This window comes from Balaenoptera acutorostrata, chromosome 12 (assembly GCF_949987535.1).
Source record: "Balaenoptera acutorostrata chromosome 12, mBalAcu1.1, whole genome shotgun sequence".
Lineage (NCBI taxonomy): Eukaryota > Metazoa > Chordata > Mammalia > Artiodactyla > Balaenopteridae > Balaenoptera > Balaenoptera acutorostrata.
In genome coordinates, this window is record NC_080075.1 from 15,512,464 (window position 1) to 15,620,548 (window position 108,085).

A 108,085-nucleotide genomic window follows, 5' to 3' on the forward strand; every position below is an offset into this window, starting at 1 on the left:
AATCAGCATTTTAACAGGAACCACCCCCCGCCCCCCAGCACGACCCGCCAGGGATTTGCTGGCCTGAGCGGTTGTTGGAGGAGAAACCAGCCTTACATGGCTAAGTCAATGCCAATCAACAATGTTTGACACAAATACCCGAAGGTTACATGCAACTCTCTGGGTCAAGCTTGGCCACCGGCTGGGAGTGAAATTGACCAAGTCGGGGATTGGATGGTGGGAGAAGAGGGGAAGAGGGAAGTCAAGCTGAGGGGCGTTTGTGGAGGTTCTGCTGGGTGCCCGTGGCTATGGTTCCAGGCACACATGGCGAGGAGGCCCCGGAGCTGAGTGCAGCTGGGGAGCGAGACACAGGAGCCCATCAGAGAAGATTGCAATCCAGCACACAGGGGTGAGCTAAGTGGTGTGGCCGGACAGTTAGTGCTGGAGAAAGTGCTGGTCCATCGGGAGTGGAGGGTCTTCCTGAGCAGAGGCAGAAGGAGGGCAGGAGGAGGCAAGTAGGCCTGGAGTGTGGTGGGCCCTTCAGACCAGGTGAGGGAGTGCAAGTCCAGTCTGGTGGGCAGTGTCTTTGGAGGGTCTTGGCCTGAGAGTGTCTTGCTCACTTCTGCACCTTTTGTTACTCTCGCCAGTCTCCCCTTCTCAGGGAAACTTCTGTGTTTACCATTCCTCTTAGGATCTTGCAGCTGGTAGAACTGCTCCCTGCCAATTCTCAGCATCCGAATTTACATCCACCAGGTCCCCTTCCCTCTTTCTGAGTCTCGAGAAAACCACCACTTTTTACCCACTCAGCCACTCACCTTGGGAGTGATCCCTGACTCCTCCCTTTCTTATGACTTCCACATTCAGTTCGATTGCCTCTACTCTGAATTATCTCTGATAAGAACTCTTTATCCGGGCTTCCCTGGTGGCGCAGTGGTTGGGAGTCTGCCTGCCAGTGCGGGGGACACGGGTTCGAGCCCTGGTCTGGGAGGATCCCGCGTGCCGCGGAGCGACTGGGCCCGTGAGCCACAATTACTGAGCCTGCGCGTCTGGAGCCTGTGCTCCACAACAAGAGAGGCCACGACAGTGAGAGGCCCGCGCACTGCGATGAAGAGTGGTCCCCACTTGCCGCAACTGCGGGAGGCCCTCGCACAGAGACGAAGACCCAACACAGCCATAAGTAAATAAATAGATAAATAAATATTAAAAAAAAAAAAAAAAGAACTCTTTATCCAAGAAGATGTGGCACATAAATACAATGGAATATTACTCAGCCATAAAAAGAAACGAAATTGAGTTATTTGTAGTGAGGTGGATGGACCTAGAGTCTGTCATACAGAGTGAAGTAAGTCAGAAAGAGAAAAACAAATACCGTATGCTAACACATATATATGGAATCTAAAAAAAAAAAGGTTCTGATGAACCTAGGGGCAGGACAAGAATAAAGATGCAGATGTAGAGAATGGACTTGAGGACATGGGGAGGGAGAAGGGTAAGATGGGACGAAGTGAGAGAGTGGTATGGACCTATATACACTACCAAATGTAAAATAGCTAGCTAGTGGGAAGCAGCCGCATAGCACAGGGAGATCAGCTCTGTGCTTTGTGACCACCTAGAGGGGTGGGATAGGGAGGGTGGGAGGGAGATGCAAGAGGGAGGAGATATGGGGATATATGTATATGTATAGCTGATTCACTTTGTTATAAAGCAGAAACTAACACACCATTGTAAAGCAATTATACTCCAATAAAGATGTTTAAAAAAAAAAAGAACCCTTTATCCGTAAAGGGTTTCCTTACCTCCAGTATCCCCACTCCACACACAGGAGTCTTGGAGGTTTCCTTTGATGAGCTCAAATTCTGCAGCCTCAGCTATTGTTCATAGTTCTCCACACCTTCCTCCCACCTGACTCTACCTCTCACTTTCCCCAGGGTTCCGGGGGAGACCTCCTGTCTTTGTGTCTTCTATCCAAAGCCTGCCTCTCTTTCTATGCCTATTACGTGCCTTCACTTCTTTTATGTTGGGCTTAGAACCAGGGCTTTGTGATGAGTGGCCCCAATGTTAATGATGATTTCTGTTATGCACAAATGTCCTAGAAAAGACTGGGGAAAAGTAGCAACATAGCAACCACGTGGTCTCTGGATTCTGGACAATTGGTACCTTTTTTTTTTCTACTTTTAAAAAATATTTTCCTATTTTCTAGGCTGGGCATGTATTATGCTATAATTATACAAAGAACATAAACTTTATTACGTTTTCTAAAGAATGGATTGAAGCTAGGGAGAGGCTGAAGGGCAGGATACTGTTCAGGAAGGTGGTGGTTGGATGAATCCGGGTGATTGGCCTTGGTAGAAAGTTCAGTAGTTACATGTTTTGGTTAATTCAGACTTGGACTCGAGACCCAGCCTTGCCCCACCCCCTACTCTGTGACCTTGGGCAAATTATTTAACACTCTTAGTCTCTACGTTTGCTAGTTAACCTTGGGTAACTAATTTACCCTCTCTAAGCCTGATTCATTCAACAACTTTAATAACTGTGGAACTCTCGTGCCAGGCACTGTTCTAGATGCTGGAGTCTGGCAGTACACAGTTCAAATTCTCCTCCTTCATGGAGTTTTATATTCTAGAGGAGAGAGGCGGGTAATAAACAACCAAGAAATATGTAATATTTTATTTTTATATGTGTACACACATACGTACACAATATGCCAGGTGGTGATAAGTGCTATAAAAAAAAAATACGAAAAGGAGGGATCTAAAGTGTGGACTGGGGGCTTCCCTGGTGGCGCAGTGGTTGAGAATCTGCCTGCCAATGCAGGGGACGCGGGTTCGAGCCCTGGTCTGGGAGGATCCCACATGCCGCGGAGCGACTGGGCCCGTGAGCCACAATTGCTGAGCCTGCGCGTCTGGAGCCTGTGCTCCGCAACAAGAGAGGCCGCGATGGTGAGAGGCCCGTGCACCGCGATGAAGAGTGGTCCCCACTTGCCGCAACTGGAGAAAGCCCTCGCACAGAAACGAAGACTCAACACAGTCATAAATAAATAAATAAAAGAACGTGAATTTCTTAAAAAAAAAAAAACAGCTGTGGTTGTTACGAGATTTTAAATAAATAAATAAATAAATAAAGTGTGGACTGTGGGAGAGTTGGCCGTCTTAATTCAGGTGGTCCGGGAGGGCTCACTGAGGAGGTGACATCTGAGCAGAGACCAGAAGGAAATGAGAGAGCCAGCTCTGTGAGTGCCGCGGCGAGAGAATTCCAGGCCAAAAGGACAGCAGTGCAAAGGCCTCAGGGCAGGAGCAGGCTGGGGTGTCTGAGGAGCAGCAAGAAGGTCAGCGTGGCACGAGCAGAGAGGGGTAGGGGCAGGAGGCGAAACCAGGGGGGTGGCAGTGAGCCAGATGGCATGGAGCCTGGTAGGCCGTGGTCAAGACATCAGTGGGTAGGAATATGGCGGCAGGGGCAAGAGGATGTATTTTGGAGGTAGAGCCAGGGGGATTTGCTGATATATTGACTGTGGAGTGTGAGTAAAAGAAACACATCAAGTCTTGGGCTTCCCTGGTGGCGCAGTGGTTGAGAATCCGCCTGCCAATGCAGGGGACACGGATTCGAGCCCTGGTCTGGGAAGATCCCACATGCCGCGGAGTAACTGGGCCCGTGAGCCACAAGTACTGAGCCTGCGCGTCTGGAGCCTGTGCTCCGCAACAAGAGAGGCCGCCGCGACAGTGAGAGGCCCACGCACTGCGATGAAGAGTGGCCCCCGCTCGCCACAACTAGAGAAAGCCCTCGCACGGAAACGAAGACCCAACACAGCCAAAAATAAACAAACAAATAAATAAATAAAGACTGATATTATCTGTTAAAAAAAAAAAGAAAGAAACACATCAAGTCTTAAACTGGTTTTGGTCTGAGCACAAGAAGAATGAAGGTACCATGTAGCCATTTTCTGAGCTAGAGAAGGCTGTGGCAGGAGCAGGTTCAGTGGGGAATAAAGGTTTGGTTTTGGAGAGTATGTTGGCCACGTCTGTCATGGTCATGTCTATGACGTCCAGGTCAAGGTCTTGAGTAGGCAGTTGGGTGTTCAAGCCTAGAGTTCAAGGGACAGTCCAGGGCTAAAGATATAAATTTAGGAGCTGTCAGCATAGAGGGATGAACCTTAAATCTCTGGATGAGGTCATCTGGGTGTGAATAAGGACAGAGGTGGGTAGAAGAACTGAGTCCTGGGCCCTCCAAATGTTTAGATGTCAGGAAGGTGAACAGGAACCAGAAAAATATACAGAGGAGGAGGGGGCAGTGATACAGATGGGAAACCATGAAAGAGTGAAGGCCCAGAGGCCAAGTGAATGTGTTCACTAGCCGTGAACCCTTGTGATGCAGTTGTTCATGTTTTGTGTTTGGTTTTGGTTTTGGCCGCACCGCACGGCTTGCGGGGATCTCAGTTCCCCGACTGGGGACTGAACCCGGATCACGGCAGTAAAAACCCGGAATCCTAACCACTAGGCCACCAGGGGACTCCTGCTGTTGCTCATATTATTGACAAAGGCCTACTATTTACGTGGGTGATCCTACTAGCACCTTGTAAACAGTTTCTCGGAGGAGTGGTGTCATTACGGCTAGATGAAAGAAAGGCCACCATTTTTAACGGTCAGTGGTTGAACACACCGATTCCATTCCATTTAATTCAGCAGTCATCCCTTACTCCCAGCCACGTTCCCCCAGACCTCCCACAGCCAGTGTGATGGAAATCCAGAGAGAGGGAGGCGCTGGAGGGTGGTGGAGAGCAGGCTTGGCTGGAGGCCACGGTTGGAATTCCAGGAAGGCAGCTGGAACCTGAGATCCCATGATAGAGCTTTGGTCCCTGGGGAGCCTGGTGAGAATCAGGTGAGATCTGGGCCCACACCAAGTACCCTGGCCCATCAGGATGGTGACGCCTTAAGCTAGAATGAGGAAGCAGGAAGGGGAGCCAGTTCTCGGAGCAGATGAGTCCTTTCGTGAGTACACTGATTTTTAGGTAGAGCCTCCAGATTCCTTCTCTGTGACCCCTGACCTGCCATACCTTGGATTCACCATTTCCTCGCCCATGATTAGGAATCCCCTCTCTGATTCCAGCCCCCTTACCTCCACCTGTCTATCTCCCTCCAGCAGCACGGCCTTCCAATCCTTTTAAGTCAGCAGCCCCTCTGGTCCACAGGCCTGTCTGCCACCCCCCCCTCCCAGGAGTCCCTCACTCCTTGGCGTCCTCACATCCACCCTAGGGCTGAGCCTGAGTTCACAGAATAGCCATGGCAGATACTGTCTGTTCTCTGAAATAAAAAGTCTCCCCTTGTTCCTGCTGCATCACTAAACAGGCATCACTAAACAGGCACAGCTTCTGAAGCCACTGTCCCTTCTTATTACCCTGCTTTCTGAGCACTGAATCCCTCTGGGCACTCTGTGACCTTTCGGGAGAGACCTGCTTTACCAAAGTGAGCCTTTACATGAAAGACAGACAGGAGGATGGGCCAGGGCTCATCCCAGAGAAAGCCCAAGCATCACAGGGGTGGGGTGAGGAGGAACTGGGAGAGATGATCACAAAGGAAGTCACCTGTCTCCGGCAGGAAAAATGTGCACTGCGTTTCACGGAGGGACAGTCTCTTTTTGTCCTCCAGTTGTAATCTGTAACACTCTGTACAGTTCATGGGCAAGGAACAGAACATTTTGTCTCAGGATGATTCCACCCCTGGGGAGCCAGCCCACGGCCTTGGCCTTGTAAGCAGGGGCATTAACTGAGCCAACTGTGTAAGAGAAAAGTCATGAGGCCTGGGGCCTGTGGGGCAGGGAGTGTGGTGGGCAGGGCTGTGCGTGTGTCCAGGTGCAGACTTCATGGCCTTGGGGTGCCCCTGCAGGAACAGCACACCCTCTGCCTCTCTCACTTGATGCAGGTGACATTGTTGGCTGCTGCTGAGAGCACGCAGGGCCCAGCTTGGAGTCCAGCCTGGAGGGGCAGAAGAAGAAGAGTCTTTGCCCCTGCCCTTGGGACGTCCATGGTCTAGTTGTGACAATGAGATATTCAGGAACTCAAGGTTGCTTGCAAGACAAAGGGAAGATGTTAGGGAGGTGTGGTGATGGTAGAGGAAAACTGGGGTGCCCCGGATTTGCTGCATGACCTGGAGTCTCCTTAGCATCTGGACTTCTCAGCTTCCCTCTCTAAGAAACAAGGCCAAGGCCATCTGCCCTTCTTCACCTCTGCCTCGGGCATCCACGAGGTACAGGTGGAGGGTGCGGAAGGGGAGACAGAGCTGAAAAGTGAGTCCCTGTGGCAGTTTCTCTCTGATCACCTCCCGTCTTGTTCTCAAGGACTGTTCAAAGCAGAGGAGTTGACATACTCTGTAATGACCTATCTGGGAACAGAATCTAAAAAACAGTGGAGGGGAATTCCCTGGTGGTCCAGTGGTTAGGACTTGATGCTTTCACTGCCATGGCCCAGGTTCAATCGCTGGTCAGGGAACTAAGATCCCACAAGCCAAATAAATAAATAAATAAATAAAATTAAAATAAAAGAAAGTAGATATATGTATATGTATAACTGATTCACTTTGCCGTAGAGCAGAAACTAACACAACATTGTATACAACAACTATACTCCAATAAAAATGAATTAAAAAAAAAAAAGCAGGGGAATTGATCCTTCCTCATCCCAAGCAGAAAAGTTCAGCAAGATGTGACCTTGCAGGGTGAGCTCTTATAATCAAAAATCCAATGGGTAATCTAGCCTATCTCCAGAAAGATACATAAGGAACTGGTAACACTGCTTTTTTTCTGGGGAGAACAAGGCAGCTGAGTAAAAGGGGTGGGAGGGACACTTGTTTTTCTCTGGATTATACCCCTTTATGCCGTTTTAATGTAATACCATGTGATTGTAATATCTAATAAAAGATAAATATACTTCAGACTTGAAAGTGACTGTCGCAGTTCCAGGAATTGGTTCAAGGTTGGGGCAGAACCAGGAGCTGGCTTTGCATGTGGTTTTCTCCTTTAGCTCCCCCTTCTCTGCCCATGAAGGGTGGGTGAAGGGTTGGGAGAGCAGGCAAATGGAGAGCCCTGCAGGCCAGGTCTCAGGTGGCCCCTGGAGCCGAATGTCTCATCGCTGAGGCCTTCCAGCGAGAAGGGCACACCTCCTCCCTCTTCCCCTCCTGGTCCATCACAGATCTGAGTCTGGGAGAGGCAGGTGCGGTTGGCACAGGCTGTATCCTCCAGCACAGGACACTGTGTGCTCACCGCCCGCCAACCGGGCAGCCTGAGTGCACCGGCCTCGGAAGTTGTGTCAGCAACAAGAGCTACCGGGAGGGTGGGGAGGGTCATGAAGATGTGTGTGTGTGGCCACCCAGGGAGGTCAGGCATGGCTGAGGGGAGAGGGCAGGCCAAGGTAGGATGGGGCAGATGACAAGGACAGCTTCATTCAACCCTGGCATCAACAGAGAAGCCGGAGATGGCCACTGCCACTGCTCCTGGGCCAAACCTGGAGGGCCTGGTCCAGCATCCCCAGCCCAGCAGGTGCCCGAGGTCAGCATGGCCGTGAGCCTCGGTCTGAGTGAGCAGCTGAGGCACAGGAGCTGCAGCTTCTGTGCTCCCCTCCCCGCAGACCTCAGAGCCTCCCGGGAGGTCTCCAGGCCCTTCCCAGGCAAGCCTGGCCCCAACGTGCCTCTACCCCAGACCCACAAGCCCTGTTCTCCCAGCCTCCTCCTTCTCCTGAGAGAAGTCCCTCTGTCTAAACTGGGTCTCCAGTGACAAGCAAGCCTGCTTCCTGCTCGGGGGCACGCCTGGGTGACAGGACAAAGGCAGCACGAGGATGTGGGGAGACCCTGTGGGCGTGACTCCTGGTTCTGCCACATAACCCTCTAGGCCTCAGCTTCTTCATCTCAGGCCTTCCTGTGTCACAGCATTGTCACCAGGAGCCCTTGAGGCACTAATTCATCCTGAAAGCACTTTGTAAAGGGAGGCATACAAGTCATCCGTTATTACGTGCTGGGTGATTACACATCAGGTTATTGTCACCACGCTCGTAGCAAATGGGTGCTCATCCTAAATGGATGCTGAATGAATCCTCATCCTGAGCTGATGACGCCTCAAGGGTCCCTGAGAGGGTGGCAGGGCCCTGGCGTTCCTCCCGTGGGCCTGGGCACTGAAAGTGAGAGGTGAGAGCAGGAGGAGGAAAGTCCACCCTTCTAAAGGGATAAGGGACTTCCTGGCGGTCCAGTGGTTAGGACTCCGCGCTTCCACTGCAGGCGACAGGGGTTAGATCCCTGGTTGGGGAAGTTCCGCATGCCACGTGGTGCGGCCAAAAAGAAAACCAAAAAAACCCAAAAACCCATAAAGGGATCAGGAGGTCTGGAGACAAAGTGGGCTGGCATGGACAGAACCTGAGGACCAAGGGGTGCCCAGGCCCTCTCTTCCCACTGGCAGGTCCATGGGAGGCAGGGCTCTGGGTCCCAGTGCTGTTCACAGGTCGCCCATGCCGGGGAGCAGGGCTGACTCAGAAATGCTTAGCGCTACCCTAGGCCCAGGCAGGGCCTGCTCCCAGATCCTTAGGTAGCCCTGCTCTGCTTGCAGAAGAAGGGGGCTGGAGACCTAGGAGGGCTAGAGCAGAGGGAAACGAACGGGTGTGTTTTCTAGGGAGGGGTGGGGCACAGGAAGTTCCACGTGCCAGGAACAGGCTGAGCTCACCCACCCCTGGCCTTGCATCAGCTGCAGAGCTGGCAGCCAGGCCCTAGCAATTAGGCAGGTGGCTCCCAGGAGCTTCCTGGCCTTGCCTTTTGCTCTCAGGGAGAGGGTGACAAGGAGGAACAGGCAGCCTGGGTCTCCTCAGGTCCTCCACTTCCAGGTCACCCAGCTGTCCCAGCTCCCAGCTTCCCGGGCCAAGAACGGCCCATGTGATCAAGGGCGGGCACAGCTCAGGGCCCTAGGGGCTCACCCTGCCTGCCCAAGGTCTCCTTGCTGGAAGCCTTCCTGGAGTTGGTGGCATCTCCCAAGTAGATCTGGGGACTTTGGGGCTGGTTCCTCTCTGGCCTCTGACATCACCACGTTAAAAATGACCCTCTACCAACAGCAGCAGGTGCTACAGACAAGGGCAGGATATATGTATTTCAATGTGGCCTTCCACCTTGCCCTTGATCTATTAATGATTCATCTCAGGTAGAATGAGACAGGAATTTCACAGAGGGACTCCTGGTTCTGTTGTTCTCCCCAGGCCCAGCCCCAGTGTTTGGCATTTAAAGCATCTGTGAGAGCTGCTAGCACCTCTTCTGTCCCTGGATTCTCTTGGGGTGAAAAAGTGTACTGGGGGGCGGGGGGGCGGAGTCTGGTTTTTTTTTTTTTTTTTTTTTGGCCACACCACCTGGCTTGTGGGATCTTAGTTCCCCCGACCAGGGATTGAACCTGTACTCCGTGCAGTGGAAGCTCAGAGTCCTACCCACTGGACCGCCAGGGAAGTCCCAGGAGTCTGTTCTAAATGTAAGTGCAATGACAGCTCCCCTTCATCTCCCCGATTCCCAGAGCTTCTCAATAAGGGCCTGTGGAGTTTAGGGGTCCTCTGGAGGGTCCCCATCAGCCCTCCTCACTCTCCAGCTCTCTTAGCAGCCTCCTGCTCCAAGCCCATCTGGGGCTGATGTCTGGGGTGTCCAGAGAGCTGAGCTGAGGGCTGTGGGCAGAGGAAAGGTGACTTGTGAAGGGGCCAGAGCAGGAACATAAGGGCTTGTGGGGGACCTGGATCAGCCCTAACTTAGCGCTTCTGGCCTCCTGTGGACTTGATTTCTAAGTCTGTCTCCCTCAGTTCCTTTCCATCTCCAGGCCTTATCCCCAGCTGAGGTGGCGCTAGAGAAAAAAATGTACGTGCCTGCCCCTGCCCGCCCCATCCCCCGAATCACAGACCCCTCTCCCCTCCCTGGGCCTTAATCTCCTCATCTACAGCACGAGGACACAGGACAAGACGGCTCCCCAGCTCAGGTGTCGTAGGAGTCTATGACATCAGCCTTCAGCCAGAACTTGGTCTGCTTTGGTGTCTTCCCCCTACTCAGCCCTGCATCGGTGCTTGTTCTTGATTTTTTGCTCCTCAGCAATGACTTTCTGTCCTTCTAACTTCCAGGCCTGCTTGGAGGCTGGGCTCGATCCTCTCATTATCTCGGGACAAACGTTCAGCTCTTCGAGACCCACGTTTGCCTTTTATAAACTGTATCTCCTGGGTTATCATTTAATCGAGTGCACTGCAGACGGGGCGCTTCTCCCCAAGGAACACAAGGAGAGCTCAGCGGGAGGGCGAACCTTGTGGAGCTGAGCAGGGAGGGGCTGGCGGGGAGCTGCGCGGGGGGAGGGGGCGGAGATAGAGAGGAGTGGGGAGGCAGGCCAGGCGGTGACAGAGACACGATCCTAGGCAGTGCGTACATGGCCCCGGGCCCTGGAGAGCTCGGAAGATCTAAGCTGGATAAGCCCTTGGAGGTTCCCTAGGCCAACCACCCTGCTCCTCCCACCTCATTTTAAAGATGAGGCCCAGCAAAATCTAGTGAACTGAAAGAAAATATAATTTAATCCCCCAAAGAAGGAGGAACTTGGCTTCTCTTTAAAGGATGGTCCATTAAATGGAATCATTTTGCTTCAGGAAGAGCTCACTTCGCAGGTGGTGTTTTTCTCCTTCTGTGTCACCGACTGGTGACATCCGCATTGTGGTCCATGGCTGTCTGAAGACCAGACTCGGACACTACGTTCCTGGAATCCTTCTGCGCCCAATGCCCCTCTCTCCCCTTAACTAGATTTGCACAGTAAAGAAACATCTGGGACAAGTGAGATTAAAAACACTTCAAAAATGACCTCAGTGGGGGGCTTCCCTGGTGGCGCAGTGGTTGAGAATCTGCCTGCTAATGCAGGGGACACGGGTTCGAGCCCTGGTCTGGGAAGATCCCACATGCCACGGAGCAGCTGGGCCCGTGAGCCACAATTGCTGAGCCTGCGCGTCTGGAGCCTGTGCCCCGCAGCGGGAGGGGCCGCGATAGAGAAAGGCCCGCGCACCGCGATGAAGAGCGGTCCCCGCACCGCGATGAAGAGTGTCCCCCGCTTGCCGCAACTGGAGAAAGCCCTCGCATGAACCGAAGACCCAACACAGCCAAAAATAAATAAATAAATAAATAAATAAATAAATAAATAAAAAAAAGAAAATCCTTTCAAAAAAAAAAAAAATGACCTCAGTGGGAATTCCCTGGCGGTCCAGTGGTTAGGACTCGCTTCCACTGCAGGGGGCCCGGGTTTGATCCCTGGTCGGGGAACTAAGATCCTGCAAGCAGCGCAGTGTAGTGAAAATAAACAAACAAACAAACAAATAAATAAATAAGGAGTTTTGTTTTTTTTTAAATGACCTCAGTATCCCCATAGATGGTCACTAAAGCCATAAGGGCAGTAGAATCACAGACACTCAGAGTGGTGAGGGCAGGAACTCTGCCAGGGGGCCCTGGGCCAGGGCAAGGATGTCCTCCCTGCTACCACCACAGGTAGGTAGGTAGGTACCGGCTGTCTCCTCTCATATCCTTGGCACATGAGGAGAAATCTGGGAGTATTATTCTGGGAAGACAGTGAGTGTGCTGGGCCTTACCCTAGTGGAGAGGTATGATCCTTAGAGGCTGGGAGTGAAGGTGGGGAGGGAGAGTCCTTCAGTAGGTGTGGAGAAGGAAAGGGATGCTAGTTTGGTGTCTGGCACATAGTATGCACTTGTCAATGGTGAGCGGAACGTGTGGTATAGTTTATGGTGGATCTAGAGCCAGCCAGACCAGGCTGAATTCTGGTTTGACCACTAACTGCTCTGTGCTTCACACAAATCCCTTGATGTCCCAAACCTTAAGGACACAAGTGTCTATAACAGGCAGGACTCTTCTTTACAAATATCAGAAGCCATACCCCCACTAGCTTAAACCAAAAAGGAAATTTCTAGCTCACACAGCTGGGAGGGGCACTGCAGCAAAAGCCGGGACCTTGGGACAGGACCCAACGTCTCCAAGACAATTTTTCTCCTTGTCGTTGCCTGACTTCTGCAGACAGGCTCTGTCCACGTGGCAGGGAAGATGGCCATTTGCCGCCCAGCTCAGGTTTGGAGAGAGGGCTTCTCTCTCTCAGCATCAATATCGTCATCACAGAGAAGGCTTTGATTGGTCCTGGTTTGGTCCCAGCCAGACCTAGGTCACAGGCCTGGTCCTATGGCGGGGGAAGTGGGGGGTGTTACCAGGAGGAGGGGGGTAGGAAAGCCAGGTGGGCAGAGAGAACAATAATTATAGTACCAACAATGCCTAGAGGTCACATGTGTATGTATGTGTGTGTGTTGGGGAAACTAGAGTTAGGCAGGACCACAATCAGGCTTGGCCTATTCACAGTCAGGACTGTTATTAGGTACCAGTCATTCAGCTCTACTACACGTTAGGCTTTGTGTTAGGCTAAGTATATGTCATATAAATATGCATAGCATTTCTTATCTCACAACAACCCTAAGAAGTAGGTATGATTAGCCCCGTTTTAAAAGTGAGGAGACCAAAGTTAAGGACACGTGGGCAGTGAGTGACTGAGCCGGATTCAAAGTTGGGACTTTGGCCGCCAGATCCCATGTTTTTGCCTAGGGATCAGACTACCTCTAATTTGTTTTTATTTATTTATTTATTTATTTATTTATTTATTTATTTATTCATTCATTTATTTTTGGCCGCACCACGCAGCTTGTGGGACCTTAATTCCCCAACCAGGGATCGAACCTGGGCCCTGGCAGTGAAAGCGCCAAGTCCTAACCACTGGACCACCAGGGAATTCCCAGACGGCCTCTTTAGAAACCAAAGTGAAAAGCTTGCTGGCCGGTTGCATAGAGCACATTCTGAGCCCCACAGGTGTGGTCTTGTCTGGGGGTGGCCACATTTTCAGGCCCTTCCCAACTGTACACCTTCTTGGCTCCCGCCTGCCCTACAGGCCCTTCCAGGCCATTGGAGACAGCAAAGCACTCTGGGTAATCCATGAGTTTCTTCACCAAATGGCATTTCTCCAAGGCTTGATCCCCCAGTCGGTGACCCTGCTTAGAATTGTCTAGAGTCTAGCCTGCTGGGTGAGGGGAAATGGAAAAGGGGGTGTTTGTAGGGTGACTGGCATGGTGAAAAACAAGGGGTGTCATCTCTCTCTGCATCACAGAAATATCTGCAGCTCCTAACTCTTCCCCCTGCCTCTGTGTTGCCCTCTCACCCACTCAGCACTTCACACCTAGAGAGAGCCTCCCAAAATGCCATCCCTCCTGCACCCACCCCGGCTCAGAGCCTCAATGGCTCCCCTGTGCTCACCCTCATAACGGAGGCCTCCTGGTGTCCTCTGGACCCAGCCCCCCTCCACCAACTTCTCCAGCTTTCTCTCTTACCCCTGTCCCTCACACTCAGGAAGGCAAGAGACAACAACAGTATAGCCGTGACTCTATGAGGCTATTTGAATTTAAATTAATTGAAAATTAATGACATTATTGTTAAAAATTCAAATCCTTGGTCACACTAGTCACATTTCAAGTGCTCTTGTGGCTAATGGCTACTGTACTGAACAATGCAGATATAGAATGTTCCTATCATCACAGAACGTTCTACTGGAAAGCACTGGGTTAGAGTTTTCTCTTACAAAGGAAGCCCTGATCAAGGAACACTATGAGTTTTAGAGGGATCCAGGGTAAACTTGACCTATTCAGTGACTCTTTCAAGAAATATTTGGCACCTACTGTATTCCAGGCCCTGGATACACAATAGTGGGCAGTTGTAGCAGTTGGTCCTTTGGAGTGAAAAAGCAATTGCTCTCAGATGTGTTAAGTGCCTGAGCCCAGGCTGGGGCAGCCGGGAAGGCTTCCTGGAGAAGGGGACACGTAAGCACAGACCTGCAGTCTGAGGAGGCACTAGTGAGGCTGAGTTGCTCTCCAGACCATGTACTTTTTGGCCCTCTGGGTCCCTTATCACAGACTGTCCCCACTGCCTGGACTACTCCTCTCTTTTTTCCCCAGGGAGGGAAGGAATGAGACTAGTCCCCTTAAAGTCAGTCCCCCAGCTGGGACTAAGCAGAGTCCCTGTTGAGCCACTAACTCCCGAGCTCTGTGCTGTGGCCTCTACTTCACCTCCCACAGGCCACGTGGCTTCAGGGCTAGGTAAATTCAGGACTCGGTAAAAACAGGCTCTAGGGTGGGGGGCTCCTCCAGAGAAGTCAAACCCCCACATCTGGTGGGGGATGCAGGAGCCTGACTGTATGCATTACCAAACTCAGGTTCTGCGGCTCGCCGCTCAAAAGCCAATAATTTGAGAGGCAAGCGTCAGTAGAAAGGAAAGGTACTTTAATCAGAAAAGCAGGCAATCTGGGGAGAAGGCGGATTCATGTCCAGAGACCAACTCTAAAGATTCTGCTCAGCCATGACATTTTGTAAAGGGAAAAATGAGGGGGAAGAATCTCAGTGACTCATCGAGGCAGGAGGTTGGGTTCTGCATCATTCTCCATTGAGTGCAGACTGGCTGACTCTTCAGGTGTGATCTTGCCTGCGTGATCTGCCTGCAGGATTGCTAAGGGGGCAATTGCGGATAGACAGTCATTTTTTAACTGCTTAATTCTTTATTCTTACTTCTTTTAATTTAGAAAAAGAATCAACAAGTTAGACAAGGCATGGTGTGCATTCAGGAGAGATGAGAAGTTCGTTTCAATTGCTTAGTGATCTCATTCCTATAATTAGGTTCTTTTAAGGTTAGAGGGGAACAGAAATGGGCAAACAGGAAAGGTACAAAAGAGCTACTTTCAATTCCCCACTGTCAAATATCATTCCATTTCTATGGGACTACGGGCGACGGTCTATCTTCTGTAACTTGTTCATGCTGACAGAGGGCACAGTATTCTCAAAATAGAAGATGTCAGCCTGGTCTGTAGCATCTCTTTGCTGACAATTTTACTTGCCTGCTTACATATACGGGCAGAGTAAGCTACAATCATTTTGATGCCCACAAAGATATAGATTATTATGAGCACTAATGTTAATCCTGTTCTCTTCAGGCCAGTTCTTGGAATTGTACTAGCCATAGATTCAGTACTGCTCAAGATGGAGCAGCTTATGTCATGGCTACAATATGGTCATCATACAGTTAGCATTCTTCCTCTGGTGGCAGTTACAGTATCTGTAAAACAACTCAGGAATGTGCATCCAACACTGAGTCTATGACACTATTGTCCTAATCATTAACTGCTTGGTTTAGTACTGGGTTGCAGGGAGAACTGCAGGGTTCCAATCAATTCCATATGTACCCTGAGGCCCCCTGGAGAAGGTGCCGAGTGGCCACTCCTACCCACCGCCTAGAGGGAGACAGGGCTGGCTAACAGAGCAGAGAGAGGCTGTCTTGGGGCCCTAGGCCCCTGCTCTGGTAGAGCCCCCTGCTGCTAATCCCCTCCCCACATACGGTGCACAGCAGTGCCCACCCTCACCCCGCACTGTGCCAGCTGCCCATCCTGCTCCTCCTCCTGGTGCCCTGGCCAGAAATTACACCCCTGCTGTATGAACACTGAAAGTGGCAGTTCGTTGACTGGAATTCACATACATGTTCATTTGGGAAAGAAGGGCCAGAGTGCAGCCCATTAGGCCCTGCACTGTCCTCACCTTCCGCATGGACCGCTTCACTCAAGCTTCCCAACTATAGGATAACTGGCAGGGACGATTATCTTCACCTCTGTTACAGGAATTAAGGTCGGGAGAGGGTAACTTGCCAGAGCCGGCAGTGGTGAAAGCAACCATCAACGCTCTCAGCCCAGCCTGGACCCCATAGCGTCCACCCAGCCTCGTGTTTGCATTTCACCGCTTGCCCTCGGGGCCACCCTCCCTCACCACCTCCCCGGGGCTCCCTTGCTCCCTCCCCGGCGCCCAGGGCCTCGGGAGGATCGGGAGCCTCCCCGCCCGGCCTGGGCGCGCAGGGTCTGTCGGGGCAGAGCCGGGGCCCCGGCCAGGGGCAGGAGTCCGAACCCTCCGTGCCAGCCCGAGAGCCGGCAGCCGCTGAGCCGCCCTTTGTTTCGCGACTTCTGCGGAGTCACGGTCACATGCGCTTCCGGCACGGGGTGTTCCGGGCGCCGCGCCAGGGCCCGGGGACGCCCCCGCCCCTCGGCCCAGCCCGCGCAGGGCCGCCCTCCTCCGCTCTCCCGCCTGCCCCGCCCGCCCGCGGGCCAGCGGCCTATCTCCGAGACCCTAGCCCTGGAGCCTCCCTCCCCGGCCGCTCTGGTCGCGCAGCTCTGCTCCGATGGCCTCCCGTCTTCTCTGAACTCCGCGTGGAGCCTTCCATAGGGGCCTGGCGCGTTCAATACCCAGATATTAACGGGGGTCCGCCCGTCTCCCCTACTCCAGACAACACCAAGGGCGCAAAATCAGGCGCCTTTCTCCCCGATGGATCGCTGTGCGGTAAATGCATGGTGGTCAAGTACCGAACTCCATTCTTGTCGTTTCATGGGGTGGCCGAGCAGCACCAAGCCTCTCTCCTCCCCCACCCCGACTCCCACAAACAGAAGGAAACAAAACTGAGCCACCCGGGGCGGCCGCCACAGACCACCTAAGGGCCAAGGCCCCAGTCAGGGGCAGAAATGGGGCTGGCTCCTCTGTCCTGGCCTGGCCACCACTGCTCCGGCGCTCCCGGGCCCAGGCTGTGCCCTGGGGCACTTGCGAACCTGGGCGCCTCATGGAGGCCATCTCTGCTTCACTCAACAGAATTCAAGAATTCATTCAACAAATATTTATTGAAAGCAAACTACGCTCAGGGCGACCAAATTCCTTCCAGATGCCTGCCCGTGTTAAGCCTCCTCCAAAATGTGAGAGGATTCTCTTTGTGTAGAAGCAGTGCCCTTACTATCCCCCTGAGGCTCAGCTTCCCAGAGGAGGCCTTCATTCAGAGCAGCTTGGGAGGCCATGTCTGGGGGCCAGGAATGGAGGCCCTGCCTGTCCGCTGCTTCCCAGTCTTGGAGGTGCAGCAGGGAGTGGCAGTGCCAGGCTCTGGGTGAGCATGGGGTGGGATCTTAGGGACCCTTTCTGTCTCTGGGCGACCCTTCCCCATGCCTCTCCGGGAGGCCTGCAGGGACTGGGGCATGGGATGGGGGAGCGGGGGCTGGAGGGGTGGAGACCTGGGAGAGGAGAGGGAGACAGCCCAAGGAGCAAACTGTGGAACCGGAGGCCGGGGTGCACGTGCGCTGTGGCGTCAGGGCTTGGTGGGGAAGAGCAGGCAGGTGAGCTGCCGGCTGCCGCTGTGTCTGTCCACGAGCGGTAGGGGGTGCTGCAGGTAGTGCTGGACCATGGCGGCCACGGAGGAGAAGAGCTGGACGGGGAAGCAGGGCATCAGTGAGCCTCATGCAGGAAGAAACTTCCGGAGGGAGCTGGGGGGCTCTGGCGAGGGAGCTTATTGACATTTTTCTAAATATTTTCCTTCCTGTTTGCCCCATGAAGCCCCACTGCATTTTGCGGCTCAATTCCAGGCCTTTCCTGTGATGGCACCCATGCGCACGTTGTTGGCCAGACTTCTATTTCCCAGGCCACATGAAATAACTTTGAGGCCTCTGCCCGGGTCCTCCAGTGTGGGGAGCTGAGTGGTGACTGTCTCTAGTTTGCAGCCTAGCAAGTGCTGGGTGCAAAGTTGAGTCCTTGGTACAGACACGAACCTGGACTACCTGGGCCCTGCCCTCCTCCCAGCTGGGTTCATACAAATGCCCCCACCTGGGCCCCATGCAGACCGGGCCCTTCACGAGGGGGTGTCTCCCCCAGAGCAGAGTGGGCCTCTTCTCAAAGTGCAGGCTTCTGGGAAGGAGTTCTGGGCGCTGGCCACTGAGATTTCCACCCACTCCAGAAAAAGACAAAAATGGGGGGTCTTCCCCAGGGCAGTGTTCCCGGCTGGGCCCAGGGGCTGCTCTGCTGTGCCTTGCCCTTTAGACCCCTACCTCTTCCAGTACCCACCTCCTCGTGGTTCCTGCCTTCCCGGCCCAGGGCGTAGTGGCGCCCTCCATCCAGCCGGCGGATGGGAATGTTGAAGACCCGGCCGTGGAGAAGTACTGCCAGGGTGAAGGGCTGAGAACCACGAGGGCCTGAGCTGGGGCGCACGGTGTAGGCCCCGTCCTGGGGAGCAGAGCCCATTCATCAACCTCACCTTCCAGCTACAGCCCTGACTCCGACCCCCGCCCGGCTGCTCCTGCCCGCTCAGCCAGCCTCAGCCCCTGGGCAGAAACGGTTTCCCGAGAAGGCGCAGGGGGCCTGAGGTGCCCCACCTTTTGGCATCGGAGCAGGGCACTCTCAACAGCGTGGCGGTCACAGTTCCCTGAGTACCAAGGCTGGCCCAGCAGATCACCTTCCTGCACATACACAGCGGCTCAGCAATGTACCAGGGCACCGGATCGGGGGTGGGAAGCAGAGAGCCCCCAGGCTGCAGTTATTCGTGCTCGCGGCCACTCGAGCAGAACAAAGACGCGTCCGCGCCTGGAGCTGCACACACGTGTTCAGTGGTGGACACCCACCCGAGAGGGCTCCTGGGTGGGGACTCGGGCTCTGCTCCCGTGGGCCTCCCCCACCAGCCCTCTCCCAGCCCCTCCTCACCTCGGCAGCTGGGGCATTCTGGGTGGCAGCTACAGAGCAAAGAGAGGCTCTCCTTCCTGCCGGAAGAAGCAGATTATAACCCTGGGGCTGAGAGGGGATTAGGCCAAGGAGGCTTCGGGGCCCAGCTGCGAAGGTTAGGGAGGTCACAGAGGGTGTGCAAAGGCCTGAAGCCCAAAGCGGGACACCCGGTGCTTCACTCCCCCGCCCCAGGGCTCTGGTAGGACCCACCGGCTAGGCCACGCGTGACCTCCAAGTGAGGAGTGATTTTAAGGTACAGGTTGGGAGCTTCCTGATTTGGTGCAGACCCTGGAGAATGCCCAGGGGGTCCTCTGAGACCTGCTCTCCGCTGGAGTCAGAGCTGCAGGGACCCCCTCAGCAAAGGGGGGTGCGGAGGGCTGGGAGGCAGTCTGAGGCCCGCAGGGGAGGCCCTGCCGGAGGGCTTGGGTTCATGCTGACAATGGCGGTACTCACCTTTAGAGGTGGCATTCGACGCTCCCTGGCACACAGGATGTTGGGTCAGAAGAGCTTGGCCCTGCAGGCCTGCTCCTTTGGGCCGGAAGTCCTACCCTGAGCCTCCCTCTCTCCCTCCCAGCTCAGCCCACCACCACCCCGAACCCCCAGCCTCTTACATTCCGAGCTTCCTGGGGGGCCGTGGTGGGCCTGTGGGGAGCGAATTGGGAAACAGAGCTCAGGGGCTTTACCTCCTTCAAAGGAAAAAGTCCAGTGACCTGATCCCGGAGATCCCAGGGTCAGGGCTGGGAAGCCTGGGTAGGCCCTTCAGGCCCCCAGCACGCACCTGCGGCGCTCACCTGGGCCCCACTGATGTCCTTGGTAGAGGGACTGGGGGCCTCAGGACTGGGGAGCTCAGAGTCTGAGGCAAGGCCGGGGCTAAAACAGAGAGGGCAGGCCGAGCTGAGCCCCAAGCGGGGAAATCCGGGTGACCGGGGCGGGGCAGGGGACAGCGGCGGGGTCTCTGCTTCTCTGCAGCCTGACTTTTGGGGAGTGTTTCCAACCAGGCAGAGCGCTGTCCTGGCTGCAGCAGCTGGGAAGCTCCCCCCAAGCCCTTGCTCTAAGGGGGTCCCCTCCTTGGCAGGCACCGTGTGGGGCAGCCCAGACCAGAGGCGTCCATGTGGGTGTCTGAAGGCAGATGTGTGATGGGAGGGGTGCTGAGAGAGGACGAGGGCAGGAGACGGAGCCAGGAGAATGCATCGTGCTGCCGGTGGGCAGCAGAGGGCCTCAGGGCAGGGCGGGGCGGGGCGGGGTGGACGGAGGGAGGGAGGGGTTCACCTGGACCGGGCTCACAATCTAGGTATATGTCCTCCTCGGGCTTCTTTGCTGGGCCCGGCACCTAAGGTAGGCAGGGGCGTATGGGACCCAGGGTTTGACCAGTGAGCGGGAGGGAGGACGAAGCCATCACTTGGGGGAGCTACTGGCACCTCCCCCCCCCACCCCCGCCGCCCACAAGGTGGACCTGGAATGATTGAAAGTGCTCCTTTGCCCGGAAGGGGGCGCCCATGAGCACCTCCCCCGTCCTGTGCTCAGACAGCGTGAGCACCCAAGGGGAGCTCTGGGCGAGGCCCTCCCCAGAAGGACACTGGCTGATGCCCTGCCAGGGCCTGTGGCAGAGGGGGAGAGCCTCGGCTCCGGGCCTTTTCCCTGGATTTAGGGATATTTCCTGGCCCTCCCAGCTCACCCATCACCACCACCACCAACAACAACTTCCTAGCCAGAATCCTTGAGTGAGGGGCCACTCACCGCCCGGTCTGGTGCACCCAGCTCTGGGAGGAAAAGGAGAGACCCACCAGCAAGCAGCAGCAGCAGGGAGAAAGAAATTCAGTGAAACTTAGGCTGGGAGAGTGGTGTATCCTTGGAACTTCTCTGAGGGGATCCTCAGAGCCAGCTTTGAAGTCCCAGGAGAAAGCCATCCTCACCCCCGATCGCCTTACTTCACATCCCCGGGATGCCCCCCGCCTGTCCCAGAGACCTCAGCAGGTGCAGAAGGGCCCCGGAGTCAGGGACTCTGTGACCTCAGGCAAAGCATTAAGTGTCTCAGGGCCTCAGTCTCCTCCCGAACTGCCTGCCTCAGCGGGGATTGGCAGGTAAAAATGAGGAACAGCTGTGGCGGATGCAGCGACCGGGCAAAGCATGAGATCAATGTAAGGCCAGCTCAACTTCCCCCTGGCCCCGACCTCGTGGAGGTCAGGATTCCCCTTCTCGGGGTGGGGAGTAGGTGGGCCTCGGAAGGAGATAGGACATCCCCATTACCTCGCCTCCCAAAGGGCCAGCTCTGCTTTGTGGCCTCCGGCGGGCTCCACGCTGCCTTGGGCTGTGGGCACAATGCGGTGGCGTGAGGGGAAATCGGGTGGGGGGCTATGGAGGGGAGCTGCGGCATCGGGAGGGCAAGGCTGGCCGGGGTGGGAGGCAAAGGGACTATGTATATCTGTGCAGCTTGAAAAACACTACAAGACAAGCGTTAATGTGCAAAGGAGGCGAGTCTCCTCTTTGCCTCTATTCTGTGGCTCTTTCTTTGTTGTGAATCTCTCCCAGTTTTTCTTTTTATTCCAATAAAATATATGATGAAAGTGGTAGCTCTCAAAGCTCACAAACGGGATCCTGGCAGGGCTGAGAGCTGGCAGCGACCCGCAGCTGAGTGAGGGATTTCTTCCCTCTGTAGGCAGGGAGGGCTCCACAGGCTTTAGGGTCCGGGAGGGGCAGCGGAGCTTCAACCCCCCTTCACCCCACCCCACCCCCACCCCCCCTCTCCTCTCCTGGCTCAGGCGAGAAGGGTGAGTCTTGGGTGATGCTGATGGGGAGGGTGCATGGACCAGGCCAGGCAGGTGGGAGGAGCGACTGCTAACGGGGCTCTGGCTTCTGACGCAGCTAATTTTTCAGGGGCCTCTTGCATGCAGACGTGGGGGAATCTTGCAAATGAGATGCCTCTTAGATTTACTCACTGGGAAATGGTAGCCTGGGGTGGGGCAGGTGGGGAGGCTGTTCATCACCTCGGGCTGGGGCTGCGGTGGCGGTGGTGGCGGTGGTGGTGGTGACATGGGAGGGCCCAGGGGGCCAGAGTGACCTGGCAAAGACCCCTGAGCATTGTGACCCGGTGGGCTCCTCCCACGTAGGTTCCAAATTTCCTCCTGCCCCCCACCCAGCCTCTGTTCCCTCCTCCCTCCCTCACTCCCCTCTGTGCTCTCTGGCTTCCCGACAGCCCTGTCTCCATGGCAACTGGAGGCGGCCAGCTTCCCTGCCCCCACCTGGCCGAGCCTGGGAGCTGTCGGGGTGGGATGCCAGCAGCAGCCGGGGCTCTCCTGGCATCCCTACCCTTGCTCCGAGATGTGCTAGGATCTCAGAGGGGGAGCGCCAGGCCCCAAGGACCCTGTCAGGCCTCCTGCTTTCCCACTGTTGCCTTGGTTACACTGCCCCTCCAGGCTCCTCTCCCCTTCCCACTCATCCTCCTTCCCTTCTCCCCTCCTCCCTCCCTCCCTCCCTCCCTTCCTCCATCCCTCTCTCTCTGCCCAGCCAAGAGGCCTCAGTGACTGCCAGCCGAGGCCTCCCCTCGCTGCCCCAGGCCAGACAGAGGGAGACGGGGCAAGGCCTGGGCCCTCTTCCCTTGTGGGGACCCTCCCGTCCTGCCTGACCACCCAACCTCCCTGCCTCAACTTCCCAGCCCTCACCCAAGTACAAAGAGTCCTCCTCGGTGCCAGGAAGGTGGGCAGGGGCTAGGTGGCGGAGCAGAGCCTCACAGGGGGGCAGCTCATATTTATCCTCCTCTTCTTCCTCCTCCTCCTGGGCTTCTGGGAGGGGATGCTGAGCACAGGGAGGATGGAAGAGATGCAGGAGCAGTGGTGGCTGCTGCCTCCCCCCACCCCCGACCCCGGCTCCGGCTCCGCAGCTGAACTTACCCTGCGTCTCCAGGTCCCTGGGGCAGACAGAGGAGATGGGCAGGGGTCATCTTTTCTCCAAGCTGGGGAGTCTGGATGGGAGACTGGTGAGACTGTCCTCATCTCCTCGTGGCCCAGTCCCTCTCTAGCCCAATGACTTACTCTCTCTCCAAAATATCATAACCCATCTGCACTCTTACAGTGGCCTCAAAGGAACCATTCATGATGGGCCTTTCCAACACTGCAGCAAGACCAGTGAGGCGTTTTGGAGATAAGGGGGTCTCACAGCCTGTTCCACCTATGCCAGTCCCCTACCCCATGCATCCGTAATTCTGACCAAGACAGATGGAAGAGCTAGGCCCCAGTGACTTAGCAGCACTGGACTATAATGGGCAGGAGGTGTCCAGAGGCCTCAGGGGAGACTCAACTTGCAGGGGCTCCTACGCATCTGGGGGTTGGTCACTTACCTGCACATCTTGGGGGTGGAAGGGGTGGCCCTAACCTGCAATCAGACTCCAGTCAGCTCTGCCCAAGGGGCCCTGAGTTTGTGTCAGCCAGACCATGCACAACCCTGGGACATTCACATCCATGACGGTATGAATGGCGTCCCCTGGAGTTGTGTGACGGCAGCCTGGGACCAGGGCAGCAGGAGGAAGAGTCTGGGGGCAGAGCTAGTGCCTGTGGGAAGCTGGCAGTGGGGGAGCCCTAGGGTTCCCAGGGGGTGGAGGTGCATGAATGGTCTCACTGGGCATGGAAGGCCCAGGCGGAACCAGCACCGCTCTAAGGATGCCTGTGCCCAGGAAAGGGACAGCGAGGTGGAAACAAGAGAGGAGGGCAGAGGAAAGAGAGGAGCCCAAGGACTCACCTGGCCTTGCTCCTGCTGAGCTTGTCCTAGAGTCAGGGAGGAGAATAAGGGGGTGGTCAGTGCAGGTGGGATGTCTCTCCCTGCCCGGAGTCCTGGGCCCCCGGGGTGGGCAGGTCTGTGCACCTGGGGCTGCCCCAGAACCAAGTCTCACCATGGCCAAGGTAAAGGAGCTATGCCTCCCCAGGGTCCAGGTTCTGCCACAAATGGCCTGGGGACAGGGGCCCTATTGTTCCCATCATTTGCATCGTGCAAGCACCAGGAAGGTGGGCCTGCTGTGGCCTCCAGCCCCAGACCAACTTGGTCCATGCCACTCCCAGGGCCCAGCCCTAGCTCCCCCACCACTGCATCCCACAGCTGCATCTCCTGCCCCCTGCCCCACGGGAGGAAGAGCTCCCTCCTCAATGCCCAGGCCCACAAGGCTGGACCAAGGGCCCAAAAGCTTCCTGGTCAATGTCGCCTCCTCCCAGAGACTCAGACTCTACTCAGAATCAGCCAGACCAAGACCCTTTACCAGTTCACAGAAGACAGGGTATTAATGGCAGATCCAATTAAAACCAGGAGACCATCCCTGCAGACACTTCTCTTAGATCCTTTGTGCCTGCTGTCATTTGCTGGTGAGTGATGATCAATGATCAAGGAGATGGAGGTTAGTGAAAAGCTCAGAAATACACACTTATATTTAGTTTGACAGCTTCCTTTCTTGGTGGATGTAGTTATTCATTCAGTAGGTAGCTACTGAATATCCACTATACCCCAGGCACTGTTCCAGGTGCCGAAGGTGCTGTAGGAAAGTTAAACAGGCAGGCATTACACATGAATTTCCTCACTGGATTCTCACAATAGCTTCATGATGCAGGTCCTAATTTTATCCCTGCTTTGCAGATGAGGAGAATGAGTGTATTAGTCAGCTCGGGCTGCCATCACAGAGCACCACAGGCTGGGTGGCTTAAACAACAGAAATTTATTCTCTCACTGCTCTGGAGGCTAGAAGTCCAAAATCAAGGTGCTGTCAGGGCTGGTTTCTGGCGAGAGCTCTCTTGCTGGCTTGCAGATGGTCAGCATCTTGCTGTGTCCTCATATGGCCTTTCTTCTGTGCATGCAGGGAGAGAGAGAATTCTGGAGAGAGAGAGATTTCTGATCTCTTCTAATAAGGACACCAGTCCTATTGAATCAGGGCCCCACCCTTATGACTTCATTTAACCTTAATTACCTTCCTAAAGGCCCCATCTCCAAATATAGTCACACTGGGGGCTAGGGCTTCAACATATGAATTTGGAGGGAGACACAATTCAGTCCAGAGCACTGAGACTCTGAGAAATGGAGTGACTTTCCCAAAGTCATACAATTAGTAAGTGTTGGAGGTGGAATTCAATCCAAGGTTTGCACAACCCACAGCCTGTGCACTAACCACTGAGCTTCCTGTACCTCATCTAGGATTGGGTCCTGATCCTCCTTTCCTGTGATGGAATTAGAAACATCAGTGATCACTGGTTTCCTTAGGGAACCCATAACTTCCCGGTGCTCTGTTACCCGGGTGAATTTTGGACCTCTGACTTCTGAGAAGTGTTGAGGCAAAAAGAAAGGGCAGGGCCTGGTGTCTGACTCTGTTTAGACCAGGGAATGAGGGAACGCAGAAGAGGATCATGAATATAAGATCCTTCTAGGACACTGTAACTTTCCTGTGGTTATCATTTTGGTGATGTCCTGGCTGTTGGCACAAAGGAAAAATGAAGGCCATGAACTTGCATCTTTGGAGGCCATGGGGCTGGGGGAACTGGGAAGAGAGTCCAGGGTTGGAGCTGGCCACAGACTTCAAAGGCCACATGATTCCTGAGACCTGCAGGCAAAAGGACATTTAAGAAGCTATGAACTCAGCCATAAAAAAAAAAAAAAAAAAGAAATAATGCCATTTACAGCAACGTGGATGGACCTAGAGATTATCATACTAAGTGAAGTAAGTCAGACAGAGAAAGACAAATATCATATAATGTCACTTATATGTGGAATCTAAAAAATAGTACAAATTGGAAGTTCCCTGGTGGCCTAGTGGTTAGGATTCCGGGCTTTCACTGCTGTGGCCTGGGTTCAATCGTGGCATGGCCAAAAACTGAAACAGAAAAAAGTCTTTAAATAAATAAATAAAAATTAAAAATAGTACAAATGAACTTATTTACAAAACAGAAACAGAGTCACAGACATAGAAAACAAACTTATGATTACCAAAAGGGAAAGAGGGGAGAGGGATAAATTGGGAGTATGGGATTAACATATACACACTACCATATATAAGAGAAACAACAAGGATTTACTGTATAGCACAAGGAACTATATTCAATATCTTGTAATAAACTATAATGGAAAAGAAGCCCCAAAAAACTATATATATATATATATATATATATATATACACACACACACACACATACACACACATATACATGGCCAAATCACTTTGCTGTACACCTGAAACTAACACAATATTGTAAATCAACTATATTTCAATAAAAAAGAAGCTATGGGGACTTCCCTGGTGGCAAAGTGGTTAAGAATCCGCCTGCCAATGCAGGGGACACAGGTTCGAACCCTGGTCCGGGAAGATCCTACATGCCGTGGAGTGACTAAGCCCGTGCGCCACAGCTACTGAGCCTGCGCTCTAGAGCCGCGAGCCACAACTACTGAGCCCGCGTGTCACAACTACTGAAGCCCGCGCGCGTAGAGCCCGTGCTCTGCAACAAGAGAAGCCACCGCAATGAGAAGCCCGCGCACCGCAACGAAGAGTAGCCCCCGCTTGCCGCAACTAGAGAAAGACCGCGCACAGCAACGAAGACCCAACACAGCCAAAAATAAATAAATAAATTTATTTAAAAAAAAAAAAAAGAAACTATGAAAAGTCATTGGGGTGGTTTAAGGGGGGCCCATTTGGTGTCATGGGAAAAACTGTGCAAAGAAAAACAAAGAAAGAATCCAGGCTTGGAGTCAGGGACAAGAGTCTCCTCCCGACCTCCACTCCCCAGCTGACCTTTGTTCCACATTTGGACCATAAGGCAGGGGGCAACTTCCCTCACCAAGGGGACCTGCTGTCAAAGTCAGCAAGACGCTCTAGGCACCACCCCGCTGCAAACTCCAAACTGAGTGGGTTTCCCAGTCCAGACTGCCCTCGCCTCAACCACCTCCTCCTTCTGTTCAGGGCTTTGCATAGGCAAATGCCAGGGCCTGGGTGAGGGAAAGAGTCCCAGGCAGAGGGTGGAATCCATGCCTTCTGGGTGGGAGCACCGGCCTGGGCAGATCAGGGAGAAGGCAATGGAAGGAGGCTGCCTCGCAGCTTTGTGTCACCGCAGCCAGCCCTGTAGCACCGTGCTTCCTGCTGACGGCACAGGCAGATTTGGACAACCTCTTTCTCCATCTTTGGCACAGGACTGTTTTCTGTACAACCATAGCTATTCCCTCGGGATGAATTCCTAGAAATGGAATTACTGGAAACTCACATTTCAAAGGTTCCAATGCCCCATTGTCTGGCAGCACCTGAATGCCCGTTTTATGGTCCTTCCAGAGCACACAGTGATTCTCCACATGTTCCAGATCTCAGCTGCTGATCTCCAGTAAGAACAGGCCATCGTTTTCAGGCCCAACATAGTCTAAACCCTCCCTAAGAAAACAAACAGCTCTCTAGAGCAGTGTTCCCCCACGTGCATGATCACAAGAATCAACTGGAGGGGCTTGTTAAAAGTCTTAGACTCCCAGACCTTCCCTGAGAGCTTAAGAATGGGATGTTCCAGGAGGGAAGTGGGAATCTACATTACTTTAAACAAGCATCCTAGATCAATCTTATGATCAGTCAAGTTTGAGAAACGTTGCTCTAAGGGAAACATTCTGAGAAGATGCAACTCCTAGGACATCTTTAGAATCACACTCAGCCTTTAGCTCATGCGGAACATGGGGGTGGCCAGCAGAGAAGAAACATGACACAGACCCTATACTCCAGGGGACCCTCCGAGTGATGGAGAGGCCCCAGGAGACATTCAATCTCTCTGTGCTGCAGTCTCCCCCTGTGTAAGTGGGGGTGGGAACAAGGCACTCCTTGTGGTGGAGGCGCTTCTGTTGAATGAGATGAAACACGTGAAACACACGGCACATGTGTGGTAAATATCAGCTCTTCCTGAGTAGGTGATGCCACGGTCCATGGAGTTGCTGCCAGCAGACAGGGAAGGTGGCCAAGGCTGGCTGGGGTCCCCGGTGTGAGCGACGTGGGAAGCATTGTGAGCAGGAGGGGGTGGATTCTGAGGATCTGATGGAGGACAGGTAAGCAGGCTGTGGCCAGAGGTCTCAGAGGTGAGAGAGTGCAGGCTGCGGAGCAGGGGATGCTGAGGTGTGGTGGCTGGACCCCTAGAGGCTGAAGGTCTGCCATTCCCACTGGCTGTGGAGCACTTCCTGTGTTTGGGGCCACTTCCACCGTATGAATCCTTGCCTCCATTCACAGAAGCCAGATGAGGCCTTCCCAGCCTCCCTTACAGCTGGGGTGCAGGCATTCTGCCAGTCAGATGCCCCCATGCTGGGCTGTGTATCCAAAGCAGGCACCAAGAGGCATCCATCCGGGACGTCCCTCGTGGCGCAGTGGTTAAGAATCCGCCTGCCAATGCAGGGGACACGGTTCGATCCCTGGTCCGGGAAGATCCCACATGCCGCAGAGCAAATAAGCCCGTGTGCCACAACTACTGAGCCTGCATGCCACAACTACTGAAGCCCACGCGCCTAGAGCCCGTGCTCCGCAACAAGAGAAGCCACCACAATGAGAAGCCCGCGCACCGCAACAAAGAGTGGCCCCCGCTCGCCACAACTAGAGAGAGCCCGTGCGCAGCAACGAAGACCCAAAGCAGCCAAAAATAAAATAAATAAAATAAAATAAATAAATTTATTTTAAAATAAAAGATGAAGAGACTCCGTTTCTTATTAAAAAAAAAAAAAAAAAAAAAAGAGGCATCCAGCCTAGGGAGGAGGTGACAGCTATATCCTGTTTCCAGAGGCCAGGGAGGCTGAGACCCCAGTGGTACCACCCAGGGCCAGGGTCAGTAGTGTTGGCCCAGAGGTGCCTCCACTAGGCCAGCTTGGCTGTGGCCTTTGGGACATTGTTCCTGGCTGGTTCTCTGGTCCTCCTGGAGATGTGGCGAGCTACAGAATATTTTTAATAAATTATTTTCCAGCCTAAACTAGCTAAGGCTGGTTTCTCTTACTTTCAGTGAAGAAATCTAATTTAGAGACACAGCATCAGTGGGATCACCACATGGATACCAAGAAGCCCAAACTGTGAGGCCAGGTACAGGTGTCTCATGGGAAGGTGGGACGAGGTAGAAATGAGTATCATAGCTTTACATTTCTATACTCTTGGACCTTTTATATGACAAGCATTAATTAATTTTATAATTTAAAAAAAATCAGTCAGTACAGATTAAAAGATAAAAAGGAGATTAAAAAAATAAAAATAAAACAAATTTAAAAAAAAAAAAAAAAAAAAGAAGGAGGACTTCCCTGGTGGCACGGTGCTTAAGAATCCACCTGCCAATGCAGCAGACACGGGTTCAAGCCCTGGTCTGGGAAGATCCCACATGCCATGGAGCAGCTAAGCCCACGTGCCACAACCACTGAGCTTGTGCTCTAGAGCCCGCGGGCCACAACTACTGAGCCCGTGTGCCACAACTACTAAAGCCCACGTGCCTAGAGCCTGTGCTCCACAACAAGAGAAGCCACCGCAATGAGAAGCCAGTGCACCACAATGAAGAGCAGTGCCCGTGCACAGCAGCCAAGAGTAGCCCCCGCTCGCCACAACTAGAGAAAGCCCGTGCACGGCAACGAAGACCAAACACAGCCAAAAATAAATAAATAAAATAAATAAATTTTAAAAACAAAAAGAAGAAAAGAAGAGAAAGAAGGAGGGATGACCTGGAATTCAACCATGAGGAAGCACCAAGAGAAGGACAGCCTAGGAGAAGGTAGGGCCCTGGGAGTGGGGGTCAGGGCCAAGGGAAGTTCCGGGGTGCGGGTCTGGGGCCACCACGGGACAGCCAGGTCCCTTAAGCCAGGGAAGTAGGGGGAAAAGTGGGGGGGGGGGGAAGAAGCATGCTGTTAAGACAAGGATTCTTCTCTGGGGAGAATGGGAATCCATCGGGGCAAGTGGCAGGGGTGGGGTACAAAGAGGGAAGGAGAACTTTCTGACCATGAGTTAGGGCCTCAGAGGATGGTGAGGGGAGAGCAGGTCCTGCGAGGGGTGAGGGAGAATGAATGAGTCCTCAGGCAATTTTGACCTGAGCAAGTAGTCAAGTTAGAGGCCCAAGAAGCTCCTAGGGAGGGGCCTGAGGCCAACTGAACTGTCTGTGATTGGGTTAAAGTTAATGTCGGGGACCATTTTGAAGGAAGGTGGTTGAGAGGAGGGAGAGAAGGGGTCCTCCAGGGCTGGGGAGCAGAGGGCAATGTTGGGGCTGCTTTAGCACAAGCTGGCAGAGGTCCCTTCTCCTCCCCCCCGCCACTGCCCTCCCAGGCCTGCTGACTCAGCTTACTCTGGTGGCAGCTGTGACATGCGACGGAGGGCTGAAGGATGGACGACACACAGACCAGCCTAAGAGGGGTCTCTGGCCTCTGTCCCCTCCTGGTGCACCAGCATGGATTGCCGCAGCTTCAGAGGTTTGTGACAGACTCTCCTTCCATCCCTCTGAAAGTAGATACAAAACTTGTTGTGTGGGCTTCCCTGGTGGCGCAGTGGATAAGAATCTGCCTGCCAATGCAGGGGACACAGGTTCATTCCCTGGTCCAGGAGGATCCCACATGCCACGGAGCAACTAAGCCCGTGTGCCACAACTACTGAAGCCCGGGTGCCTAGAGCCCGTGCTCCATGACAAGAGAAGCCACCGCAATGAGAAGCCTGCGCACCGCAACGAAGAGTAGCCCCCGCTTGCTGCAACTAGAGAAAGCCCGTGTGCAGCAATGAAGACCCAATGCAGCCAAAAAATGAATAAATAAATAAAAATTTTAAAAAACCAAAACTTGTTGTGTGGTTTGTGTTTTTCTGGGGGGCAGTGCACTAGATTTCTACAGATTCGCCAAGGGTTAGGGTCGGGGCTGAAGGCTGAGGCTGGTTTTCCCTGGCCTCTAGGGTAAAGTGCACAAGCCGGCACTGCCCTGGTCCCCTCTGCCCCTGCTGGGGTGCTCCGGCTCTGTCCCACACACCCTGCCCTTCCCTGTTCAGGAACTTTTGCTCACAACAGATTTGGTCATGATGCAGCTCTGCCTGGAATCCTTGCATGGCCCTCCCCGCCATGGCTCCTTGAATGGAAACAGAGGCTTCTTGTTGCCTGGTAAGATCAGCCCTACCTACCTCTCCAGCCCCAGCCCTTCCATTTTCTCCCCACGGACTCACTCACACTCACCTTCTCTCTGTGGTTCCGCCATGACTAGGCCCCGGTGGCCCATTCTGCACTCTGTTGACTTAAGGAAATTGCAGGTGGAAGGAAGTTAGATATTTATTGTCCTTACAGAATAGGACAGAGAGAAGGCACTCTTCAGTATAGCAAAACGTGGAAATTCCCTGCTGGTCCAGTGGTTAGGACTCTGCACTCTCACTGCTGAGGGCCTGGGTTCAATCCCTGGTCGGGGAACTAAAATCCTACAAGCCATGTGGTGCAGCCAAAAAAAAAAAAAGAAAAGTATAGCAAAACGCAGTAAAAAAAAAAAAAAAAAAAAGACAGAGAGAGAAGAAAAGAAAGAAAAAAGGATTCTCTTATATGTATGTTATACTTTAAGAATTTTAACCAACCCCCCCACCCCCAAAGTCCACTCCCATCGACTCTGCAACTGGCAATCTTCACAGATGGTGCAAGCACCTTGTCTCCCCCAGACCCCAGCCCTCTCCCTCCACCTCAACTCCTTATCTTGCAGACCACCAGAGCTCCTTTAGGTGTCTTTCAACTTGATGCATTAGCCCACTGCTGAGATTCTGCCCTTGGGAGAACCCAACAGGTGCCCCAGTAGCAGGAAGCCTGGGTAAGATGGGGGCAGGGTGGCTGCAAACACTTATAATAGTACCTGGCTTTGTTCATCTCTTTCTAGTCTCTAACAGTCTCCTTACCTGGGGGCTGTGCCCTTGCCTTTCTTCTGCAGGAACACTCCCGCCCCTTGCCTCCCTCTTCCTTCAGGCCACAGCTGAAGTCACCCTCAGCAGGGGTCCCAGACCACGGCAGTCTGGCAGTCTGTCCCCGACACACTCTCTGGGCTCCCACCGTAATTAAATCTATGGGTACATTTCAGGGCTAGACTGTGGACTCCCACTCAGCTGTAAGAGCTCTAAATGGGTAGCAACTGTGTCTGTCCAGTTCACTGCCAAATCCCAAGTGCCCGGCCCACAGCTTGGCACAGAACAGGCTCTCAAAAACTATTTGCTGTAGCTGCACATTCAAACCTTACTCATTCTTCACCGCCTGCTCAAAGACCCCGCCTCCCGCCAAACAGCCTCGGTCTCTCTCCTCTGAAAGGCCCATGGCTTGCTCCTTTCCTGCCACCGGATGCTGACCACCGTGCCTAGGCTGAGCACAGTGTCCTGAGGCCCTTTCCCTGTTCATCTGCTTCTCTAAATGCAAATGGTTACCAAGGACTCTTCTCTGGGTACCTTTGACCCTGCCCTCACTCTACTGGATCCTTTCCTCTATTTACCTTAATGAGTGGGGGGGGGCATCTATTCTTCCCCCCCACTCTCCCTGCACTCCACACACCACCACACCCCCTAGCCCCCGCCTTGGCCAGATGTAGTATGGCCCTGCTTAGGCTTCTTCCTTCTTCAGCTCATATCCGGAGAGCCAGGCATCTCCTGTTGCCGTTGCTTCCTTGTTCCTTTCTCCCAGGACTGATGAGCAGAAAGACTATGGACAACTGGCCCGCCTTCTACCTTCCCCCTAGGAGAGACCTGGCGCTGCCACTCACGGATGTGTCTTCATCCGCACGTCCTTCCTTGATAGGTGTGGAGAGCCCTGAGATCACCCTCCCCACCTTTACCAACGGAAAAGCTGAGACCAGAGCGGAGATGGATGCTGGGCCTTGGGCCAGAGCCATCTAATTATGTACACAAGACCAAAGCCCTCAGTGCCTCCCACCCCGTCATCCCTGCCGCTCTACGGACCTGAGCAGCTGTTCCACTGCAAAGGGCGGCCCCTGGTGGTGAGAAGAAGCGTGGTGGCCTGTCCCTCACCCCCTAGACTGGCTGCCAGAGGAAAGGGTGTGGCCTGCAGGACCACTGACAAGGGCTTCATCCAGTGTCGGTGCAAGAAAAACTCAGCAGAAATCTGTGAAGTCCTATACAAATGCAAGATTAGAAAAATATGTACAAACAGTATTCAAAACCTTAAAGATAACTTCAACTCTAATTCCACTATAGGTGGAAGGTGTTACGAAAACAATGAATTTGTTTATGGTTTTTAAATGCCAGTTTAAACAAACTTTTATTGAAAGCATTCATGCGCTAAGGCTATCTCTGCCAAAATGGGAATCTTGCTGTTGCCTCAGGATGTGTAACCAGTATAGGTGCAGGTACTTTCAAGTATAGAATATGTATATTCCTGAGTCGTTCCCAAGGCCTTGAGGGGGAAAGAACCCAACTTTTGGTGTACCTTACCCTTAGACACATTTTCTGTCATGACTTCATAACAGTGCCCTGTTACTTTAACTGCACCCTGCTGGCTGGATCTTCAGGAAGCAGGGATAGGCATTAAATGGCTTTGGTATATCCTTGGGCAAGTCACACAGGCTCTTACTGATTCAAGAGTCTGGTGCTAAGTCCTGGAATGCAGGAGAGAATGGGCTCTTATAAAGAGTGCACTGATGGGGCAAGGGCTGTCTCCAAGTTTCTATGGTAACTATCTCTCGTCTCTAGGGGCAGAGGGGCTACTTAACAAAAAGCTGGTTGTCTAGTTACTGAACCCAGGTTTGGCTGCTCCCCATTCAGAAGCCAATAATTCGAGAGGCAAGTGTCAGTAGAAAGGAAAGTTGCTTTAACCAGAAGAGTGGGCAATCTGGGGGAGAAAGTAGACTCGTGTCCAGAGACCAACTCCAAAGATTCTGCTCAGCCATGACAGTTTTTAAAGGGAAAAATGAGGGGGAAGAATCTCAGTGAATCATCAAGGCAGGAGGTTGGGTTCTACATCATTCTCCATTGAGTGGAGACTGGCTGACTCTTCAGGTGTAATCTTGCCTGCGTGATCTGCCTGCAGGATTGTTAAAGGGGTAATTGCGGATAGAGAGCTAGTCATTTTTTAAACTGCTTAATTCTTTATTCTTCTTTTTATCTAGGAAAAGACTCAACAGGTTAGAGCATAAGTCAGGAGTTAGTTTCAATTGCTTAGTGAACTCACTCCTGTAATTAGGTTCTTTTAAGGAACAGAAATGGGCAAACAGGAAAGGGGCCAAAATGCTGCTTTCAGTCTTTTTTTTTTTAATTTTAATTTAATATTGGAGTATAGTTGATTAACAATGTTGTGTTAATTTCAGGTACAGCAAAGTGATTCAGTTATACATATACATTTATCTGTTCCTTTTCAAATTCTTTTCCTATTTAGATTATTACAGACTATAGAGCAGAGTTCGCTGTGCTCTACAGTAGGTCCTTGTTGGTTATCTATTTTATATATACCAGTGTGTACATGTCAATCCCAATCTCCCAATCTATCCCCCCAACCACCCTTCCCCACTGTTTTCAGTCTTAACAGAAATACTTGGAAAACCAAGCCTTTGAGAACTTCCCAGGCAGCAATGGACATGCTTAGAGACCACCTAACCAGTACATATGACCCCTACTCCGTTTACCAAAGGGAATCTGAGCGTTCTACTTTGAATATCCTTTCCAGAGTTGTTTCTAATTTTTCCAAGATTAAATTTAGGAATATGTCTAGGAAGCAGCTGGTCTCCACCCAACTACAGAAGAATAAACTCTCACTGACATTACAGGGTCATGGCTATACTGTCATAAACTAAGTATTTTCCTATCTACCTTGATGATCAGGGTCACAGCAGTATATGGCCAGATCAGAAAGTGTAAACTCTGAAAATGGGGTTGGAGACAGAAAGTCCAATGTGTTGCTGGCCACTGTGGCGTCACTGCTCCCGATACAGGTGTAACCTGAATCCTCACTTGGGAGCCAGAAATCAGCTGAGAAGAGGCTTCAGGAGAGAGACTGCCCTGGCCCCGGAAGGTGGGTGAAGTGGGGCCTCAGCACTGCTCATCCCACCAGACAGGCTGGACCCTTGAACTCCTGACTGGCACTGAAGGGCTTGGGTAAGTCCCTGCTGTAGTGTCTCAGGGGATACTTAACGCGACCCGGGAAGTTAGGACAAGAGTTCTGGCGCTTGACGCTGAGGTGTGAGCACTCTGAGAGCGAGCATACTGAATGAGAGTGCCCTGGTTATTACTTCCTGGCAGCCCCTCACTGTTATCTGGCTCTGCCATATAAAGCTGATGCCTGGGCGCAGGGCGCTGAGAGCGGTCAGACACCGTGGACCGAACATCCTGACTTATACCCCAGAACTCGAAGGACCCTGGCCTTCCCTGGGCTTCTCCAGGAGACCTGCAGGCCACACAGAGACCCCAACAGGCTTAGTCCTGCCTCAAGGTCCGGGCTGCTCCTCGCTCCAGGAAAAGGGAGTTCGCTCCAGGCGATGGAGGAGAGGGTCAAGGAGGCAGACTCTGCGTCCCTCCAAGGCGGCTGGCCCAAGCGTCCACCGGCCATCCCCTTCCCCGGCAGTCCCAGCCTGGTAGGGAGGGCGGGGCTCTGGATCGCTGAGAAGGGCTCGGGCCGGCGACCCCACGGTGGAGCAGTGTGTGCGGGGGCGAAGAGCCAGGCTGCGGGGAGAGAAGGGCTCTCTTCCCCACGGCAGGGGGGCCCACAACCCGCACTGATCATCCCACCTCGCCAGACGCTCGCTTCCGGTCGGGAGCACCACCCTCCCCGAGGCCCCGCCCCCTCACCCACTGCCTGCTGGGATTTGTAGTTTGTGGAGGAGGGACCAACCTGGCCGGTGCGCGCGTTTGTGTCTGTGTGTTTGTGTGTGTCTGTGAGTGTGTCTCGAGGTCCGCTGTGGCGTCTCCGTCCTTCTGATCTCTCCCCCGAGGGCCCACTGGTCCCGGGCTTGGCGCAGGGATCGCAGGCCACCGCTCCCGAGGTCCCGCCCCGCGGCCCACTCTTGCTGGGATTTGTAGTTCGGGCCTGGGTGGGGCCGCAGGTGGGGGATCCCACCTGGGTCCGGCGTGGTACCATCCTTATTCCTGCTTTTTCCCACGTGCCCTGGATCTGGACAGTAGGTCTGGCGCGGGGTCGCAGCTCCAGCCGAGCTCCCCCAGCCCTTCCCCCGGTCCGCTGCCCCCGCGATGTATATGCCGACGCCTGGAGGACAAGACGCTAGATGCTAAACTGAGGCAGGAAGAGGGGCGCACTCTGGCCGGGGTGGAAGGTGGGGAAAGCCAGAGTGAGGACTTGGCCTGGGAGGCCCAGCCCAGGTCTGCTGGGCAAGGCTGGACTAGGCGACAGTCCAGGGCCCTTTCAGTTCTTAAGAGTCTGCGATCAGTGGTGTCTCAAAATGATGACCAGACCCGCCCAGGACTGGCTGGACACATTAGAGGTGATTACCCTATAGAGCTGACAGATAACATTTTTATTTAGTCAAATTTAGCAACCCTACAGAAGGAGCCCAGGGAGGGAAGAGGGCTCTTCTGACCACGAAAACCAAGAAATGGGGCGACACTGGCCCACGGGTTTGCTTTGAGGATCAAGTTGTGGGGTGGGAGCTGTGTGTGGAGGGGGTGTTTTGTAAACTGTAAAGCCCTGGGCATGGGTGAGGTGTTATCTGAACTGTGAAGCACTGGAGAAAAGGTGCTGGACCTTCAGGAGCCACCTTTAAAGGGGAAGTTACACTTACTGTAGTTAAGTAAGATGTTCCATTAGGAGAAGCTGGGTCGTAGGTACGTGGAACCTCTCTATACAATTTTTTTAAGTAGGGTGCAAATGGGTCGAGCCAGACCTTACCATTTATAGGTTACAAAGCCCTTTCATTTGTTGACAGCCTTATTGAATGTGCAATTCAGTGTTTTTTTAGTATATTCTCAGTTGTGCAATTGTCACCACAAACTAATTTGAGAACATTTTCATCACCCCCAAAAGAAACTCGTACTGATTAGCAGTCACCCCCTAAAGTCCTCATCCCCTCGGACCCTAGGCAACCACTAATCTACATTCTGTTTCTACAGATTTGCCTATTCTGGACCTTTCATATAAATGAAATCATATGATATGTGGGCTTTTGTGTCCGGCTTCTTTCACTTACCATGGTGTTTTAAAAATTCAGGTTGTAGCATGTATCAGTACTCTGTACTATTTTTATAAATGAAACTTTTTTTTAATTTTTTTTTTTTTAAAGATTTATTTATTTTATTGATTGATTGCTATGTTGGGTCTTCGTTTCTGCGCTAGGGCTTTCTCTAGTTGCGGCAAGCGGGGGCCACTCTTCATCACGGTGCACGGGCCTTTCACTATCGCGGTCTCTCTTGTTGCGGAGCACAGGCTCCAGACGCGCAGGCTCAGTAGTTGTGGCTCACGGGCCTAGTTGCTCCGCGGCATGTGGGATCTTCCCAGACCAGGGCTCAAACCCGTGTCCCCTGCATTGGCAGGCAGATTCTCAACCACTGCGCCACGAGGGAAGCCCCTTTTTTAAATTTTAAATCCCAGTATCTAGAGGATGAGCAGGGGTAGCCCCTTATGTGTGAAGGACTCAGAGCTGGCACTAGCATTCAATGCCGAGAGCAGGATGGGCCTTGGGAGAGGAGGAGGGAGAGCAGTGATGTGCAGTGATAGTTGGGAGGGGAGGCCGGGGGTCCTACCACCTTGCTCTGCATTTACTGAGTCCCGGAGCACGTTATTTTGACCCCACTTGGCCTCCATTTCCTCATCTGTAAAATGAGGATAATAAGAGGATCTACTTTAGAGGGCAAATGGGAGGATTAAATGAGAAAATCATATGAAGGACAGTGCCTGGCATATAGTGCCAACACTCAAGAGTGTTAACTCTTATCATGACCTTACAATGGCGTGAGGACCCCATGTGACCCTGGCCTTGAGGGGGTAAACCTGTCCTCTCGTGTCCTCCCTGGGGACCAGTCCCTCCTGCCCCAGTCACTTGGTACCCTCCCTGCCACCACAATGCTCCACCAGAGCTTCTCCTGGCCCGCTCATTCATGCTGTACTGGACAGTCCTATTTTCCCAACAGGTCACCAAGGAATTCTGGGGTGTCACCATCCAGGATGCCTCTGAGCACCCAGCAGTGATTGAAAAGAAACTTCCTAATCATGAGCTTTATTCAGAAAATACGGCCATCCAGACGCCCAGCTCTTCCTCAGAGAAGCTGAAATGATCTAGAAAAATTCACTGCAGATCAAATTTAAAGCCTAGCAGTGGGCTTTCCTGGTGGAGCAGTGGTTAAGAATCTGCCTGCCAATGCAGGGGACACGGGTTCGAGCCCTGGTCTGGGAAGATCCCACATGCCGCGGAGCGACTAAGCCCGTGTGCCACAACTACTGAGCCTATGCTCTAGAGCCCGCGAGCCACAACTACTGAGCCCGCAAGCCACGACTAATGAAGCCCGGCGCACCCAGAGCCGTGCTCCGCAACAAGAGAAGCCACCGCAATAAGAAGCCCTCGCACTGCAACAAAGAGCAGCCCCTGCTCGCCGCAACTACAGAAAGCCTGCGCACAGCTACGAAGACCCAATGGAGCCAAAAATAAATAAAATAAAATAAATTCATTAAAAAAAAAAAAGACTAGCAGCATCCTGAGTTAGTGCCTTCAAAGGAATATTCTGGGGGAGCTGTGATATTGGAATTTTCAGGTATTGCAACAGATCCCTGCCATCCCGCCACCGCCCCGCCCCGCCCAGGCTGAGGAAATGCAACAGTTCAGCCTGATCTGCCCCTCTGGATTGGAGTCAGAGGAGCCAGAAGGGACTCCTGTCTAGTGCTGCATTTTACAGATGGGAAACAGGCTCAGAGAGGGCCATATGGCAGGGTAGTTAGAAGCCAGGTTGGGAACTCACTTAGGGAGAATCCTTTGCAATTTCAGGAAATTCTTAGCCCCGGAAATCAGTCCATAGCCTGGGTCTATGGGCACAGAACCAGAAAGCTGGCCATCTTGGGCAGCTGCAGACCTTGGCCAGAGCCCAAGTAGCCAAAGCCTGGAAGTCAGTCTCCGATGCCTTCCTCTCCTGGTTTATTTCAGCCAGATGTTTGTTTTAGAAGTAGGAGTTTATTAATAATAATGGTAATGGCAGCCTGCACGTGTCTAGGCCTTTATTCTTTTCAAAGAGGCTCCCATAGGTCATCTCATTGGACCCCCACAATCCCTCAAGGTAGGAGGGCTGGGGTAATTGTCCTTGTTTCACATGTGAGGAACCTGTGGTTCAGAAGGTTTAAGTGACTTTCCCAAGGTGACAGAGGCTAGGGCATTGCTAGAATTTGAGGATTTTGCTCTCTGTTAATTCAGTTAAAAAAAAAAAAAATTTTTTTTTTGGAGTGTCTCTTACCTGCTGAATGCTCTGCTGGGTGCTGGGGTCACAAGGATGACCTGATACGGTCCCTGGGCTGGAGGAGCTAACAGTGTGATGGGGAAGGCACACATGGCAGATGAGAGAAAGGGGTGGTGAGGGAGCTTTCTGGGGTGGTAGAAGTGTTTTATATTTTGGTTAGGGATGTGGGTTGTATGAGTGTTTGCATATGTGAAGACTCATTCAAATGCACACTTACGATTTGTGATTTTCACTGTAAATTTTACCTTAAAAACGCAGAAAATGGAAATGTTCTGCCTAGCATAGCATAGCATACACTATGCCTAGTAGGGTCTTGGTGGGTCTCAGCTGTCCAGAAGCGGGCCAGGGGTTGACTAGGTGGCCCATGGATATAATTCCATCTTTGCTCCCTGGGTATGGCTGAAAAGTTTTCCCACGGAGTCTGAAGACTCAGATGGCTCAGTGGCCTGATGCCCAGAGCACCCAGGGAGGACTAAGGAGGAAGTCAGGGATTACTGCACATTTCGAGGAGGGATATTTAGGCTGAGTGCGTCAGTGACCAGTTGGTCAGAGGAGGGTGGACATGTGGGGCGGTTTCTAAGCATTACTCAGGAATGGAGTGTAGTCGCTCATTGTTGCCCAGATGGAAAGGGGTAGAACCAGGCTTTGAATTCCTTCCCTTACCCCAGGGCCCATCACTGGGCCTTGGAGAAAGTCATGCTGGTTGGAATTTTCCAAGCTGCTTCCCAAGAAAGGAAAAGTCCTCTTACCACTGCATCAAGGGGCCATGTCCTAATCCTGATGCCTCTCGTCAGCTGACATTTGCCGGGGTTTGCCTGCTGTGCAGGGCTCTCTCCATTCAGAAGCAAAAATGGAAGTGTGGACCACTTGCTGTCCTGCTCACTTCCGGAAGGCCTAGCCTCTGGGCGCAAACACTGGCTGGCCTGTTTTCCTCTGAATAAAGACAAGAAGGGTGGGACTTCCTTGGTGGTGCAGTGGGTAAGAATCCGCCTGCCAATGCAGGGGACATGGGTTTGATCCCTGGTCTGGGAAGATCCCACATGCCACGGAGCAACTAAGCCCGTGCGCCACAACTAGTGAAGCCCACGCGCCTAGAGCCCATGCTCCGCAAAGAGAAGCCACTGCAATGAGAAGCATGTGCACCGCAAGGAAGAGTAGCCCCTGCTCGCCACAGCTACTGCTTACCACAACTAGAGAAAGCCGGTGTGCAGCAACGAAGACCCAACGCAGCCAAAAAAAATTTTAAATAAAGAAAAAAAAAAAAAAAAAAAGACGAGAAGGGTGAGGAGTTCCAGTTCTAGCACCGGCTTTGAGGCCAGACCAGCCTAGAATCCTGGTTCTGCTACTGAACTAGCAGTGTGACCCTGGACAAGTTACCTACCCTCTCTGAGCCTCCGGGAGACTTCATCTATTAAGCGGCATAATGACAAATAGTTGTGAAGACTGAACGAGGTCACGTTTAAAGCACTGAGTACATAGTAGGCACTCAAGGGAGAGTAGCTGTTACAGCTTAATCCAGGCCAAAAATCTAACAGTTGAGTGGGTTGTGAACACTGCCTTGCTCTCACCAAGTTTTCCGCAGAGTACTGTTGTTAGTTTCCGGAATACCCGCCCCACTTCTAGGTTCGTTTCAGAGCCGAGTCTCCCCCATGGCTGGGGGGTGGGGGGGAAGGGCGGGGGGGGGGTGCGGAGGAGACGACTATTGCGAGGGGCGGGCTCAGCAGCGCCCCCAGCCAGCTCAGGCCCCTCCCTCTGATTCACTCGGGGCGGCTTTTAGCCGGTCACGTCGGGGGCGGGAGCGGGGAGGGGAAGGGAGGGGAGGGCGGCAGAGACAGTGGCCGGAGCAAGGCAGCAGGGCGCAGGCAGGCAAGTAGCGCTTGGGGTCTGACCACCCGGCGCCCGGGCTCCCCCTGTAGGGGTCGGAGGGGCTCAGCTGGTCGCGGGCCCCCTCCTCTGCGCGCCCGGCTCCCCCTTCTTCTCCTAGGGGCGCAGCCACGTGTCTAGTCGGGTCTCCTCGTTTCCCGTAAGGAGGGGCGGGAGGGGGTGAGTCAGTGCTAAAGAAATGCTTTATTTTCCTCCATTTGGGACAAATTGAGCATACCTGCTGGGGAGACCGGAGAGGGAGGAAAAATGAGTCTGTTAAAAAACAACTTTTAGAGTCTGGTTACCAGATAATGTGATTAATAACGTTAGTTATTGTTAGAGTTCCAAGGCGCTAGAGAGTCCTAGACTCTTTTAACTGACCTGCTCTTTTGTTTCGCTGTTGTTTGCAAACGTCTCCCCGCCCCCCCACCCCGCACCCACCTCGCACCCACCTCGTGGTGATGGGGCCACCTTTTTAGCCAGGTGAGGGTCCAGTGTGGAGAGAGAGCAGTGACTCCCATTCATCCTTGTGCCCTTGCTTGTGCCCTGCGGAGTCCAGAGCCCTAGAGCCACCCGGGTTTTGCACCAGTGCAGACCAGCGTCGACGAACCTCGCTGGGGCCGGGTGGGGGCAGGGCGAGGAGAGGTGATCTGGGGTTTAACTTTCCATCCCTCTGCTAAACCGTGAAGGGAGAGGGAAGGGGCATTGCTTCTGGAGGTGCTGGGGTCCCATGGTAAATTCTGTGTTGGCAAGAGAAAGCCATCTAGGTTTATTGAGCGTCTATAATTTGCTCATTAATTATACCATTTCATTTAATCTTCACTTTTGTCTTCATGCCCCTTTTACAGGTAGGGCACAGGGAGGCTCCAGGAAGTTAAGTCACTTGCAGGAAGAAGCAGAGCCAGTAAGTAGCCAAACTGTCCAACTCTTCGCATTCTACCACATTAATCTGCCCAGCCTCTGGCTCTCGTGAGGACAAGACCCTCTTTTTAAGGCCATGGAGACACTCAGGTGCCAGCTAGCGTTTGTGTTCTTTGAAGAAGACATTCAACTTATCTTGTTCTGGTCCAGAAATTCTAACACATGCATTGATTCGCTTCCACTGCTGCCCCCTGGGTGGGGCCTGACCCTGAAGGCTGAGCCTTATCTCTTAACTAGCCTGTTGATCAACCCTGGGTCAGGCCTGGCCTGTGTCCAGGACAGGTGGGCCAGAGTTCTGGACTCCGCTGCCTCCTCTTGCACGGATTCAGGAGGGCGTGGAAGCTTCCCTTGCTCTGTCTCCTGCTCCCTGTGTGATCACAGGCAAGTCACTTGTGCTCTCAGGGCCTTCGTATCCTCCTCTGGAAAGCGGACAAGCGAGTTGGACCAGTCTAGCTCCAGGGCCTTTCGATGTGATGGAGGCAAGATGGCCCCTGGGTTGAGCCAGAACCATGCTTATTTTTATTGCTGTCCCTCAGAGCACCCTGGGCCGAGACTGTGTGGCAGTCAACATCTGGTGAATGAGAAGCTGAGCAAGGGTAGATCTGAGAGGCATACAGCATGCAGGACACAGCAAAGAATGTTTTCCCGGCCTCAGCCACTCCCTGGGAACTGAGCTTTAACAACAGCAACAAAAAAATCAAATGTATGCATTCAGGCAAGGAGAAAGGCAAGTCGAGAAGGAGGAAAAAGTGGTGCAGAGCCAGTGACCCCACCCAGGAAATGTGACTAACCCAGCAGAGGCTGGGGCCAGGCAGACGTGCCTGCCTCAGGCTGGTGAGTGGGGAACATAGGCAGTCTTGGCTTTCCTGTGGTTTCCCTCGCAGGTCCCAGACTCAGAGCTGCCAGCCCTGGCTTGCAGCCGGCGGAGGCCACTGTGACGGGGCTCCGAGCTGGCGTGGGCCTCCACCTCCCTATGGGGGTCTCTGAGGAGCCAGCCTGGCCGCACTCCCTGCCAGCCCCCAATGTCGATCTCCTCCATCGGGGACTGCCTGCCCGCCCAGCACAGTCTACCCTTTCCCTCAGCACCAGCTGGGGAAGGATCCCAGGGGTGGGGCCGATGGGTGGGAATATCAGGAGATAGCAGAGGGAAGGGAGAGGCCGCGGGGGTCGGGGGTGGGGTGGGGGGTGGGGCTGGCTGGAAGGAAGCAGAGCCTGAAAAGCAGAAGTGGGAGGAAGCAGAGCTGCACGGAGAGGTGAAAGTGGAGGGAGGCTGAGGGAGGATCGCCGTGGGATGGGCTGGCCGGGACCCTCTTAGGTGGGCAGGCGAGGGCAGAAACAGAGGCTCATGTTTCTGGAAGCCGCTTTGTCCAGGACTGGTATGCCCCACCTGCTGTCCTTTCCAGTCACTGGAGCCTCAACTGCCTGGGCAACAGGTGGATTGGGCTCACCATATGGATAAGGAACTCCTGGGCCGGGGCTTGTCCTGGCTTGTGGAGAAGTGGTGCCCAACCTCCTGACAGAGGCCACCACACTGAGTGACCGGACACCTGAAGGCCCTCAGACAGCCCGGAGGTGCATTCAGATTTGAGGACACTTGTTCCTAAGACGGGATGGTGGCGTGATGGTAGATAGGTGGGCTGGAATGGCTGGGGGCAGGTGGGCAGGCCTCGCATTTGAATTTAAACTGTGTGGCACGGTCCATTTTTTTTTCTGACCAGGATCGAAGCCGTGCCCCGTGCAGTGGAAGCGTGGAGTCTTAACCACTGGTGGCACGGTCCATTATTTTGCAAATTCAAGAAGACCCCAGCCCACGGTCCAGCCAGCTGCCTGGGGTAGGGTGGGGGTGGGTGAGGGAGGCGAAGGTGGAGCCAGGAAAGGGTAGGAGTCCTGCTTGGTGTCAAGAGAGAGAGCACTGGCCGAGGAGTTTCCAGGTGAGGCCTCTGGGCCCAGCAGCTCCTGCAGATGTCCAGGGTGCAGGCTGGGAGGAGCTGGTGTCATTTCTAGTGCTGACACTCGCCCCTTACTCTTTCTAGGGGAGGAGGGTAGGGGCTGTTGCATTTCACACCTAAGGGCAAACCGGGACTGTGCGGTGAAGGGACCTGTTGGGCATCAGTGGACTCGGGATCTGAGGAGGGCACAGATAGCGGGGAGGACCTGTCATTCTGACAGCTGGCAAGCACTGCCGCAAAGGTCTGCGTAACTGACCCCCCACTTCACAGCGTGTCCTCAGAGGCCGCCTCCTTCCTGAGTCGGGACCTTGGGACAGCCAGCAGGGCAAACATCCTGCCCCTACCCCTGGCCTCTGCTTTCTGCCACCAGGGCTGCTCCTGCCTGTTGATTTCCTGTGCTATCTCTTTTTTTTTTTTTTAATTTATTTATATTTATTATTTTTTTGGCTGCGTTGGATCTTCGTTGCTGCGTGCGGGGTTTCTCTAGCTGCGGCGAGCAGGGGCTACTCTTCGTTGCAGTGCGCGGGCTTCTCATTGCAGTGGCTTCTCTTGTTGTGGAGCACGGGCTCTAGGCGCGCAGGCTTCAGTAGTTGTGGCACGTGGGCTCAGTAGTTGTGGCTCGCAGGCTCAGTAGTTGTGGCTCGCAGGCTCAGTAGTTGTGGCTCGCAGGCTCTAGAGCTCAGGCTCAGTCGTTGTGGTGCATGGGCTTAGTGGCTCCGCGGCATGTGGGATCCTCCCAGACCAGGGCTCGAACCCGTATCCCCTGCATTGGCAGGCGGATTCTTAACCACTGCGCCACCAGGGAAGCCCTCCTGTGCTACCTCTTAGGCTCCATCTGGTCTAATAACTGGAGAAAGTCCAGTTAATCAAATACATTCTCTGAGTGCCTGCAGGGTGCCAGGCACAGTGTGAGGTTCCAGCTCGATCCAAAGAGGCAAAATATGGCTCCTCCTCAAAAGGCCTTTATAGTCTAGTGGGGGAGATGGCCAGGCCCATAACGCAGCACACTGTGGCAGAGTGGGAAAAAGTAAAGGCTTTAACATAAGAGGTACAGAAGCAGCTGCCTTTTGAGGTGGTGAGTTCCCCATCACTGGAAGTGTTCGAGAAGAGGATGGTGAGGGATGTAGGGATTTCTGCACTGTGCGTGTTTAGGTGCATGTTAGGAGGCAGATGTGGAGTAGGATTAACTAAGTATTAAGGCTCCTTCTAATGCCAACATCTGTGATTCTGTGACATTCCCCACATAGGGTCCCTTGCATATGATGGCTTCCTGCTTCACCACCCCCATCAGCTAGACCTTGAGACTCGCATGGGTTGTTCTTTATTTCTGTGTCCCTCCACCCTCATTTTGCCCAGTGCCAAGCTCCCAGTATAGACCCTGAATGGAATTGAATAGACCCTGTTGTGGGCTGCTTAAGGAATGCAGGAGTACCGGGCATGTCCCTGCTCTGGTTGAGCTGTCAGGTCATGCTCCAAGACAGCCTGTAAGCAGGAAATGAAGGGTGTGCTCCTAGGTGAGAGGGCTGGGAGAACTCCCAGAGAAGGCCGAGGCCACCCACTGTCCTAGAAGCCTCTTCAGATGGCTGCGGCTTGAAATGGGCCCGGAGGGGTGGTGGGGCTTGGATGGACGTGAGGTGGAGGTTCACACTGAGGAAGCTGAGGAGCTGTGGGCTTGGGCAGAGGAGCTGGAGGGCGGGGAGTGACAGGCCGATGGCAGTGGGCGCTTGTGGGGGAGAGCTGTGAGCAGGAGGCTGGCGGGCAGCTTTAGAGTCCTCTGGAACTTCTCCAACACTGACATCCGGGCTCCACCCTGGAGAGTCTGGTTTTTATTTTTAAAGAATCAATTTTATTTATTTATTTATTTTTGGCTGCGTTGGGTCTTCGTTGCTGCGTGCGGGCTTTTCTCTAGTTGCGGCGAGCGGGGGCCGCTCTTTGCTGCGTTGCGTGGGCTTCTCACTGCAGTGGCTTCTCTTGTTGCGGAGCATGGGCTCTAGGCACACAGGCTTCAATAGTTGTGGCACGCGGGCTCAGTAGTTGTGGCACACGGGCTTAGTTTCTCCACGGCATGTGGGATCTTCCCGGACCAGGGCTCAAACCTGTGTCCCCTGCATTGGCAGGCGGATTCTTAACCACTGCACCACCAGGGAAGTCCCGAGAGTCTGGTTTTAACTGGCCTTGGCATTGGGATTTTTTAAAAGCCCCCAGGTGACTCTGATGTGCAGGCAGGTATGAGATGCTGTTCTGGACAGAGTTAACTGGCAGCATAAGAACCACCTAGAACATAGTTCAAGATGCAGATGCCCATCCTCACTCCAGATCCGTGGAATCAAAATCTTCAGGCCTGGGCCTCGATGTTTTTATAAGATCCCAAGGTAATTCTAACCGGCGGCCGGGCTGGAAAGCCAAAGTGATGAGGGCCAGGCAGCCAACCCCCCTCACCAAAACACTGCAGTGGTTCTCGGAGGCCTGTAGCCCCACAAGTGGGCTGCCTGCTTTTGAGTTATGTCCTGAGCTCTCAGGTCAGGACACAGAACAAAAAATTATGGGAATCCCCTGGCAGTCCAGTGGTTAGGATGCCGCGCTACCACTGCCGGGGTGCGGGTTCGATCGGTGGATGGGTAACTCAGGTCCTGCATGCCGTGTGACACGGCCAAAAAAAAAAAAAAATAGACAGCTCACAGTTGGCCCACTTGTTCACGCCATCTCTGTCCACGAACTCTCCCCACCGGCTCGGTCTCGGGGGTGGCCACCTCACCACTTCGGGCCTGAGTCGCAGGCTGAGCTGTCCGTTACAAGGGATGTGGGCACAGCATGTGACCCTCTGTGGGATGGAGAACCGTTAAAGGTTCCCTCCCCCAAACCTCCCCCTCACTGCCTCCCCTCTACCTTGGGGAAGTGTGGTTCCGAAAAATGCCTTCAGCTATGTTTTAAGTTAGGAAGGAAAAGGAAAGTCATTTTCACCTGGTATTTTACACCCATGGCCACTGCTCCTATTTCCCCCTCTGTTTGGTACTCAGACTCAACATCCTCTGCTCTCCCGACCATCCCCCAAAGATTGCCCTTTGCCCTTCCTGCTTCCCCAGCCCCCAAGAGTCTCCTCATGGTGCCTTTTAACCTTGAAGTTCCCCAGGTCCTTCCCTTGCACCGCTGGGGCTCCCTGTTAGCTGCATAGCATGAACTAGGTGGCAGTGCTTGCTGGTGTGGGCTCTGCATTTTCAGCCAAAGAAAGAAACCCTCTAGTCATGGGAACACAGGAAAGAGAGTGAGTGAAGCTACAGCTACTACACTTGTGAAATTTTTTAAACGATAGTATTTTTTTAAAATGCTTGCCTTTGGCACTTTTTTTTTCCCTAAATAACTTTTGTCCAAAAAAGGTTGCTCTTACTGACCTACAGAATAAAGATGATATTCATCATCCTGGCATTTGAGGGGAGCTGGGCGTACCAGAAGTGATACCTGAGACACAGACGTAGAGAACAAACATATGGACACCAAGGGGGAAGGGGGGGGGGGTGGGATGAATTGGGAGATTGGGATTGACATATATACACTATTGATACTATGTATAAAATAGATAACTAATGAGAACCTACTGTATAGCACAGGGAACTCTACTCAATGCTCTGTGGTAACGTAAATGGGAAGGAAATCCAAGAAAGAGGGGATATATGTATACGAATAGCTGATTCACTTTGCTGTACAGTAGTTACTAACACAACATTATAAAGCAACTATATGCCAGTACAAATTAATTAAAAAAAAAAAAGTGATAGCTGATGCCTGGGAATGGGGGAAATTCCCTAGGGAGGGAGTTAAGTATTAGAGAAGGCACTAAGTCTAATGTTAGCTGTAGGTTTTTTTGTTTTTCTGAGATTTTTTTGTTTGCTTTTGGTAGATGCCTTTTATCAGGTTAAGGAAGTTCCCTTCTATTCCTAGTTTGCTAAAAGCTTTTTTTTTTAATCAAAAATGGATATCGAATTTTTCTAAATAATTTTTCTGTATCTATTGAGATGATTTTCTGTTTGTTTATATGGCTTGTTAATAGGGTGGATTACATTGATTTTCATATGTTAAACCAACTTTGCATTCCTGGAGTAAACCCTATTTAGTCATGATGTTTTATCTTTTTATATATTTCTGAACTCCATATGCTAAAATTTTGTTAATATTTTTTTCCTGTGTTCATGAGGGATCTTGGTCTAATTTTCTTTTCTATAATGTATTTATCTGGTTTTGTTATATCAGGAGAATGGTGGCAGCATGGGATGAGTTGGGAAGTGCTCTCTTGTTTTCTAGAAGAGTTTGTGTAGAATTGGTATTATGCCTTCCTTAAGTTTTTTTTTAAATTAATTAATTAATTAATTTTATTTTTGGCTGTGTTGGGTCTTCGTTTCTGTGCGAGGGCTTTCTCTAGTTGTGGCGAACGGGGGCCACCCTTCATCGCGGTGCGCGGGCCTCTCACTATTGCGGCCTCTCTTGTTGCGGAGCACAGGCTCCAGACGCGCAGGCTCAGTAGTTGTGGCTCACGGGCCCAGTTGCTCCGCGGCATGTGGGATCTTCCCAGACCAGGGCTCGAACCCGTGTCCCCTGCATTGGCAGGCGGATTCTCAACCACTGCATCACCAGGGAAGCCCCTTCCTTAAGTTTTTGGTAGAATTTATCTGGACTTGGAATTTTTTTGGGACGGGGGAGTTTTTAAGTACAATTTCAATTTCTTTAATAGATATTAGAACTCTTCAGGTAATCTATTTCTTCTTGAGTGAACTTGCATAATTTGTGTTCTTCAAGCACTTTGCCCATTTCGTGTAAGTTGTTAAATGTATTGGCATAAAGTTTGTAATATTCTCTTTATCCTTTTAATACTTGTAGAATCTATAGTGGTGGTCATCTCTTTTGTTTCGATACTGGAAATTTGAGTCTTTTCTTAATCAGTTTGTCTAAAGGGTCATCAATTTTATTGATTTGTCCAAAAACCAGCTTCATTGATTTTCTCTGTTGTTTTGGTTTTTGGTTTATTGATTTTAAGTCATTGACTTTAGACTTTTCAAATATAAGCAGTTATTGCTTAGAGAGATGTATCCCAGCCTCATGCAATGCCCAGAGTTAGGAGTCTGGAAGCAGAAGAGGTCACAGCAAGGGGAAGACACCGGCCCAGGGCCAGAGACTCCTAGTCGTTTTCACTAGTCACTGTGTGATTTGGGACTTAGACTCTCTGAGCCTGAGTTTCTTTGCCTGCATAATGGAGCCAGGGATAATCTCCTCTTGAGCTCTTGGAGATGAATTAGTTGAGTATGAAAGCACTTGGCCACCCGGAAGGACCTCCCCAGACCAGTGTGAAGGCTGGTTGTCATGACATTTGTAATAAGCATGGCTTCTTGTGTCTTTCCAGATCCGGAGACAGCATGTACTCACCCATTCCCCAGAGGTAGGCTATGCACCCCGTTCCCTTCACCCCTCCCCTCTTCTCTTCCAAGGGCTGCCCCTCCTCATCCCCACACCACAGTCCCCAGGCCTGCCCAGGTCTCTCTGCTTGTCTCCTCCACCACTTGTGGGCCCCGGCCACCACCAACCCTCCCCCCTCCCGCAGTGGCTCTCCGTTCCCAGCCTCGGTGCAGGATCCCGGCCTGCACTTATGGCGGGTGGAGAAGCTGAAGCCGGTGCCCGTGGCCCCTGAGAACCAGGGCATCTTCTTCTCGGGAGACTCCTACCTAGTGCTGCACAATGGCCCGGAAGAGCTCTCCGATCTGCACCTGTGGATAGGTAAGTAAAGGGGCTGGGAGGACTGGTGGGGGGACTGGCCCGGGCAGGGGTCGGGGCTGGCAAGGATCTCACGGGCCGTGCCCTGCCACCTCCCACTCGCCCCAGGCCAGCAGTCGTCCCGGGATGAGCAGGGGGCCTGCGCCGTGCTGGCCGTGCACCTCAACACCCTGCTTGGGGAGCGGCCTGTGCAGCACCGAGAAGTACAGGGCAATGAGTCCGACCTCTTCATGAGCTACTTCCCACGTGGCCTTAAGTACCAGGTCAGAGCCCACCTCCCGTACCCCAACCCGCGGCTGCCGTCAGAGTCGGGACCCCTTCCAGCTGGTCCTTACCCTGCAAAAGTCGCAGGCCCACACGGGGCTGGGTCCTCCCCACCTTTCTGCCTGCCTCCCAGTGGGATGGGGTGTGGAGCGCTCGGGCCTCCATTCAGGCTGGCCATCTGGGCTGTAGGAAGGCGGCGTGGAGTCAGCATTTCACAAGAGCTCCCCATTGGCCACCCCGGCTGCCATCAAGAAACTCTACCAGGTGAAGGGCAAGAAGAATATCCGTGCCACCGAGCGGGCGCTGAGCTGGGACAGCTTCAACACAGGGGACTGCTTCATCCTGGACCTGGGCCAGGTGGGTAGGCAGGGTTGACTGAGCACCCACCTGTGTTGACACCGTGTGTGTGTGTGTGTGTGTGTGTGTGTGTGTGTGTGTGTTTTGGCCGTGTCTTGAGGCTTCTGGGATCTTAGTTCCCCAACCAGGATTGAACCTGGGACCACAGCAGTGAAAGCGCTGAGTCCTAACCACTGGACTGCCAGGGAACTCCCTGGCATTGTGTTTTTTGTTTTTTTTTTTTAATGAGGAGTCTTTTTTTTTTTTTTTTTTTAATTGATTGATTGCTATGTTGGGTCTTCGTTTCTGTGCACGGGCTTTCTCTAGTTGCGGCAAGCGGGGGGCACTCTTCATCGCGGTGCGCGGGCCTCTCACTATCGCGGCCTCTCTCGTTGTGGAGCACAGGCTCCAGACGCGCAGGCTCAGTAGTTGTGGCTCACGGGCCCAGCTGCTCCGCGGCATGTGGGATCTTCCCAGACCAGGGCTCGAACCCGTGTCCCCTGCATTAGCAGGCAGATTCTCAACCACTGCACCACCAGGGAAGCCCTGGCATTGTGTTTTAAAAGGTCAGGGACCAGGAGGCCAGGGCAAAGGGAGAGGGGCTGAGAAGCTATAAACCCATTCCAAGTGGGGTCGCTGCAGCCATTACAAGACATCCCTGTATTTCTTAGGACAGAAACCTCCCTCTGCTGTCTGGCCATTGCCTCTAACACTGGCGCCTACTCTCTCCTTCTCCTGGAGCCTTTGTAGCTCCGAGTTAAGCCGCCTCCCAGCCCATGCGTTAATCACTTCACTTATCCCTTGCCTCCGTGAATCTATGTGCCTGCTCTGAGCCAGCACGGGGACCACAAATTGCTCACCCAGGGCAGGCAGCCAAGACGGGCCTGTCGCTGGCTGTAACCCACGGCAGGAGGTGATGAGGGCCCTCTTAGGGGCAGTGGCCTGTGCTGGGGGAGCTGGGGCCAGGGAGAGGCCTTTCTAACCCAAGCCCACGCCACTGTCCCAGGGAGGCACCATTTGACTGGACCCTCACGGAGGGGAAATGCCGTTCCAGGTGAAGATGATGGGTAAGCCGAGGCACTGAGACAGATGAGGGTGCAGACATGCATGTCGACAGCAGGGAAGGATGTAGCCTGACCGGGACCCAGGGTGGGAACAGGAGCGGTGGGAGTGGAAATGGCTAAGGAGCTGAGATCCAGGGCAGGAGGAGATTGATTCTCTGAGGGTCTGGACCGCATCTGTCGTGCTAAAGATTTGGGGCAGGAAGAGCAACCCAGATGCTGTTTGGAAGGAAGACTGGAAGTAGTGAGATGGAGGCAGGGGACCCGCTCAGGAGGGCTGATGAGGGCCGTGCCCGGCGGGGGTGCAGAGGTGTGTGAGATACTGGGCCCAGGGATGTCATTCACCCATTCATTCATTCAATAACTATGTATTCTGGGCCTAGCGACGTGCCCATTTCTGTTTTGGCACTGGGCCTACAGCAGTGGGCCAAGCCAAGCCAAACAAAACAGAACACTCATGCCCTAAGGAGGCTCACTTTCTAGTCAGGGAAGATAGATTATAAACAAGATAAAGATGTTTCAATATATGACACAAGTAATGTGGAGAAGGATGGGGATGCGGGGCAGAGAATCACTCTTGCGAAAGACTGTCATTCCCGTCCCCAGAGAGGCCTTGGTTCCCCTCTGCCTTCTTGATTGTCTTCGATCGTCTTGCCTCAGAGGGCAGTTCTGCGGACCCTGTGAAGGGCAGGATGCAGGCCGTCGGCTCTAACCCGCGCCTCCCCACCTCCCTCCAGAACATCTTCACCTGGTGTGGTGCAAAGTCCAACATCCTGGAGCGAAACAAGGCGCGGGACCTGGCGCTGGCCATTCGGGACAGCGAGCGCCAGGGCAAGGCCCGGGTGGAGATTGTCACCGATGGGGAGGAGCCTGCCGACATGATCCAGGTGGAGAGCTGTGGGGAGGGTAGCTCTGCTTGGAAGCCCCTGAGAGAGGCAGTGATCAGCTGGGGGCACGAGGGCGACGGGTGGAGGGCTGTGAGGGCATCTGCGGTGCTGCTCAGGGCTTGGCTAACTCATCGGGTGCCTTGGTGGGATTCAGAGTCAAGTACCCCTCGGGACGGAGGGGCTGGTGGCCGGGCAGGAGGACCTAGCCCTCCCCACCTGTGCCCGGCGCCCTTGTGCAGACAGAGTTTGTCCCACTGGGGCGGTGGCCCTGGGTGTGATGGGCTGGGAAGGTCCAGGCTGAGTGCCCAGGAATCCCTGGAAACGTGGCCCGCCCTGACCCCTGCAGGTCCTGGGCCCCAAGCCCGCTCTGAAGGAGGGCGACCCTGAGGAAGACCTCACAGCTGACCGGACAAACGCCCAGGCTGCGGCTCTGTATAAGGTGGGCGCCCCAGGCCTGCCCTAGGACCAGGCGGGGTACGAGCGTGGTGCTTGTGGGGCTGAAAGGAGAGGAGAAAGCAGTGGGAGGTTGGGCCGGCCACCAGGGTGGTTTTTCCAGGGCTTGGAGTGAGGGTAGGATGGGAAGTGAACGGATGTTGGAGGAGATGAATGCCACTTCGCTTCCGGCCCATTCTTGGAGAAGGTTTGAAACAAGCCCACGCTGAGCTTTACTTTGTGGGATTCTTTACCTTCACTCATTAATTTGGAGTCTACTTAATTTCCATGGATTCTGGGGCTCTGTGAGGCGGTGATTGAGCCTGAAGTAGGGCTGGGGGTCGCCCAGGATTTGCCTGTCGTGCTCCCTCCACCTCCGGTCTGCTGCTTGGCCTGGGGCGGTGGGAGGTGCCGCAGCTGGAGAGGCAGCTGCTCCTTGGTGGAGATTAGGGCTTTGTGCTGCAGGGAGGAGGGTGACACGGCACTGCCCATCCTCCCCCAGGTCTCTGATGCCACTGGACAGATGAGCCTGACCAAGGTGGCCGACTCCAGCCCCTTTGCCCCCGAGATGCTGATACCCGACGACTGCTTTGTGCTGGACAACGGGCTCTGCAGCAAGATCTACATCTGGAAGGGTACGTGTGGCTTCTGCACCCCAGCCTGAGACCCCTGCAGCCACTCTGACCCGGCAAGGCTTCCCGCGGGAGGGCTCGGCCGACCCAGAGACGGCTGACTCAGGGAGCCTCCGCGGCTGTGGGTTTTCTCAGGGTTTCCTGTGCCCAGCCCGTTAATTCCAGGCAAGGGCTCTGCACCTTTAGTCTGCCTCCGAATCACCCGAGGGCCTGTTAACACCCATAGCTGGACCCCACCCCTGAGATTCTGATTCACGAGGTCTGGACCAGAGCCTGAGAATCTGCACATCTAACCAGTTCCCAGGCCTTGCTGCTGGCCCAGGGCCTGCGTGTTAGGGCCACTGTCACAGAGCTCTCCTGGGCCTTTGGCCGCTGGGACCCCTGATCCTGCCATTCTGCCTTGGGGTGTGAGAGATCGATCTTAGATATGAAATCCCACCTTATGCAGTGGGTAGCGAACTGGTAAAACTTGTTTTTCCAAGAGATTGGGTTGGCTGGGAATGAAACACTGTTGTGCGGAAGCCTGTTTGCTAGATCCAACTCTGAAAATGCAACAAAGCTCTGAGTCTCTGAGCGGTACCGGGAGCCTCCTTATTTCTCTGTGCTTGTCTTTTCTTGAACGTGTCTCACCTCCCTGCCCAGATTATAAACCTCTTGAAAGCAGGAACCATATGGTCTCTAGTGTCCTGACGAGATAGCATGTGCTCAATAAAATATTTGTGGGGTCAACCAAGGCCAAGAGAAATTCCCAGCCAGGAGGATGGAGAAATGTTAGGTGTTCTAACTTGGCAGCTACTAGGCAGTAACACTCCTGCCTCAGGGAAGGGCCAGGAGTGGCAAGCAGCAGGGCAGCTTTCTAAGAAGTAAGGCGGTTGGGTGGGGGAGCATTGTGCTTCTGGGGCTGCCTTTTCCCTCCTGCCTCTGGGTACCTTCCCACAGAACCAATGGGGTGGACGTGGTGCTCCCAGATGCCCACGGAAGTGTATTTAACCCCAAGCAAAGAACCAAGACACCGGGACTTCCCTGGTGGTCCACGGCCTAAGACTCCACGCTCCCAATGCAGGGGACCCAGGTTCGCTCCCTGGTCAGGGAACTAGATCCCACACGCTGCAACTACAGAGCCTGCACGTGGCAACGAAGATATCTGGCGTAGCCAAATAAATGCATATTAAAAAAAAAAAAAAGAACCAAGAAACCAGTGGAGAAGCAGGAAACTTGGGAGCCAGGAAGAGGAGTATTTTGTAATCACAAAGGAAGGATACAGCACATTAATTTCAGACACGTTGTCGCGAACTAGATTTTCATAGCCTGGCTGGAGAGCCAACCACAGTTCACAACATTGTTTCCTAGGAAAAGCGCCTCCAGCTGGAGCGCAGTTTGGTTAAAGGGACTGCCTGCAGGCAGGAAGGGAGGACGCTGCTCTCCCTTTTTATCGGCTCTTAGTTGGCATAACTATTAGGCCGATGTTGGCATCTGGCTTTGTGGGAGTCAGATCACAGTCAATCACATCCTTTTTTTCGTCCAATTTCATTTTGCAAAAAAACAGTTGATAACAGTGCAGTTGACAGACTCAAAAGGCGAGGGGCCCTGGAGTGGGAGAGAGGGGCCTGAGAGTCTGATGCCAGGGAGACATTAGTTCTCCCTGAATATCCCTGGGGCCCTGGCCCGAGCAGAGGGCTTTGACGATTGGAGCGGGCAGAGGGCAGTTTTCATCTGGAGCTGCCAGGTTGGGAGGCGCTAACCTCCCACCTCCAAAGAGCCCCCTGAGTGTTCTTAGTGCCTCCTGGTCCATTTATTTTAAAAGGAGCCAGCTATTCTCTGAACCCCCTTAAGTCTCCTCGAGAGAAGTGGGATGTGGGCTAGAGAGGGTACCTTCTCTTTTACAAAATCTCCTCCTGGGAATTCACTGGCGGTCCAGTGGTTAGGATTCTGGGCTTTCACTGCTGGGGGCCCTAGTAAGATCCTGCAAGCCTCGCGGAGCGGCCAAGAAATAAAAAAAATTTTTAAAGTCTCCTCCCTATGATCCAGGGCGCAAAGCTAACGAGAAGGAACGGCAGGCGGCCCTGCAAGTGGCTGAGGACTTCATCGCCCGCATGCGGTATGCCCCAAACACTCAGGTGCGGAGCCTCCCTTCCCCCCAGCGCCCTCCCCCCTCGGGCTCCTCCCTGGCCTCCTGCCTCTCAGACTGGACAAGAAGGGCGGGAAAGCCTGGGGCACAGTCAGAAGCAGTCAGGCCTCCCTCCCAGACCCACCCAGTGGGAAAGCCCTTCTCAATCCTTCCAAGTTTTACAATACATGGTATTTTCTAAGAGGATGTTTGGGCAGTGCTCCCCTGGGAGCCCAGCAAGTCAGGTGCGCCTCTGGGCAGCTTGTGCACCTCCTCTGGGCCGAGGTCCCTAGCTGGTTCTGCCCCTTCTCATCCCAGCACACGGCGACACCACAGGTCATCCTGAGGGGAGCTGATAAGGCTCATGTATAATTGGTGCATCTGTGAAACTGCACCTGAGTCCTTGAAGCAATCTGTTTTCTCAGCCCGCGTCCCTGTAATCTTTCTCGTCTCTTGGCTTATCTGGAGGAGCATCCCTGGCCTGGATGGCATATGGACTCGGGCCTGGTGCCCAGCACCCTCCTCCCTGGCTCCGGCCCTCCCTGGCAGAGGCAGAGGTGGCAACCTGGTGAGCCAGACTCCTCCCCTGCTCATCCCACAGGTGGAGATTCTGCCCCAGGGCCGCGAGAGTCCCATCTTCAAGCAATTCTTCAAGGACTGGAAATGAGGGCGGGCGTCTCCCTGCCCCCACCTGCTGCCCGCTTGCTTCTCCTCCAGCTGCCTGGTGAGCGCCGAGAGGCCCCCGCGGATGATCAATAAAGGAGACCAGTGCTCTTCCTGCTCTCTGCCTGCATTGCCTGCCTTGGGCTAATTCTTCCCGCCCCACCTAGTCACCTGGCTCCTCCTCATGCTGGGCGGAGTAGGACCCAGGGGACAATTCCACAACCCGTGAGAGGCCAGAGCTGGCTTTGCATGATGAGGCAGAGGGGCCAGGAGTCCCAGTGGGCCTGGCAGGCACTGCTGTGAACCCAATAGGGAGGTGGCACAGGGCCAGGGCTCAGGATCACTTTCAGCCCGAGGTTCGGTTCAGTCTCACATTCCCGACTGGGAGAAGGTTGTGGCGGCGGGTATGGTATGCATCTCCATTCAAGCCAGTATTTCCTCAGGCGCCCCAATAATCCACTGCAAGGCAGCTTCCAAGTGATGTATGATCACCAAGCAAGAGCACGGCTCTACACCTCTGTGCGGGAGGCTGGCTTGTCACGTCGTTGCATCGGGTATTCGGCTGATGAGCTCAGGGCCACGTGGGGCCATGGGAAAAGCACCAGGCTAGTGCCCGAGTGTCACGGGTTCTGGTTCTCACCTGCCTCTGTTTGAGCCTGGGCAAGTTGCTTTTCCTCATCTAGGCCCTAGTTCATTCTCTTGTGTAACGGGGTAGTGGCTGGAATAGCAAAGAGGCTAGGTAGCTAAAAAGGCAGAGAATGGAGTAGCCTCAAAGCAGTCCCACCCTGGGGGACATGACCTGGCGGGGGGATATGAGCAAGGCGGGAGCTGCATAAGCCCAGACCAGAAGGACCGGAGTCCACGAGGCCTGGCAGGGTTGCAGCTGTCCTGACCCACCCTCACCCTGGGCCCTCAGGGCTCTGTGGCTTCTGAGCTCTGACACGCTGGATCTTCCGTCCCAAACAGAAATTCTGATCAAGTTCATCTCAGTGATTTTTGTGCTGAGAAGCATAGAAAAATCAGCTCCCTGTGTGTCCCCCTGCTCTCTTCTCCACACAGAGATATCCCGGGAGTCCACTGGACAGCCTCTGTAGAGCGTGTGCCAGGGATGACTTTTAAAAGGGGAAAGAGTAAGGGTTTTACCAAATCCATGGTTCTGACCTTTTTAGGGTTGTGAAGCACTTTAAGTCTCTCATGAAAGGCCTTGGAAGGCCTTTCCCAAGAAAAATGCACAGATTAAGATTTTTGCATCTACTTTCAGAGCATTTAGACGTCCCTCCCAACCAATCCGTCAACAGAACTGCAACTTAATCCCTGGACTGTTATTGCGAATGTTCCCAGGTCCGAAGTTGTATGGAGAGCATCCCACCGAGAGTGATGTGGGACAGGCTTCTGCAGAGGCCATTGGCCTCCCCTCCAGCTAGAGGCCCCCGAGTGCTGGTCCCTGCTGTGCTGTGGGCTGAGCACTCACGGTCGAGGTCTGCTGGCCTCAAGGTCTGAGCGAGGGAAAGAAATCTGCAGGAAAGGAACCATTGAACTTGACATTCCGAAGTGGAGGCTGGGCTGCGTTCTAACCCCACCAGGCCCAGTAATCTTGCTGTCATCTCTGTTGGTCAGCTAAGCACCCCGTCAGGACGAAGGAGGTGGACAGAGGATTAGTTCAGGTCGGAGACGACACAAGGCAAACAGCAGGGTCCATTACCAGCCCCGCCCTTGAGGCGTCCTGCTGACAGGAGTCCCTTCCATACTTGGGTGGCCATCTGTCGTCTCCACCTCTGTGATGGGCCTCCCCCTGCATGGGGCAGCCTTGGAGAGGCCTGCGGGGCTGGACAGTTGTCTTCCATGACTCTACTTGAGGGAGGTCAGAGGACGGGAGAGCAGCCTAGTGGGGCTCTCACCTGCCCCCCGCTCCCCAGCGCCAAAGCCCTGGAGGCCCTTTTGTGAATGGAGCGACAACAGCCGGCTTCCCCAGAAGCAAATATAGGACAAACACCAGGCAACTCTAACAAGAGCCAGGGCCACCTTGCCCACTGGTTACAGCGTGCGGAGTCTCCGGGTCTGTTAGTGCAGCAGGGTGAGGCTGGACAGTGTATATGAACTTGGCGGGAGTGTGGCCAGGGCACAGCGACCTCTCCTGGGCCCATGACCAGCACCAGAGACAACCAGGACGTCACCCGGCCGAGTGCCTGGCTCTAAAGGGGACCATGGGGTAACAGGGCCGCAGGAAGGCACAGAGCTTGTCTGGAAGGAGAACACTTGAGACTCTTAACCCAGAAGAATTCTTTTATTTAAAAACTGCTGGTACGTGAATTTCCTCCTTCCCTCGCCCAGGCCAGAGAACCATCCCTGATGGGACCTGCACAGCCTCCACGGGGGTAGCCCAGCTGGTGGGCGGTTAGGATGGGTGGCAGCAGACACCTAGCCCAGCGCCTGGCTCTGTGTCACAAGCAGTGGGGAGGAGGGATGGGGAGAGGCGAGGGCGGGATAAGTGCAAGGCCAGAGACCCCAGGGGATGGCGAGGAAGGCAGGCCCATGTCCACTCTCTGGTTCATGCTGCCCCCTGTCAGCTGCTGCCACCGCTGCCATCTCCCTTCACATTCTGACTACTCAGCCCATGTCTGGTCCCTGTCCCGTGGACCCCTGAGGCCTGAAAGCCCCGCTGCCAGGGAGTCAGAATTCCGGCACCTCTCCTTGGGAATATCGTTGATGTAGGGCTGTGTGGAACATCCAGATGGGGTCTCCCACCTCATGATCTGTCACTGAAATTACCTAGGACCCAACTCTGGAAGCTGTAGCCCAACTAAGATTATGGCAAAGTTTTCCTTGCTCTGTAGGAAGGTCTGCGGGGAGTGGGTCAACTTTAACAGCCCCTCACGTCTCATGCAGGTGAGGGTCCTTGGCTCCCCCAACAGGCTTCCTACATCCCTTCTGCTAGGGCCGCAAGGGGCAGAACGGTGCCAGGGTACGAAGCCCCTTCAAGGCTTTTGATCCGGCGGCGCTCACTGGGGTTGCTCAGATCAGCCATGTGCCTTCAGAGGAGTGTGGTGGCAGGTCACACACTCCTGTGAAAGTGAGATCCTTGGAGGGAGGGGCTTGTGGCCCAGCACACTTCTGCGCCCCCAACAGGGAGGCCTGTCCCTTTGACACTCCAGCCAAGTAGATCTCCAAGGTCTTGAGCAGCCGTCTGGGGCTCTTCTTGGCCAACACCTCCAAGTCTGGAACAGAGAGGATGGGGGAGCAGGAGGCTTGTGGGGGCTGTGGAATGCACAACCCAGAGGCTCTGGAGAGGAGGGTGAAGGAGTCGTCTAAGATGGAGAGCTCACCAGAGAGGGAGACCTAGGAACCAGATTCGGCCACAGGGACCACACGCTCTACCCTGTCCAGGACAGTCTAACTTCGAATAGCCAGTCCAATTGTTGGGCCCAGCTTTTGATTCAGAAAATATAGTCACCCGATGTACAGGGCCAGAAAGGGAGGAGAGTGGCGGCAGAGGAAGGAGAGCGGCAGGCTCCCGAGGGTGGGACTGGAGGCCTGGCGAAGCTGGAACTTGAGAAGCCGTGAATGGGGGGTGGGGGGAAAGGAGGGCACCCAAAACCAGTCTAGCAGCCACCCTTGGGTCCCTGAACCCGGGGACCTAGGCCTCCCCAGAAGAGCGAGCAAGCACACCTCTGAGGACAAAGCCCGAGTCAGAGATGGTCTTGTGCTGCGTCCTCCAGACGTGCGCGAGGCGGAGGAAAGCGGCGGCGTAGAAGCTGTTCACCACCGGGATCACCTTCTGCTGCCGGTTACACTCCCTGCGGGACGAGGGAGGTCACCTGCTCAGCAGTGGACAGAGGCTGACACCTGGGGGCCCTCCAGCCCCGCCCCCAAGGGAAGCCCTTCCCCAAGCAGCCCTCACATCTGAGGTCAGGGTTGGGGAGGAGAGATGGGCTGCGAGGCTGGTGCACGGGGATCTGTCCAGGTACCCGGGAACCAGCAGGTGAGGAAGCGAGCTGGGAGGATGAGGCAGGGGGGTTGGGGGGTGGGAGGGACCCAGGCTCTGCTGGCCGGGGAGGGCAGAGTGAGCAGCGTGGGGACTCACCTGGAGAGACATTCCTCCCTTAAGGCCTGGATGGTGATGCGGGTGATGTTCACGGACATCAAACAGAAGGGGAATTGCTGGAATGGAGGGGGTACCGGGTCAGTGGCAATCCAGGCTCTCACCTTCTGTGCTTCCCGTCACCCACAACCCAACCTGGCCTGCGGGAGACAACAATCACAGCCAGAGGCAAGCAGCTGGTATTACTGATGCTTACATTTAATTTTCACATTAATCTTCCCATTTTACAGAGGAGGAAACTGAGGGTTAGTGACCTTAAATAACCTTCCTAAGGTGTCGGAACCAAGATTCCTACTGAGGTCGATTCACTCGGAAGCTGGTGCACAAACCCCTGTGCTAGTGCTCCAACCTCTTCAACATCCGATCCATCAGCTCTCCTTGGCCTTCACCAGGCCCGCCCCGTGCGCTGCCTGTGGACCACATCACCCCCTGGGGTTGGATGGACACGAGGAGTGAGGCTCAGTTATCTAACCAATTCTATAGGTTCTTAAAATTTCTTCTCCCCTTCTCTGGGCTTCTGGTTATTTGCTCATAAGCTTTTCACCCAAAAGCAGACAGAGAAGGTACAAGTAGGTAAAAAGTTAGCCTTGACTTAGGGCGCACCCCATCTCTTAGTAACACAGAGGCCTGAGAACGGGCTGTGCAGGTCCCACTCCCGAGCAGGGCAGACTGGGTCCAGCAGGGCTGCTTTACCAGGAAGGGCCTCCAAATTCCCTATAGCATCCACCTGAATGCTTTCTTTTTGGAGGGGCCAGTTCCTTCCTATTCTTTAACAACAAAAACCCAAGCAAATGAAAAGAGGCTTTCCCCAGGGGATTTGCAAATACTGCATGTTAGTTTCCGCTGTTGAACCCACACAAGGACATCGGCTGAGAGGGACACATAGACCAGTGCGTTCCTTAGCTCAGAACAAGAGCCAAAGTCTATTTATCCCATCTGCTTCCCTTGAGAAGAAAAATCCGTTATATTGTGATGTAGAACTGTGCTGTCCAGTACTATAGCAACTAGCCACGTGTAGCTATTTAAATTTTAATTAATTGAAAATTAAGTAAAATTATAAATTCAACTCCTTAGTCATACTAGCCGTATTTCAAGGGCTCAATAGCCACTCTTGCTTAGGAGCTGCTACATTGGACAGTGCAGATAGAGAATATTTCCTTCATTGCAAAAAGTTCTAGTGGCCAGCACTGAACTGTAGAAGGTCTTCTGGCTCCACAAGGATTTTTCTCAGGGCCTTCCATGACACCTGGATTCCAGATCTTGGCCTGGCCACCTGCCAGCTGTGTATCCTGAGGAAGGCCACCCAAACTCTGTGAGACTCGGCTCTCCCGTCTCTCAAAACCACCTAGAGGGGTGGGATAGGGAGGGTGGGAGGGAGACGCAAGAGGGAGGAGATAAGGGGATATATGTATATGTATAGCTGATTCACTTTGTTATAAAGCAGAAACTAACACACCATTGTAAAGCAATTATACTCCAATAAAGATGTTAAAAAAAAGAGTGAACACAGGAGGCCTGAGATTGCCATCCTTAGAAAGGCCTGCTTATAAGGCTGGCATCTGGGAACTTGGATTTTGAGAGGGTTCCCACCATTCCCTCAGGCTGACTACTGTACCCAAACTGTGCAAACCGTACGGTTTATGCTGAACACCTGCCTTCGCTCTGATTCTGGAATTTTGGTACGTGCTAGACAGATGGTGCCTGCGTGACCAGCCCCCAGTAAAAACCTCGGATACTGAATCTCTGCCGAGCCCCCTGGTTGGCAACATTCCACGTGTTACGCAATTCGATGCTGGAGGAATTAAGTGCGTCCTGTGTGACTCTACTGGGAGACGACTCCTGGAAGCCCGCACCTGGTTTCCTATGGATGTTGTCCATGCACTTCTTCCCTTTGCTGATTTTGCTTTTGCTGCAGTAAATCACAGCTGAGAGTACAACTATACACCAAATCCTGGGAGTCCTCCCAGTGGTCCTGGGGACCCTGACACAAGGGCCATGCTGAGTGGAGTCAATTCGCTAATCCTTACAAAAACTCCCCAGGGAAAAAAAAAAAAAAAAAAAAACTCCCCAGGGTAGCTTTTATTATCCACAGTCTACATTTTCTATTATCCCACAACCTACCTCACAGAGCTGCTCTAAGGAGTAATTTAGACCACATGTGCAAAATGCTAAGTGCAGCACTGGCCTGAGGAGGTGCTAACAGACGTTCATAATTATCATCTGCGCCTCAGTGGGTAGCTGAGGTCAGCAGCAATGCATCTCTACCTTCGGGTATTGCCTATTTAATTATCATAATATTTGTATAATATCATCCCTTCCCTTGATTTCTTTCAGTCTAAAAATAAATATGGGGACAAGAACATGGTAGCAACATAATTAACAGAGGATCTGAACTTAGTGTTCATTCATTCTCAGGAATATTTTTATAAAAGCCTACTTACTAAAAAGCAGTAAAAACTGGAATTCAGATAGAAATATCTCCTTTCCTTCAGCATTTCCCTTGGACCTGAAAAGTGTGGCTTTGAGCTAAAATACCACACTGAGGCTGTGTTTAGGGAACTGACTAAAAAGACAGCAGAGGAAATCAGACGTGGACACTTCTGAGCTTCCATTTAAAATTTCATTTCTCTTCACGCCTCACAGTTGGGACTGAACACCTTTGAACACTGAAGCAAGAAAACCAGATTGTCTTTTGCGGCTGCTGCCGACATGGCCCCATTCCTGAAGGTTCCAATTCAGTAGTTCTGGGGAAGGAGGGGCCTGGACACCTGCATCCCCCCAGGTGACTCTGAGGCGGGCTGCTGGCTGAGAACCCCGCTGTAAGGAGCCCACTGCTGGGCGAGCTGTCAGGTGATGGCGGTCCTCGCCCCAGCTTCACCACTTACTAGCTGCCCAGTTTTGTATATGCCCAGGAGTGAGACTGCTGGGTCATATGGTAATTCTATTTTTAGTTTTTTAAGGAACCTCCATACTGTTCTCCATAGTGGCTGTATCAGTTTACATTCCCACCAACAGTGCAAGAGGGTTCCTTTTTCTCCACACCCTCTCCAGCATTTGTTGTTTGTAGATTTTCTGATGACGCCCATTCTAACTGGTGTGAGGTGATACCTCATTGTAGTTTTGATTTGCATTTCTCTAATAATTGGTGATGTTGAGCAGCTTTTCATGTGCTTCTTGGCCATCTGTATGTCTTCTTTGGAGAAATGTCTATTTAGGTCTTCTGCCTATTTTTGGATTGGGTTGTTTTTTTTAATACTGAGCTGCATGAGCTCTTTATATATTTTGGAGATTAATCCTTTGTCCGTTGATTCGTTTGCAAATATTTTCTCCCATTCTGAAGGTTGTCTTTTCATCTTGTCTGTAGTTTCCTTTGCTTGGCAAAAGCTGTTAAGTTTCATTAGGTCCCATTTGTTTACTTTTGTTTTTATTTCCATTACTCTAGGAGGTGGATCAAAAAAGATCTTGCTGTGATTTATGTCAGACAGTGTTCTTCCTATGTCTTCCTCTAAGAGTTTTACAGTGTCCAGTCTTACATTTAGGTCTCTAATCCATTTTGAGTTTATTTTTGTGTATGGTGTTAGGGTGTGTTCTAATTTCATTCTTTTACATGTAGCTGTCCAGTTTTCCCAGCACCACTTACTGAAGAGAATGTCTTTTCTCCATTGTATATCTTTGCCTCCTTTGTCATAGATTAGTTGACCATAGGTGCGTGGGTTTATCTCTGGGCTTTCTATCTTGTTCCATTGATCTATGTTTCTGTTTTCGTGCCAGTACCATATTGTCTTGATTACTGTAGCTTTGTAGTATAGTCTGAAGTCAGAGAGTCTGATTCCTCCAGCGCCGTTTTTTTCCCTCAAGACTCCTTTGGCTATTCGGGGTCTTTTGTGTCTCCATACAACTTTTAAGATGATTTGTTCTAGTTCCGTAAAAAATGCCATTGGTAATTTGATAGGGATTGCATTGAATCTGTAGATTGCTTTGGGTAGTAGAGTCATTTTCACAATATTGATTCTTCCAATCCAAGAACATGGTATATCTCTCCATCTGTTGGTATCATCTTTAATTTCTTTCATCAGTGTCTTATAGTTTTTTGCATACAGGTCTTTTGTCTCCCTAGGTAGGTTTATTCCTAGGTATTTTATTCTTTTTGTTGCAATGGTAAATGGGAGTGTTTCCTTAATTTCTCTTTCAGATTTTTCATCATTAGTGTATAGGAATGCAAGAGATTTCTGTGCATTAATTTTGCATCCTGCAACTTTACCAAATTCATTGATTAGCTCTAGTAGTTTTCTGGCAGCATCTTTAGGATTCTCTACTTATAGTATCATGTCATCTGCAAACAGTGACAGTTTTACTTCTTCTTTTCCAATCTGTATTCCTTTTATTTCTTTTTCTTCTCTGATTGCCGTGGCTAGGACTTCCAAAACTATGTTGAATAATAGTGGCGAGAGTGGACATCCTTGTCTTGTTCCTGATCTTAGAGGAAATGCTTTCAGTTTTTCACCATTGAGAATGATGTTTGCTGTGGGTTTGTCATATATGGCCTTTATTATGTTGAGGTAGGTTCCCTGTATGCCCACTTTCTGGAGAGCTTTTATCATAAATGGGTGTTGAATTTTGTCAAAAGCTTTTTCTGCATCTATTGAGATGATCATATGGTTTTTCTTCTTCAATTTGTTAATATGGTGTATCACATTGATTGATTTGCGTATATTGAAGAATCCTTGCATCCCTGGGATAAATCCCACTTGATCATGGTGTATGATCCTTTTAATGTGTTGTTGGATTCTGTTTGCTAGTATTTTGTTGAGGATCTTTTCGTCTATATTCATCAGTGATAGTGGTCTGTAATATCTTCACGTTCCTTTGCCGGGAAATGAAGATTTACGAGGATCATCTCTGCCCTACCTTTTCGCAGGCTTGTCATGTTGATGGAATGAAATAACAGACGGAAATTGCAAGGAAAGCTATACAAATTGTTGTCTGTGAGTAACTACTGTTGTGAGGGGCTTCCCTGCCTGCCAGCAATCAGCCAGATGGGGCCTGCATCTCGGCGTCTGAACTGTAGCACTCCTCCTCCTCAGGACAGCGTGGACCATGCACTTCCATGGAGTCCTGGGTTCCCCCAGCATCTGTAGTTTCTGGCCAATTCCCCTTTAGTAGGATGTACCACAGGTACCTGAGACCTCAGCTCTCTCCTTAGGAAAGAGACAGGACTGGCTGCTGGCAGGTCTGAGTCCCCCAGCTGTTACTCTGGTCTCCTACATGCCTCATGGAAAACTGCATTTTCAGGATTCATAAGGGCTTGAGGTGAAGTTTTCCTTTAAACCTTGGAGTTACTTAAGAGTTCAAGGAATCATAAAGCCAGAAGGGACCTTAGAATCATTTAGGTCAAATCTCTTATTTCATAAAACAGCAAAGTGAGGCCCAGAGAGGCTAGGTGACTTGCCTCAAATCATAGCTAAGTAATGATACTGCAGATGGAACTAGGATCTAGCTTCCTGACACCTACACCAGCCCTCTTATTTTATTATTCTAAGCTGCTATTCCTTCTTATTGTCTGACGTGCATGTTGTGGAGTAAATATAAATCCACAATGAATTCCACAAAGGCCAGCAGGTGAAGGGATGAGGAACAGGTTGGTCAAAGTGGTCAGGCTGGTCCGTACCCAGATCAAGTACCCAGGGCATCCTCTCTCATCTTGCTCTTCCCTCTGCCTGGGACGTTCCTCCCTCAGATATCCAATGACCTACCCCCTCACCTCAGTCAAGCCTGTCCTTGAAAACGAATGAGGGATGCTGAATTGGCACTAACCCTCTACCCTGGCTTCCATATTTCTGCAGGAAGGTCTTACAAGAGAGCCTTCAAAAACCACAAGAAGGGAAGCACTGAGGTCAGAGATGATTTCTAGGAAATACTCATTAGCTGGGGGACCTTGGGCAAGCCATTTCCCCTCTCTGGGTCTTCACTGTCTGTACAACAAGGGGCTGGCCCAGTGACTGCTAAGATATGCCTCAACCTCTGGGCCTCCTATAACAAAGCAGCGTTGCTACAAGAGACCGCATTGTTTCAAAAGCTAACTGGTCCGGTTCTCAAACTTGACCCAGACATTACCTCCCCGCATCGTGAAGAGCACAGAATACGCCCACATTCTCAACTCATGGGTCCTGATATACCTCAAGACCAGATCCTCACAAAGTCCCCTCTTGCCTCCTCCAGTGTCTCCTGGAAGAGATGGGCGTACGTGAAACCGTCAGGTTTAATGGGTACTTTTCCTCAAAGATAACACAGATATGCAGTGAACGAAATGAAAAACTGCCCAGGTGGCAGGAACTGTGTGACGATTTGTTTTGTAGTCAAGAAGTTTTAGATTCAAAATGGATCTATCTTACCTTACAATGGCTGTGTGTACATGTGTGGATGTATGTGTTGTGTGTGTGTGTGCAGGCGCAAGCGCAGATATGATTTTGAAAACACAAGATGTATTTACGTATGCATGTGTTATCCGTAAGATGTATATAAAATGTATTTTTGCTCACAGCAATCAAAAGTTACTTTGATAACTAACACTCCTTGAATGACTAATGTGCTTAGCACTTTACACAGTTTTTCTCCAACTCAGAATAAGTCTGCGGAGTTGGGATTATTTTCTCATGTTACAAAGGAAGAAGCTGAGGTTCTGAGAATTAACTAATATGACCAACAACACAGTTACTGGAACAGTCTGTTTTTGCAGTGCAGGCTGGCCTGACTCCAGCTCTAAGACACAATGATCTGAAGAAAATGCTGCAGGTCTGACCTTCAGCCGCTCATTCTCAGCTCCTCTCCCTCAGGCAGCATCACACCCCCTTCCTGTTCTCTGTGAACTGCTGCTGGGGCGTGGGCAGGTCTGCTCACCACTAGAGACCATTCCTTTCAGAGTCAGGAGGGAACCAGTGACACATATATATTTTCCAAGCTCTGGCCACTGAGAGGGCCTAGAAGCAGTGAGATCTTAATACCAGTGAGAACAACCAGCACTCAGATCTTGGTTTCCAAATATCAGTCTCCAACTAAAGAACAAGAGCTCTTTGGAGAAGTGGTTGATCTCAGGGCTGGGAATCATTCAGGGAAAATACAAGAGCCTAGAGCATCTTTAGGATCCAGAAAGTAGAAAAGTGCTCAAAAAAGGACAGGGCATGCTGAAAGGGCACAGGTACCACCTGAAAGAGCTCTTAAAATGGTCGACATGGGAACAATTTTAGCAACAAAATAAATAATAAAAGTGTTGGGTTATATCCCATAGAATAAAATAAATATCTCAGTCCATGCGGATATAAAAAGTACCTGAATCAATAAATAGCAAAGACAATTCATTCTTACCGAAGAATTCCAATTAATAAATTTAAAAATTAATAAATGTAGGAGGAATGAGGGAAAGAAAATCACTATTAGAACCAAGTTTGAGGAAAAACAGGATATTTGTATAGCTTCCAAGTATCTTCCTCCAAGACAGTGATTAATTACAAAGGGAAACACAGTAACTTTACAGCGTAGAAACCTGGCTGATACCGCCTTAATCATGTGCCCAAGGTTAACTTCACCAGGAATAAGACATGTTGACATGGGTACTCCTGACATGAGGTACGTCACTTCTGTAGTTGTCAAAAACGCATAACCTGGGGCTTCCCTGGTGGCACGGTGGTTAAGAATCCGCCTGCAGGGGACACGGGTTCGAGTCCTGGTCCGGGAAGATCCCACATGCCGCGGAGCAACTAAGCCCGTGCACCACAGCTACTGAGCCTGTGCTCTAGAGCCTGCGAGCCACAACTACTGAGCCCGCGTGTCACAACTACTGAAGCCCGTGTGCCTAGAGCCCGTGCTCCGCAACAAGAGAAGCCACTGCAGTGAGAAGCCCGCGCACCGCAAGGAAGAGTAGCCCTCGCTCGCTGCTACTAGAGGAAGCCCGCGCGCAGCAACGAAGACCCAACGCAGCCAAAAATAAATAAATAAATAAATTTATGAACCAAACAAACAAACAAATGCATAATCTCAGTCTAAAATTCATGTGGCAGATGGAACCACCCCCAGCCTCGCTCTTTCTTTTCCATTTCAGTTGGTGGTTACTCTGTCTTTCCAGCTGCTCAGGCTAAAAATCACCATTAATGCCTCTTTTTCTTACACCTGTACCCAAACCATCCGAAAAATATGCTGGCTCTATTCTCTACAGCCCATACACTCAAGATTCTATATCCAGAATCTGATCACTTCACAACGTCTCCTCTGAAAATACCCTGGTCCAGATCACCATCATCTCTAACTTGATTACAAAAGCCCTCACCAGAGACTACCCTCAACCCAACGGCTGGTAGGATCCATTTAAGAAGGTAAGTTGGATCGTGTCACTCCAGGCTGTTCAAAACCCTCATCTGACTCAGAGTAAAAGCAAACATCCTCATCATAGCCTACCGGGCCCGACACCGTCTGCTCCCTGTTACCCCATCACCTCCTTCCTACCGCCCTCCCTGCTCCTCTGCTCCAGCTGGCCTCCCTGCCGTTCCTGCACATGCCACACATACACCTCCTTTGGGACCTTTGCTCTAGCTGCCCCCTCTGTGTGGAATGCTCTTCCTCCAAATACAAGCTTGGCTAACATCCTCACCTCCTTCAAGGCTTGGTTTAAGTCTCACCCTCTCATGACAGCTACCCTAATACCCCATAAAACTGTAATCCTCCCACATTCTCCTAACCTTGCCTACTTAGCACTTACCACCTTTAACATACTCTATAATTTATTTATGTATTAGGCTTCCTGTCTTGTCCTCTCTGCTAGAAGGATCTTTGTCTGTTTTGCTCACTGATGTTTCCCAAGCACCAGGAACAATAAGTAGCACAGGGAATGCTAAATAAATACCTGTTTAGTACATGAATGAATTCCAGGCCCCATGAATCTGGGACAGATGAATGGCAGGAAGCAGGTCAAGTTTGTTTTCTAAAATGGAGGGACTACCACCTTTTACTACAGGGGAAAACCATCAAACCAACCCTGGAGAGCAGGCCTGGAAAGAACCTGAGGGCTACAGGAGCCACTTCTGGCCTTTCAGCAAGTCCACGTGTCACCTGACACTTGGAGGCAAACCTTCTTCTCTGGGCAAATAAAGGCTGACCCCCCCTCCTCCAGGGCCAGGAGAACCTGCCAATACTGGGAGGGCAGTGAGCTGAGACACTGGTACCACAGTTGTGTCTAGTGCTTTTGTACATTACCTCATTTAATTTTCCCAACTATCCAGCTGACGTTTCCATGATTTCCTCTTTATGGATGAGAAAACCAAGGCTCTGAAGAGTTGAGGCACTTGCTTGAGACACACACTAATGAGTGGTGGAGCTCAGATTCCAGCCAGGTCAGGGTGACAGGGATGCCCATGCCTGGTTTGCCTCAGCTGTCCTGAGGGCCCTCAGCAATTGGAGATCTACCTGCAAAGCTGTCATGGTTACTAAGGAGAGCCCTGTGCCCAGGTCCTAGCCCCTACAGCCCTCTCTGCTGGCTTCCCACCAAAGCCCCACCTGGATATGGTGACGAGACAGGCGGAAAATCTCCTGGGCCATCAGCAAGGTCTTTGAGTCCATCACCAGGTACAGGAGATGCAGGAGGGCAAGGAAGCCTGCTCCTCTCAAGTCTGTGGCTGGATTTGTTCCTAAAACAAAAACCAAGAGGAAATTCAGGGTGCTTAATGAAATCCCTGCTCTGTGAGATTCAATGACTTGGTTACCTTAATCACTGTCCAAGTGGAGAGCCTAGACTTCCCCTGCCTGACTGTAACAAGGTGCCCCTCAGCTCTGCAAAGGCAGTCAAAGAAGCGGGGAGCTGGGACTTTTATCCTTCTCTAGTGCCCACCACACCCTCTGCGACATCAGTGGAGGCTACATGGGAACAGCAATGAGGCACCCCTGCCCCACCCAGCCAGTGGTATTAGTGGAGGTCAAGTGGGATACCTGGATTTCTATCCCCACCTGGCAGTAATGAGGTGACATCACCCTTCCCCCACTGCCCAGTGTCAGAGGAGGCCTGCTAAAATAGAAGATTTAAAGATGATCAACACTGTCATTACATAATACCCACAATATCTAGGACACGATAAAAAAATCACTCATTACACCAAGAACTAGGAAAATCTCAATTTGAATGAGAAAAGACAATCAACAGATAGCAACACTGAGATCACACATATGTTGGAATTACCTGATAAGCAATTTATAGCAGCTGTCCTAGGCAGAATAACGGCACCTCCAGAGATATCCACGTCCTAATCCCCAGAACCTACAAGTACGTTCTGTTGCACAGCAAGGGGGAATCAAGATTGCAGTTAGAATGAAGGTTGCTAATCAGGATAGGGAAATTATCCTGGATTACCTGGCTGGGCCCAATGTAGTTAGAAGAATCCTTAAAAGTGAGAGAAGGAGGTAGAAGCACAGAGTCAGAAAAACAGATGTGAGGACAGAATCAGCTCAGAGAGATGCTGTGTTCCTGGCTCTGAAGGAGGAGGAACGTGGGCGGACTCTAGAAGGTGGAAAAGGCACAGAAATAGATTTTCTCCTAGAGCCTCCAAAAAGGAATGCAGCCCTGCTGCCACCTTGATCTTGCCCCAGTGAGACTGTGTCAGACTTCTGAACTACAGAACTAGAAGATAATAAATCTGTGTTGATTTAAGCCACTAAATTTGTGGTAATTTTCTGCAGCAACAATAGAAAACTACTACAGCAGCTATCATAAAAATGCCTTTGATAAGCAAATACAAACATTTGAAAAAAATGAAAAAATAGAAAGTCTCAGTAAAGAAATATCAGATGTAAAGAACCAAACAGAAACTTCAGAACTGAAAAATATAATACCTAAAATTAAAAACTCACTGGATGGGCTCAACAGCAGAATAGAGACCAAAGAGGAAAGAACCAGTGAACTTGAAGATGGAACAATATAAATTGCACATCTGAACAATAGAGAGAAAAAACAAAACAAAATAAACAGAGCCTTGGAGACCTCTGAGCTATACAGTGATCCCCCTAAAATGAACAGAGCCTCTGGGACCTGTGGAACAGTAACAGAAGATCTAGCATCTGTGTCATCAGAGTTATACAAGGGAGGAGAAAGAGCAGGGCTGAAAAAAGTACTCAAAGTAATAACGGCTGAAAATTTACCAAATTTGGCCAAAGACTATAAACCTACAGATTCAAGAAGCTGAGCAAACCCTTAATAAGATAAGCCCAAAGAAATCCCCACTAAGACATATCATAGTCAAACTCCTGCAAACAAAAGAAAAAAGACAAACAAAAAAGATCTTGAAAGCGGAGAGAGAAACAACTTCTTATCTAACAAGGAGAAATAATTCAAGTGACAGCAGATTTCTCATCAGAAACCATGGAGGCCAAAAGGAAGTAGCACATTTATTTTCAAGTGCTGAAAGAAGAGACCTGTCAACCTGGAATTCTACATTCAGAGAAATTATCCTTCAGGAGTGAAGGGGAAATCAAGACATTCTCAGATGAAGGAAAGCTAAAGAATTTATTGCCAGCAGACCTACTTTAGAAAACGACTAAAGGAAGTTCCTGAAACAGAAAGGAAGTGATAAAAGAAGGAATCTTAGAATATCAGAATGGAAGAAAGAACAATGGAGACAGTAAATATATGGGTAAATACAACAGACCTTGCTTCTCCTCTTGAGTTATTTAAATTTATGGTTGAAACAAAAATCATAACACTGATGTGATTCTCAATGTACACAGAGGGAATATTTAGGACAATTATATTATAGATGAAGGAAGGTAAAGGGACTTAAACACATTGTCAGTACCAACAGAGCACCAATTAATTATGAGTATATAAAGTTTCCTTTTTAAATTAAGATATTTTCCTATTCTATACAAATGTAACTTGATATGATTTTGAAAAAATAGTACAGTCCCAAAACAGGTGAAATCATTTTGTTTCACTCAAAAAAATGAAATAATATAAAAAAAATTTTCATTGATAGTAAAAGAAAAGAATAAAAAGAAAACACTGGATTCTAAATCCTATCACTCCCATGCTTTCTATCTCACTTAGAGTAAATATTTTACACTGGCCTGCAAGACCCCGAGTGAACTATTCTCCTTCTCCACTTCAGCCACATTCCTTGTTATTTCTCAGAAAGAGTTACACACATTTCACCTCAGGGCCTTTGCATTTGCTGTACCCTCTTCCTGAAATGCTCTGCCCCAGATATCCTGTCTCATGGTGCTGGCATGACAGGAAGAGGACTGTCTGGGTTCTCACTCTATTCCTGGAATAAGGAGTCAGGGAGAAGATGAATCATTTCTCTCTCTTACCCTGAAAGCCCAGATCTTCCCAGTGGTCTCCGTGGAGGGCACAGTCAAACTTGGAGCCGGTCAGCTTCTTATAGATGGTCTGGAGGACTCGGCCATGCATTGGGTCTTGGCTATCCAGGCCACCTGCCCCAAAACACACCCATGCTCTGTTGGATTGGCCCTCAGGGGAGGACTGAGTGCTTCCCAGAGAACAGTACAGCCAAGACAGACCTGGCCGGTGCTCCAGACACTCTGCTCTCCCCTCAAGATGGTAAATGCAATAGCCTTGGCTTAGTCTCAGCAACCAGGTAGGCAAACTGTGCTCTCTGTCTAACCACTCACACAGCGCCTGCCTTGTGGCAGCACCCGTGCACTCACACTGAGCGATGGTCAGGACCAAGTCCCTTTCTTCACGGAGGCCCTGGTGGAGCTTTGGAGGGCCGAAGAGGCAGTGCCGGAGGGCAGCAAGCCCGGTCCTTCGGATCGTTGGCTGGATTCTTTTCTGGGGAGGAAGGTGCAGGCAATAGTCAGAGTGTTGTGTTGTGTTCATTTGCTTTAATGAACTTACCATCAGGCTCAGTACAGGACTGGTCTTGCAGAAAGGAGTGGTTCTCCCAACTAACTGGCTGGCCTCTGGGCCAGGGAAATGGGGCAGAAGCTGTGAAGCAACTGAGAATCTCTGGAGACAGGCTCTTCCAGCTCGTAGGCTCTTTGTAAGTAGAGAGAGATGTCCCCAAGCACAGGCCTTATCAACCGGTTGTCTACATTTGGTCCTCTGGGCTTTTCCAAAAATAGCTATGTCACTGACTACCAAGGAAGCTAGAGGTGGCTGGCTATGGGGGCTGGCATCTCACAGATGCCAGGCCAAGTTTCCCAGCAGGGCTGCTTCTACCCTTTGTATGTCTGTCTCTGTCTCTTTCTGTAAAGGACATAAATATAAAGTCTAACAGCCCTCTCAACTTCTAAGATAAGACAGTCAGTGGGGAGGACTTCTCTGGCAGTCCAGTGGTTAAGACTGCACGCGTGCAATGCAAGGGGCGTTGGTTCAATCCCTGGTCGGGGAACTAAGATCCCACATGCCATGTGGCACAGCCAAACAAACAAACAAACAGTCAGTGGGCACTTTTTTGGAGCAGGATACCCCTGAGGGGAGCTGGCGCCGTCGGTCCACACCACAGCAGCAGTGCCTAAACCAGCTTCTGCTGACTTCTCCTTGTTCACAGCCATTGCCGCAGGGCTTAGGATACTCTGATTTCGGCAGCCTCTGGATCTCTGGGTCCTACAAACCAATCTGATTCCTATCTTTTTAGCCTCCCTCCTTGAGCCAGGCTTTAGGTTGAAGATCTGAAATCACAGTTCTCTAAACTTACTACTGGTCTCTCAAGAGTCCCCAGAAAGCCTGTCAGCTTTTACTCTCCTTAATATTCTTTCTTTTTCCGACCCCACATATTTTGTAAATTCCCAAATAACTTCTTGTTCCTCCAGGGGAGGGAAGATTTTCCTACGGCGGCAGTGAATTACTCAGCTCTCTGGACAAGCTGCCCTGCTTCCCCAAGGCGCTCCCTAGCATCCGGCTGCAGACCTCCCCATCCCTAGGAGGGGAGAGCGGGAGCAGCTCCACGGCCCCTATAAGACAGGGCCACTAGAGCTCCGCGGGCACAGTCCCTGAAAGGCTGCCGGGGCCCACGACATGTGGGTCCTTGGCCACTTGTGATCCTGCGCCCTGAGATTTCTTAGTTGAGACAGAGCCCTCACCTGGAAGTTTCCATCTTGCTTGCCCAGTGCCCTATCCTGGTGGGGAAGAAGCCTGGCTCCTGGGAAGAAAGTGCTTTGCTTGAGACCCCCAAACCTCCCTACTATCATACCTTGAAGGAAGAGAGGTCCACGGTCTGGAAATGCTGGAGGGCCTCACTGAAAGAGATTAGCTGCCCAGGCTGGTCTGAGCTGGCCCGGCTCCCTGCGGCAAAAGAGAAGACACTCTGGCACTTGTAACAGTAGTCATTCTATCAGCAGACATTTACTGAGGGCCGCTGGTTGTCACCTCTAAACCCAGCGCTGACTTTCCGCTGTAAACATCAGACACCTACAGTTACAACCAACCCTCTGTCAAGGGGGTGGCATTATCTGCTGGGCTGACTCCCTTTCGGACCCGGCTGTGCAGAGGCTGACTAGGCTAAGCCCTGAAGTGAGTGGGGATAGATCTGCAGCGGTCCCTCATGTCCACTCATCTGTGAGCGGGGGCAAGTCACTGCCTGGAGGAGGTACCCACGTAGGAGCATGCTACAGGTTTGTTTAGGGGCCTTTCCTATCTTCTACTTTGCCCCTTCTCACGCCATGGATACGAATGATCCCCTATCCAGCCTTCGTCACAGGGTACTGACTCATCAGTCCGCGATACAGGTGATGGCTGATACAGTCCACTCTAACATCCCTTCAGGAGCTCAAGTGGGGCTCAGGCTAGATTTGGGTCCCAGTTCTCCCCTCCCACAGCTCCATCCAAACCTCCTGAAAGGCACGAGAGACAGTTTTTGACGCAGCCCTCAGAGGCTTCCAGCAGAGGGCTTCAGCCCCCATTTCCAGGGACTTCCTTGTATAGTGAACAACCTGCTCGACCTGACACAGGGGTCCTGGCTGCCTGCCTCCATCCTCTGCCTGACCTCATCACCCTGCAGAAGCTGACCCTGACCAAGGTCCTCCCTGTCTTCTCTCACGGCTGGCGGCCCTCTCCCCATGGCGCTCATCCCCATTCCCTCCCGAGGTCGATGGCATCACCTCTGAATTGGGAAAAGAGATTTTATCCTATGTCACGTATTGAAAACAATAAGACCCAGGAATTCTGTATCCTAATCCCAGAGGCACAGAACATGAGCCGCACGGGTGGATCGTGTGTTTAGCAGCAGCAGGCTGTGAGGAGGCGGCACCATCCCTGCGGTTACCTGTCTCCGGCTGGATACTGTCCACAGCTTCCCATTCTTCTTGGGCTCGGAGCACCTCTGTATTCATAACTGCAACAGTGAGAAAAGGAGACCCTCTGAGATCTAGGTGTGTCCGGATTGCTGTCGTAGCCCCCGGCCTCACCTGCCTGCCTTGGGCCCTGTCGCTGCCCTCTGATATGCCAGAGTGAGCTTTCAAAAAGGCAGATCCGACGTCAGCCTGCTGCCCAGAACCCTCCAGGGATTCTCCATAATTCTCAAGATGAAACCCCAACTCTTCACAATCGGGAGCCTTGTTACCTCTCTGGCTCTGTCCTAGGGCATCCAGAAGTACCTGAAGTCTCTCAACAGCCCCCTTGGGTGCCTTTGCACACCCCACTCTCCCACCTTTAGTTCCAGCCCCTTCTGGCGCAGTTCCATCTCATCCTTCAGCCAATTACGGTATCACCCTCACCTGGGTGCCTTCTTTAGCCTCTGTAATCCGTGTTAGGAGCTGCTCCACGAGAGACCCCGACACCCCACGCTTATCACCATGTTGTAACTGTCTTGCCCACTGCACTGGGAGCCACAGGAAGGTAGGGTTCTCAGCGCCTGACACATGACAGGCGCACAATGAATGTTTTTTTTGTTGTTTTTTGTTCGTTTGTTTTGTTTTTGGCCGCACTTTGCAGCATGCAGGATCTTAGTTCCCCGACCAGGGATCAAACCTGTGCCCCCTGCAGTGGAAGTGCAGAGTCCTAATCACTAGACTGCCAGGGAATTCCCCACAATGAATGTGTGATGAATGAATGAAAGCACAACAAAAGCAGGGGAAACAGAAGAAAAAAGCAGCAGGACAGGCGCTCTATAACCACCACACAGCCCTCTTCTCCACACCACAGCTGCCACTCTCTGGCCCAAATTGCTGGCAGCATGGCCCACCACTGGCTTTTCCCATTTGCTACGGAGGACACTGGCAAACAGTGGGGAGGATGGAGAGACCTCCGTCTGACACCCAAACTCGTGAGCCTTCTAGCCTGGGTGGTGAAAGCAGATTAGGACAGCTCCCCTCTGCCTCGCAATCCGGGCTGAGGACATCACGTGACGGTGAACTGTTTTGGAAGTATACTTGCAAATGAAAGAAAAAGCTACCAAAAACTCAAAACACTAAAGGATAATGAGGACAAGGAGGCTGCTGGGGCGCTGGAGGGGACAGTTGTGAAAGCACAGTGTAGAGCCAAATAGCTCGTGAACTTTTCATCTCTGTCCCTCACGAGCTGTACTTCTTTGGGCAGGTTACTTAACCATTTGTAATCACTCTTCCAACTATTGTGAGGATGACGTAACTCTTCAGATTCTAGGGGAGTAAGTGGCCCAAAGGCCACTTGCTCAATAAACAGCAGCTAGTATCACTGACGCAATTGTGGGCTCGGGTCTGGCAGGGATGTGGACGGTGGGAGCAGATGAGATGGGTCCGGGGTCCTGAACCCTGGACCTCTAGGACATTCAATCTTGCCAGCCCCACCCCGGGGTAGCAGACTACATTAGGGCTTCCAAACTAGATAACTTCAACAGAATACAGAACACTCAACCTGGGACAGTGAAGAAAATAAAACTTACTTCCAGCATGCTGGACCCGTGGGAGATGAAAAAGCGGGACAAAGTGGCGAAACAAGAAGAGCGAACAGCAGCCGTGGATGCTCATCACGACGCTGAGAAGAAGCTCCCCACCCTTCACCCCTCATCCACAGCCAGCTTCACTGACTTGTCACCCTTCAGATCATTATAAGCAACTCGATCAATCTTTCACCCCACACACCTTCACCTACAAACGAGCTGATGAAAGGTTGTGAGCCAGGAGCACAAACCTCACAGGCAAAGGTGTGGGAGCTTACTGTGACAGCAAGGTAGTCAAGAAGAAGTCCAAGGTCTCAAGCAGCAACGCAATCTGGTGCCCAAACTGGAGACCAACATCCAACCCATGTAAGAGCATCTCTCTCCTTTCCTGGTTCCTTTAGGACTCCCACCTCTGAAGATGATCCTGACATAAATACTATTTTTCCCCTACACTGACAGAAGAACGAGGAGCCAAAACACAAATCTCCAGGATAACAAACCCAGCTCACGTTAGTAAGGATCTTTATCGTTTTTCCTTTTGTCGATTGCCTCCTTTATTTAGGCCCTCTTCTACTTATTCACATAGTAAACAGCACAGCTGATTTAGTTGGCCTATTAGTTTAAATTAGCTGAGAGCAATCTGGGGAAAAAATTGTAGTTGTTTAATATGATTAAAAATATCTGGCAGGGGGCTTCCCTGGTGGCGCAGTGGTTGAGAATCTGCCTGCCAATGCAGGGGACACGGGTTCGAGCCCCGGTCTGGGAAGATCCCACATGCCACGGAGCAACTGGGCCCGTGAGCCACAATTACTGAGCCTGCGCGTCTGGAGCCTGTGCTCCGCAACAAGAGAGGCCACAATAGTGAGAGGCCCACGCACCGCGATGAAGAGTGGCCCCCACTTGCCGCAACTAGAGAAAGCCCTCGCACAGAAACGAAGACCCAACACAGACAAAAAAATAAAATAAATAAAAATAAATTTTAAAAAAATATCTGGCACATAAATGCCAGTTGTACTGAAATAGAAAATATTTTGGCATTTAAGGCAACACCTCTAATAAATGTTAGGTTTGTCACCACATGGTAAAGACAAAATTCAATTAAAAGATACTTTACAGACCTCCATATAATTTTTCTACATTGGAATATTTTTAACAGACCCCATATTCTTAGAGGTTACGTTTTCAGTCTGCAGAATTTAAAGATAACAATACACACCAATGAGCGCTCACTATGATTTACATTCTGTGCGCTATGCACTTTACATTATCTCACTTAATCCTTACACAATTCCTATCATACAGGTTCTGATATAATCCCTGTTTTATAGATGAGGAAAGTGAGGGTCAGAAAGAGTAACTGACTTGCTCAAGGTCATAGGGCTGATGGGTGAAAGAGCCAGGACTTAGGCCAGAGATATCTGACTCCAGAACTGGTTCTTCTGAATTGGTGAGTGTGCTTTTCTGTGTAATAAATTAGCAAGTAGAATGAGCTTTAAATATAGTATGGGAAGAGCCATGTCAAGCAGATAAAACAGGATAACTTTTCAAAGGCTTTTCACCCACTCTGTCTCATTTCATTATCACAACATCCCTTTGAGGACACAGGAGGTACTAATATTTCCACTGTAGACACAGAGTTTATATGATTTGCCCAAAAGGCGCACAGCAAGCTACCAGCAGGGCTTGTGGGGCCAAATTAGAACTCAGGTCTCTAACTTCCCTTGAAGGATGATAAATCTGTGAAGTTCTACAGGAGGGGCATCCCTGGTGGCGCAGTGGTTAGGAATCCGCCTGCCAATGCAGGGGACATGGGTTCAAGCCCTGGTCCGGGAAGATCCCACATGCCGCGGAGTAACTAAGCCCATGCGCCACAACTACTGAGCCTGCGCTCTAGAGCCCGCGAGCCACAACTACTGAGCCCGCGTGCCTAGAGCCCGTGCTCTGCAACAAGAGACGCCACCGCAATGAGAAGCCCGCACACTGCAACGAAGAGTAGCCACCGCTCACTGCAACTAGAGAAAGCCTGTGCACAGCAACCAAGACCCAACGCAGCCAAAAATAAATACATAAATAAATATATATATATATACAAAAAAAATTCTACAGGAAAAGTAGTGAGAGAAATTCAAATGAGGAAAAGCAGACCCATAGGGAGCTCCGCCTTGAGTCCCACCCAGGCTCCGAGGGGGACTTACCAGCCGGCTCCCAGCCATTCGCTTCTGCCGTCAGGGCCTGGAGGATGCCGTGGTTCTTCAACTCTGAGATCTGTAGGGGCAGCTGACCTTTACTGTGAAGGCGGAGTCCACGTCCCCCCCACCCACACAAACAAGTCCCACCCGCTGTACCGAGTGTCCTCGAAACTGGAGGCCAGAAGAATCTAGTCTTCCCACATGGGTTGGTTAAAGCCAATCTTAAAGCGAAGCACCCGGAAAATGCCAACTATGATGGAGCAGTTGGGTGATGTGGGGACAAGTATGAATATATGCCCTCCTTGGAGAGCACACAGACAAAAATCCACTCAACTCAACTGAGACAGAGGTGTGTTTTCGGTATTCCCGCTGCACTTTATATTCTGCCTCATTATAACAATTATCTTATTAGATAGAGGTTGTTTTGCATGTCTGTGCCCTCCCCATCCCCCCACCCAAAGTGTGAGCTACTGGAGGGCAGGGTCTGTGCCACCCTGTGTCCCAGTGCCTGGCGTCACACAGCAGCAAGTAACACAAGCTTCTACCGACAGGAAGCACTGAGGTGTGGGTGATACGTACAGGAATTCCACTGAAAGCCAGAAGAGCACTGTTGTCCTCGTCACATGGTGGAGGGCACCCAGCAGACACACTTTCAACCTGCAAGACAAACCAAAGTCAGTCTCCTGGGCACGTAGTAGTCCCTCAAAGATGACAGCTTAAACCTCACACCTTTTTCCAGTAACACACACACACAGAAAATGGATGAACTCCCGAGAAGTCAACTACAAGGAATACTGTAAGGGAAAACTCCTGTTTAATCGGTCTTAAAAAAAACCGCGAAAAGCTTCGTTAATGTTAATATGATCTTTAAAAAAAATTTTTTTTAATGTATTTTATTTATTTTTGGCTGTGTTGGGTCTTCACTGCTGCGCGTGGGCTCTCTACTTGTGGCGAGCGGGGTCTACTCTTCGTTGCGGTGCACGGGCTTCTCATCGCGGTGGCTTCTCTTGTTGCGGAGCACGGGCTCTAGGTGCGCAGGCTTCAGCAGTTGTGGCACGAGGGCTCAGTAGTCGTGGCTCGCGGGCTCTAGAGTGCAGCCTCAGTAGTTGTGGCACACGGGCTTAGTTGCTCTGCGGCATGTGGGATCCTCCCAGACCAGGGCTCGAACCCGTGTCCCCTGCATTGGCAGGCAGATTCTTAACCACTGCGCCACCAGGGAAGCCCAGTGTTAATATAATATTATACAGATTTCCTGGCTCCGTTCAAGGTCTCAGGGCTCTGAGTAAGTAAAGTTGAGCGAAGCAGTTTCCTCACTTTTGGCCTTTCTGCTCAGCCAAACCTTCCCCCTACTGGAGCTTAAAAAACCATCTGACCAACTTTTTGCAACTCATATCACCAACACAGGGCTAATTTTCCTAATATGTTAAAAAAAAAAAAAAAAGATCCTACAAATCAGTAAGGAAAAAAACCAACCCAGTAGAAAAATTGGCATGGATATGGATGGTTTACATAAAAGGAAACACAAATAGTTCTTAAACATGTGAAGAAATGCTCAACCTTACTTATAACAAGAAAAATGTCAAATAAAACTACTCTGAGAAGTTTTTCATTTATCCTATTATCAAAGATCAAAAAGTGTGGTAACACTGTGCTGGCTAGACGACCGAGAGTTATAAGACACTGGAGAGTGAACTGGTACCACCTCTCTGGCTTGACAATACCTGATGAAATCACATATGCTGTGCACATTTGGGGCCTGCAATTTCATTCTAGGAATTTATCTAACACATACAGTCATCCATATACAAATGACATGCTTACAGTGTTATTCATGGTAGTACTGTTTATAAAAACAAAAAGCTAGAAAAACCCTGACTGTCCACTAATGGACTTTTTATTTTATTATACTTTATATAATTTTCCCCCCAGTTTTAGAGATATAACTGACAGACAGCACTGTATGAGTTTAAGGTGTACAGCATAATGAGCTGACTTATATACATCATGAAATGATGACTACAATAGGTTTAGTGAACATCCATCATCTCCTATAGATTCAACATCAACAAATAGAAAAAAAAATTTTTTTTTTCCTGTGATGAGAACTCTTAGGATTTACTTTTAATAACTTTCATTTATAATACACAGCAGTGTTATCTTTATCATGTTGTACATTACATTCCTAGTACTTATTTTCTTATAACTGGAAGTTTGTACCTTTTGACTGCCTTCATCCAATTCCACCCCCACCTCTGGTAGCCACAAATCTGATCTCTTTTTCTATGAGTTCCTTTGTTTGTTTTTGTTTGTTTGTTTTTGATTTTGATTTTTGGCCACGTTGGTCTTCGTTGCTGCGTGCGGGCTTTCTCTAATTGTGGCGAGTGAGGGCTGCTCTTTGTTGCAGTGTGCGGGCTTCTCACTGCGGTGGCTCCTCGTTGCGGAGCACGGGCTCTAGGCACGCTGGCTTCAGTAGTTGTGGCACGCAGGCTTCAGTAGTTGTGGCTCGCTGGCTCTAGAGCGCAGGCTCAGTAATTGTGGTGCACGGGCTTAGTTGCTCTGTGGCATGTGGGATCTTCCCGGACCAGGGATTGAACCCGTGTCCCCTGCATTGGCAGGCAGATTCTTAACCACTGTGCCACCAGAGAAGTCCCTATTTGTTTGTTTTTGAAGTATAATTGACCTACAACAATGTTAGTTCCTGGTGCACAACACAGTGATTTGATATTTCTATACATTTCAAAATGATCGCCATGATAAATCTAGTTGTCACTAATGGACTAATTTTAAACAAATTAAAGCATATCCACTCAATGAGATCCTATACAGCCATAAAAAAGAGTAAGAAAGTGCTTTATGGACAACTTGGAACAATCTTCATGATATATTAAGTGAAAACACAAAGGGCAGAGTATATACACTATTTTACCATTTGAATTTCTAAAAAACACATAATATATTTGCTTGTCTTTACAGAGACTATTTCCAGAATTATATCCAAGGAAGTAGTAACTTTGCCTCCATCAGGAAAATTGGGTAGCTGAGGGACAAGGGTGCAAGGTAGTTTTTTCACTATATGTACATCCTCTGTACTTTTGGATTTTGAACCATCTGCAGAATTATTTTCTCTAAAATAGATAAAAGAAAAAATAATAATTAAAGGAATCATTGCTTATGTCAAGGCCTGAGAATCCCAGATTGTCCTGTTACTCTAATCCCTTCCACATATTTTTGCCAACTAACACTCCTTAAACACAGCTTTGATTTTTTTGATTTCTTTTTCCCTGGGACACAAGAATGGACACCTAAACACACCACAGCTGAGCTAACTCCTCCATAACTGGCCTCACGATGCCTAAGCACTATTGTCTCCCACTTTGATCCAATGAACATATTCGCTGCAGCTCCTCTCACCTCCAGCCCTTGGGTCATGTGGTTTTCCTCCAGAATCCGCCCCCTCCTCCACCTTCTCAGTGTTTTCTGGTCTCTTCAAGACCAGTTCCACCTCCTCGGGGTGGCCGACCTTACCAACTGGGGCTACAGTGGTCCCTCACGTCTCTAAGTCTTATAGCCCCTCTGTATGTGGCACAAGGGCCTGTGCAAAAGACCCGTCTCCCCAGTCAGACTCTGCCGCTTTGAGTGCAGGGACCTTCTCGTATACTTGTTTTATATTTCTTAGACAATTTGCACAGCACTAGGCTCAAGATACATTCTCAAAAATATCTGGTAATTCATCGTGCTGAACAGCTCCCTGGAGAAGTCTGTGTGCTCAGGACTCATCACATCTTTCCTTTCCCTCTCCGATTCAGTCCCCTCTAGTGTCCAAAGATGGATGTTCTCTGGAAGAACAGTTCACCTATCTTAGAACAGTGACAAAAACCTCCCTGGACTCCCAAAGCACAGGCTTTGTCCCCATTCTGGCCACTGAATCCCACAGGCTCCATTTAAGACTGTTTCTGGGCAAGGTAGTGAAAAAGGTAAGGAATGCAGGGTAAGCCACCAGGCTCACACAAAGACACAGCACACTGGGGGACTTCCCTGGTGGTCTGGTGGGTAAGACCCTGCGCTCCCAATGCAGGGGGCCTGGGTTCGATCCCTGGTCAGGGAACTAGATCCTGCATGCTGCAACTAAGACCCAGTGCAGCCAAAAAGAAAAAAAAAAGACATAGCACATTGAATCAGGGGTCCTGACGATAATCAGGCCAAAACACGTGTTGGAGAGAGAAAGGGCCAGTAAGGTAAACAACCCAAATTGATAAAATACACATTTCTTGGGGGATTCTGCCTGAAATTCTCCTCCCACCCAAGCAAATCCAGACCAAAATCCCATAGCCCACTTAGAAAATAAGCTGTCAGGAAAGGCAATTGACCCAGAAGTGACTAGAAGCTTCTTCTAATAGAACAAAGAGAACTATAGTGAGGATTTTTCCTACACATTTCTAAACCTCCACACCCTCTTGATGTATGCTCTGTCTTATTACTATTAACAACATAACCCAAACCAACACCTTCTTTCCCAAACAGAAGCGCTTGCTTACCTGTCCATCTCTTAATTCTTTCTCATTATGGAAAGAGCAAGAGTTTTCATTCATGACTCAAAATCATTTGTTCAAGTGAGCTTTGTCCTTGGGCTCAGAAAGGAGTTTAATAAGGTCTGAGATTAGAAGCTCTGGGGAGAGCCCGAGATCCGACTCTTCTACCTTTGCCTTCCTTCTTGGCAGTCATTTAGACTAAGAACAAGAAAACAGTCCCTGTGTGCCATCACCAGGGTGTAGGTTTCTGTGAGTCCCGAAAGAAGTTCCTGAGCTCTCTGGAGCCTCAGCCCTGAAAAAAAAAAAAAAAAAAAAATTAAACAATAAAACTGGTTCCGTCATTCAGTTATGCTTCTGTTAAGAACTGACTTTAAAAATCTTCAAGCAGCTGTAAACATATTCTGAATAAACAGGCTGCTTTAGCCAAATGCCTGCCTCTTACTATCCATGTCACTGGATGGAAAGAAGGGGTCCCTGCAGGAGTCCGAGGGCTGGACCATCAGTACCCAGGAGGCAGCACCACTGCAAGTGGTGGGGATCTGTTTCTGACGATGAAGTTACTGAGATCTGGGGCAGCATCTCAAAGGGCTGAGGCTAATTTAGAGTGACATGTTGGTGCGTGGTCTTAGCTGAAGTGCTCAGGCTTTGCTTAGGTCTCAGACGCATGTTGGGTCTAATACCAGATTCGGTTCCTACGACGGTAGAAACTCAAAATGCAACACTGTGCCTACCCTTCCTCAGTTAGCACCAATATTGTACCTGTGGCAGCTGCCTAGCCAGTCTGGCTAGCTCTAAGCCCTTCCTCTCATGAGTCCACCTTTGCAAGAGGGCTGGACAGGCCCACACCTCATCATGGGGGAAGTGGACACCATGGATGTCTGTCACAACAAGAATCTGGGTAAGTACATAGATGACTGGCAGTCATACCTCACAAACTTGGTTGACTTTTTTTTTTTTTTTGGCACGCTGCACGGCTTGCAGGATCTTAGTTCCCTGACCAGGGGTTGAACCCGGGCCCTTGGCAGTGAAAGCGTGAAGTCCTAACCACTGGACCGCCAGGGAATTCCCCGGACTTGGTTGACTAAGGAAGGAGGGTGGCACTGCTCTGAGGTCAGCCCTCCAGAGAATATGATCTGGGTTCCCTACAAACTGGCTGCCGGTAACAAGATGGACTCTTTGTCAGGGGGCAGGACGCACTGACTGATTCCTAACACCAAGACCAGGAGCACCTCCCGACTCCAGGGCTAGACATTTGGCTCGCTGTAATTGAGGGGAAGTCATGGCTCCTCAGGAACTAGCTCTCTCTGGGGTCTCAGCATCTGCCTCCCTTTCCTTTCCCTCCTCCTTGACCTCCATGACAGCATATGACCAAACACTCACACACTGGCCAACCCTGCAAAGGTGACAGGCAAGTATGGTGACAGCAATCTCAGGAAGGCTCTTCTGTTACTGGGCTCAAAATGTATCAAGCAGCGTAGATGCATGACCAGCTTTACATGCCTGCTAGTGCCTCAGTTCTGGCTGCAGCCCTGCTGGGGGCTTCAATAGGGACAGTTACTATCTGTAACAGAGAAAGAAAAGAGCAGAAGCTGTCAAACAAGCAAGTACTCAAAGTCACAAAGTCACTCCTACCAATATTAGGCAAGTTCCTCATAGCTGGGCCTGAAGAAATGGCCTTCCTATAAAGATGGATCCTTTCCAAATTCAGTATTTATAGTGCACCCACTTTACTTTTTTAATTAAAAAACTTTTTAAAAATTGAAATAGAGTTGATTTTCAATGTCACGCTAGTTTCAGGTGTACAGCACAGTGATTCAATTATATATATAATATATATCTGAATGTAGATATTCTTTTTCGGATAGTTTTCCATTATAGGTTATTACAAGATATTAAAAATAGTTCCCTGTTGCTATACAGTAGGTCCTTGTTTATTTTTATGGTGCACCCACTTTAGGCAATGAGCTACATTAAGGGGAATGATTTTAAGTTTAAGCTTGCTGGAGCTTAAACTCTCTGAATAGGTATTTAATCTAGAAATTGGGTCCACACCTTAAATACAAATGCGCACACAGGTATGCCAGTTCTTTCATCGGCCTTGTCGCTGGGGCCTCCCCGGCCCCTCCAACCCCAACCAGGCCTCCGCCGCAGGCATCACCATCCCATGGGGGCGCCGCAGCCAAAACTACTGGCCAATTTGGGGTCACAGATCCCGGTGCTCGCCGGCTGCGATGCACGTATGTTAACAGAGATCTCAGTCCATCGAGACACTCAGCCAGAGAGGGTGGGGACTCCGGACAGAAACTTTCTCGGTGGGGAAAACAGGAAAGCAACTTGCCTCAGGTCATCCAGCGAGACCACAACCGAGGTGTCCGGTCTGCCAGTAGGGAGTCTCTCTCTGTTCTGCAACTCTCAGCCTTGTCTCGCCCCAGGGCGACCATTTCCACCCCACATCCCTTCTCCTCGGACCCCCGGGGCTCGCCGGCGGAGTCCCCGAGTTCCCAGAGCTTTCGCGATTGGGATGCCTCAGCCCCTCCGGGCCTCCTCTGTGCATGCGCACGGCCCTCCGCGCCGCCAGAGACGTGAGTACGACGAGCCGCGAGGGTCAATCTCCGCCAGAGACTTGGCTTCTGGCCGAAAAGGGCCTGGCTGAGCAGTGGCCGAAGTTGGTTCTGCCTTCCGGGTGCGAGGATAAGCTAACTGGGCAGAGCCGCGGCCGCAGAGCCCGGGCGCAGTCGGAGCGGACGGGTTCCGACGCCAGCGCGATGTGGCTGTTGCTGCTGCCGCTGGCTGCGCTGCTGCTGGCCGTCCTCGGCAAAGTTTGCAAGGGGTTGTTCTCCGGCAGCTCCCCGAACCCCTTCTCCGAGGATGTCAAGCGGCCACCCGCGCCCCTGGTGACCGACAAGGAGGCCAGGAAGAAGGTTCTCAAGCAAGGTGAGCGGGAGGGACCCCGGGGTCCGAGGCTGCGCCCGGGCATCCTCGCGGGTTAGCGTTCCCCAGATGCAGAGCGATGGGAGGGCTTCTTTGCACGTGGAGGCACCCGCTTTAGAGTCCGCCACTGGCGAGAGCCTTGGTCCCCGCAGGCCCGGGGAATCGTGGCCACACGGGCGCGGGCATCGTCCTCGGCGAGCCAAGTTTTTGGCATAGCAACGCTCAGGCCCTGCCACTTAGTATAGCGGTGGCTAGCCGGATAAACAGGAGGAGACCTTTCCCCTACTTTGCTTTAAGACCTTAACGTTTTCACTTATCTTCCCCATGGGTTCAGGGACTTGGGAGAGCTGCACAGAAACCTTTATAGGAGATTGCATTTGGCCCATCAAGTGATTTGACTGGTTATGCCTGCTCCCGTCTCTTGTGGTTGAAACGAGGCTCAACAGGATGCCTCAGGCTCAGAGCTGCTCTTCCATTGACCTGCACTGTCATCTTTAAAAAGTATTTGTGAGTTTCTTCTAAGGTTTAAAGAAAGAGTTCTGATGCTTAAAAAAGAAAAAAAGAAGAAAAAAAAAAGAATAACCTGTAAAAAGAATAACCTGTTGATATCCGAGATCTCTCTCACCTGTTCACTTGTAAATTTTAGTATTATGTGCAACAAGTCTTGCTACACAGTTGGAGACAGTATTGTTCTAAGTGGAAGACCTATTAGTTTGAACTTCTGAGATCAGAGTTTTAATTGGACTCTGTCACTAATTTGCTGTGAAACCATTAGCAAGTCACTCCATTTATCTGGATTGGTCTAAAAATGAGATGACTAGTTTAACTGTGTTTCAAACCAGGTTGTGATCTCTTAGTGGGTCATGAAATCAATTTAATGGGTTGCAACTAACATTTTAAATGGCAGTAGAATGGAAAATATCAGAGTGCATAATACATGGTTCTGGCAAGTATTGTGAAACTTCTGTTTCAGATATTTATATTATATACTAACATATGTTCTGGGATGTGAATATGAAATATATTTTTCACTATAGGTCTTTCTAAAAACGTTTGAAAAGTTGAAAGTTTACTGAGTTCTCTAGCAGCTTGAAAAATTCCAAATCTCAGTTCTTCAGGAGTGATCTTTTTTTTAAAAAAATAAATAAATTTATTTATTTATTTATGGTTGTGTTAGGTCTTCGTTGTGGTGCGTGGGCTTCTCATTGTGGCGGCTTCTCTTGTGGAGCACAGCCTCTAGGTGTGCGGGCTTCAGTAGTTGTGGCACGTGGGCTCAGTAGTTGTGGCTCGTGGGCTCTAGAGCGCAGGCTCAGTACTTGTGGAGCACAGGCCTGGTTGCTCCGCAGTGTGTGGGATCTTCCCGGACCAGGGGTTGAACCCGTGTTCCCTGCATTGGCAGGTGGATTCTTAACCCTTGCGCCACCAGGGAAGTCCCTTTAGGAGTGATCTTGAAAGAACAGATCTTGTGTAGGAAGTGCCCATACAGCACCACAGGCTGTCCAGTTTTGTCTTGTTTAGGTGCTTCCTCCTCAACCCCACCTCCACGATTTCTCAGAGCAGCTCTGTCCTGCCTCTGCATCAGGATGTTGAAGAACCATCATCCGACTGGGCTGCTCCACTGCTAACTGCAGACCCTGCATTTTCCAAAGATAACCTGCTTGTGAATGGACCGGTCCATGAGCCAGCAGCCTGCACTGGCCCCCGTCCCCCTCCTCCTTGTTTTCTTTCTTCCCTAGCTCGCTCTCTGTTTGCACTTAGGTTTCTCAGCCTGTACTGCTGTCAGCATTGTTCTGTTCCTATGATAGTTTGTGGATTTTTTACTCTCTTTGCAAGTAGGAAAAATCCCCAGCTACATAGTGGCTTTGCTTAAATCTGTTCAGATCAAACCACATTGCTTTGTTTAACCCGCCTGGCTGGTCCTGAATATCTCCCAGGTAAAACGTTTGGGACATTTTAGTCAGGAGCTCCTTGCCAAACTGCTCTAGAGTTTTCTGGCGTTGTACAAGCTAGAGAATTCTGCGTTGGTTTCCACATCACTGCCCTTTCACTGCCCCCCCCCCGCCCCAAGAAGCCCCCACCTCCATCTCCTCCATCTGCTGCAGCTTTCTCAGCCAGTCGAGTGCCAGAGAAGCTGGATGTGGTGGTGATAGGCAGTGGCTTTGGGGGCCTGGCGGCAGCTGCGATCCTGACCAAAGCTGGCAAGCGAGTTCTGGTGCTGGAACAACATACCAAGGCGGGAGGCTGTTGTCATACCTTTGGACAGCATGGCCTTGAATTTGACACGGGTAAGGCTTCTGTGGAAAAGCGCTGGGAGCAGGAGGTTTGGAGCAGCCATGGTGGGACGATCCTGGGCATTTCTGTGATTTTGGAGGCCCCGTCTTCTCCCTGGGCACCGCTTTCCTTGTCTGACAGCTGTACCCGCTGGCAGCTGAACTGGGCAGGGATTTGGTGGTTTCTGCTGCAACTCCCCTCTACAGAAAGGGTGGGTACCCCCTCTGGGCACAGACTCAGCCCTGCAGGACAACCTCTTTCACCTTGCTTCCTTGTTGGAGCTTTTCCAGGGCTCAATCCCCATATCCCTATGACACTTTGTTTTTCTGTCTCCCAACAGGAATCCATTATATCGGGCGCATGCAGGAGGGCAGCTTTGGCCGTTTTATCTTGGACCAGATCACTGAGGGGCAGTTGGACTGGGCTCCCACGGCCTCTCCCTTTGACATCATGGTACTAGAAGGGCCCAATGGCCGAAAGGAGTTTCCCATGTACAGTGGGGAGAAAGCCTACATACAGGGCCTCAAGGAGAAGTTTCCCCAGGAAGAAGCTGCCATCGACAAGTATATAAGGCTGGTTAAGGTAACACGGACATGCTGAGGACCCCCTGCTTATTCCCAACAAGGCTGACCTTCCTCATTAGCGGAGTGACGGGTAAGGGAGGCAGGAAGGAGGAACAGGCCTGTCTGTCTGGAACTCAGCCTCCACCGGAGTTGGCCTCTGTGCCCCAGTGGGCCCTCTGTCTCTGGAGCCTGGGCTCCGCAGCTGCCACTCTCACTCTGGCCTCTGGGGGGCGCTCAGCTCTCTTCCCTGACCACGCTGGCCTCCCTGTGGTCATATCACCACTCTTTTTCACTTCATCTGATTGGGATTATTCAAAAGGAATTTGGGCTGGAAACTGAGAAGCAAAAAAGGACTCACTTGAGGGTAGAATGGGAAAAATTCACAGGGTACGGAGTTTTTTGTTTTTTTGTTTATAAATTTATTTACTTTTTTATATTTGGCTGCTTTGGGTCTTCATTGCTGTGCACGGGCTTTCTCTAGTTGCAGCGAGTTGGGGCTACTCATTGCAGTGTGCAGGCTTCTCATTGCAGTGGCTTCTCTCATTGCGGAGCACGGGCTCCACGCAAGTGGGCTTCAGTAGTTGTGGCATGCGGGCTCAGTAGTTGTGGCGCCCGGGCTTAGTTGCTCCGTGGCATGTGGGATCTTCCCGGACCAGGGATCGAACCCGCATCCCCTGCATTGGCAGGTGGATTCTTAACCACTTTGCCACCAGGGAAGTCCCAAGTACAGAGTTTTAAAATCCAAATTCAGCCAAGTTCAGCCAGGGCTAAGTGTTGCTGGGCCCTCGGGCTATGCAGGCTGTTGGAAAGGTGAGTCAGGAGATGAGACCTGTTCCTCCCTGCTCATTCCCTTCCCCAGGTGGTATCCAGAGGAGTCATTCATGCCATCTTGTTGAAGATCCTCCCGCTGCCCATGGTTCAGGCCCTCAACAAGTGTGGGCTGCTCACCCGTTTCTCTCCGTTCCTCCATGCATCCACCCAGAGCCTGGCCGAGGTCCTGCGGGAGCTGCCAGCCTCCCCGGAGCTCCAGGCCGTGCTCAGCTACATCTTCCCCACTTATGGTGGGTACTGGCCTCGGGCCCCAAGCAGCTCCTGGCTGTCAGTCTTTCTTCCTGAGCCTGCTTGGCTGACTGAAATGGAATAGCACACACCCCAGGCCCTCTGGAGCTTATGGAGGAGATGTCTGTCCACCTCCCTGCTGGACACACTGATAAAAATTCCCTTCACCCACGCCCTGGATGACTTTCCTTTCCAACCAACACTGTCCTCCCTGGCAGCATGGCAGTTTGCAGGGAGGACATTCCCACTGGCCCCAAGACCTGTAAGGTTCCCCGTTCCCCACATTTGGATGGAAACAGGCCCTCTGGCTGCCCTGAGCCCTGGGGATCACTTGGATCCTGGGATGCATAGACTCAGGCTGCGTGTTTTCTTTTTTTTTTTGGCCATGCCTCACGGCTTGCGGGATCTTAGTTCCCCAACCAGGGATTGAACCCGGGCCCCTGGCAGTGAAAGCACCGAGTCCTAACCCACTGGACTGCCAGGGAATTCCCAAAGGCTGTGTGTTTTCTGATGGGAACCCGTGTTCCTTTCTGAACGAAGGTGCCGCTGCCCCTCCTGCCTCATCACCCCTTCCTTCCTTCTGTAGGTGTGACCGCCAGCCGCACCACTTTTGCCATGCATGCTCTGCTGGTTGACCACTACATAAAAGGGGCCTTTTATCCCCGAGGGGGTTCCAGTGAAATCGCTTTCCACACCATCCCTGTGATTCAGCGGGCCGGGGGTGCTGTCTTGACGAGGGCCCCTGTGCAGAGCATCTTGCTGGACTCAGCTGGGAAAGCCTGTGGTAAGAGCCCTGCAGTGTCTTCACAGTCCCTGGCCGGGGTGGGAGAGACCTGGGGTCTCTGGGTGCAGAGCAAAGAAAGCACTGAGGGCAGAAGGTGTAGAAGAACTGACCTCCAAGTTGGGGGTTGAAGGCTGGAATCTGCCCCAAGCTGGAGCTGCCCGGGGATAGTGATTGGCCTGGAAGCAAAAAGGATGCGGAAAGGATAAAGGGTGGCATGGTTCCCAGAGAACAGTATTTCATCATTTATTCAATAGATAAAAATAGTTATCTGGTAATCTAGGACCTCCTGAGTGTAGGGGCTGTGTCTTTTTAATCTTTATGTCTATAGACTTTAGCACATAATAGAGCCCAGTAAGTGTTTGTTCAGTGACTGATGGAGGGAGTACGTAACCTGGGTGCTTGTAGGGTGGTGTGGAGGCCGGCAGGATGCCCTGCCTTCAATCTGTAAATGGCAGAGTGGGACCCAGACTCTACCCCGGCTCAGGTGTTTGCTGTCACCTGCACAGAGAGTCAAAATCCCACCGTGGATGAACTCTGTGAGGAGAGGCTCTATGCAAGGAAGGACTCTGGTACACAGAACAGGCCATCCAGGCTGCGGGTGCTTCAGAAGCATCAGCTAAGGGGGCAGAGAGAGGCCTGGGGAAAATAGAGCTGGTGTGACAGTAAATTCACCAGAGGAGTCTTTCAAGGAGGAGGTGGTGAGTGGGTAGCCCAGGGCACGCAAAAATCAAGGGAGAAAAGGCCGTCAGCGGTCTCCAAGGACATATGTGTAGAAGAGACTGGGAAGTTCCCGGTGGTGAGAGAAGGGTGGCTGTCCGATGTGTGAGACTTTGTCTCATGTTCATGAGCAAGTTCTCCTTCCAGCCGTCAGGGGGTCTGTGAACCAAGGTGGGTTTATCAGTTCAATTAAATTCAGTTGCAGATACGTTTGTTTGTGTTTTTCACGTGCTAGGTGATAAAAGATAAGTAAATCCTGATCTCTAACTCAAGAAGTTTCCAGTCTCACAGGGAAGATGACTGTGATATAATTAAAGTGCCACATAGAGGCAGGCACCAAGGATGGAGGTGGCATAGAGGATGGTGGAACAGGGAAGGCCTCAGAGGGAGGTCATGAAGGGTAAAATGAAGCTAGCCAGAGGGGAGGGGTGGTTATTCCAGGCAGGGGGAACAGAATGTGCAGAGGCGCAGAGGTATGAAAGAGCTGAGTATTTTTAGGCATCTGAAAATATTAGGTGGAATCATAAGAGACTGCCACATTTATAGGTTAAAAAAATGGTTGACTATCAGCTATTTCATACAGTCCTGCCTAATAGTTTAGTGAGAATGGCCAGAGACGAGGCTGGACGCACGAAAGGGACCACATCAGGGAAGGCTGAGACAAGACCTTGGAATTTAAGTAGAGGTTAGGTGTCACTGGAGGATTTTAAAAAGAGCGTGTTGGAACGGGAACTCTGGCAGCTGTGAAGAAGGGTCTAGGATTCCAGTGAAGGCCTTCAGCCCATGGGCTCTTTCGGGGTTCGTGTGAAGGTTGGTGGGTTGCTCAAGAGAAGAGCGCCCACGCAGGGTGGGGAGAGAGGTAGGAAGCCAGTGCAGGGACCGTGAGCCAAGAGGGCAGTGCTTCAGGATGGTTCCCTTACTTTGCAGTTTGGCCTGGGGCCTGCCCGCTCGAGGTCAATGTGGGAGAGATCTGGGGGGTGGGGAATAGGGACCTTTCTCATCCTCCTGGAGCTTACAGAACCTCAGCCAAGCTCTTGTGCCTGCAGGTGTCACTGTGAAGGAGGGTCAGGAGCTGGTGAACATCTATTGCCCCATCGTGATCTCCAACGCAGGATTATTCAATACCTATGAGTACTTGTTGCCAGAGAAGGCCCGCTGTCTGCCAGGTAAACTACTGGGCTGCGTCACTGTCCTCCAAGGGCCCCAGGCCTGCCCTCTGCAACCAGCTGGCTCAGCCTTGCTGGTGCTTCCCCCAGCGTTGCGCTGCCCTTTGACCCTCCATAGGCAGAGAAGGTGAGCACACCGGTTTCTAACATCCGTTCCCAGCAGGCCTCTGTTTAGGGGGTGGGATCAACTTCCTTTGTATCACATCCTCCCCAAAGACCCTTTGGTCCTTATCTCTCATTTCATTCTTGGCATATTTACTCCCTTTCCCCTTATCACCTCAACCATATTTCCCTTTCCTCTTTCAAGTCTCCAGTCCTAGTTGCCCATTTCCAGTTTCCCTAGATCTTAGATCATCTCTCTGATAATCAGTGATGGTGGGTTGAGTCCTCAAGGAACGTTTCTTGGATTTTCACTGAGTTTGCCATATGAATCCTGCTTCCTTCCTTAATTTCTCACTTATTTTGAGTGGGGAAGCCTGATCTGACATTGTTGGTAAGGGAAGCTAAGGCTGGCGTGGAGAAGAAGGAAGGTCTTGATAATATTGTTGTGGGCCTTATTTTCCTGCCTCTTTAGGAAGCAGCTCCGTATTGGTGCTGAGGCTGCAGGAGTATCCTGTGCTGCTTGAGCCCTGAACTCAAAATAAGCCTCAGTCTAGTCGTCTCCACTGATAGGCCGTGTCCAAAAATAAAAGCCTGTTTTTTGTCCTTGCCTTTTATACTCAGCCACTGGGTAGAGAGCTTGTCATCCTAATGTTGATGGCTGGGGAAACAGAGGCACACAGGTGAATAACTGCCCAAGGCCACCCAGCTGGAGGTGGCCGAGCTGAGAGGAGAAGGCTGGTGTGTCTGACTCCTAAGCCTGGGCTCCTGGCCCCCTCTGGGCTGGGAAGCATGGGGCTTCCAGAGAGAAGGCCTCACTCGAAGGGGCAGGAGAGCAGGTCGGCCCACAAGGAACAGAGTGGCTGAGCCAAGGTTAGCTGGGACGCCACCATTTGGAAAGGTAGCTGGCAGCTCCCGATGTGATTGAGGGGAGGAGGCCGCTGGCTGGGAGGGGACCAGCGATCCGGGAGGGAAGGAGTGGCATCTGCGTAAAGGCCTCTGGCTGGGGTGGGAGGTGGGGAGTAGGGAGCCGCTCACGATGAGTTTGGGGTGGACTTCACTGGTGCCCGGGGAGGAGCCCAGAGAGCAGTGGAAAGAGCGCTCCGCCCCGGAGAGCGGGCCCAGGGAGGTGGGTTCAGTAGAGAAGTGAGGCCTTGGATTTCCTGGTGGGGGAGAGGGTGGGTGGCCGTCATGACTGTCTCTGAGGTACAGGGCATGTGCTCCCGGGAACTGGCCTCCTCAGCCCTTTGCCTCGCTTAGCTGGGCCTCGGCCGGCATCTGCTGCCAGCAGGGGCCTTCCCTCTCTCAGGCCGGGTTAGCTGAGTGGGGTGGGGCAGAGACTGCCCAGTGGCCTTTGGTACTTCGTGCCTCCCTCTCTCCCAGGACCTCTGAACCCTGACACTGTCCCCTGATGGGCCCAGTGTTCCCCCGGGCCCGCCTTCTCTCCAGGCAGCCATGCCACAGACTTAGCTGCTGAGCTTGCCTCCCTTCACTGGCGGAAGCAGCTTCCACTGCTCTTACGTATCTCAGCCCTGAAGACAGTCTCATGTGCCAGCCCCTACCTGCCTGAAGGACCAGCTGCCTCTCTCAAGCGGGAGCTGGATGAATCCCAGTTTGAGAGCATTTCAGACAGTGGCAGCAGTGATGCTTAACTCAGAGACCCCAGGTGCTGGGATTCCTTCGTTTCCAGCTGTTTGGGGGTAGAGATTCTCACAGTTCTGTCTCCCTCTCAGAGATGGGAACGGGATATCTGGTGGCCTTGGGGACAGGCAGTGCTAGTTGGGGTCGAGGGTGGAGGTGGGGTGGTCAGGCAGAGGGAGGCTTTGTGAATAGGAGCGCCTTTCTTAAATTCCAGGGCTGAGCTTTGAGGAGGTTACTGGGGGTAGTTTGGAGAGGTGTTTTGAGTAGGGAAGACTAGTTTGACAAAATCGGTAGGGGAGCTAAGGCTGGTGTGGAGAAGCAGGGCTTGGTCTCATCGTTGTGTGCCTGATTTGAGACCCAAGGTTCTATTTTTCTGCCAGGTGGGTGGCTCCTGGACCCCTTCCTTCTAGCTGGGGAAAGGGACAGAAGGGGCTGGGTGGAGGTAATGGCTGTGCTAAGGGGCTTCTGAAGACCTGGGGGCATCACTCCTGGGCCCCTGGTTCTCTCCGAGCCCACCCTGCCCCACCTGGAAAGGGGGTGCCCGCAGCTGTGGTTCCCCAACGATGCTGGGACCCAGGGGAGAAGGTGCTCCTGATTTTCCAGGGCAACTACTACTCCTCACCACATCCCCTGCCCCCCTCGGCGCTCCCACAGCTGGGCAGCTGGGTGTCTGGAAGTCTCATGCCCGTTGTCCTGCTGTAATTGTTACAACGCCCCCTTCACTCTCAGAAGTGGCCTGTTCTGCATGATAAGTTTTATGGTCACCCTACCCGTAGCAGTCAGGTCTTTGCAGCCTCTAATAGGAGAGCCAGCTTCTTCAGGAAAGTGGACCGGGGACAGGCATCACGTCCGATTCCTTGCAGTGTCCCCAAGGCCTCGCAGAAGATCCAGCGCATTTCAGGTCCTCAACAAATATTTGTTACATGAATTAAGCAGAGCAGCCAGTGGCGACTTATCCCTCAGGCAGGGGCTGGCAATGGTCCCGGGAATGGGAACAAAGGATAAGACTCTGTGGAAGCAATTTCAAGAAAACTGGTCTGGGCTCAGCTGTTGAGAGGTGGGAATGCCCAGTGGCTTCGGTCCAGGGGACATCCAAAGGCTCCCACGGTGACTGCTGCCTTCCTCCTCAGTGCTATTCTTCCCTCCTCCCCAGATGAACCCTGAAATGCCAAGTGCCAGTGATGCCATTTCACATCTGTTCATCTGCATCACTTACCATTTTAAGGCCTTGTGCTGACTGTTCAGCACAGGAGGAATTATGCATATTCAGTCATTAGATGCTTTGTATTCAACTTAATACCGAAGCCAAGGCTTACAACCAAACACTGTTCCTAGCTGTGGTCTTTGTAGTGCAGAGCCCCGTCATCCGCTCCTAACTGAGACATTAAGGGGACGATGGGAGGCAGTGAGCGGCTCAGAGAGCCGGGCGTCACTCACTGCTCCTCCAGGCGCTCAGAGCAGAAGTCTGAGGCCGTGGCCTTCACAGGCAGGAGACCGAAGAGCAGGCCCCTGCCAGGTCGAGTTGTCCAAACGTCTGAGGCTGCAGATGAGGTGAGCGGGCGTCCGCAGCTTCCCGGGGCAGGGGCAGCAGTTGGTGGCCTTGTTCACGCGGCCCTGCCGCCTGTCTGCAGGTGTGAAGCGGCAGCTGGGGATGGTGCGGCCCGGCTTGAGCATGTTCTCTGTCTTCATCTGCCTCCGAGGCACCAAGAAGGACCTGGGGCTGCCGTCTACCAACTACTACATTTATTTTGACACAGACATGGACACGGCGTAAGGCGTGGGTGTGCGTGTGTGGGGAGGGTGTCCTCCCCTGATGCTGGGGGAGCAGCAGCAGGATGCAGGATGGGAGGAAATGGGCAAGAATCTACTCCCGAAGGGCTTCTCCCTACCTAGGCTGTGCCTTGGCTTCATCCCTTCGGGGGTCCCTGGGGGTGCCCTGCCCTCGGGGCGGTGCTGGTGGCTGCGGGGAACAAGGCCGGGACCGACAGCCCCTCTCCTCCCCCAGAATGGAGCACTACCTCTCTCTGCCTGCGGACAAGGCTGTAGAGCACATGCCCGTTCTCTTCATTGCTTTCCCGTCGGCCAAGGACCCGACGTGGGAGGACCGGTTTTCAGGTGGGGCTTGAGGTTCTGGGGTGGGGCCTTGGGCGGGGGAGGGGCAGCAGTAGTGACCCGGCCCTGCGTCCCCAGGCCGCTCCACAGGGGTCGTGCTGGTGCCCACCTCCTATGAGTGGTTCGAGGAGTGGCGGGACGAGCCCCGGGGAAAGCGGAGCAGCGGCTACGAGACCCTCAAGAGCTCCTTTGTTGAAGCCGCTCTGTCGGTCATCCTGAAGCTGTTCCCCCAGCTGGAGGGGAAGGTAGGAGGGCAGACTCCTGTGGCTGGAGCATCTCTACCCTTTCTTTGGGGCAGGGGAACGAGGCCCGGGCTGACTGAGCTCCAGGAAGGGATAGGGACCCCGTGCCGGCAGGCAGCTCGTGCGGGGGCAGGCAAGGAGGTGAGGGTCTCACAAGGTCCCACTCCCACTCTTCAGCTGCCTCTTTTGCCTCCTCAGGTGGACAGTGTGACTGGAGGGTCCCCGTTGACCAGTCAGTTCTACCTGGCAGCTCCCCGGGGGGCCTGCTACGGGGCTGACCATGACCTGGGCCGCCTGCATCCTGGTGCGATGGCCTCCATGAGGGCCCAGAGCCCCATCCCCAACCTCTACCTGACAGGTACACTGACTGCTGCATTTTGCCAGGACCTGAGACCCTGGGCTTCCCTGTCACCCAGAGTCCTCCATGCTTGTCCTCAGATCCTGCTGCCCCCTGCAGCCTCCCACAGCCTGAGCTGGCCTGCCTCGGCAGCTGTGGACCCTGGTCCTGGTCTGAAGCCATCTCTGGGTGGCCCTGGCCCAGGGGCCCTTGTCCAGCCCTGTCCCCGACTTGGGGGGGGCAGCGATGCCCACGGGCCTCTGCTTTTGTCTCCTAGGCCAGGATGTCTTCACCTGTGGGTTGATGGGAGCCCTGCAAGGGGCCCTGCTGTGCAGCAGCGCCATCCTGAAGCGGAACCTGTACTCAGACCTTCAGAAGCTTGGCGCAAGGGTCCAGGCACAGAAGAAGAAGAATTAGTTTGGTCAGGGATGAGTCAGAGGAAATCTGGCCAGTGCTCTGGCACAGCCCCTGACTTACCCATGTCTTTCTGCATTAGCTCCTCGATCACGTAAAGCACTCGTTTTTGATTTCTGAATAAGAGGTCCGACACACAAGTGTAGCATAGATAGTGCCTGTTTTTTTTTTTTTTTTGGCTGTGCTGCATGGCACGTGGGATCTTACCCCGACCAGGGATTGAAGTCCTGCCCTCTGCAATGGGAGTGCAGTCTTAACCACTGGACCATCAGGGAGGTGCCTAGATGGTGGTTCTTAAACTGAAGCTCTTCCAGCCAGGCAGGTGGTGATCTTCCATACCTTTTACAACATGCTGTCTCTATGAAAGGCCCAGCGTGGGCTACTGACTTGGGTGACTTTAATGGTTCATCATGCAGCGCTCTGCATCCCACACCCACACCTCCTAACTCTGAGCCATCAAACCAAATATTCTTTTGTCAGGTGGCTAGAACCCTTGAGAGTGCTGGTCGGCTGAAGCAGGGTGGTCCCATGGGCCCGAGGCGTCTCCTCCCATTCCCCCTTAGTGCCTCTCCGCGGGAGTTCTACGCAGTGGAGAGAGGGTGCCTGATGAGCATGGTTTGGGTTGTAGTTCCATAGGTTCAGAGGCTCCAGATCCCATTTTTCTCGTTCCACTGGCTTTCAGCGGGTGGGGAAACGCCTGTGATAGGGTCCATGTGGACGTGGGGGCAAGGAGCTGACAGGACGCATTAGTTAGCGAGGTGTATGTTACAGAACATCCAGTGCGCATGCAGCCAGGGCCTAGGCTCGTCTTCCTTATGATCGGGGTTAAATTGGGTTTTCACCATGCCAGCACCAAGATACCCTCCCAGACCTCAGGGCCTGAGCCTCAAGACTTAGCTTCCTAAAATACACAGCGAGACGGGCGTTCGCAGTCAGGGCAGAGGCCTGGAAAGACAACTTCACTGGGGTTGATGCAGGTGGAGAGAGCTTTCAAGCCAAGGGTACAGCAAAGGACAAGCTGAGAGGTAACGAGTGTATTATGACAAGAAGCCCAGCTACTCCCAACCTAGGACAAGGGATGCCTCGTGAGGAGGAGGAGCGAGGTTGGCAGTCAGTCAATCAGAACATGGAAAATTACAGAACGTGTGCAAAGCCTGGGAATGCGTTTCCAGTGTATTGGTACTTACATGGGGATCGGGTGGGAAGGTGAGTGAAGGCTAAAGGTTAAAAAAAAAAATGACCTTCCACTTACGTTAGGCCTTATTTTAATCAATTTCAATACAGTACTATTAAATTTATTAAGAGGGGGATTAAGAGGTACAATATAATCAGTAATACTGAAATAACTTTGTATGGTGACAGATGGTTACTAGACTTACTGTGATCAATTTGTAATGTATACAAATGTCGAATCACTATGTTGTATACCTGAAACTAATATAATGTTGTATATCGACTATGCTTTTTAAAAAAAAAGGAGAAAATTTAATTTAATGATTTTAGAGCTTTAACATTTGAAATTTATTTTGGTTTCTGTGCAGATACAAAACTACGTGGTGACGGCATTCATAAAAGCTAGGTAAAACATTATATATGGAAAAATACTTGTCATTAGACCAAATAGGCTTGCTTTTTTTTTTTTTTTTTTTTAATTTATTTGGCTGTGCCGGGTCTTAGTTGCAGCATGCAGGATCTTCATTGCCTCGTGTGGGATCTTTGTTGTGGCATGTGGGATCTTTAGTTGCAGCATGCTGGATCTTTTTAGTTGTGGCACGTGGGAACTTCAGTTGCGGCATGTGGGATCTAGTTCCCTAACCAGGGATCGAACCCAGGCCCCCTGCACTGGGAGCGCGGAGACTTAGCCACCGGACCACCAGGGAAGTCCCCAAATAAGCTTTAAAGAAATAAAATTAAGTGATTATCGTTAAGTTACAAGGTAGAAATACAAAACACTGCAAAACAGTAGTATCCTGCTAATTGGGTAAACAAAAAAAGAAGGGAAACAATTTCAACAATCAACCATTTATTGAACATGTTAGACTTCTGAATTAAAGGAATATCGACAAGTGTAAGGAAGCTGACTTTGTTGGCAGCTTGAAACACTATACAGCTCAGACCCAATGCCTTTACAGAGTTTCTAGATTGGGATATTTAGGAAATTCACACATGACTTAAGAAACTGAGGTGAGATTCAGCCTTGGTTCTGGATGTACGGTTCAATTAAACTTGAGAATCTCTTCCCAGGATTCTTTCTTAAGCAAGGCAATGCCAAACGCAACTGTCCCAGCAAGAGTTTTTAGAAAACAGCTGGCGTACAGGGTCTGGTGTATGGCATACTCTCTTCCCTGTTCAAATGATTCAGAACATGTGCAAAGCGTGCTAGCTTTCATCACACGTGCAGCATTACATAACAAGTTACCCTGCAAAAATGAGGGGCAGGCTTTTGAATTAAATGACATGAAATGGGAGAAGAAAATGAGAATCATTATCAGGAATTTTAGAGGTTTAGAGTTCTGTCACCAAAAGTTTCATTGAAAGCCATTATGTGAAAAGAAATGTCAGTGTGTACATAGCTAGTTGTCAGGTCTTTCTGAGTTATCTTAGCCTTTCTAGGTAGACGAGCCTTCCACTCCCCCCGAGTCCAGAGGTGGACTCTTCAAATAATTCTGAAGCACAGATTCCTCCAAATAGAAACCACCCTGCGACCAAAAGCTGGGGCCAGGAAAGGAAGCACAGAGCCGTCTGGATAGGGCACCTCTCATGCCCGCCCCCCCGCGCCCCCACCAGCTGGAGAGATCCTCCCCTCCCCCACCAGCTCACCCTCATCTGCACAATCTCTAGGAAAACATGCTTCAAAGAGTCTATCTTCAAAAAGACAACTACCCAGAAAACAACTTTTCCTTTGTTGTGGGAGATTTCTTTCAGTGCAATTTCTAAAGTGAAACTTAAATTCTATTGTACTCTTTCACACAAGAAACTATACTTCTCAGAGGCTCAAAAAGTGAAGCTATGCGAACTCTACAACAATACTTATGTGTCCACTTGGTGCCTGAAACCAACCTTTCTTTCTGCTCTCCTCCTTACTAGCAATATCCATCAATGAGGGGCAGCAAGCAGTAGCCAGAAAGAGCCGTGTGAGAGACCTCAGTTAAGTCACAGCCACATGTCCTGAACAAAGAACATGTTTCCTTTGCAAGAAGAAACTGAACTCAAGTCCCCGGGGACTGTCCCGTGTTAGGCAGATATGCAGATGGTGCCCTGGGTGCTCCTGGAAGGAGCTTCATTTTCTTGGGGAGACCAGACAGAGATGGCAGATACCGGCTGTCCTGTTTTGCTCAAGTTCCAAAATGTGTGAGTGGCATTATCAGGAGCTATTAACAGTAAAATGGAAAGAGTCAATCATGTGGGCCGGGGGAGTCAGGAAGGTGCATGGGCAAACGTGAGCTGGGCCCTGAAGAAACAGGTTTTGGGGAGGCAAGGGAAAGAAGATAAGGTGGGGGGGACGCGCCCTAACTGAGAAACAGCCACCAGAAGCCAGGGCCTGGAGGACGCAGCAAGGACGAAACGGCACAGAGGCCTGGATGGGCCCGACAAGAGGGGCCTTTGGCCCAGCGCGGATGCAGGGGAAGTCAGGCAGGACAGTGCCAGCCTGCGGAGTCCTGAACGCCAGGGTCCACGAACTTGATTCTCGAAGCCACGAGACAGACGCTTCAGATCACGGCAAGCACTCTGGAAAGATCACGGACAGCAGACCAATTAAGGTGGCTCTTGGGAAAAAAAAAAAATCTAGGAGAGAAGTGGAATGGGTGGCGGTGTGGGGCAGGGAAACAAGGAAAATGGGAAGACTGTAGCTGGAGATGGTTTTCTAAAAATGGATAGGACTTTCGTGACAAGACATAAAAACAGCACAAGTCTGCAGTTTGGAGTTGAGATGAATAAAGAGATCGGGCAGTTGAGAGGGGCAGCTTAATGGGCAGAAGAGAGAAACTCCGTTTCAGTGACAACAGGATGACCAAGCTGAACTATCCAGCACACGGCAGGACTGGGTTCTTTGGGAACTAGGCCACGGATGAAAACTTGGGAGTCACTCACTCAGAGGATAAAGAATGGATGAGTTTCTAAGGAGACAAAGGAAAAGACAAAGACAAAGACCTGTCTTTGAGGGCCTTCTCCTCCACCAGCACAGGATAAGACAAAGGAGTTCTCAGAAGCCAGGACAGAGACCAAAAGAGGGGAAGTTCGATTTGGACGGTCTAAGTGTCCAATTCTATCAGGGACAAGACTAAGCTTTGAGAACAAGCCACTGGATTTGGTGATCTGAACCTCTGGGAAAACATTATTAGCAGGAAGACAAGGACCGAAGTGACTTTGTAAAGGTTATGAGGAAGATGAATGGCAAGGGAATGGAAGCAACACTTTTTGGAGATGCTGAACAGCAGAATGGACCACAAATAGGATGGATGGGAGCAGGGGAATTTGGGCATGCACGAAGATGGAAGGAAAGGGGCTAGTGGAGACAGGAAGAAAGAGAAAACATTAGAGGGGAGGAAGAAAGGCAGGGAAAGGGGAGACAGAAAAGGGAATAAAATAACCATGTCTGAGGGGATAATGCCAAGAAGAGTCCTCATTCCTTACCTCTACAGATGTTACCTGCAGAGAATGAAAATTTCAACTCAAAAGTCACCGGCTGTTTTAAGCGAGGTGGAAGATACCATGACAAACAGGATGGCCCCTTCTTCCGCCAGACTTCTTCGATAGCCTAGAATTCATCCTATTCCTCTCACTTCCCACATTCTTTGCATTTCCCTGAGATCAGCTATTCTCTTTCAGGTTTTTTTTTTTGTTTTTTTGGGGTTTTTTTCCCAGAAACAAGTCTCTTTAGGCTCTTGATAATAGGGTAGCACAACTAGAACAGATTTAAATAAAACAATAACCTGATACACAACACTACCCTCAGTTACCTCAGGGGAACTCTGAGTTTCTTTCTTTCTTTTTTTTTTTAATATTTATTTATTTATTTGGCTGCACTGGGTCTGAGTTGCAGCATGCGGGATCTAGTTCCCCGACCAGGGATCGAACCCAGGCCCCCTGCATTGGGAGCGTGGAGTCTTAACCACTGGACCACCAGGGAAGTCCCCTGAGTTTCTTAAATTTTCATAACCCCTGACATGGGACAGAAGGAGAATTTTTACTAATTAGCATTGGCGTTTTATATCAGATAAGAGGACCATTAACTAGATTTAGTAAAGGAGGGAGTGTAGGCAGTTTGTAAATATGTCTATTTTAGGCAACAAAGGCAAAATAGAGTTTGTGGGAGACCTGTTTCATAAAAGTCCTTCGAAATTTTTAGACCCAAACCAAACAGTCCTTGCTTTCCTGCCCAAAGCATGAACTCACCCTACTTCAAAATGTTTCTGTAATGATGGTGAGTAGGGATGAACACAATGTTTCAATAACCATAACTGTGCTTTTTAAAACCTCTGTGATGGGCACAGTGGCTTTACAGCTTTCCTCCCAGAACCCCCAAGTTCAGTTTTCTGCTCAGTACAACTAAATGGAAGTGGCTTCACTTTGTCTTAAGTAATATGAAAATGTCAGAAGAACGTGAAGAGCTTGCACTAGGCAGGTTGGACTCGCAGGCAATAAAGCATGTTTTTCAGCTGCTGTTTTGGTTTGCTGCTGAAGCCTTTGAAGAGAACCGTGCTCAAAGGAGCCCTCTGCCCATCGGCACTCACCACCTTCGACATCTTTTGTAGGGCACATCTCCCCAAAGGGAGAGGCCCTGGGAGAGACGGACCACAACCTGCAGTTTTCTCCTAGGTCCACGAAGGTAAGTAGTGGCGAGTGCAATGCTGTTTTCAAGGGCTAACTTTACGACAGGGCCAAGACCCGAGGGAGGGCAGTCAGCAGCAGTCACCTGCCCGGGGCTGAGATCTCCCTTTGGTCACAGCGGGGCGCGCCCACATGCTTCCCTACTCACACTCAGAGGGGGACAGGCTGGAAGACACCAGCATAAATAATGGGAACACAGGAGGGCAAGTTCGCCAAAGTGCAGGTGCAAAAACCAAAGCAATCCCCTCTGCCTCTGCCAGCCCCGACTTGCCACCAAACCCTAGAGGAGGGGGTGTGTCCCTTAGGTCACAGTAGTTTTCTCTTCATTTTTCTTGATTTAGAAACAAATCAGCAGGGAGGACAAGGTTCTCAAGAACAGAAAAATCAAATCTGAAACAAGAGCAACACAATCTATTGGTAACATTCATCTTTTTCCAGAGGAATATACCTCACTGCTATGATTTTGGGGTGGGAGGTGGGGGGAGTTGCAGTTCAGGAGAAAAATTCAAAATTAAGACAAACTGACCCTCCACCATACAAACTTCAACTGATAAAACAAAAGCACATAAGATTATTTTAAAAGTCAGTTTCAAATAAAACATACACTAGAAAGATACATACTTGGTGGAGGGCATATGGGAATCTTGGCGTCGACTTTGCACCATCCTGTATTGTTTTGAATTGTTTACATGCACATTTTTTTTTTTTAATCAGAAAAAAAGTATAACAAAGGGGAAAAGAAATCCTTAAAGTCAATTATCTGGGAAGGTTCTAGGCCAGAGTTACATTGTGCAGCTGACCTACTGGGCTAGCTAACAAAGAGATTCTGAGCTGTGTGGCTTATTTTGTAACTGGTATGCGGACCGTGCTCCCTGTGGGAAGTTGGGCACCAACTACTCTTTACCAATGTCCTGGCTGTGGCTGTGCAGAGGGAGGGAGGGGGCATGCTGGCAGCAAGGCAGTGTGTCCCCATGCAGGCAGGCTGCCTCTGGGGTGCAAGGAGGGCTTTGCTTTCTGGCAGAGGCCTGGGCTGGCCGCACGCAGGAAGTCTATTTGCAGGGCTGATCTAGGGAGCTGGAAGCTCCCAGACCCTACATTTCTGGATTTGTGTGCTTTCGGGGCGTGTAGTCTAGTGCTTTACTACCCGGGGTGGAGTGTGCTTCCAGCAGCCTGTGGTGTCACCTGGAAACTCCCTGGAAATGAAGAAGCAGAGGCTCACCCCATACAGACTTTGCTCTTTTTTTTTAGCACAATTCCTAGGGTGACTCATATGCCTCTGAAAATTTGTGAAGTGCTGATGGAGTGTGAAAAGTACAGGCCGGGAGCCAAGGGAGTTGCCCTCAGGTCTTGATTTTGCCAGGAACTTGTAGTGGGAACTTAGGGGAAAAAATCATAATGTTTCTGGGCCTGAGCTTCCTCATCTGTTGAAGGGAGAAGCTGTTGCAGAGGCCTTGAGAATCTCTTCTAGCTCCAACATTGCAGACATGTTCATGTGGATGTCTATATGTTGTGGTCTGGAAAGGGCGGGGCAATGGCAACAGCACCCCCAGAATCAGCTGCTGCTGCCGCCATGTCAAACACAAGCCCACTGCTGGGCCCATCTGAGACTGCATATCCCTCCTTCCTTCCTTACCTTTTGGTCCAAACGCTGGTAGTCACTGGCCTTTGGCCGCCGTGTAACTTTGGATCTTTTTCCTTCCAGGACGAAAGCGATAATCTGGGGAAAGGAACAAGACAGCGATGAACAAGTGACTCTCTAAAGACATATTTCAGTCTCTGAAATCAGAGGTAATCACCTGGTGGCCCATTTATTAATGACACTGACAGTAAAAAGAGCAGGACATCCACAAAAAGGCCCTATTAACAACTGTAAGGAGGACAGGGCCTAGTTACATCAGAATCCTTTATACTGCTAAACAGGAAATGACAGATGCAGGAGGGCTCTTCTGGGCTCTAGCTTGTGGTGGTCTATATGATTTACTCAAGAGCACTTGGTGAAAAGAACCGCCAACTCCTCCCCAACTTAGCCTCCTCCAGGCTGAGTCATCCGCCCTCCTTTTATTTTAATATTAAGCAATAATTAATTTGCAGGTAAGATAATTACGTTATCTGCAAACCTACTCTTTCACCCCACACTTCGCTTCATCTTAACCTTACCACTCTCATTTCATACCTAAGGTTACTCTCCACGAGGAGCACTTGGATGTAGAATAAGGAACGTACCACTTTTTTTTTTTTTGTGGCTGTGTTGTGAGGCATGCAGGATCTTAGTTCCCTGACCAGGGATCAAACCCGTGCCCCCTGCAGTGAAAGTGCGGAGCCTTAAGCACTGGACTGCCAGGGAATTCCCAGGAATATACCACTTTTACTAAATGTCTTCCCTCATTTCTCACAGCCCTAGACCTTATGGCTATCATGAATTGAATCCTTCAATTTTAACCAGCCTACAGAAACTACTAAATTCTTAGGGCTCAATAAGAAATGAAATCATTTTGGGAAAAGAATCTGAAAATGAATATATATACATATAACTGAATCACTTTGCTGTACACCTGAAACTAACACGACATTGTAAATCAACTACACTTCAATTAAAAAAGAAAAAAGGAATGCAATCATTTTGTCCTTAGAGTGGTTACTAAGCAACACAACAAACCCTGCTGAAGTAAAAGATGAGTGTATCCATGCAATTTCTGGCCTTTCCTCTAATCAGAAACTCAACTGACTGCAGAATATAGTCCCTGGGCTCTCTGCTGTTGGTGTTGAAGACTATGTAACCATTCTTTCTGCCACTGCACATGGAAAACAAAAGCTTGGGAAAGGAAGCTAGAAATAATAAGACAGGAAGCACTGTCTTTTTGAGAGGGGAAACAGGAAGATAAGGGCTCTAACTACTTACAGACTGTCACATACCCAGGTCCTCTCAGGCTGTGATGGATTGTAAATTCCAAGATTACGGGAGGAGACCCTAATTTGGGTCAGAGCATAATAACGTCCTAAACTTGGCACCTGACGCAACAGCAGAAGGCACTCAGAGGAAACAGACATGAAAATACATGATTTCTAAAAGAAGAATAAAGGACCCTAGCAAGGTCTCAGAAAAAAATGAAGTTTGTTTTTAAATTCCTAGTGCTTACAGGCAGATGAGTGATGGATACCCACACACCAAGCTTTCAGGGTGGAGGAAATCCCATCCCTCCTCTTAAAGCAACTCTTGACTTACCTTCCGCTTATTGTGGTAGGCAATATAGAGGACAGCAACGAGAATGGCTGCTGTCACCAGATATGCAAAGAAGTGGCTGCTCTCTGCACTGGAACTTCCAAGATTATCCTTATAAAGGTCATCCTTCTCCCTACTCCAGGTATTCAAAACTGTGCTTTCACGGTTCTCACTGGAGGCGGGGCCAGGCATTTCTTTCTCGTCTTTGGGTGGTGCACCCTCTTCAGGCTCTGTATCCCCTTCTTCAGTCTCCTTGGGCTCCTCATCTTCAGGTGGTTCTAAAGACTTACCTTCTCCCTCCTGCTGGGTAGAAGAGGGGTCAGACTCTAGCAATCCTTTTTCCCCAGATTCAGTTCTGGAAGCCTGCAGAGCTTTGTCAGCTCGTGTGTTTAAATCAGGATTGGTTGGCTCCTTGTTATCAGAAGATGGGCTGGAGACCGACTTGGTGGACGGGTCTCTAGAGGAATTGCCAAGGCTGTCATTCTTGTGGTGCAGCTCGTATTCCGAATTGCCAGTGACGGCTTTCACGGTGTGCCGCTCGGGTTTCGAACTGCCGGGGACGGCTTTCGTGGTACTCTGACTCAGAGAGGGTCTGTCACTGTGTTCTTGCTCAGGCTGCGGGGTCAAGATGAACTGCCTGGAGTCTCTTGTAGAAGCCGGACCTGTCACCGGAGCGTGTGTTGGGGTGACTAGCTTAGAAGGGGACTGCCCGGAGCCTGAAATAGAGAAACCGTCTGGCTGAAGAGAGGCAGGCGGGGAGAAAGGAATCCTCAGTACGTTGCAACGGGCAAACAGGGGAAGGGGGTGATGGCGAGCGGAGAGGTGGCGAGGGTCGGGCAGGGAAGAAGTGAGGTCAGGTGGCGACCGGCCACGGTGAGTATGGTGGGCCTGGGGGCGAGAGTGGGATTAGTGGAGGCGGGTCGAGGAGTGGTGGGGGGTGGATGGTCTTACCCGCCGCTGCGACGCTCAGCAAGGCGAACACAACCCAAAACCTCATCCTGCACAGACTGCGCTTCCGCCCTCTACTGCTCTCGCGAGATCAGCGCGCGGGCTCAGCGCTCATGCCCCACCCCTTCCTGCGTACGTCTCCCGTAGCCATACCCGGGCGAGGGGCGGGGCTTGGGGAAAGATCTGGCTGTGTGTGGTTCAGCTGTTCTCTCCGCGATGTGATTTCTTTTCTTGCTGTCGGCGCCGTATTGTCCCCTGTGGAAGGCGTATCCACCTTTTTCTGGTT

At 51.4% G+C, this 108,085-nt stretch overlaps 5 protein-coding genes and 1 non-coding gene across 15 annotated transcripts; 2 read left to right on the top strand and 4 right to left on the bottom strand.

Moving 5' to 3' along the window:
* Positions 1 to 12,707: 12,707 nt before the first annotated feature.
* On the bottom strand, positions 12,708 to 12,779 carry TRNAE-UUC (transfer RNA glutamic acid (anticodon UUC)). Its single transcript has one exon. It is a non-coding gene; the product is annotated as a tRNA-Glu (tRNA).
* A 3,988-nt stretch (positions 12,780 to 16,767) lies between these two features.
* SH2D6 (SH2 domain containing 6) lies at positions 16,768 to 32,007 on the bottom strand. Its single transcript, XM_057557741.1, has 17 exons — positions 31,440 to 32,007; positions 30,742 to 30,977; positions 29,875 to 30,026; positions 23,838 to 25,163; positions 22,483 to 23,352; positions 22,255 to 22,387; positions 21,532 to 21,653; positions 20,843 to 20,903; positions 20,333 to 20,355; positions 19,865 to 19,925; positions 19,387 to 19,465; positions 19,207 to 19,237; positions 19,049 to 19,073; positions 18,578 to 18,633; positions 18,253 to 18,336; positions 17,945 to 18,103; positions 16,768 to 17,312 (listed from the first exon to the last, which is right to left on the bottom strand). Exons 5-17 carry the CDS (start codon positions 22,582 to 22,584, stop codon positions 17,196 to 17,198), a joined length of 1,053 nt encoding a protein of 350 aa, XP_057413724.1. The 5' UTR covers positions 22,585 to 23,352; positions 23,838 to 25,163; positions 29,875 to 30,026; positions 30,742 to 30,977; positions 31,440 to 32,007; the 3' UTR covers positions 16,768 to 17,195.
* An 8,760-nt stretch (positions 32,008 to 40,767) lies between these two features.
* Positions 40,768 to 55,926, top strand: CAPG (capping actin protein, gelsolin like). Of its 4 annotated transcripts, none has more exons than XM_057558425.1 (10): positions 40,768 to 40,790; positions 49,047 to 49,082; positions 49,245 to 49,417; positions 49,523 to 49,677; positions 49,868 to 50,035; positions 51,813 to 51,962; positions 52,309 to 52,401; positions 52,897 to 53,029; positions 55,055 to 55,143; positions 55,735 to 55,926. In XM_057558425.1, exons 2-10 carry the CDS (start codon positions 49,060 to 49,062, stop codon positions 55,798 to 55,800), a joined length of 1,050 nt encoding a protein of 349 aa, XP_057414408.1. In that variant the 5' UTR covers positions 40,768 to 40,790; positions 49,047 to 49,059; the 3' UTR covers positions 55,801 to 55,926. The 4 variants fall into 4 exon arrangements, with proteins under 4 accessions (XP_057414408.1, XP_007175422.1, XP_057414407.1 ...); XM_007175360.3 differs by lacking the exon at positions 40,768 to 40,790 and adding an exon at positions 41,623 to 41,691; XM_057558424.1 differs by lacking the exon at positions 40,768 to 40,790 and adding an exon at positions 42,447 to 42,542.
* A 2,135-nt stretch (positions 55,927 to 58,061) lies between these two features.
* Positions 58,062 to 85,020, bottom strand: ELMOD3 (ELMO domain containing 3). Of its 5 annotated transcripts, none has more exons than XM_028164789.2 (12): positions 84,856 to 85,020; positions 83,470 to 83,755; positions 79,514 to 79,591; positions 78,941 to 79,022; positions 75,153 to 75,221; positions 74,082 to 74,173; positions 72,595 to 72,718; positions 72,238 to 72,360; positions 69,439 to 69,569; positions 59,878 to 59,954; positions 59,463 to 59,590; positions 58,062 to 59,011 (listed from the first exon to the last, which is right to left on the bottom strand). In XM_028164789.2, the coding sequence occupies exons 2-12, from the start codon at positions 83,521 to 83,523 to the stop codon at positions 58,809 to 58,811; spliced, it is 1,161 nt and encodes a 386-aa protein (XP_028020590.2). In that variant the 5' UTR covers positions 83,524 to 83,755; positions 84,856 to 85,020; the 3' UTR covers positions 58,062 to 58,808. The 5 variants fall into 5 exon arrangements, with proteins under 5 accessions (XP_028020590.2, XP_028020591.2, XP_028020589.2 ...); XM_028164790.2 differs by having other exon boundaries at positions 78,941 to 79,010; positions 84,844 to 85,020; XM_028164788.2 differs by having other exon boundaries at positions 84,844 to 85,020.
* A 1,003-nt stretch (positions 85,021 to 86,023) lies between these two features.
* RETSAT (retinol saturase) lies at positions 86,024 to 99,175 on the top strand. Of its 2 annotated transcripts, XM_007175364.2 has the most exons (11): positions 86,040 to 86,397; positions 88,497 to 88,679; positions 89,006 to 89,247; positions 90,088 to 90,289; positions 90,874 to 91,071; positions 92,835 to 92,954; positions 96,326 to 96,464; positions 96,700 to 96,809; positions 96,885 to 97,051; positions 97,247 to 97,406; positions 97,663 to 99,175. In XM_007175364.2, the coding sequence occupies exons 1-11, from the start codon at positions 86,229 to 86,231 to the stop codon at positions 97,800 to 97,802; spliced, it is 1,830 nt and encodes a 609-aa protein (XP_007175426.1). In that variant the 5' UTR covers positions 86,040 to 86,228; the 3' UTR covers positions 97,803 to 99,175. The 2 variants fall into 2 exon arrangements, with proteins under 2 accessions (XP_057414404.1, XP_007175426.1); XM_057558421.1 differs by lacking the exon at positions 88,497 to 88,679 and having other exon boundaries at positions 86,024 to 86,397.
* Positions 99,176 to 99,556: 381 nt separating this feature from the next.
* On the bottom strand, positions 99,557 to 107,876 carry TGOLN2 (trans-golgi network protein 2). Of its 2 annotated transcripts, none has more exons than XM_057558427.1 (4): positions 107,803 to 107,876; positions 106,855 to 107,567; positions 105,265 to 105,348; positions 99,557 to 99,693 (listed from the first exon to the last, which is right to left on the bottom strand). In XM_057558427.1, exons 1-4 carry the CDS (start codon positions 107,846 to 107,848, stop codon positions 99,658 to 99,660), a joined length of 879 nt encoding a protein of 292 aa, XP_057414410.1. In that variant the 5' UTR covers positions 107,849 to 107,876; the 3' UTR covers positions 99,557 to 99,657. The 2 variants fall into 2 exon arrangements, with proteins under 2 accessions (XP_057414410.1, XP_007175425.2); XM_007175363.2 differs by lacking the exon at positions 99,557 to 99,693 and adding an exon at positions 99,806 to 104,021.
* Positions 107,877 to 108,085: the final 209 nt, after the last annotated feature.

Bases quoted from the DNA above. Each gene is read 5' to 3' on its own strand.
- SH2D6 (XM_057557741.1), bottom strand. From the start codon at position 22,584: ATGAGGACAGTCTCACCAGTCTCCCATCCAGACTCCCCAGCTTGGAGA. The intron at 19,926-20,332 runs GTGAGTGGCCCC...TGCCTACCTTAG, and splicing joins TGGGTGCACCAGACCGGGCG to GTGCCGGGCCCAGCAAAGAA. The intron at 18,337-18,577 runs GTGAGGAGGGGC...GTGTATGTGCAG, and splicing joins AGAATGCCCCAGCTGCCGAG to GAAGGTGATCTGCTGGGCCA.
- CAPG (XM_057558425.1), top strand. From the start codon at position 49,060: ATGTACTCACCCATTCCCCAGAG. The intron at 49,678-49,867 runs GTCAGAGCCCAC...TCTGGGCTGTAG, and splicing joins CACGTGGCCTTAAGTACCAG to GAAGGCGGCGTGGAGTCAGC. The intron at 50,036-51,812 runs GTGGGTAGGCAG...ACCTCCCTCCAG, and splicing joins TCATCCTGGACCTGGGCCAG to AACATCTTCACCTGGTGTGG.
- ELMOD3 (XM_028164789.2), bottom strand. From the start codon at position 83,523: ATGAATGAAAACTCTTGCTCTTTCCATAATGAGAAAGAATTAAGAGAT. The intron at 79,592-83,469 runs GTAAGCAAGCGC...TTTGTCTTGCAG, and splicing joins AAGAATTAAGAGATGGACAG to GTTGAAAGTGTGTCTGCTGG. The intron at 59,955-69,438 runs GTGGGGCTTTGG...CCTCCATTCCAG, and splicing joins TGTCTCGTCACCATATCCAG to CAATTCCCCTTCTGTTTGAT.
- RETSAT (XM_007175364.2), top strand. From the start codon at position 86,229: ATGTGGCTGTTGCTGCTGCCGCTGGCTGCGCTGCTGCTGGCCGTCCTC. The intron at 96,810-96,884 runs GTGGGGCTTGAG...CTGCGTCCCCAG, and splicing joins GTGGGAGGACCGGTTTTCAG to GCCGCTCCACAGGGGTCGTG. The intron at 97,052-97,246 runs GTAGGAGGGCAG...TTGCCTCCTCAG, and splicing joins TCCCCCAGCTGGAGGGGAAG to GTGGACAGTGTGACTGGAGG.
- TGOLN2 (XM_057558427.1), bottom strand. From the start codon at position 107,848: ATGAGGTTTTGGGTTGTGTTCGCCTTGCTGAGCGTCGCAGCGGCGG. The intron at 107,568-107,802 runs GTAAGACCATCC...TCTCTATTTCAG, and splicing joins GCTGAGCGTCGCAGCGGCGG to GCTCCGGGCAGTCCCCTTCT. The intron at 99,694-105,264 runs GTAAGGAAGGAA...ATTTCTTTAAAG, and splicing joins ACCAGCGTTTGGACCAAAAG to CTTATTTGGGGACTTCCCTG.